The 144,179-nt window shown below is 35.0% G+C and overlaps 1 protein-coding gene across 5 annotated transcripts; it reads right to left on the reverse strand.

The window, feature by feature from the left end:
- Nucleotides 1-2,126: 2,126 nt before the first annotated feature.
- On the reverse strand, nt 2,127-114,925 carry LOC149544215 (protein HESO1-like). 5 transcript variants are annotated; one of them, XM_089798732.1, is made up of 9 exons: nt 114,627-114,925; nt 93,834-94,537; nt 65,464-65,631; nt 5,141-5,325; nt 4,964-5,059; nt 4,723-4,792; nt 4,339-4,469; nt 3,098-3,217; nt 2,127-2,984 (listed from the first exon to the last, which is right to left on the reverse strand). In XM_089798732.1, exons 2-9 carry the CDS (start codon nt 94,057-94,059, stop codon nt 2,400-2,402), a joined length of 1,581 nt encoding a protein of 526 aa, XP_089654858.1. In that variant the 5' UTR covers nt 94,060-94,537; nt 114,627-114,925; the 3' UTR covers nt 2,127-2,399. The 5 variants fall into 5 exon arrangements, with proteins under 5 accessions (XP_089654858.1, XP_089654856.1, XP_089654857.1 ...); XM_089798730.1 differs by having other exon boundaries at nt 4,723-4,804; XM_089798731.1 differs by having other exon boundaries at nt 113,912-114,636.
- Between the last annotated feature and the right edge of the window lie 29,254 nt (nt 114,926-144,179).

Consider the following 144,179-nt stretch of genomic DNA (forward strand, 5'->3'; position numbering starts at 1 on the left):
AGATTCAATAGACAATGAATCAAAACATTCTATTTCATCCTAGACTCGATTCCTATATTTCTTAAGTCTTTCATTTTTAACTTTGTATAAGCCTCTCACTTGATTAACAACTAGTTCATCATCTCCTTTAATAATAGAAAACTTTACTCCTTTGTGCCTTGCTTCCTACAATCCAAGTAACAAGGCTTTGTACTTTGCAGTGTTATTTGTGTTCTTGAAATCCAACTTAAAGGAAAATGGTATGCAAATACCTGCAGGAGATATTAACACCACCCCTGTGCCCGAACCTATATTTGAAGAACATCCATCAAACTACATGTGTCATAGCCCTTCTTTTTTTGCATCTGTTGCTAGTTCATCACTTTCCCTTGGCAAGATGACTTGGTTTCTGAACTAACACTCTTCATATAGTGTTTGCACTTTAGGATTATCAAAAGGGAAAATGGTATATTTATTTGTGGGTTCAGATTCAAGCTTGATCTTCTTTTTCCCAATAGGAATGATTTCTTCAAACCAATCCATCTTAATTTCTCCATCCATGTCCTTACAAAAGGTCCTATTGAGCAGCATTCCATAACTAGCTAGAATATCATCAAGAAGTATAGTCAATTTTACTCGTTTATCTAGACAAGTGGCCAACACAGTTTGGGCATCCTTAACCTAGCCTACGAGGGATACTTGTTTCACGTCCCTTGAGTAACACCTCGTGAAGATCCTAATAAGGGTTAAACATAGGGCTTTAGCAACAAATAAAGGCATGATATATCTAATGCCCCTGAATATATGGTACAGTTGCTTAACCTCCTACCTTTTGATCAAGGATATATAAAAAGGATTGGGTTTTCTGTTTTCCCCATCGATTTCTAAAACATGTGATGTCCTAAGGCTTTTGAGTTGTTTTAGGGGATCTTCAAAAAAAAAGACAAGGGGGTCTTGAGAGATTGAACTTTCTTCAAAGAAATGATTTCCTTGAACCATTGAACTCAACTCTTCCTTAACATATTTGACCAAACTAGTTATTCTTAAAAATTGCTAATCATACATGAACTCCGAGTGATAATGGAACATAAAAAATCAGCATACTTCAAAAGCGTAAGATGACATCGGGCATGAAAATAGAAATTTATCAAGAAACATTCCTTTCATAAATCTGAACACAAAAGATTCAAATCATTCCCATGTATCAACTTGCATTATTAGAATTCAAAATTCAAGATAAACTAGTTCAAAACATATACATTCACTCAACTCATCTATCTATCACTGAAATCAAATTTCAAGAAAAACTAGTTCAAAACATACATTCACTCAACTCATCTATTACTGAAATCAAATTTTACTAACTGTTTCTTCGCTAAATACTATGAATTTTTTCCTTCAGTTTTGTAACTCGTAACCTAATTTAAGTTCAACATATATATTCTTAGATTACCGGGAGGTCTAAATGAAACCCGACCTGATGGTTAACAAAAATAGTTATATTAACTAAATAATGTTTGGAATGACACTTTTCCCCAAGGTCCAAAATGTATCAAGATCTTCTATCTATTCATCCTCACCCAATGCACCACGTGCCAATTTCTTGCTTCAATATGTGCCTATGAGCTCTTGCACAACATTTGAGTTGGGATTCTTCAGACGTGACAACCTCATTTTCCAGGTGTCTTTGTCCCATTTCGTTTGGACAACCTGTTATGCATTACTGGGAAGTGGTCCACACATAGGCACAACATAGCCTCTACCTGGTTAATCCTCGTGAAATCTATTGCTTTAGGGTTCATCTCTTCTTTAATGGATTTCTTTTCTTCTTCAAAGGTCTTAATCATTGTTTCTAAGTCGTGATTCCTCTCTTCATACTGTGATATGTCAGTTGGGTTGATGAGCTTCATATCTTTTGTCGTGTTGTAGTACATTTCTTTAATTTCCTTTCCAATGGTTTAGGCCCGAGATTACAGACTTGTATATTGTACACCTCCAGTTCATGTTTTTCTTCATGATATAAAGCATGACTCTGCATGAGCCGTGTCAATTCAGTGCTTCTATCAGGACAACTCTGCAGAGTTTTCAAAGAGGTTAAGAGAATATAATATATATCAAACCTTGAACCTTACAATAACAAAAGAAAATTTCTACTTGACTCAAACATGAGAATCTATTTCTATCCATTCAGAAGCAACCTCACAATAACAGCACTAAAATATGTTAAATGGTTGAAACAAACCACAGTGTTGCGCAAGATGTGCGTCAAACTAGTCAGATTTTTCTCCACGTGAAGTACATATACAAGTTCTACTGAATTTCTTATATAGTTAGACTTAATATTCACAGCACATATTGCCACTGGATTCATCTTTTATGCAGATGGTATGTGAACTTATGAACAATTTCATCAATTAAAACTAAATGCCCTGTAAATAACTCTTTGGCTTCCAAACTTTTCCATTTGGCACAGACGCCATGAAATGCGTTGCTGGAGTTTGTTGCATCCTTTCAGAAGGATAATGCTGCTGTGGAAGATTGTGGCTGACATTGTATGTAACTGAGGGCTGTGCCTGATTCCTATAAATTGAAGATGATGTGGAGACAACATTTGGCTTCCTTAGCATACTCCTCCCATCCAAAGAACAACCCTGGTTAAAGGCTGCAGAAAGTGAATCGAGAGATTTGACTGGCAATGTTGATTGATTCCTTTGAACTGTTGGACCATGTGTTCCCTGAGAAGGTCGCATAAAACCACCCTCATTTGCATTGTCTTCAATTTTCCTTGTTGTCTTTGCTACTGTTTCTTGAAGTGGTAAAACATATGGCCTTGGCCTCTCATGCAGTGAACCAAACAAACTTTGGCGTAGTGAATAGATATTAGAGAACATGGGAAGCCTCTGCAGCAATTGATCTGTTCCAAGAAATGCATCAACTATTTCCTGAAGTGTTGATTCAGTCACAGTTCTTGCACAATTTTCCCTACGATCAAAAGGGTCTTCAATCTACATTCACCAACAAAATAAAAATATTGTTGAGTGTGACAAGAAAAACCTTCCAATTCTCCACTAAGAATAGAATTCAGAAGTAAAAATTAATTAGCAATTTAAAATCTTACAACTACGGTGTATTTGAATTTCTTCGTAATCTGGCATTCCCTACTTGAAGTATTTCCCCACTTGCCAGTGAATGTGCATACTGTCAATCCTTTTAACCATTCTTCTGGATCAATTGCGTACTGCTTGATAGAAAGGCACACAATTATACAAGACAATCAAACAAGCAGAAAATATAGATGTGAGGAACTTCCATTTTATTTTCAAAAAATGCTTAAAATAAATTCCTTAGAACGTTGTACATTTGGAGTAGTAAAAACATAATTTGTAAAAATGTTCTTGCCTTGTAAAGTAACCAAATATTTACAAATAATGCAGGAAAAAACATTTTAAAATATGGAAGGAATAAATTCAGGAATTCCCTTGAATGAAAAATAGCACCCAATGTTTTATTGCTTCAAATCACAAGACCAAGAACACTTGTCCATATAACCCTTATTATTTACTTGAGCTTCTAGTCTCATTGTTCACCCAAGAACTGAGATTCTTTCCAAAAGTCAGCAAAGTAGAACATTCTAAGCTTGACTAACCCTATAAACAGAGCTGATTAAGCTAATGGGAGAGATGATAAACCATTTAGCATGCTTTATTAGAACAAAAAATAGATAATGAAGCACATTCAGTGATGATATGATAAGATGAGATGAGATAAGTTAATGTCCAACAAGAGATCGATAAAGGGTTCCAAGGGACTGAAAACATACTAGGGAAACACAACCCAGCAGGAGCACCAAATGGTGTCCAGGAAAGAGCAAACAAGAAATCAATGAAAGGGAACAACAAAAGGACTAGAGGTCCTTCCTTGGCAAACATTTTTGCCACCAGCAGATCTTCAGACGTGCTTCAGAAAAATTTAATATTGTTCGAATGAAATATGCATTGGGCATGCATATACTTTGAGCAACTAAAAGAAACTCCTCCCCAAAATTTCGCAAATAGAAAAATTGTCATTGGTTCAATATATTAAATGTCTTTCTGCAGGAATTAATAACTCTATAAATTGACAGAGAATAAAATAAAATGAATGAGAAACGTGCACCAAAACAAGCTTTATATTTTGTTTAAGAAACTGGAATTTTTTATATGGAAGAAGATATTTTCATATTGAATTCGGATTGCTAATTTGTTCAACAAACTTAGCAATGTTATGATATTCTGTAACATTTAGGAATCAGGATACATATTGACTGGTCACTTTTAAGTTAAAAAAATTTGGGAATTGGAGTGATTAACAAAAGATTACCAGGGAAAAGAATGATACGAACAGATCAGAAATGGAACTCTTATTTTCATTAGTATATGCCCACTGTTTGAATTTTTGAACATTCCACATACATCTGCTCTCAATGCCCATCTCATTTGTGCCATTTCCCCCTACAGAAAGAAACCAAAAGCTGAAGATTATATTGTAGCACACAAATAACAGATCTGCACTCTACATAATCATTTCATTTTGTAGCACACAAATCTGAAGATTATTTTGTACCACACAAATCAGAGACCTGCCATGTGTGCAAAGACCATTTGTTGGGACAAATTATGCACTCGGGGAACAACAAACCATAAGGTAAAAGGCCTAGCCTGAGTATACGTAAATCCATAATAAAGTAGAAGATTGCATGCTTGCCTGCTAAATCAGTGGCGATGTCTCCATCAAATATATCCTTGATCGGAGGAAGAATTGGAGGAAACTGTGTCTGTAAGATTAACTGACATCTCCGTCAAACAAGTACAAAATTATCTACAATATAATGTCTAAAACTATCAATTTAATACTTAGCAATATGTTTCATGGTCCAATATATGCTGCACCACAGTCTAAATCCAACAAAAGAAAAATGGGCAAGCGTATTCAAAAAGCAACTAACCTGTAGATGGAAAATAACAAGCAAGGTAAGGGAAAATGAATTCAATGTGCCATTCTTTGGATCATTTATGTTGTGCGCCTTTGCCCAATATTTTATCTGCAATAACAACATGTCGTTAAAAGGATAGAACCATGTTTCTGTCATGAACAAAGCAGAAGTAGATTTTCCAGAGCCTACCAAATAAACCAGTTCTTTGAATCTTGTGTCTATTTGACTTATCCAGCAAAGGAGTTTAGACTTAAGCAGACCAGACCCATTGTTAATGGAGATATCACAAGAAATCTGAGACTCTGAATCCTCAAAGATGAGCAAGGGAACCCTTGCAGATGGAATAAATTGTACAGATTGAGGTTGAGCAACACCTGCATCGTAAAGTAGGAGCATTAAGATGAGCTACAAATATAACTAAGGAAACCAAAAACCAAGATAACCCACATTAACTAACAACACCTGTATAAATATAACAAGATTTTTAAAAACACTCATCACATGATATTTGTTTACAGAAAACAAGCATGATCCTAAGACGAGTTACATAAAACTAATGACACAAATTTTGCACCAAAAAAAAAAGCATTACTAATCATCACTTGCTAGGCTCAGCAATCCATGTCTGTTAATGTTATAATTCTGTCGGACAAATTATATTATATATATATGAGATATATAAAAAAATATATGATAAATATTATATATGGAATTATTAACTTATGTTGAGAGAGAGAGAGAGAGAGAGAGAGAGTGTGTGTGTCTGTGTGTCTTGTTATATAACAATTATAATATATTGAGGGTATATTACTTATCTCTATAACTAATGTAAGTTAATATATTAAAGAGACATGTCTCTTCAAGAGACATGCCTCTTTATATCACATGTATATTCATTCATATAGTAACTTGGAATACACATAAAATATCCACAAGTGCTATTACAAGTTACAGAACAGATTAATAAATCTTATCTTTAACATAGTATCAGAGCAGATTCGAACTATTGAGATAAGAAATGTTAGAACAGATAATGTCCATGTTGATCTACTATACCTGAATTCATGTGGTTGATGGTATTCCCAACCACATTAACTCCAGACATGAAGAGGTCACAGGAATAATATTAACCAAAGATGACTAGAGGGAAGTCCAAGATATTGGCTAGCATGGCAGTGGTTATCTCATCAATAGTCTGAGCCATCTAAACAAGGAATGCCGTGTATTCAGGGTGTGATATTAAAGATACTCGTCACAACTTGCAATAAAACCCAACATGGGACAGGTTCTCATAAAACATTGATGCTTGTTTTGATTTTGAGCAGGCAGGTAGGCATAGAGCTCTACTCAAGACTCCATCTATTGTGATGGATGGTGGGATGTGCCCTGTCATTCTTATACTCCTCAAGTGGAGATGAATTGGGACAGGTACACCACGTTTAGGCATAAGTTGAACAAGATTGAATGGTGTCTTGTTCATGCAGACTTCTGTATGCTCAACTGGCATTTTCGCTTGATGCTACCTCTAAAAATCAGCACACAAGTCTATACAACATACACAGGACATTGTAGTAATTGCCATTTTTTAATTATTAAAAGGCATCTCAAGTACTCTCAGTAGTGATCACATCCTCTCTAAATTGCAGTCTTCAACCTACTTTCAGTCTGTATAGTAATACAGTAACAAGGGTAGTAGATACATATATTTTAATAAATGGTTGACCACAACAATATATCAATATATATATATATATATATATATATATATATATATATATATTCAAGTATGATATTAGTCAATATCATACTACAGTAAATACCACCATAATTTTTGTATCTAACGATGTGCCCATAAAAAATAACATGCCAATACAATCTGACACGGTACAGAAAACACAGTTATAAGGGTCATCCCAGCAGGGGATGTGTACCATACAAAAATTATTCACAAGGTCTACAAGATGACTGAGAACGTCAATCACATTGCAGAAAATATTTTTATCGACGAGCAAGAGAAGGAAAGCATGGAATCACGTATATGTTGTGAGGTTTTCACACCATCGCCCCAAAATTTTGGGGACCCCTTTTTTTTTCGATTGCCTTAGCAATTTTCAGTCCAGAGGTTTCAAATTTGAAGATTTCACGTCTTGGACACCTTCAGGACCAGTGGGGAGAGGGTTAGATTTATTTTCACCCGGTTTCAACTTGATTTTCTAGAGACACCAATTTCATCCTTAAGCCGAACAAATTTTAAAAGAGCAACACTTGGCAAGATAAAATTGTAAATTTTGTACTTAGATTGGATATAACCTAAGTTACACGGGTACCCCTCCCCCCCCTCCGGACCTCGAACTGGTTCGAACCGGTTCGAGATTTTGGTCCGGTTCGACCAGGGTTTGATTTTCGAATCCTGGTTCAAACTGGTTCGAACCATGGTTCGAACCCGGGCGGACCAAGCTGGGAAAATCGAACCAAGTTCGGACCCAGCCAAGAACCCACCCACGGACACGGAAATAAAGTGATTTATTTGCATTTTTTAATAATTTTGGGGTCCACGTACCCTAAAAAGGTGTTATGAATTGGTTTTTTGCTCTCTCATAGTCATTTGTTGTTTCTAAATAGGTTGTTTTGCCTTGAAGGAGAGCACATAAGTTTTTGAGCAAACATCCGGTTGTGCAAGGAGGAGTTTGAAGATTGACTTGTTGGTGTTCTTGAAGTGTTTGTGCATCATTTATACACATTTGCAAACTTGCAATGGCTGGAAAAGGACCAAGAGGTAAGATCTTATTCCATTTACTATTGTTTTGTTCTAGTTTTTCCACTTTTTTTTCATTTCTCTTTCAATCTTCATATGTTCTAAGTTCTTGAATCTTTTCCATTATTTCAAAATTCGTCATTTTCTTGCATATAGATTATGAACATATATCTAATTAGTAATTTATTGCCATAGGGAAAGGTTCGAAAGTAATGTCATCTACCTCTTCATCAATAGGCAACACCGAACAAAGAATGGAAACCAACTCTGATTCTCCTCTATGGAAGTATGTAGACATTATAAAACCCATTCCAAGAGGTGGTGCATTCCGTTGGAGATGTCGAGGATGTGATGTAGAAAGAAATAGTTCTTATTATCGTGTGGTAGGCACACTATGTGGTTATACTGGAAGAGGAGTCAAGAAATGCCCTAGCAAAAATGGTGTCCCTATACCAAATCACACCGTGTTAAAATATATTGAAGAGCATGAGGCAGCAGAAGATAGAGGAGGACGCAGGGCAATAGAACTCGATAGTAGTAGCAATAAAAGTAAAAAAGCTAAGGGAATGCAGCCCCCCTCAGAGGTTATTGTACAAGACCACCCCTTCTTCAATACTACAATGGACACTGACATTGAATCTGTCCCCATTGTACACAAAAGAAAGGGGCCAATAGAAACTTCTTTTCAAAACAAGGCCCGGAATATTGTTGACATTAAGGTGGGAAGATGCCTCTATGCAAATGGGTTATCTTTTAATGTTGTCCGCTCTCCGTTTTGGAAGGACATGTTGAGGGGTGCCAATGAAGCTCCAAAAGGGTATTGTGGCCCCGGTTATGAGAAAGTGCGCACCACCTTGTTGGATGATGAGGTCCAACGGGTTGAAAATCAATTGAAGCCCATAAGGGACACATGGGTTGAGATAGGGGTGACAATTGTTTCAGATGGCTGGAAGGATTCTAAGAACCGTCCCTTGATCAATGTCCTTGCGGTGTCCCCTAAAGGGGCAATGTTTCTGAAAGCGGTGGATTGTGAGGGTAAAGTAAAAGATGGGCCATTTATTGCTGATATCTTAATTGAGGCCATTGAACAAGTGGGTGCAAGAAACGTTGTCCAAGTCATAACGGACAACGCAAAGAATTGTAGAGCAGCAGGTTTGTTGGTTGAATCACGATATCCACATATCTTTTGGACACTTTGTGTAGTCCATTCACTCAATCTTATGCTACAAAAGATTGGGAACCAAATTGCGTGGATCAAAACAGTGTATGAAGAGGCTGAGGACATACAAATGTTTGTCACAAACCACCACATGACTCAATCTCTTTTCAGGAACTACTCAAAATTGGAGTTATTGAAGGTAAATGAACTTGAACTCAAATTCGTAATTTAATTTTTAATATTTGACAATTTCTGATTTTTCATATTTTACTTGTGCAATTGCCAATGTGTATACTTTTCTTAGTTTTCTAAAATATGTATCTAATAGTTGTTTTTTGCTCTAATTTATGTCACAGGTTGCTGAGACCCGTTTTGCATCACATATAATCGTCTTAAGACGACTTGTGCAAGTGAAAGATGCACTTCAAGGTATGGTAATCAGCAACAATTGGGGTGTATGGAAGCAAAAGAACACTGAAAGGGCAAACAAAATAAAGGATAGGCTATTGGCTGACTCATGGTGGGAACGTGTGGAATATATCCTTAAGATCACCGAGCCCATTATGAGCATGCTTAGGTACACTGACATGGATAGGCCTTGCCTTGGAGAGATCTATGATGGCATAGACTCAATGATTGAGAAGATCAGGCAAGTTATAAATGAGCAGGAGCAAGATCCGCAAGAGACCTTTTTCAAACAAGTGCAAAAAATTATTGATGAAAGATGGAACAAAATGACCACTCCATTACATTTGCTTGCCTATGCCTTGACCCCCAAATACTACAGCTCACAATATTGTGATCTACCAGGAAGGTTGCCACCATACAGAGATATGGAAGTGTCTGACGGGTACCAGGCAGCATTTAGAAGAATATTTTCTGATGATGATATAAGAGATGTAATCATGGATGAGTTCATAGCATTTGTTAATGCTACAGGTCTAAGTAATGATGCTCTTCGTCATCGGTTCAAGAAGCATGCTCATGGTTGGTGTTACCTCCATGGCCAAAAATTCCGAACATTGCAGCCCCTTGCAATCAAAGTTATATCACAAGTTTGTTTTTTTTTTTTTTTAAATTAGCTCACTTTATCTTCAAAAGAATTTTTTAATAAGATTGAATTAATTCCTTTTTAATTGCCTACCCTATGTTGTCTTTATAGGTTGCTAGTTCTTCTGCATCAGAAAGAAATTGGAGCACCTATTCTTTCATCCACTCGGTGAAGCGCAATAGGTTGCAATCAAAAAAAGCTGAGAACCTGGTATTTGTGCATAACAACTTGCGCCTTCTTTCGCACAAGAGTCAAGAATACAAAGAAGGGGAGACAAAGAAGTGGGATGTAGATGCAGAGATTGCGGACTTGGATGCTTCCACTGCTGCGCTTACAATTGATGATTTTGATGACTTTGATGCCAATACCATTGTTGATTCTGCTGCTGATCCCATTGGCCTTGGTGCACGTAATAGCGTAGGCGAAGAAGGAGGAGATGAAGAAGAAGATGAAGAAGAAGAAGATGAATATGAAGAAGATGAAGATGAAGAATGAAGAACTTAGAACTAGAAATTCAGAATTTTAATAGATTTTCATTCTATTAGTTACTGTTAAACATTGAAATCAAAACAATGACACTTGAACTTGATATTTTAAATGTTTTGAATCTTTCATCTTTGATGTTGAAGTTGATTGAATTATGTTACTATATGATAGTATGCTCACCATGATACATTGATATGTTATTGTTTATGCTATTTTAAAGTTTTAAATGTGTTTATGGTACTATGCTACATTCTAATTTTAACTCATGCTTCATAAAAATGTGTATATATATATATATAATTTTTACATTTTTTGTACTAACGAACCCAAACCCCTTCCCAAAATTTCGTCGAACCCGCGAACCGGTTCTCGAACCCGAACCTGGAACCGAACCACGAACCAGCAACTTAGGATATAACTGTATAAAAGTGGATAATTTTCAAAAAATGAAAATTTTGTTAAATCTGATCTTTTGGAAAATCTTGATTATTTTTGGTGAAAAGGATTAATTTTTGTGATGGTGAAATAAAATTGCAAAATCGATTTTAGGCTCTAGAGAAATAAATTTATTTGTGTTAAAAAGCTAAAATTGCTTAGCTAAATCGATTTGGAGAGAAATTGCAAAAAAATTGGTTTTAATGGATTAAATTGCCTTGAAATTTTTTTTGCCATTTAATGAAATTGGTAATTTAATATTGAAAAAATGGCTTTTGATTAGCCAAAATCTAATTTTAATGACATATTAATTACTAAATCCTCATTAAATGGAAATATTTAACATCTTCAAAGCATTGTTTAATTTTTTTTTGCAAATTGAAACTAATTGGCAATTTTAAAAAGCAATTTTCATCATGGCAAAATTAATTTTAGCTACGTATTTAATTGGGGGCCATAATTTTGCATTAATTATTTGTTTTTCTTTCTCCCAGGGTCCAAGTCGGCTAGCTTGGAGAGAGTAAGAAAGTTGGGTATTAGAGGAGGCCTCTCTCCCATTTCTTCCTCACTTCTCACTTCTCCTTCTCAAGGTGTTGGTGATTTGGCAAGAGCAAATCTGCACTCTTCTTGCTTGGCGAATTTTGTGGAGGGCGAAATTTGTGGACAAATTTTGTGGGAGCTGAAATTTGTGAGAGATAAAATTCTGATTTTTTCAAGAGGCTGCGATTTTTTGCCCTAGGTTGGGTAATTTTATTTGGAGGTGAATTGCATGATAAATTTCTGATTTGCAAGGGATTTGAAGTTCTTAAGGTCAAGTCCTAATTCCGAAAAGTCGTTGTAAGATTATTGGTTAAGGTGAATTTTCATCATCTAGAGTTGCAAGGGGTCCTTAAGCTGATATCCTTCTTTCGTTCTAGTCTAACGATTGCTCCTCTTGGTTCTTCTTGCCTTCTGGTCCACCACTCTACCATCCCGTAATAGGGCAACGAGCATGGAGGATGTTAGTGCAAGTAAGAATCCCAAGCGGGCAAACACTAAGAAAGACAAAGAGGATATGATGCCCAAAACTCCCTTCTTCTCAAAAATGAAGAGAATAACTGACACCAATATCGGTACAGTGGACATGATACGGATGAAGGACAGACTAAAGGAAGGACAATCCCCCTTGGCTATACGTAGAGGTAATCTCAAATCATTTAGAGTTGCAAGGGGTTCTTAAGCTGACATCCTTCTTTCGTTCTAGTGGAAGGATTGCTTCCCTTGGTTCTACTTGCCTTCTAGTCCACCACTCTACCATCCCGTGATAGGGCGACGAGTATGGAGGATGTTAGTGCAAGTAAGAATCCCAAGCGGACAAACACTAAGAAAGAGAAAGAGGATATGATGCCCAAAACGCCCTTCTTCTCGAAAATGAGGCGAATAACCAATACCAATGGCGGTACCATAAAAGGATATACAAAAAGCAGTTGCACATCACTACCCAAGCGTCGACACTTCCATTTCAACCATGATGAGCAACGTTGAGGTGGCACTTGATTTTGAGGATATCAAAGAAGAGGATATCAATGAGACAAATTTTGAATCGAGGTTGGATGAGTTGGGAAAGGTTGCCATCAGGAAAAAGCATTTGGGCACCCTTTCCTCTCTCAGTGCTTTTATTGGATTTGCGAAAGAATATGAGAAGGATCATGAAAAGATACTACAAGCAGCAAGCAACGTGGCGAAGTCAACAGAACTCAGGGCGAAGCACACACCTTGTGGTCCTATGGAAGAAGTTAATGAAAGGCTAGCTAAGTTCATTGCCTTAGCTAAGAAAATGAAAGAAAAGGGAAGATTTATATTAGAAGATCATTTGATGTAAGCCCAAGTGGCAATTTCCCTTTCTTCTAGAATAGGACAAGTGTCTATTTCTGATTGGCCACCATTTTGGTGCCTTCTCATTGGTTGCTACTTTTTGCACTTTTTTCATTGGTCCATTGATGAGATGGCGTCTTCTCATTGGCCGATGGGGTGGCAACCCTAATTAGAGTTTTTAAGATCCAATCTTGATCGTTGCTCTTGTTTTGATCTCCATCGTCCGTTGCATTTCTGACCCCTATAAAAGGCCATTTGCTCTCATTTGTAAAGTGGTTGGAGAAATTGTTGCGAAGATAATACCAAAATTGCTCTCCTTTTCATTGTTGCGATTTGCATGTTGATTAAGAACATTGGGTATTATTGCATGTTTTCTATTTCCACATAGTTAGACTTCTTTTCAAGTTGTTTAAGTTGTTTAAGTGAGGTTGAAGTAGATGGATAGTTGTACGGTAGCATTGGTAAATGTTTGATAGGGATCAATACTAGGCCACTAGCATCCTAGCGGCTGGTTGGGAAGCTTTGTGCGGTAAGCTAGTTTATTATTCCTTTGAATCATTGCACCTGTAGAAGTGAGGCCGCTGGTCAGCTCTCATTAGGTTCGATCCCTGTCCATTTGCTAACCTTTCATTCATAGGAGTAGGAGTAGAATAGTGAGTAGCTGGGTAGTCGAAGTTTAGGGAAAGAAGTTAAAGAAGTAGGTCGAGTATTAGAACACATCCATTCACCTTCCACCACCGTCGCTTTCCCATCAACATCATCATCGGCAGACGCACCCTCCATCATCACTACCATCAACATTATCTGCCACTCGCACATTTCACAAACCGAACCACCATCACCTTCATCCCACCAAAGTCCAAGTCATCCTTGAATGAAAAACGTAAAGCCGCCTACGTGATTACCAGCAAATCACATCGATAAAACTGAGCGAGTATCCACAAGAGTCGGGTATATTGGAGTTATTCTCATATCCCATGAGCAATAACTTTTCAAGAGAGGAATTGTTTGTTTGATACTCCGTATCAAATGTTCAATTGCTAATATGTTATGTAAGTGATACAAAACTCGCATCAACAGTATACTTAGAAAAGATAGCAGCTGTCTTAAGTGGAGTTCCTCAAATAATTCATTCCCCAATTTTTCTATTATTGATCCCGAAGAATGGTCAGGAATCAACTAAGGATACACTTGTACATGTTAATATAGTTATAAACACTGATAATTTGAAAAAACATTTACACAGACAATGAAGGTGTGACAATTCTCTATGAAGGCAAGTGAAGCCAAACAATGCATTTTCAAAGGGATACAACCTAATAATTGGCAACATGGTAATGCCACTGCCACTAACAAAACACAAGTTGACTATATCATAAATCAATGACAGAAATTGTAGGTCATGATTAGTATGCAACCCGATATACTCTAGAAGAGGCATCACCTCAGGACTTCCCGATGAGGTTCAAGCTAATGTATTCAATTGGAATACATCAGGTAACAAACCATGCTTAAGGTAACTAAAAGGTATGATTGCATTTGTTCGTTCTTATATAGTTGTTTTATATATAAGTACATATAATGTATTACTTAATTTTCTTATATAGATATCATATAAATGAGAATTTATAAGGAGAGTATCTTAATTTAAGAATGATAAACCATGCTTAAGGTAACTAAAAGGTATGATTGCATTTGTTCGTTCTTATATAGTTGTTTTATATATAAGTACATATAATGTATTACTTAATTTTCTTATATAGATATCATATAAATGAGAATTTATAAGGAGAGTATCTTAATTTAAGAATGATATTTAATAACTTAATATTATGTTTTGTTACATATAAATATGTTAAACATAACAAATTATTAGTATTATTGTGAGTTACTAATATTGTTATTGAAATAGAAATGAAATGAAATGAAATTTAAATATATTTATAGATATTGAACTTCTAGGAAAATATGTCATGTAAGGAAAAGTCATATATATAGAAATTAAGTATCGTGTTATCTTTATTCTATTATTGAAAATTAAGAGAGGTGTTTTAATCATCTATGTTGTTGTTAGTAATGGGCATGAGTTAAATTACTAACATTCTAATGAAATGTTTAACACAATGCCAATGGAGACTTGGTGAAATGATTGGAGACACATCATAAATAGGCAGCTCGTGTTTTATTGGTTCCATTTTGTTTTATGATTGATATTTATGAGATCAATATGATATCTTATAAGAAAGATTAAATACACTAGCGATGATGAGGACAATCAAGGATGCTGATAAGAAGAGGGAGATTGAGATAAAGAGGGAGTCTAACATTTCAAGCAAGTTTGTTTGAGTTGTAGTACATAGAGGATATGTTTTAGTTGACTTCTGAGAATCTTGGTCATATTGGTTTAGAAGGAGTAGACTATGCTGAGATCTACTGATAAGAAAACTATAGTAGTTAAAGGATTATTATTCATGGCATGAAGTTCCATGTGTGTAAGATGGACGGCCTTATATGATTATCAACTATGACAAAGGAGATAAACAAGTCTAAGAACAAAATAGTCAAAGACGAGTTATCATAAAGGATTATAAACTCATGGTATGTTTTGGCCATCTACTACCAGCAATGTCAGAGATGAAGTCTATCATATATGATCATGATACAAAATTGTTCAAACAATAAAAGAGTGGGAATTTTGCATTGCAGCGGAGATATCAACAAATGTTCCATTCCCACCTAGACCAACTTTAGAGGGGAGATGTTTCTTTAGAGGCAACCTTGGACAAAGAGAGGGAGCAGATAGAATATATGATTCAGTTAGAAGACCTTATGCTATCAGGTTACCTCTTGAACTAGGGAAGCATGACATAACTTGTTGCTAAGAGGTTAAAAAGATGATAACATATTCAAAGGGAGTCTAGAAAACTGATATCGGAGGTCACAAGGTTAATATTTCTTCGTGAAGATGAAGTTCCAAGTGCAATCCCTTGTAACACATTCTTATCTATGAGAGATAAGTTTGAGGTGAGAACCTTATTCTCTGATATGTTTCATGATGGATGTTATAACACCACATGACAGTATCTGTGGTGACTTCAAGTTAACTTTTCTTGTCATGTGTGTACGAGCTTACCCCCTATGTAGATCATGAGGAAGTGACAACTTTCAAATGATGTCACTTGTATTTGGAGAAGTTGTTGAAAGGTCACGACCTTACAATAACTTGTATCATGATATACATTTTGTGTAAATGTTGAAATAAATCATGAGAGGCTTTATCTTATAAATCAAAAACTAGGTGTTAGATGTCATTATTTGACTATCTACAAGTTGTTTGTATAGATATATTTTAGGTACTTGGTGAATATCTTGCCTTGGTGTTCTGATAGGCCGTTACTGCATTGAGTACTTGGTGAATATCATTTGGTTAATGTTCTAATAAGCCATTACTCAGAGTACTTGGTGAATATCATTTGATTGATGTTCTGATAGGCCAATACTCATGTTACCTAATATGATATCAAATATTAATTGGTGGATATCATGTATTGCTATTCTAATAGGCCAATACTTATATGATATCATATACTAGAAATCTTCTGATCAAAGATTTCCTATATGTATTATTCTTGATATGTTACCTATGGTATAATATCTGTGTTTTATCCTCCTTCATTAAGAGGGAGTGTTAATGTTATAATTTTGCCAGATAAATTTTCTATATATATATATATGATAAGTATTATATATGAAATTATTAACTTATGTTAAGTGTGTGTGTGTGTGTGTGTGTGTGTGTGTGTGTGTGTGTGTGTGTATCTTGTTATATAACAATTATAATATATTGAGGGTATATTACTTATGTTATATCTATAACTAATGTAAGTCAATATATTAAAGAGACATGTCTCTTCAAGAGACATGCCTCTTTATATCACATATATATTCATTCGTATAGTAACTTGGAATACACATAAAATATCCACAAGCGCTATTACAAGTTACAGAACAGATTAATAAATCTTATCTTTAATAATGTCAGCTCAGATTGATGGTTAAAAAAAATTGGAATATTTCTATAGGCTCCTAAATTCAGAATTAAATGAGAAAAAAATGGGAATTGTGATCATATCATGTTTTTGTCAAAATTGCAGCAAAGTTAAAAGCATATGATAAATTTTATTTGTTTCATTTCTAAGTTTGAACGAAAGGTTAACAAAGCAAACATGAGGTTCATCAATTCCAATAGTTTAGGGTTTTGAGCAGTTCCACATTTGCAACCAATGATCCACTGAGGCCCTAAAAAGGCTTCTTTTTTTAATTTCTTTAAAACTGTAGAGTTTGTTTTAAACCCTGAAAGGTTTTCATATTAGAAACCTAACAGTTAGGGGGATCTAGTATTTTTTATTTTAAACCAAAAATCATTTTCATTTAAGGTTAGCAATAACAATTTTTTAAATAATATTGCATGAATGTAACCATAAACCTTCTTTTTGAGGATTTAGGGTTAAGGTTATAGATTTGTTTTTATCATTCTTAATAAGCCTTAAGCTGCTGATTAGACCCCAGCTTTTAAGTGTTTATGATTAACGTTATTTTTTGGTACACCCTAACTCTAACTTAGAACCCTATTTTTTTAAGGTTATTGTTAGGATGGGAGATATTTTAATGTACACCCTACTCTAAACATTATCTTTTTATGTTTACTATGTAAGTTAGGTAATTTTCAATTCCTGTCATGCTGCAACCCTAACTCTGAATCCTCAAATAAGTGTTATTCATTTAAAAAAGAAATTAGCATGTACATGGACTAATGTTGAAGTTAGGGATATTTATGAGAGAAATTACTATATACTATGTTCTAATCCTCATTGTTACGGCTATTTTTGTCGATTCAATTCGCAGGTTCCCAGTCATCACGCTGCAAGTACAGGAGTATAATATACAACTATTTGGTCTTGAATGTTGTTGAAAGCATTTAACATTTCAAATGCTATTTGGCAAAAAAGGTGGCAGGGCATGTTTAGCCCGACAAGCAATTCTTTGCAAATCACATAGTAATCTTTGTGGTGGTTCTAAAGTCTATGCATAACATATGTCAGTCAAGGAAAGGGCAATCACACACAATAAATTACTTAGATGAGGTTTAGCAATCACACAAAGTCCATGCCAAATTCAACACCTTGTACTTCATAGTTCATACCAACAACACAAGTGGAAACATTGATGCAATCTTTGGACTCATACTATGCCAAGAGCAAAACCAACTTCAGCAAGTACAAGGTGGAAGAAGACCATTGTTCATGAGAAAATCAAGGTAATTGGTATTTGTTTATATTATTCAAGTTTATTGTCTAATATTGCCAAGTTTGCATATTGGAAAACTATAGTGGTCACTGTTGGAGTTGAAGAAAGCCAACTCCGAAGATGCCCAAGATCACCTGCATGCGAAAACTTGTCAAAGAGAAGCCAAGGAGAGGAAGAGCATGGAGCAAGGGAAAAACCCTAAACGGACATGAGAGACCACAAGATATTGAAACACAATGAAAATGTATTTACACTATGCACAATAAGTGATGTTCTGATAAAATACAATGAGGGAGCCCCGCTTATAAAGAGCTCATGGAAGCTTGTAGAACAAGCTAGAAGGTGGTAGAAGATAAAGATGACAACTCAACACACATCCACAAAAGGTGGAACATGCTAGAAGGGAACAAACTCCCGTGTTGTCAACAACTAACCACTACATGCATTAAATACAAAATATTAAATAAATGCATTTACCTAAGTAAGCTTAAGTAATAGAATAAATAATTAATTATTTACTCTAACACCCCCCCTTAAGTGCAACTTAGGGAAATGCCTTAAGCTCACAAAACTAAGATGAAATGCAGAATGGGTCCCGGGAACAAGGCCATTTTAGGTACCCATGTACAATGCAACAGAATGCAACTTCTGTAAACGGGGAAAAAGAGAAAACCACGTGGGAAAAACCCTCCCCCAAAAAGAGGTAACCTAGTGAGAACTAAAGAAGCCTCCCACTAGGGAAATGTCCCCTAAAACAGGAATAAGGAGTGATCATGAAAGAGCATCACTGAAACATGAAGACGCCGCAAATCTGCCAAACTGCTGATCTGAAGAACCTCCATGGAAGAAGAAGGCACGAACCGAACATGTCTATATGGTAGATGATCCATCTCACCGAAATGCATAGGTAGCCAACCACTGCAATCGCCTTGTACATAGGATCAACCACTGAATACATAGTTCATACTATCGAACCATCGAACCACAGATGCATTAGAACAACAGCATAACCCCCCCTTAATGCAGACGAGTTGTGATGACAAGCAACTGAGAAGGTGGGCCAAAGTCTCCTGCAAACGAACCAAGAACGACAAGAGAGGAAAAGAGGTACAGACACCTATAAAGATACGGTCAAACTGACTCTGCATGGGGCTAATGCCGTGGAAAGGACACTCACTTGACAAAGGGAGAAGGCCTAAAACAGCAAACAACTATCCCCCCATGGTGCTTTATGAAAATAGTGCAAGTACAACTGACTCAAAACAACGTTCATGACTCCCGGAATGCAAAAGTGGCACCTTATCTCAGTGCGACACAAAAAAGTGCTTCAAAATGATAACTACAATGATCAAAATTGAAAACAAGCTGATACAAAACAAAGTACAGCTCAAAACAAAGGAAACCATGCTAGGAAAACGATCCTCGGGCCTAAAACAATCAAAATATCCACCATATAGCAAAAATGCCAAAACTATGATAAAAAGAGCATGGGCCAAAAACTAAGAAAAAAGACCACATTTTTGAAAATGTGACTGAACCAGCTTTCCAAAAATATAAATTTTCAAAAAACAGGCATAGGACGCAAAAGATATGCTTGCCGGAGTCAAAAATAGGACTTCGTACTTTAACTGAAAAAAAGGCAATAAAAAAGCATCAAAACCTAAAAATACCTGCACCAATGTCTCCGTTTCGGAACCAGCTTTCCGACGCTTCTTTCGGATCGAAAAAATACACCGTATGCAAAAGTTATGGCCAAAAAACCACAAGTAGGTCCAAAATGACCCTAGGAGATGTGCAAGAGGCTTGATGATGCAAGCGCTGATGTCATCACAACCTCAAAATTGACGGCCCATCAGCCGTCACGCAAAAAAAGAGGCCACGTGGCAGTACCACGTGGACGCCACGTGGCGTAGAAGATGACGTGGCAAGATGGTCGTACCGGCTGACTAGGAGACACGTGTCAAAATCTGCAACGCTGCAAACTGGGCAGGAAGTCCACGTGGATGCTGATGCAGACGGGCGGAGCTATGACGGAACCCTGTGCGGAGATGCCGGCGGCGGTGGCGAGATCAGCGGCAACCCGTGGAAACAACCAAGACGCTGTTGACTAAGCTGGGCGCGAGCGGCGCAGAGGAAGAGGCTGCACCCAGGGCGGCGACGCCTGCTGCGACCGCTATAGGCCGCGCACGGGTGGCGCGGTGGCGGCTCCGCAATGGCGCGGCGGTGGCGCTCGCCTGTTAAAAAAACAATTTATTTTTTCGCCAAGATCGTCCATACGACCGTACGGAAGGGCCTGTGGGCAAAAATAAATTGCCTCCCGGAGCTCTGTCTCCAAAATCAAAAAGCTTTATATGAATATTGACTACAAATGGCGTTCCAGATCCAATGGCGGTGTCCGTTTGGGCTGAAAGTGCTCCGAAAAATTGCTGATCCTTTGATTTGGAAAAAAAATGCACAAACAAACTAGGGTTTGTGACTTCAAATCACGGCTTCAAAAATCGTTCAACGAAGCTGCAGCAGGAAGGCTCTGATACCATGTTGGAGTTGAAGAAAGCCAACTCCGAAGACGCCCAAGATCACCTGCATGCGAAAACTTGTCAAAGAGAAGCCAAGGAGAGGAAGAGCATGGAGCAAGGGAAAAACCCTAAACGGACATGAGAGACCACAAGATATTGAAACACAATGAAAATGTATTTACAATATGCACAATAAGTGATGTTCTGATGAAATACAATGAGGCAGCCCGCTTATAAAGAGCTCATGGAAGCTTGTAGAACAAGCTAGAAGGTGGTAGAAGATAAGGATGACAACTCAGCACACATCCACAAAAGGTGGAACATGCTAGAAGGGAACAAACTCCCGTGTTGTCAACAACTAACCACTACATGCATTAAATACAAAATATTAAATAAATGTATTTACCTAAATAAACTTAAGTAATAGAATAAATAATTAATTATTTACTCTAACAGTGACCATTGTAGTGGCAATTTGTAGGTTGAAAGACCCCTCGTACAAGACTTTTGAGGACTAATGAACTCAGAGATGTACAAGATGTGTATAGTGTTCTTGTTGAGGATCAAAAGGAATTGGCAAAATATTGTTGCTGCATCATGCCATACGAGTAGACAAATAACAAGAACCATACTCTGGAGTCTAAACAACTTCCTTATGGAATCCAAGCTTGGTGAAATGTTCCTCAAGTCCAGTGAAATTGACACAAGCACTCTTTGCTTTATTTTGTCAATTTATCATTGACATAAAGCCAAAGTAATTGAATTTATTGTTGATAATGTTGTTGATGGCATTGTTAGAAGACTTGTGCTGAAAGCATCCAACTATAATTAAAGCCCATGCAGAATACTCTCAATTTACTCCTAGAAGACATAGGTAAAATTCCATGGATTAGATTTGTCTTGGAGAGCCAAGTTGTCACCAAATTTATTTGAAATCACATGAAAGTGTGAGTGTGATGTGCATCTTCATAAAGGGCAAGGATCTTATTCAACCAAAGGTAATGAATTTGTAGAAAATATCAAGCTTCAAGCTTCTAAGCTTGGTCAATGGGGATGAACATTGCAATAACTATTTGTTTGAAGGATGGGTAGGACCCAAGAGGATTTCTAGTGCAAGATGTACAGCAATACGGAGTACATGTCAACATTGGCAATCATCAAAGAAAAAATGCATTAATCCCTCTATGCTAGTAAATAATATCCCAATCCAATGTTGTTCTTTAGCAACTCATTCATCATGGAGCTCGCCAAATGCATCAAGAGAATTTTCCATGATTAAATGGATAGTTACAATGGAGTTGTTTGTATACATGTGGGCATACAATATTTGTTATGGCAAATCAATGTTGTTATTATTAAACAAGGAAGATGAGAGACCCTTATATAGATTTACAAACGATGCTTCTAAAAGAAACACGTGTGAACTAAAGACAACAAGAGCTCTAAAAGAGCTAGAGTCCCTACCTTTTGCAAGACCATGAAGATCGATTTTTATTTCTCTGGTTAGAGCATAGTGATTGAATGTGAAATGGAATCTAAACCTTTGTTGTAGCTGTCATTGTTGATGGTTTTCCCCGAACTTGAGACTTCTATCTGAATTCTAGAAACTTTTGGCATTGTCGTAAAATAAATGACAAACTAAAAGAATCTTAGAGATAGGTCAATCCTAGAAGGTGAATCACCAAATTTAAGGAGTGTTGGTTTTGCATTGGAGGCTCTATCTTCCAACTGACCTACCAGTACTTGAATCACTTTACAATTGGAGGCATCGATATTGAAATTCTTATGCTCGAGCACTCATGTTAGAAATCAATATTTGTCTTAAATTTTTTTTTAAAGAGGGGTAAACGCTTTGACCTGGAGCTATGAACTAGTGAGGTCACAAACGGAGGTCACAAACGAGGAACTTCATCCCCATTAGATTTGAACCTTGATGGCAAGTATAACAACTCAACAACTTAACCATCACAACATGCCACTATTGGCAATATTTGTCTTAAATTTTGACTTTATAGTAATAAATATTTTAAAATTTAAAGTCAAGAATAAAATTCAAAGATTAAATTTTATTTTTTTTGGCTTTTATAAAAAAAATTGATATAAATTTTTTTTAATAATGAAACGGGTGGTGAATTTTGGTTACATTTGAACTTGTGTAATTATATCTTTGATTATGACAATGTATTTTAATTATATCTTAAATTTTCACATTTCAAAAAAAATTAAATTAAATCTTTTTTTAAAAATATTATCTAAAATTGTCTTAAAATTTTATTTTACTTTTTAATATACTATTATATGAATTAATTTAGAATACAATATATTTAATAATAATAAATATATCTATTACAAAATTTTTAATATAAAATTAATTAAATAATATTTAAATATTATTAAGTTATATTATATTCTATTTCATAATAAAAGTTTTACAATTTATATTTATTTTATATTTATATCCATGTTATTTTCCAGTTTTCTTAAATATGTATTTTATTAATGAATTTATTCATTGTTCAAATTGTATTATAAATCACATTTTAAGAATTATAACTTTGCAATGTTACTCATTAACATTTAAATTCAAATATAAAAAGTACATGAAATATTAAATAGAGGTCAATATAAAATTTTAATACCAATACAATTATATTTGTATAAACAAATAAGTGCAAAAACATTTATAAAATGTAAGGTCTGAAGCTCTAATAATAAACAACTACCTCTAATTCCAAACAAAAACAATAAATTAATAAAAAATCCAAAATGACGAAAGTGCATTTGAAGCTTCCAGAAATGGACGAGAGAGATACCAACACATAATCAACCTGCATTCAATTGCGCCATGTCTAGCATTCCAGAATCTCTATTGTTTTCCTTTGCAATCTGTTCAAAAAGCCCAATCTTTAGTGTATTTTCTTTATAATCTATCCCAACACACTCCGTGGCATCCAGCACGTGGTAATGGAGATTATCATAGCTTTTGCTTTGGTGTAGATAGTAGGACTGTTGTTGATCCCAAGAATGGAAACATAAGAATCCTTCTCCCATTGCAATTGGGTTTATTGTGGGTGAAAAAAGTTTGGTAGCTAGGAGGGGGGGTGAAAAGAGTTCGGTGGCTAGGAGGGGTTGCCCTAAATGTTCACGATGCTTCCCTTGAAATTCTCATTGATTTATGTTCGAGTCCCAACTCCAATGCACTATTCCCCTAACCACATCTAAACCTGGCATATTGAATTCAATTCTAAGAAATTAAACTGTGATTAAAGATAATTATCATTTAATCGGCTATTCTTACAACTCCAATTTTTGTCCCACATAATTAAAAATCATAAGAATCCACACGGGTTTCAAAATTCAGAGGCTTTAGAAGAGCTAATCCACACCAGTTTTTTAAAATTGAGAAGTTGGAGAAGAAAATAAGGGCAATTTTTTTGGGCAGCTTGTTTTGTTTCTTGGATGGTGGTTATTATTGGAATTTCGAGCTCAGAGCAGCCATTAATGGTGGAGCAGCTGCTTAAGAAAGAGACCTGCAGCCCGGATCTTTTAGATTTGTTGTTTGCAGGAGTGAAAGAGGCTTGCTGAGAAGGGAAATCTCTTGACACGAACTGGTGCTACCCTGTTCTAACTGCATGAGTTTGTGTTGTTTGTGCTCTTGATGGTTTTCTTTGCTCTGCATATCGGGACAAGGGTTTGAGATGAGCCATGGAAATCACCAGAATTCAGTAGAGGAGAAGTTTCCAGAAAGCCATGGAAATCACCAAAAGTCAAGAGAGGACAAGTTTCCAAAATGAAGTAAAATTATCTCTAATTTTCCCTCTCTAAAAATTATTTTTACCCTGACCAAAATTACTATTGACCAATCAAAAAATAGTGATTAGTGATTGAATTATAATTTAAAAACTAAGCAATTATTGAACTTTAGAAATTTACAAGTTGTGATTGTAAAAATTAATTGTGACACCTCCAGTGGGAACATTAGTTCCCTGCCTATGAATAGGCAGGGCCTAAAAATAAAAACTACCTAAAAAACTAAAGAATAAGAAAGATGATCATTAAAGAAACATTAAAATACTAATAGCCTCTCTTAACGGTCATCATGTAACTATTCTGCAAAAGATTGTACATGTCTTGTGGTCATAAATTCTTCAGAATATTCTACTATTGTTGAGACCCTCCCAGGATTTGCAGAATGTCAACAACCAAGAGTAGCTAAAATCTATCCTGAAAAAAACAAATAAGGGTCCCCCCTTCTTCATAATGCTTTGCAACAAGAGACAAGAGCCTACCACTGAGATGAGTCTACCACTAACCCTCCCAAAATCAGCAAAACTTCTAACCAAAAATCAGCACAAAACAGACTTTTCTTTCCCTTTAGCTAGAGACATACCAAGAACAAATGTCATGATTTTGAGTAAAAATTGCAAGCCCTCCAAACTATTGCAGATGAGCAAGATGCCCCAAAATAGACTACAAGATACCATGATTTGAAGTTAACAAAACATTGTTTCCTCGGGGAAAATGGTAAAAACTCCACAATGGGAATCCCTAGGAGAAAAGTACAAGCAAACTTTGTGAATTACAAAAACTAGAAACAATTTTTTTGGAGAAAAAGCAGAAAAAACAGCATGACTTTCAAGGTTGCATGGGTACTCGTACCCACGCCCCTGATACCTGTACCCACGTACCCGAGTACCACGTACACATCCCAAATACTGGGTACTCGGTGGAGAGCATCATAGCTAAGGACTTTGATTAAGATTTTATTTTTTTTTTAAGTTTTTTGTTTGCATATCAGCTTGTTGTTTATCAAGCTCAATTCAATACCTAATCAGTTTGAAACTTTGATACAGTACTGATTAACAATAAACTTTATCGCTGTTCAAGTCAGAAGTTTATCATTTGCATATGTCATTGTCATATGATTTATGATCTTGTTCATGTTTAAAGTCTGCCTTCTCTATCATGCATGTAAACATCATATATTATTATTACAAACATATAGCAAATCTGAAACTGAAAACAATTCATTATATTTGCAAACTTTATCACTGTTCTTGTTATGCATCTAAACATTTATCATATATTATTATTATAAACATATAACAAATCTGAAACTGAAAACAACACCTTACATTTGCACACTTTATCACTATTCTTTTTTTGTAAAGCCATTGTCATGACTCATAATTTCAGACTTTCTATAAATAGAGAAGTATAATTAAAAATAAAGTTTGGCATACCCTCCCAAGATTTGCAGAATGTCAATGACCAAGAATAGCTAAAATCTATCCTAATAAAAACAAAGAAGGGTGCCCCATTCTTTAGAACGCTTTGCAACAAGAGAGAAGAGCCTACCACTGAGATGAATCTACCATTAACCCTCCTTGTTACATCCCAATTTTTTACCTAATTTTAAATTTTCTCATAGCCATTAGATTGAACCGATTTTTCTTTCATGATCATGTGAAGTGGATAGTTATTTATATTCATTGTATTAACTGTTAATGACGATGGTCGTTATCCATTATTGTTATATGATGTTTAGTAGTTGCTTGATTTTGCGATTATGGTTAATAATCAAATTCCTTAAATGTTTATATGAAAATTATTATGGAATTTGTTATTATGGTGGAAGTGTTTTATGGGTGATTGCAAGAGAAGATCAAACGGGGAAGCATTGTTAAACGGAATCAACAGAATGGGATACTAGCTTAGTCCAGTCAACAAGATTGACAGATATGACCTTAAACATCTTTGGTGAGGACCTAGCGACTTGAACTTCAGGATACATATCTAAGATTTGCATGAGCTATTAAATAAATAATTTAAAAAAATAAAATAATTTAATTAAAATATAAATATGTACCTCAAAGTATTTTAAACGATCTTTCACCATATTATTATAATATATACTTATGTACGTACACATAGACATAGAAATAAAGTGACACCATAATATTATTTTCTTATAATAAAATGATGCCACCTCAAAAATATATTTACGTGTACGTAGATAAAAATAAACCATAATATTTTTCGAATTATAACCTTCAAATTTTATTCCACCCTTTTAATTCTTCTTTTGTTTAAAAACCAATTGAACACTTGGCATTTGATTGGCATTCAAAGAGCTAAGATAATTCTTTAAGTTACGGAAGCCAAAGAGTCCTTTTTAATCCTTTTTATATCATAAGTCGAGAGAGACGAAATACTCAAGAGAACACATTCCCGATTTCCTTATTTATTATCGCATTTTCCTTGCTCATTCCGACTCCCTTTATCTTTTTCGACTTTTTCATTATTTCTGTCTTCCTTTGTTCATATTTCCAGCTACCATTTACCATTTGAATCCCTGCAAACTCCAAGCAAGATCTCTGTAGATTATAGCACTGCCATTCTTGATACAGGTTGTCATATATTATTCTACCTTGCTGAAGTTGAGGTTGCCTTTACATACTGCAGTTACACCAAGTAATCAATTTGAAGAAGAACAGATATAAAAGCATCTGGCAAGGCTCAGGCATTTCCAAAATTTATACCAAGTCATGTGGTTGAATCATTCCCAAATATTGCTTTATTTCTTTTAATAACCATTAAAGCATTTCAATTTCTGTAGCAGTAAACTGCAGATTATACTCGAGCATACTTGAATAATCTTAGGAAGTTGTTACTATAAATCATAACAAAGTTTCCAAGACATGGAGTCATAAATTATTTTTGCCATTGGAAGTTAGAATACAGTGATTTTATTTCTGGAAGTCTTAAAGAGTATAATCTCTCAAATCACACAATGTGAAATGATGGAAGCATCTAATTGTCATGAAATAACAAAACAGAGCCGACTACTCTGAGAATCCGAACACCTAGGACTCACTGGCTGTATAGCCATAGAAAGGTGAAGAGGTGAGATGAAATCTGCAAGCACATGGAAGTGGAATCAGATATGATTAAATAAATTAAATAATCTTACTTATAGCTCATTCTCGTCCTTATTAATGTTTCTTGCTATCAAGTCGAGCGGTGGTGGTCGGGTCGTTGAACCCATCAGAAAACCTTGGCCAAGGTAGTTTAAAGGCATGTTTGGCATCTATTGATCACTTGATGTCAGTGGTGGCCCAAGCTCGATCCCGAGATAGGGAGAGTCTTTCTAATTCAATAGATTGTGTGGGGATAAGTATTGTCCAAGGTTGGGAGGTTAAGCTTAAGTCAATGCTTCTCCTCTTACTGAAAGCCGAGACTTGCACAAACAGCAAAAGACCCACCAATTGATACTTGTATGTTTGTTTCCTTCTTTCCATGATAAGCATTTACTTATTTGTATGTAGAAAAGATAGTTAATAGTTAATCTAGTTATTTCAGTTGATCATTGATACAACTATCTTCAATTAATCATTAATCTAGTTATTTTAGTTGATCATGATACAATTATTTTCAGTTAATTGTTAATCTAGTTATTTCAATTGATCATAGATACAGTTATTTTCAGTTAATCGTTAATATAGCTATTTCAGTTGATCATGGATACAGTTATTTTGGGTTAATCGTTAATCTAGGTTCTTCAATAGATCATTGACATGGTTATCTCAGTTGAACATGGTTATTTCAGTTAATCGTTGATAGTTAAAACATTTAATGTCATATGAAAAGGAATTCAGTTATCTATTCAATGAATGTTGGGAAAAACTCTTTATAAATTGTCTTTGTTTTTTTTATGAAAAAACGTTTGTTAACTCCCAAAATCAGCAAAACTTCTAACCAAAAATCATCACAAAACAGACTTTTCTTTCCCTTTAGCCAGAGACATACCAAGAACAGATGTCATGATTTTGAGTAAAAATTGTACGCCCTCCAAACTATTGCAGATGAGCACAATGCCCCAAAATAGACTACAAGATACCATGATTTGAAGTTAACAAAGCATTGTTTCTTCAGGGAAAATGGTAAAAACTCCACAACGGGAATCCCTAGGAGAAAAGCACAGGCAAACTTTGTGAATTACAAAAACTAGAAACATTTTTTTAGGACAAAAATCAGAAAAGACGGCATGATTTTCAAGGTTGCATGGTTACTCGTACCCACACCCCTGGTACACGTACCCAAGTACCAAGTACACATATCCCAAGTACTAGGTACTCAATGGAGAGCATCATAGCTAAGGACTTTGATTAAGATTTTCTTTTTTTTTAAGTTTTTTGTTTGCATATCAGCTTGTTGTTTATCAAGCTTAATTCAATACCTAATCAATTTGAAACTTTGATACAATATTGATTAACAATAAACTTTATCGCTGTTCAAGTCGGAAGTTTACCATTTGCAATATGCCATCGTCATATGATTTATGATCTTGTTCATGTTTATAGTTTGCCATCTCTATCATGCATGTAAGCATTTATCATATATTATTATTACAAACACATAGCAAATCTGAAACTGAAAACAATACATTACATTTGCAAACTGTATCACTGTTCTTGTTATGCATCTAAACATTTATCATACATTATTATTATAAACATATAGCAAATCTGAAACTGAAAACAATACCTTACATTTACACACTTTATCACTATTCTTGTTTTGAAAAACCATTGTCATGACTCGTAATTTCAGATTTTCTATAAATACAGAAGTATAATTAAAAATAAAGTTTGGCATACCCAAGTACCCCCTCCCCTATTATGAAACATAGTCGTACCCATACTAGTACCCCCAAGAACCCGTCCCCGTGCAACCTTGATGATTTTTGAGGTGAAAACCAGAAAATAGTCCAAAACACTAATCAGAAAATATAAAACTTTGTTTTTTGAGGAAAAATGTGTAAAAACCAAACAAATAATTTTGGAGGAAAGAACCATTTAAAGTTTAAACCCATCAGAGAAACCTTCATGCGACAAAACATGAGAATTTATGTGGTAAACAACACATGCAAGTACATGCAACTCACAAAATGCACAAAAACCACCATGCAAGTACATAAAAGTTCTGCAACCTTCAAAAATCAAAGAATTCTGCCACACAATCAGAACCCTCAATCAGGCTTTGCAATTTTCAGCAAAAATCTTCGAAGACGAACCAAAAAATTTTCATAAAATACCTCCAACAATTTTTATTTCAAAAAATTGAAATAACAAATTTTTAGAAAAAATTCAAATAAGTAGAGGCCCAACTTTTTCTTGAACAATTCGCCAAATTTTACGAAATCCCATCAACCCGCTTGAATACCATATTATGGTAAATCAATGTTATTATTAAATAGAGGAGAAGAGAGCTCCTTATATAGATTTACAAAGACGATGTTTCTTAAAGAAACAATCATTAAATAAAAATGAAACAAAAACTACCTAATAAACTAAAGACTAACTAAGATGACTATTAAAAAACATTACAATATTCTAATAATATCTCAATCCAATGTTGATCTTTAGCAACTCATTCATCATTGAGCTCTCCATAGGCATCAAGAAAAATTTTCTCAATTCAACAAATAAATGGGTAGTTACATTAGAGTTGTTTGTGTGCAAGTAGGCCTACAATATTTTATCTAATGTTTTTGTTGAAGGCAAGACCACCTGTTAACTAGATAATTGTAAAAGCTCTTACCTTTCTCTATATTGTATATATGTACATTATACACAACAAAATCTTGATAAAATTTATGCTTTTTAGACATTATTAGGATATTTTGGCAAAGCCGACCACATCCAATAAATGGCAATGCATATTTTAAGTTAACCACAATGTTCATCCACTTGTGAGCATTACTTATAGTGTGTTTAGACACACTCTAGGAAACACTACTGTTCGACTCAACAACATAAAATAATAATTTCATGATGCTCAAGAGAATTCAACACTCATTTTGTTCTATTTCTTGTCTATATGTTCTTTATTTGACGTTAAAATTTTTTTTAAAGGCAGTTCTTCTCTTTATGATTTTTTTCAATTAATTGAAAAAAATCCTTTTTAACTTTTGGTTTGCCAATTGCATCCCTATTTTTTTATTTGTAGTATGCATAAAACCTATGTTACCAAGTTATCCTAGTGTTTTCAATGAGTCGATTTAGTATAGTTGTAGTCCTAATTCAAAGCTAGGATGGCTAGTGTTCTTCGAGAATTCTATTAAATTTATGTACCAAAGTTGGACTTGAGCAAACCCAACTGGATGCACAAGTTTCCTCTTCAAAAATCATATTTTTTATGACAAAAGTGTGATTGCCCACTCTAATTTTTCCCTCAAGTGAGAGTTGTTCAATTCTTGTGCCTAGTGTTATGGGACTCGGACTAGCCTCTAACTCATAAAGTCAAAATTGGGCTCAGACTAAAACTCGGCAAGGACTCGAAAAATAGGAAAACCCATGAAATTTAAAGATTTTTTAGGATTTAAAGATTTTTCCATGCATCTTTTAGTCAATTAACATCAAATACACAATAATTGAGATAAATAGAAACTACTTAACATACATACACAATTTAGCATATAGATCACATAAAAATAAAAGCAAATTTCTTTTAGGAAAAAAGAACTAAATAACATATATTAAAGTTTAAACATAGTGTCATTGTCAAATGTCTACAATATTCATGGATTATGAAATCCATGCAACCAAAAGTAAGTTTATAGAAGCCTCCTCCAAATGCTTCTTTTAGCTCCTCTCAATGCTTAAGTACAAACTAAAAAGTTGCACAAACAATTAGCAATCAATATGAGAGAGTCAACCGGTTTGCTAATTTCTCTCTCAAAATCCCAATATCTTCTCTAACTCTTTTCTCTCTATCACAAGCATTAGCAAAGGATGGAATGACCTTTTTAGGTCAAATAAATGTTATACAAAGCACAAACAATTCGCTCAACCCTTTTATTTTACAACCATTAGCAAAGGATGGAATGACCTTTTTAGGTCAAATAGATGTTATACAAAGCACAAACAATTCACTTAACCCTTTTATTTTATAATTTTGTGCACTTCCCATTGCTGGCGAGAGTTCAGATCTTGGGATTCAGCAAATCGGGAGAGTCCCTGGACTCAACGAGTCCATGGTGACTATGTTAGAACTCTGTTGAGTCCAAGGCCAGAGGCAATCTGCCTCTTTTTGATGGACTCCGGCTCGGACTCGACAAGTCTTTCTCTGACTCGCAAAGTCCCGAAACTATGCTTGTGCCTCATCTCATAAACAAGAGCGATTTGTTTTCCCTCCAAGTTGTCATTGTTGATTTTCGGTTGTTGCATTCTTCTTCAAAGGTGAAGGTTGCGAAAGAGACAAATACCTACACTAATAGAAGAGAAAGAGATGCTTGGAGAAGATTCATCTATCAGCAGTTAGTGAATCTTGATATTGTTTCTAGGATCTTTTTTGCTTTTTTAGAAACAATGTCAATATTTTGAGTTTTTTCAAAACACAATGCAAAATTTTCCGAACTAGGCTTTGTTTCATATCTGATTTGGGTTTTCTATTTCTGACATAGTTTGCTTCATTTAATTGCAAAATAACATGCTGCAAAGGAAATGATATAGATTTCAAGAAAATAAGCAATTATAAAAACAAATCTATTGATTATGATTCTGATAAAATATGCATGGTTGTTACATCGATATATTGTTGTTACAATGCTAGAACATGCACACAATTTCTAGACAAACGTATCCGTATAACACCATAATATCACAATAACAATGTGAGATATGATCATTTGTAGCATAGAGAAGAAAATTGAAAGTCATGCAGGAAGAGAGATCTATGCAATGTGAAGCTTCTTTTGTAGAGATGTGTCAATACCAACATGCAAGGAGGAATCAAGATCAACCAAGCCCACAAATGATCGCTGCAGTATGAAGAACGATTTTAGTCCAAAAATGGAGAAGCTGCTGCTACACAATCACCCAAGCCGGAAAATCTTCTCCAAAACCTATTTAAAATGGTGCAAATCTGCTCAATGGTGAAACCTGAGTGAACCCACATCTTAAGTAGTGTTGGGTTTCCATCCAACCTACTAATATCGAAGGGCTTCCATCCTAAAATATGGCTGCTACTGTCAAACCAGCAACAATGAAGAAATAATCAGGTATTAAATCAACATATCATACTCCTTGGAGAATGAAACCCCTTATATTTTCTAAACCACCTTTGGACCTCAAATCATTGTGTGATTTTTGGTAACCTTTTCCCTCCAAGAGGTTTGTCCTCCTTCTAGAAGTCTTAATAAATTAAATTAAATTCATTTTCTAACTTTTCCTTGATGATAAGGTCACTTTATATTTTATTACCTTCTTAATAAAATCAGTTTATGACTTCAATTCATAACTTAAGTCAACACAATATAGGGGTTATAATGTCATTTTATGTTTTAAGAGTAATGCAGAGTAGGGTTGTAATGTTTTTTTTTTTTTTCCCTCCACTTTTTTGCTAGTCAAACTGAATAGTTGGCAGTTCTAATTTATTTGCCCTTGAGCCAACAAAGGCCTTCAAATTTGCCCGAATGTTCCTTATTTGGCAACATGTGCGCATGATTAACTTTCTAGAGGTGAGCATTTTTGTTTGCATTGTAACCAATGTTTAAATGAATATAAGAGCTTATATAGTCCAATGCAAGCTCACTTATACACTATAAATCACTTAGAGAGAAAAGTTTGTCCACACATAATAAAAACAGGCTTGCCAACAAAACAAATATTGGAATTAATTACAAGAGGATGAAAGCATTAGAACTAATTGAGCAAACTAAAAATCACATCCTCTAATCAGGTAAGGATCATACAAACCTCCTAGTGGCTTCAACGCACTAGTTGGCCCACATTTTTTCTTGTCACCACTACTTTCCCATAAAAGCGACCATTGTTTCCCATAGGAAAGGGCCATTGAATAAAGCCTCCCAAAATGAATTGGAAGTGGTACAAATCAGAGCACTGGTCATTGCATATGTGATAGTCGCCTTTCAAACTTGGTCAAGTCACTATATGAGTGAAAATTGGTGATGTCAATTATGAATGCAAGCGTTGATTACACTACAAGAAAGTGTACATCAACTTATTAGCCAAAGAATCAACTTTAATACAGATATTGTTAAGGCCAATCAAGGATATATGGCCTGAACCATGAGTATCCAATATTTTTTATAAATTGAATGATTGCAAGTATATACCTCTAATTAGTTTCACTTTGGCCTTCCCTAAAGGTACAATATTTTTTAGCCAATTTATTGTGAGAGCAAGTCAAGGACGCAAACTTCATTGAGAATATCCTTGTACAAGCCATTAAGATGGTGGTTTCAAAAAATGGCATCCACATCAAAACCAACAATATTTAAAATTGCAAAGAAGCTAATTTAATAGGTGGATACATATGAGAATACATTTTGGACATCATGTATAGTCCACTCTCTCAATTTGATAATAGAAGATTGGTACAAATATCAAGTGGGGCAAAGAAATCTACATCAAGGCTACGGAGACTTTTGACATTTGTGACAAATTATTGGTCACATGACATCTTTAAGATAAACTATAAGTAGAAGTCAAAGGAAAAACTATTATTATTTTTTTTTTTTTTTTTTTTTTTGCATCTATTTTTTATTTATTTTATTTCATTACACTATGTTAGGTTATTGAGACTCGATTTATTTCACAAACGATCATCCTAATACAATTTCTGGTGTAAGAAATATTTTACACCATGGTCATCAAAACTCCTTTAAGTGTAAAACCTAGCCTTAGGTGCAAAACGTGTTTGGGAATTACTATGGGAACCCAATACGAAATCAGCAGCCATCTTACTTGACAAGTATGTTTCAAATGCAGAACCCATAAATCTATTTACCAAATGCCACCCTAGTGGATAAAAAAATTTGAAACTTTATGATCTCTTGCAAAGACATCATCAACAACAGGTAACCGAGGACATTTGCAATGGAGAGAAAGCACTCTTTCGGGAGGACTTATGGGCTGGTTATGAACCATTACACTCACTACAAATTGACAGAACATCAAAACTACCCTTACACAAGAATGGGGTGATAGACTTTGCCATTATATCAAGAGAGATGACATGTCACCATTATTAGGATGGAAATGGAAATCTCTAAAAAAAAATACATCTTTTAGAGGACCAAAGAAACAATATCACTACATTATTAAGGCAAAGAACATTCGCTTTGAGAGGAATAATAAAATCCTTTGGGGTGGGTCTAACAATGGCGAATATAAGGTTAGAAAGGCTGCAAATAAGATCAAAAACATATTAGCTTGATAAACATTGATTACTCGATACAACTATGCTAAAACAAAGCTTGCCTTCCAAAAATTGGCACCTTCCTATGGGCTGCCATGCAAAAATGAATTCTAACAGTGGAATGGTTTTGGAAATTAGGTTATGAAGAACCATCAAGGTGTGTCCTCTACAATCAAAATGAAGAAACAATGGATTACATTCTTCTTAACTATCCCTATGCCGCAACCTGTTGGAACAACATCAGTCATAAACTTAGCTGGTCAACAACCCACCCTTATGAATTGAAAAGATTTCTACAACAATGGCCCTTAAAGAGTATGACTTGCTTATATAAATATATTTGGACTATCATCCCTTCAATCGTTTCCTAGGAATTATGAAAAGAAAAAAATTGAAGGCTCTTCTAGGACAGAATATTAACAACGTAATCCTTAGGAAACAAAATAGAAGCTTGCATAGTTAAAACTTTAACTCCTTGAGAAATTCAAACCACACAGAAGGGGCTTTCACTTATAGGGATGACCTCATCCGATAAAACTAAAAGGGTTTGATCATTCCCACCCAATTCGGTAAGGGAGGAAACAAAAGTAAGGACACAAAACTTGATTGTAAGGTGGAACTGCCAAAGGATGGTTCAAGTTAAAGTTTGACGGAGCCTCACAAGGTAATCCTAGAAAGCAGGTGTTGGTTGCATCATACACAATTGTGATGGCAAAGTTATAGCCAAATTAGCAAAACCTTTAAACCACACCACAAACAACATGGCAAAAAATAACTACATTGGCCAAAGGTTTACAACTTTGCAAAGATTTAAATATTAAAAAGTTAATCATAGAAGGAGATTTGCAAATTATGATCAACACACTTAGAACAAGTAAAAATCCCAATTGAAAACTGAACTCGTTATTAGAGTGTAGCTTGAAACTTCTTGGTGTGTTCACTAAAACTGACTTCAAACATATTTATAGGAAAGAAAACAAATTAGCTAACGCTCTAGCCAATCAAAGGGTTGAAGGTCTATACATTAAGGAAATTCCTCTCATTAACCCTCAAAATCTAGTCCCGATCTCATTAAGTCCTTCACATGCCTTTAAAATCCTCAACATGCAGGTTAAAATCTACTCATATATCATCTCCCATCCTAAATCTTATTCATATTTTTACACATTCCTCAACCCTAGGACAAATGACAAACTTTTTAAATATAGTAATAGGATCATAAAACCTAATTACATAGAACTTATCGACCTGTCATAGTCAGATTACTAATCTTATCTCTATCCTTCTCTGTTTAAGCTAAACACACATTTTAAGAGATGGGATTAGGACTTTAGAGCATCCCCAGCTTATTCAGGAATTCAATTTCCCCTCTATCATCAAGCATTACATTTGAACTTAAAGTCTCATTCACTTGCTAATTTGTTATCGACAGACTAAATGTTTTATTTCACTAGTTGTTTTATCTTCTCCATCCAACATTTATCCATATTTTGTAATTTCAGTGTTCTAGAGTATTCCTTGTTTTAGCTTTTTATCTGACCAGATTCAATAGGCTTTTTCACTTATTACTTCTAAGTGTCCTTTGCCCTCCTAGGGTTCCTAGTGTCAATGTTTGTCTCTGTCCCCCTTTTTGTTCGTTTCTTCGATGCTTGCGTTGGCTTATTTATATCTCATCACATTGCCATTTGAGCCTTCCTCTAGTCTTCATTTTCCTTTCCTTTTCTGTGCTCCCACTTGGTGTTCCCCCTCTTTCATTTTTCCCACCTTTTCTTCCCCCTCCTTTTCATGATTTACTCTATCCTCTTGTCTGCTCTCCCTTTTCCTCTCATGATGGTCCTTTTTTTTTGTGTTCACATTCTTCCTCTCCTTGGTTGGCACCCTCGTGTCTTAGCTTCCTTCCCTTTCTAGTAGTTTCTAGATTTTCTCACTCCTTTTAACTGCCTCTAATTTGTTTTCCTTTTCTCGAACCCATGTTCCCATGGATTCCGCCATTGTCTTATCCCATTCTTCTAAGGTTAGAACCATGGCATTTTTGGGTTCCACCACACTGGAGGGCAGGAATAGACTTCCAAATGAGATTGACGACATGGCAAGATAAACTATGATCCGAATTATGGGTGACACATTTTAATTACACCAAAACCTGGAGGACCAATAGTGATATTGTGGGGACCTTTGTTGCATGTGTTATCTTTGCTAATCTGAAATAGTAAGACACCATTAAACTCTGCGAAGTCATCTTCGACAAATCCTAGTTATTTGGCATGTACCACGTGGTATTAAGCATCAACCACATGAGGGATATCCCTTACCCTAAAACCTACATGGCTACCCTGGTGGGTAGATTGACACATGCCCAAATAATCAGGCGCCCCATCCTATCAAATAGGGATCCCCCTCTTTGAGCGATTGTGACCTAATATGGATAAAATTGTGCATTTCCTCATGCATTGGTTTGGTGTCATTAGAAAGCAAAGCACTACATGGCTACCTCAAAACATAAGGGCATCAAATCTCATCAACACTAGATCTCTAAGACCTCGAATAGGTGAAGTTCCCCTTCATTAGTATTACAATAATAGATAAACGTCTATTATTAGTTAATGGTAATCTATTTGTAAACTATTGTAAATATTAGAATATTTCTAATATTTAGTTAGCTTTAGCTAGTTGTAGTCTTTTTAGCTTTCTTTCAGCTACAATAGAATGTTTTTATTCTTTACGATCGTTTCCTAAGGAAACATCATTTCATTCTTTTGTATATAATGACCTCTCGGTCTCTATTAACAAGAAGCAAATATTTTCCAATTACTTCATAATATGGTATTAGAGCCAATAGTTCAATTTTTTTTGAAAAAATTATAATTTCTTTCGAAATTATTTGCTAAAAAATTTCGAAATTATTTCTAAGGTTTTCTGAAAATCTCTCTATAACCTGACTAGGGTTTCCCGTTCTAAGAGATTTGACTGCTAAAAATCGTGAGAAGGGTTTTAGAGATTTTTTCGTGCATTTGAGTCCTCTCCAAGCCGTGATTTAGTGCCCTATTATCGCATTTTTTCAAGGTCTCGTTCCTACTGCAAATTGCATCACAAATCATGTCTCTTTCTCTCCAAATCACACATATCTAAAGCAGCTCATATTTGTGTTTTTTTCAGGCTCGTTTGACTAGAAAATCGCAACCCCTTTGTCTGCAAAATTGCAACTTCTTCAACTCGCAATTTCCTTGGCTTGTCACTGGAAAATCACTGCACCAATCTGATGTTTTTTCATAAACTTACAGCAAATTCAGACAACAGATATCACCAGTGGTATCCACCATTTGTTCTGGTTCAATTCTACAATTGTTTTCTCCAAATTCGCCATTATTTGGAGTTTTTATTGCAGCCAGCTAGGGTTTTGCTCAAAACCCTAATTTTTCGTACCATATCCAAAATATTTTTACATATTCTTGGTGGGTTTTTGGAGAGCTCAGTTGGGTTGTCAAATTTTTCTGGGTGCCTCGATTTTTGTACCTCAATTTTTGAGCCAACAGATTCAGAAAACGACAACATTTTCCTTTTGGGTTTTTCGAGCTCTCTTCTAGGTCACTCTCCAAATTTTCTATGCCTTCTAGTTTTTTGCCTTGAAGAACATACCTTCACAGATTTTCACATTTTTTATTGAAAAACATTTCATGGCATCTCTGACGAACACTCTACTTGAGCACTATTCCAAATTCAGTGGTCAAAATTATGGCACTTGGAAGCATCGAATCATCGCAATTCTTATTATCGGAACATCGATTAACTTGTTCTGGGTGTTACGAAGCCTCTAACTACTTGTGGTCCTGATCAGGATACATGGGATCTGAATAATAGAGAAGCGGTGATGCTTCTCAAATTATCCATGGGTGATGATTAGCTCTCTCAAATTCCATCCCGCAAGACAACTGTCAAGATATGGACACATCTCAAAGGCCTTCATGAGACTTCTGACAAAAGTAGAGCTCTCTTTTTGAAAAACACTCTGTTTTCTATTATCATGCATGAGCGAACCTTGCTCAAAAATACCTAAATTGGATTCAGGAAATTTGTGATCAGTTTCTTGCCATCGGCGCAAGATGGAGGAAGAGGACATTGTGGTTATCACTCTCCAGAGTTTACCAAAGTCCTATGAGCATTTTATCGAGACTCTCAACATTATGTCTTCTGGTGTTGATATGAAGTTCACTAATCTCTGCACACTTCTGCTTCAGCAAGATCAGTAGAAACAACAATTCGGTAGCAGTTCCACCTCCACCTCCACAGAGCAAGCGTTTGTTGCTAAATTCTTTCAAAAGGATAGAGGCCAATTTCAGCAGTTGTCTCATCAGAAGTCTTCTGCTCCAACTTCAGACGGCTCCTGGAAGAAGAACATTCAATGCAACTATTGCCACAAGTTTGGGCACATGAAGGTTGAATGTCGGAAACGCTTAGCTGCACAATCTAAGCAATCTAGTTTGCAACCCATAGCGAACAATGCAGAGCACTCTGAACAGACAAAATCTACCTTTTATGCTTTTTAATAACTTCGTGCTCTGGATAGATTAACCATTAAGAGAGGGTATTACAATAATAGATAAGCGTCTATTATTAGTTAATGGTAATCTATTTGTAAACTATTGTAAATATTAGAATGTTTCTAATATTCAGTGAGCTTTAGTTAGTTGTAGCTTTTTTAGCTTTCTTTCAGCTAGAATAGAATGTTTCTATTCTTTACGATCATTTCCAAAGGAAACATTGTTCCATTCTTTTGTATATAATGACCTCTCGGTCTTTATTAATAACAAGCAAATACTTTATTAATAACAAGCAAATATTTTCCAATTACTTTGTAATAATCAGATAGCTTTTGGGTATTATCCTTTTAGACTTGTTTAGTTTATATCCTCCTGTTTCAAACTTTCTCACACTGCTCTTTCAATTGTATATGTTAAAGATGTAGCTTCAATTGACTTGAAGCATATAGTAAGTCAAATGGAAATTGTATACATTAAATGTATATGTATATATATTCTTGCATCACACACACACATGAATATACATACATATAGGTAGATAGATCAATATATATCGATATATATATATGTGTGTGTGTGTGTGTGTGTACATACATACATACATATACATACATACATACATATATATATATAGAATATCCAAAATGAATAAACTGATTTACTATATTAATGTCTGTCAGAACAGAGTGAATTATATCCTCTCAATTATCATGGAAGTGCCTTATCATTATTTAGGCCTTGACCGAGCCTTGGTTAAAATGTTTGATTGGTCCTTAATACTATCGAGGCCGCCAGCATATTATCAATAACAAAGTTGTTAACATATAAGAATAGTTATGTCCACGTAGGGACATGACCCTAAGTGGCACAAGCCGACATGACCATTCCATATTATATATAATGTGACTTGAATGCTGTGGATAATATATCGATCTCACAGCATATTACTATCTTAAGCATTTGATATCATATTTTACACATCAGCAATTCATTTAGTATTGGAGTTATATTACACATCTTATCTCAGTAATTCATTGGATACAGCAAATATATTCTAAGCGCTGACAATATCAGTCCTATAAATATATTCTGAGCATTGATAATATCAGTTCTGCAAATACATTCTGAGTATTTATAATCTTAGTTATCAGTTGCAATATCATCAGAACAGTGCTAAAGAGATAAACACGTCTGCATACATAAGTTGAATCATTTGGTAAATCAGAATTGAGAATTGTTATCAGTTAAAACTCTATCCCTGATCTTACATTCCTTACCAGTATATATATCCTTGTCGAATTTACAGTCAATATATAAAATACCAGTTATGTATTTAAATAGCACCTAAATCTGGCTTTGTTTCCTATATTTCTGTCATGGTTACTGTTCAATATCAAAAAGATATGTAGCTGTCACTAATTTCAGTTCATCTGCTCATGATTTCATAAATTAGAAGATATAATTGTGACATAAATACTCTTAAGTCGGCTTAGTATCATTTGGTTTATATATCCACTTGAATTTATGCTGAAACTGAGTATCTTCTGCAAATTGAAATCCTACTGTTCTACTTCGTCGATAGATGACAGAGACTAATTTCTTTAAATAGCAAGATTGTCGAACAGAATTAGATCCTTCATTCATTTATGCTATCCTATCCCTCAGACAACAAGTATTTCTTTACTTTATGCAATTACTTTGATCAGGACTTCCTAGTCTTAAGGAAATCTGATAGAGTCTTAAATATTGTTATGAGGTATTAATTGAATTAAAGTTATCTTTCATTTCACTAAACTAGACAAAGATAAAAAGGATGGATTGGAAGTATATCCTTAATTAACCATTTGATTCCATTTCACCAAATTAATTAATCTTCTGTACTTCATCAGCAAATAAGCTTCCTTATAGATCCATAACCATAACTATACATTATCATTGAGTTATAGATCCAACTGTTAACACTACAAATTGAATGATACCGTATATTTCTGTGTTCAGGAACCCTACTCTTTATGTATTTCTAAAAAGCTACTTATGAGTAGGAAAGTATAAGTTGTGGGTTATGATAATATGAAATCCCACTCGGATGTATTCCTAAAAAGCTACTTAAGTGTAGGAATATTGTTGACTATTATAATAAGGAACATTTTGCAAATTGTAGTCTGTATCATAAGCCACTAATGAGAAAGCATTGTTAAGTTGTGGTATTATTATTGCAAATTATGTGCCTTGTATGGACAACTATAATTAAAATGAGGAATAAGCTTGCCCTTTTTATGAGTAATCTAATCCCAGTCCCGTAAGGCATGCATGCTCTCCTATCCATCCTTTCTAATTCATGAATTTTTATATATCATAGACTTCTCAGATTTGTAATATTATGGTCTTCTCTTATTTCTGCATTTTCTCTTAAAAGATCATATACTCTAATGTTAGATCTTAGCCAAAATGGAGAATGCAGGTTCAAGATGGCCATCCTTAAGGAAGTGGGGCAAACAATAAAGACATAGCAGCTACTTGAAGCCAAGAAGCTCTATAACAAATGTAAAATCTATGCATATATCCCATATGCAAGGAATGTGTATTAATCAATGTACTCTCTCATTTAAATTCCCCAAATGAGGAATGTATGTATGTAATCAAATCTATGATCAATTATGGGATGAATGCCTTCTCAAAGTCCTCTTCTAAAAAGGGTCAGTTGTATATCAGTAGACAAGACGACATTGTCCCAGGCGAGACCCAGGATTTTCTTCCCTGTTCTTTTTCCCCCCGTGCCTGCATTTTGAACGGGGATGCAAATTCTTATCTAAATATATTAATTTTAATAAAATGAGGGCAATCGCCTTTTATTGATAATAATTAAAAAAACTCCTTCGGGAGGCAATATAATTAACCAAAAAGTCAAAGCATTGATCATCAATGATGAGTGGTGAGCTTGTGTGGAATACATTTTGAGTTGTACTAAGCCAATCAGTAGTACAATTAGGCATGTTGATACAAATCAACTACGTTGGGTGAAATTTGCAATGATATGGACTCCATGGTTGAAAATATAAAAGTCATAATATTACTCACTGATAATGACCAAACTTAAGCATTTTTCAAAAGAATGAATAAATATCATTGACCATTGGAACAAATTAAACATACCCTTCCATCTCCTAGCATTTGTTTTCTCTCCAAAATATTACCCCACAGGTATTTTCCTTGTTGAGGAGGGTGGCACCATAGAGAGATGAAGAGATTGTTGTAGAGTACAATACCACATTTTGAAGAATAGTCCTAGATGCAAACATACAAAGTGTTGCCTAAAGTGAGTATGGCCATCATGCATCTTGAAGAATCATGGTGTTTACATTCTTCAAGACAAGCAAAAGAAAGATGCTTACAAATGGTAATACAAGCATCGAGAAGACTCTATGTAACTACAATGTTTTGTGATACAATTATATCCAGTATGGAGTTTTTTAATTTTTCAACTTTCTCAATTTTCTTTCATTTCTATATTATTATAAATTTTATAATGTGTCCTATATTTGCAAAAGTAATATTAAATATGTATGCCGTAGCAAATTATTGTAAGCTTTTAAGCTGAATGAAATTGGAGTGCATAGTCCTTCATCCACCCAATTAAATACAACTTGTTGGCTGCAAGTAAAAATCGGATATTTGACAAGGAATTGGGATCTAACTCTTGCATGCATCAACTTAAAGGCTTCTAATACACCTTGCCATAGTTGTTTTTAGATGAGACATATGAGATGGCTGATGGGAGTGGTCCCACAATTAATTGTTGTCCAAACAAACCAAACATTGACTTTGATGCTCTCACTGATAAGCAATATGTGGATTGCCGGTTGCATTTGTAGTTATTCATTTTGTATTGACATTTGTCAAATCAATTAATTATGACCTTATAGGTATTTACTTTAAGAAGCCATGCAAATTCTAAATCTAACAAACACTGGATTGTTTCAATTTTGGATGTTTGACATTTTCTCAAACACTTTGCGTTGAAGCTCTATCTTGTTGTCTTATATTTTTACATTATTATTGCTTGCTTGAAAGGGTTTCAATGAAGTTTAAATGCTTGCAAAAGATCACTAAGACATCTAGGCAAAGAACAAAAATGCAATACAATCCTTTTTGTATTTTTGAATGCATACATATAATTTCTACATGTAAAATGTGCACCTAAAACCAATGGACATTTTCACAACCTCTTGTCATGCAATATAATGTGTTGATTCAGGGCAGTACGTATATGGGCATTATATCGAACATTTGGTGTGCAATTTATTCCTTCTTATCTAATTCAAACAATTTACAATGTAAGACATTTGCAAAATTGACATTTAGCTATTTAACAAATGTTATGACAAAACCTGGTACCCAGCATGACTGTCATTTCTTTTCACCTCAGCATTCATTGTAATGACTTCACACAAGCATTAATATTTCATGACTCATATGCTAGATGATTTAGGATGCCCAAATAATGATCAATGACTCCTCATAGCTAAACACCACTCCTTGGAAACCCACTTGAGAGCCAAAGGAAGCTGTGGCTGATGTATTTATGGTACAGAAGCCTCTAATATGGATGATTCCTGCTGTATGAGCCATGTCCCTGATGCTGGCATCGTCAAATGATATCTGCAACTGATCTTCACAAATTTCTGAAACTACCATTCACCAAATCCAATGCATTGTAGCACTGTAATGGCTTTCGATCGAAACCATTCCTCAATTGCACAATTCACTGGTTACCTGCAACCAATTAAAAGTGCCGGGACTCTGAGAATTACCAATTCTACAGGTTCCTGTATTCTGAAACCCTTGGTACAAAACTCAACACACAAAAACCAAATCCTCAAATGCACAATTAGATGATTCCATTTCTCTTCTTTCATGATATTTATATTTCCATAAGGCCATTGAATCAGAGGCTTCAAGCTCACACCTCACATAACTTAAAGCTTGACATAGCTTTTGTTGAAATAACATTTGTAATTAGAAAATAATAAACAATTAATAGTTTTTTCTTATCTTATCTCTCCACATCTTGGGCATTAAAATAAGCATTAATTCACTTTGTACTTCATAATAGCTCATATAGTTATTAATTAAATAAGTTCAATCAATAACATCATTTGATTTAATACCTTAATATCCTTTCCAAAAGTACCACACCAAATACAGTAAGTTACTAACTGAAATTATCACCTAAGTGCCCTGCAAAAAGTTGCAACTCACCAATGCCGAATTAATATAAATAGTAAGTCTGAAACTAGAAGCTTTGTCGATCATCCCACAACTCTATGTTGGTACCAATTATCCAGGTGCCCTACTCAAAATAATTACCCTGACTTTCCCAAATAGTAACTTACTGTAAATAGCATGACAACCTGACTCAAATGAAGAACAATCTTGAACATCCTTAACCACTCAAGTGGTAATCGGCCTCCAACTAACTGGACCCCTTGAACAACTCTATGAGTCTATGAGGGTCAGGAAATAGGCTAATCCTCTAAAAGATGGCAGTCACAAAAAAGGGGATATTACATTTACTTTTTCAAAAACTATGAGGTATTTTGTTTTCTGGCACTTCTGAAAATTATTATTTTATGTTTGTTTAACCTTTGTATCTATAGATTATTACCATATTGAGTATTACTATTTTTATATGTTTCTAATTGTTACATCCCAAATTTTAACCTAATTTTAAATTTATTTATAGCCGTTAGATTGAATAGATTTTATTTCATAATCATGTGAAGAGTGTAGTTAAATATATCCATTGTATTCATTATGTTAACTGTTTAATGAAGATGGTCGTTATCCATTATTTGTCATGTGATGATTAGCAATTGCTTGAATTTGGAATTATGGTTAATAATTAAATTCTTTATCTATATCAAATGTTATTATGGAATTATTATGGAACTTGTTATTATCGTGGAAATACTGCACAGGTGATTGCAGGAGAAGATGAAGGGAAGAAGCATTGCTAAACGGAATCAATGGAATGGGATACTAGCTTAGTCCAATTATTAGGTTGATAGGTATGACCTTTAATTGCCTTGGTAAGGACCTAGCGACTTGAACATCAGGATACAATCGATGGACCCACATGAGCTATTAAATAAACATTTAAAACATTAATTATTTTAATTAAAAATAATGCGTACTTCAAATGGTTTTTGATTGATTTTTCCCACATCATTATAATGTATACCTATGTATGTGCACATAGATATAGGAATAAAAGTGATCATAATATTATTTTTATAAATAATATGATGCCAACTCATAAGTACATCTATGTGCAAGTAGATAGATATATATTATAATTATCATTGATTTATAACCTTCAAATCTTTTTCCATATTAATTCAATTTCTTGCTAAACTGAAATGCACATTTGGCATATTTTATTGGTGATCAAGAGCCAAGTCTCTTCTTTATGAGTTAAGGCTTCTTGGAAGCCAAAGAAACTTTGAATACTTTCTTATATTATGAAGCTGAGAGAGATCGTGAGCATTAAAAAAATACCACCTGACTTCTTTTCATATCACCCGACTTATTTCCATATCACCCGATACCTTTGCATATATTAGACAATACCCCTACAAAATACCACCTGATAACGCCTTGCAACGTTTTGCCCTTTTGCATTGATATTTTGCTGAAAACGTGATTAATAATCATATTGAGATTTGCGCTTCAAGATTTATTCCATGAAGGAGCTGATTATTAGTGTTCAGCAAGACTCCATTTTATTTCCAAAATTTTACCAAGTTATGTGGTTGTCTATATCCCAAGCATTGCAATATGTTTTATTATCAAATATTACTGCATTGTGAATATTGCAGCAGTAAGATACAGTTCCAGATTATGGTGCAAATCATCTTTGTCTAAGATATCATCGGTTAGTCCCTCCCTAGGACGGAACTGTTTATGATGAATAAAAGCCAAGTATTCATGACATAATATCATATTTTATTTATGTTGTTGAAAGTCAAAATCAAATGATATTTATTCTACAAGTCTTAAAGTTACATTTCTCAGATCACAAAATGTGATAAGCTGGAAAAATATAATATTCTTTGAGGATCAATAGATAGAGCCGATTGCTTTGAGATTCGAACACCTGGGATTCACCAGTTGTATAGCCATGGAAAAGGTGAAAAGGTGAGATGGAATCTACAATAACATGGAAGTGAAAGTTAGACATGACATAACAATTCTAAATTAATTTCATTTAATAGCTCATGCTTATTCATACTATTATTCCCTGTTGTCAAGTCGAGCGGTGGTGATTGAGTCATTGAACCCATCAGAAAACCTTGGCCAAGGTTGTTAAAGGCATGTTTGCCATCTATGATCACTTGATGTCAGTAGTGCCAGTTGTTCAAACATGTCCGTCCATAACTGTGCAGACATTCTAAACACCGGAATGCTCAAGTGGCTGGACTAAAAGTATCCCAAGCCTGATTTTGAGGTAGGGAGGGCGTTTCTATTCAATAGATTGTGTTAGGATGAATATAGTCTGAGGTTGGGAGGTTAAGCCTAAGTCAATGCTTCTCCTCTTACCGAAAGTTGAGGCTTGCACAACCAATTAAAGACTCACCAGATACTTCTCGTATGTTCTCCTTTCTTTTTCATGTTATGTATTTACTTGTATGCAAGGAAAGATAGTAAATCGTTATCATAGTTATTTCAATTAATCGTAATTATAGTTATTACAGTTGATCATTGCTACAATTATTTCAGTTAATCGTTATCATAGTTATTTCAACTAATCGTTGTTATAGCTATTACAGTTGATCATTGTCACAGTTATTTCAGTTGATCATTGTTGTAGTTATTTCAGTTGAGTTTCGTTAACTCGGTTAATCATTGGTAATTAATCAATGTTTCAGTATTGAATATATAGTTTAGTATAGGTTTAGGCCTAGTTCAGCCTGCATACTTATATGGATTTGTGTAATGTACCTTTTCTAGATCCATCGTGATTAATGTCTTTAAATCAATTGTAATATTCATAATAGTCATTTTGGCCATCAATTAATGTTATTATTTGGATTTAGGACCAAAGGATATGTATATCATCCAAGCTACCTAGACACCATCTATGGACTCCCTCAAAGTTTACAAGTCTAAGCCCATTTCACGAAGATTTACGAGACGCTGACCCCCAACCTCTATTGGGATAGATCCAACGGTTGGATTTATACAAGCCCCTCCTTGGTAACACTATACTTCTTCTGATAATGATATTGTTAGAGACTATCTTTAGGTTTATGAAGGAGACTTCAAATGTAACCAAATTGCTTAGACATCAATCTTCAATAGGTGTTCCCTCAAAGTTTATAGCTCTAAGTCTGTTTCACAAAGATTTACGTAACGCTGACACCCACCCTCTATTGGGATACACATATTGGTTGGAATTTTACTTGAGCCTCTCCTTGATTACATATGAGACTCTTTATCTTTAAATACTCAATAATAACAATGATATTAAAAATAAATATTTATTCATAATGATGATAATGTTAAGAATATAACTCCATTTGGATTGAATCAATTCATTATCACTGTGAATGTAATATACATTGATACACACACACACACACACACACACACACACACACACACACACACACACACACATAATTGTGATGATATTATAATAATTACACAAACAACTATATATATATATATATATATATATATATATATATATATATATATATATATAGTCAGATATTAAGTTGAATATATATTAATGTTTGTTCTAATTATTCATTAGCCAAGACATGAATTGGTTCATGATCAATATGTCTCCTACGCTTGCCGATAACCATTGTTAATGAATATAAGGGAGTCACAACCATCAAGGGTTGTGACTCCTGTCACAACTATTCATGATCGTGACCCACCAAACTATATACATTCTTATTGGTGGCTATGTGGACAATCAATCAATTGCAGTGGCATTGCATTCTCTCCAGCAGTCATTGGATTATCAGATATTCTATCTCAGATTTGGATATATTTAAAGTCATCGATATCAAACATTTCTGATTCATAATAATAGAAAACCAAAAATCATAAAGACTTCAAGAATATACATTATAAGGTCTTGATAACTGTACAACAGTATTTCAGATTTAATATTCTGAGGTTAAATTATTCTCTAGAAACAATCCACAAATTCAAAATGGTATTAGAGCCTAATTAGAGAAAAATTATAAATCAGATTGAGACAAAAAAATTCAGAATAGAAGGTTGTATTAACTTCAACAAAAATGGTGAATGGAATCAAAGTAGAAGATAGATTGGAAGCTCGAATTCTAGCCTAACTTGAAGAACTCAAATTAGAAAACTTTGTAGAAAAAGATCTAAAGATGCCTAAAGAACCTGAAAGGACAACTTAGAACATATGAAATAGAAAGCCATGAAGATTATAATTGATGTCGTTAGAGATCATATTATTCCTTCAATAGCAAGATCGAAAACAGCTTATGAAGTATTTAAAACCATAAAAGATACATTTGAAATAAATAATGCAAGTAGAATACTTACATTAAAGCAGCAACTCATGAACATGACAATAAACGAAGGAGAGGCAATAACATCTTACTTCCTAAGAATTTCTGAAATAAAGGATCAACTTGCCACCATTGGAAACAATGTAGACGACTCTGAACTTTCTCTAATTGCTCTAAGAGGACTACCTATATCATGGGAATCATTCATCCAATGTGTAAGTCGCCCTACACTTCCAAAATTTGATCAACTAAAGAACAAATGCACTCAAGAGTAGTCATGGTTAATATCAAGAGGAATCTATACAAACAAAGAAGGAGAGATCCAAGCACTACATACAAACTCAAGAAACAAAGGAAAGAAGAGGAAGTTCAAACCAAATAGAGGAAACATTTCTCAAAATCACAAGGAAAGAGATCTATCCAAAGTATGATGCTATCGATGTGAAAAGTTTGGCCACATTTGAAGATTTTGTCCAAAAAGGAAGGAAAATCAAGCTACCCTAGCTGAATCTCATGAAGTGGAAAATCCTCTATTCTATTTAGCCTTGTCAAGTGAATTAAATACAAGTAATAATACTTAGATAATAGATAGTGGAGCTTCAAGTCATATAAATGGATTTAGAAATCAGTTTGAAACATTCAAAGAATATTGTATAGAAGAAGTCACAATTGGAGATAATTCTACTTACCTAGTAAAAGGAATTGGGACTTGCTCCTTACAAATAAAAGCAGGAGAACCTCTTCAATTAAAAGATGTGTTATTTGTACTAGGGATAAAAAGAAATCTAATCTCCATTTCAGGACTAGCTGATCAATGATATCGTGTCACCTTCAATGAGGATAAAATGTTTACTATGGCCTAAAAACTCCAACATAAAGAACGCCATTAATATAGAATCAAGAGATGGAAACCTCTACAAATTAAGTACTAAAGCAAAACAACAAGCTCTAAATCATTAAGTTCATAAATCAATTGAACTTTGGCATAGAAGATTAGGGCACCTTGGCTTTAGTTCCCTTCCTGCTATAGGAAAAATCAGTACAAGTATACCTAATCTCAAATCTGATCACACTAGTATTTGTAAAGAATGTGCACTAGGAAAAAATAAAAAGGGGTATTTTCCTTTAAGTAAACACTTTATCAAATCTGATCACACTAGTATTTGTAAAGGGTGTGCACTGGGGAAAAATAAAAAAAGGTATTTTCCTTTAAGTAAACACAAGTCTAAAATGGCACTAGAACTTGTTCACACTGATTTGTGTGGACCCATGTCAACACCCTCTCTAGGGGGATTGTTGTACTATGTGACCTTCATTGATGATTACTCTATAAAAACATGGATATACTTCTAAAACTTAAAGAATCTAATGAAGTTTTACAGAAGTTCAAAGAATTTAAAGTTCTAGTGGAAAATCATATTGGAAAGAAAATAAAACATTAAGATCAAATAATGGAGGTGAATACACTTCAGACATCTTCAAAGAATTTTGTATTTCTGTTGGAATTAAGAGGGAGACTACAGTACCTTATAATCCTCAACAAAATGGGGTTGCCGAAAGAAAAAGTAGAACTATTACAGAAGCAACAAAAGCCATGATTCATGACCAAAATCTCCCTATGTCTTTGTGGGCCGAAGCAGCAAGTACAGCAGTATACATACAAAATAGAAGTCCTCATGCAACATTAGAAAATGTAACTACCAAAGAAGCTTTCACAGGGAACAAACCAAACCTTAGTCATCTAAGAATTTTTGGTTGTCTAGTCTACATTTAGATTCCCAAAGATAAAAGGTCTAAATTAAAACCTTCCGAAAAGAAATGCATATCGGTTGGTTACTGTGAAACAACTAAGGGATAAAAAGTATATATTCCACGACAGAAGTCCATTGAAATCAGTAGTAATGTTCTGTTTGACAAAGATATCGTCTTCAAAACACCCTTAAACAAAGAAGATGAGGAAATTGAGAATCAGAGGGCGTACATCATGGAAGATGATTATTATACTGAGAATCAAAGGGAGAACACTATAGAAGATACTTCAGGTAGAAATCTGAGGGAGATTCTTTCAAAAGAACGAGACACACCTGCACCTAATGCTGAGAATGATGAAGTTTTAAATCACAAGAAAAGACCACTATGGACCAAGAAAATGATTGAAGAGAACAATATAGAACCAGATGAGATTTCTAGAGAAAATAAAAAAACAAAAAACCTAAAATGTTATGTAGCCTTATTAACAAAACTCACAAAAACTAAGCCAACTAATGTTGAGGAGGCTTTAAATGTCAAGCATGGAAAGATGCAACGATAGAAGAATATCAATCCATTCTAAAAAATGATGTCTGGGATATCGTACCCAGACCTAAAAACAAATCAATTGTATCTTCAAAATGGTTGTTTAAAATCAAGTATGCACCTGATGGAAGCATTGAAAAACACAAGGCCAAATTTGTTGCAAGAGGTTTCTCTCAAAAGGCCGGAATTGACTATGAAGAAACATTTGGTCCAGTTACACGCTACACCTTAGTAAGAACGATAATTGTCATTGTTGTATCCAAAGGATGGAAAATACATCAAATGGATGTAAAGCTAGCTTTTCTAAATGGCACCATTGAAGAAGTATATATAGAACAACCTGATGGATTCACTACACATGGCAGCAAGCTTTATGTATGCAAGCTAAAAAAAGCTCTCTACAGCCTTACGCAAGCTCCCAGGGCTTGGTATGAGAGAATAGACAGTTATCTCTCCAAGTAAGGATACTCTAAAAATGAAGTTGATCCTAACATATACTTCAAAATATCTAATGATGACATGTTAATTCTTGTTCTTTATGTTGATGATTTATTAATAACAGGTGCAGACCACCTTATAGCCAAATGCAAACAAGATCTCGTAATTGAATTTGACATGAAGGATCTTGGACTTCTACATTATTTTTTAGGTTTAGAAGTGAGGCAGAAAGAGAAATATATTTTCCTAAACCAAGGAAAATACACTACTAATATATTGACCTGATTCGAGATGATGTATTGTAAGCCTCTTTCAACTCCAATGGAAACTAACCTTCATAAGCTTAAACACGAAGCAGCAGATTCAAAACCTGTAGACCCTACTCACTACAGTCAAATTATTGGATCTCTTATGTACCTGGTAAATAGACAACTAGATATCTGCTATGCCACAAATGTGTTAAGTCACTTCATGTGTGAACCCAAGAGGATTCATCTAATGGCTGCCAACCATATCTTAAGAATTCTACAAGGAGCGATTGGTCTCGAACTAAAGTATACAAATACAGAGTTACAACTTCAAGGGTATTCTAATTTAGACATGGCAGTTAGTTCTATTGATTGTAACAGTACTACAGGATGTTGTTTTAGTCTTGGATCAGCTATGATATCTTGGTTCAGTAAAAAACAGTCTGCAGTTGCTCAGAGCTCCACTAAAGCTGAATATATGGCTGCCTCTACGGAAGCACATGAAGCAGTATGGCTAAGGAAAGTTTTAGTTGGATTATTTGAAAAACCACTAAAACCCACTATAATCTATTGTGACAATCAAAGCTGCATTAAACTGTCAATTAACCCAGTTTTCCATAACAAGTCCAAGCACATAGAAATTCCTTACCATTATGTAAGGGACATGGTGGACAGAGATGTTATCAAATTGATCTACATTAGCACTAAAGAACAAAATGTAGACATTTTCACTAAAACTCTTGCAAAGTTAAGAATTGAGTATTTCAAGAACAAACTTGGTATGATTAATTTGTAACCTGAGATTAAAAATCTCGTATTATGTAAATTATTCATGAATATTTAATAAAATCAATATTGCAATATTGTGGATGTGTTGTGGCAAGAAAGGTGACGATCTTTTATGCAGATAAGGTCACTATTGTAAGATGACAATCTTAACAATGGTTTGACTTGTTGTCATGTGTTTCTAAAGTATTAGAACAAATGATGACAGCTGACTCAAGATTGATTACATTGGATTAAAATCCTGGAATATTTTGGATATCTTGATTATCACTGGATTCAGTCTCAGAATAGACAGACATAGTGATAACAGTTGATCAAGTGCATTACTAGATAATATGCATTCAATCCTCTTTCTTCCAAGAGGGAGTGTTAAGAATATAGCTTCATTCGGATTGAAGCAATTCATTATCACTATAAATGTAATAAACATTGATACATACATATACATATATATATGATGATATATATAATAATTACACAAACAACTATATATATATATATATATATATATATATATATAGTTGTTTGTGTAATTATTATATATATTGTGATTATATAACTGTGTGTGTGTGTGTGTGTGTGTGTGTGTGTGTGTGTAATCACAATATATATATATATATATATATATATATATATATAGTCGGATATTAAATTGAATATATATTAATGTTGGTTCTAATTATTCATTAGCCAAGACATGAATCAGTTCATGATCGATGTCTCCTAATCTCGTAAATAACCATTGCTAATGAATATAAGGGAGTCATGACCATGAAGGGTCATGATCGTGACCCACCAAACTATATATATTCTTATTGGTGGCTGTGTGGACAATCAATCAATCAATCAATCACAGTGGCATTGCATTCTCTCCAGCAGTCATTGGATTATCAGATATTCTATCTCAGATTTGGATATATTTAAAGTCATCGATATCAGACATTTCTGATTCATATTAATAGATAATCAGAAATCATAGGCTTCAAGAACATACATTATAAGGTCTTAATAACTGTACAACAGTATTTCAGATTTAATATTGTGTGTTTAAATTATTCTCTAGAAACGATCCATAGATTTAACAGATAATATTGTCTCTATCCTCAAAATTATATAATTATTCTATTCTTAATATTTAAAATGATGTCCTTATCTATTATAACCTCAATATTTATCATTATATTTAATTCTCATTCGATTTTGTATTATAATAATAGAAATTCATCCCATTAATAAGCATATGTATTTATGGTAGCAAACAAATTAATATTATTCTTATTCAATAATGTTTGATCATAAAAATATTAGAAATTAAATAAATAAATTTAATCTAATAATAATAATATAGGAAAGTGATTCTATCCTTAATTTATAATTACTAACTACATGCTAGATAAATTCACATGCATAGTTTGTATGAATAATGCTTTGCCAAAAAGTGTTGGATGCCCCAAATAATTGTTTAGGTAACTGTGAATTTACTCTTTCCCATGTATAATTTGCAGCAATAAAACAAACTTCTTATAATTCCCTTCAATTCCTTCTTTTAGTATTTCTCTTCTTATAGTTATTAAATTCCTCTTTTTTATATGTTTGTCTTATGTATCCTTTTTGGTGGGGTGTAAATTGCAATATTATCTTTGTGGGTAAAAATATATATCCTCCTATATAAAGAGTGTGAATCCCTCCATTCTTACTTTATACGTGTAGTATTGAATATGCTGTCTCCTCATCTATCGACGTATCCCTAATATTAATGAATCATGGACAGTTGATTATTTGTTAGGTTCACTTTGTTGATTTAATTAGTTATTATCTATACTTTGATAGTTTCATATATTGGTTATTAATTATTATCATCTAAATATTCACATGAATTTTATTCTTTGTTTATCTATTCATTTATCATTATTATTAAATTTCATTAGAGAAGCATTACAAGAATCATTTAGTTATCTATATCAGGATAATTATATGATTAGTGATTAAATCAATATATTATTAATTATAATCACTTAGTGATGTGAATATCAGGATTTAACTGTGTGATTTTGAGTCAAACTCATTGACCCATGTTTCATGAGTAGTGATTCAACATGAATCCATCTCTCATGAGAATAAATAGAACACTTAGCACTCATTGGATCTAGGTGATGCTCATAGGGGTGAAGCACCGGGACTTCCCGGGAGGTCACCCATCCCAGTACTACTCCAGCCTGAGCGCGCTTAACTACAGAGTTTCCTCCATAGTTAAACCCAAAGCTTGCAACCCTATTTGCAAAACCTTCACCAAGTGTTGTGCCTTATGACCCATTCATTAGAAAGCCCCTTAAGCTCATCAATTGATAAGTAGGAGATAATTTCCACAGCAAGTCAAATTGTGATGTGAATATCAGGATTTAACTGTGTGATTTTGAGTCAAACTCATTGACCCATGTTTCATGAGTAGTGATTCAACATGAATCCATCTCTCATGAGAGCAAGTAGAACACTTAGCACTCATTGGATCTAGGTGATGCTCACAGGGGTGAAGCACCGGGACTTCCCGGGAGGTCACCCGTCCCAGTACTACTCCAGCCTAAGTGCGCTTAACTACAGAGTTTCCTCCATAGTTAAACCCAAAGCTTGCAACCCCATTTGCAAAACCTTCACCAAGTGTTGTGCCTTATGAACCATTCATTAGAAAGCCCCTTAAGCTCATCAATTGATAAGTAGGAGATAATTTCCACAGCAAGTCAAATTGTGATGTGAATATCAGGATTTAACTGTGTGATTTTGAGTCAAACTCATTGACCCATGTTTCATGAGTAGTGATTCAACATGAATCCATCTCTCATGATAATAAATAGAACACTTAGCACTCATTAGATCTAGGTGATGCTCACAGGGGTGAAGCGCCGGGACTTCCCGGGAGGTCACCCATCCCAATACTACTTCAGCCTAAGCGCGCTTAACTACAGAGTTTCCTCCATAGTTAAACCCAAAGCTTGCAACCCCATTTGCAAAACCTTCACCAAGTGTTGTACCTTATGAACCATTCATTAGAAAGCCCCTTAAGCTCATCAATTGATAAGTAGGAGATAATTTCCACAGCAAGTCAAATTGTGATGTGAATATCAGGATTTAACTGTGTGATTTTGAGTCAAACTCATTGACCCATGTTTCATGAGTAGTGATTCAACATTAATCCATCTCTCATGAGAATATATAGAACACTTAGCACTCATTGGATCTAGGTGATGCTCACAAGGGTGAAGCACCGGGACTTCCCGGGAGGTCACCCATCCCAATACTACTCCAGCCTGAGCGCGCTTAACTACAGAGTTTCCTCCATAGTTAAACCCAAAGCTTGCAACCCCATTTGATAAACCTTCACCAAGTGTTGTGCCTTATGAACCATTCATTAGAAAGCCCCTTAAGCTCATCAATTGATAAGTAGGAGATAATTTCCAGAACAAGTCAAATTGTGATGTGAATATCAGGATTTAACTATGTGATTTTGAGTCAAACTCATTGACCCATGTTTCATGAGTAGTGATTCAACATGAATCCATCTCTCATGAGAATAAATAGAACACTTAGCACTCATTGGATCTAGGTGATGCTCTCAGGGGTGAAGCACTGAGACTTCCCGGGAGGTCACCCATCCCAGTACTACTCCAACCTGAGCACGCTTAACTACAGAGTTTCCTCCATAGTTAAACCCAAAGCTTGCAACCCCATTTGCAAAACCTTCACCAAGTGTTTGACTCAAAATCACATAGTTAAATCCTAATATTCACATCACAATTTGACTTGCTATGGAAATTATCTCCTACTTATCAATTGATGAGCTTAAGGGGCTTTCTAATGAATGGTTCATAAGGCACAACACTTGGTGAAGGTTTTGCAAATGGGGTTGCAAGCTTTGGGTTTAACTATGGAGGAAACTCTGTAGTTAAGCACGCTCAGGCTGGAGTATTACTGGGATGGGTGACCTCCCGGGAAGTCCCGGTGCTTCACCCCTGTGAGCATCACCTAGATCTAATGAGTGCTAAGTGTTCTATTTATTATCATGAGAGATGGATTCATGTTGAATCACTACTCATGAAACATGGGTCAATGAGTTTGACTCAAAATCACACAGTTAAATCCTGATATTCACATCACAATTTGACTTGCTGTGGAAATTATCTCCTACTTATCAATTGATGAGCTTAAGGGGCTTTCTAATGAATGGTTCATAAGGCACAACACTTGGTGAAGGTTTTGCAAATGGGGTTGCAAGCTTTGGGTTTAACTATGGAGGAAATTTTGTAGTTAAGCGCGCTCAGGCTGGAGTAGTACTGGGATGGGTGACCTCCTGGGAAGTCCCGGTGCTTCACCCCTGTGACCATCACCTAGATCCAATGGGTGCTAAGTGTTCTACTTATTCTCATGAGAGATGGATTCATGTTGAATCACTACTCATGAAACATGGGTCAATGAGTTTGACTCAAAATCACACAGTTAAATCCTGATATTCACATCACAATTTGACTTGCTGTGGAAATTATCTCCTACTTATCAATATAATCACTTAGTCATTTTATTATATATATTCTTTTAAACTGTTAGTTGATTATTAAACTCAGATTATCATAGTTTGGTTCATTGAAATTTATTAAGGGTTGATCAAAATCATTATGGGTTTGCCTAGGGCAAGTCCGGATGAACATGTCACAAATATCTGCCATACTTTCCTCTTCTTCAGCAACAAACCCTATTTTCTATTCTGTAAATTGCCAACCTTTTACAGTCCTACCCCACAACCCGCATTAAGGAAAATAAAGCAATTAGTAAAACGTAGTGTTAGTGGTGCCAGATTTTGACAAAGATGAGTGATGCTAAATCAACAAAGAACATGTCATTTTGGGGATGTAGAAACTAGGAAACCAACAAGTAGAAGAGTTCCGAGCTTAACCAAGGAAGAAAGGTTCAAAAGGCTAGAATTAATCATATTTCTTTTTTAAGGTTTTGTGCTTTGAGTTTCAAGTTAGATTTTTTAAGTTTAATTTGTTTTATTTTTGTATGTTATAAAAATACATTTTTAATTAAGGTTAAAATTTGGAGGTTTATATTCAAATAAATTTTAATAAAAATAATTTTTAAAAAAAAAAAAATTATCGGTAAAGGCTTAAGCCAAAAAGTTTAAATCATCAACTACATGGTTCCTCCAATTAATCGGGGATTTCTTAATCCATTTACATAATTCATGAATAATTTAGGGGCACTCCCCTATTTGCATCATTAAGAGTTCCCAGATTGCATTCTTGATTTGATAATGGCCTTTGTAACTTTGGTAAATGCTTTTTATGATTATGGCTTCCCTTTATTGTTGCATATTTCCTTGTCTATCTTTGTAAAATGGCCTGCAAACATTACTACTTGACCAAGATCATTGTTAGATTAACCAGTTGAAAGATTTAATTGTATAAGGTAACCCTTAAATTATTAGAGAAAGTATTTTAACAAGAAATCAAGACCATATAATGTTTAAGATTAGAAAATGACTATAGCTATAATCTTTGTTGTATCCTTATTTAAGCATTGTTGATGTCCTTAATTATATCTTGGTATGTATGACCTATCCATGATTAATATCTTAATTTCTTGACTGATTTAGGAGTTACTATTGAATCTATTCTTGTAGCTAAATAGTAGATTTTGAACTGATTAATAAATATATCTTTGATTATTATTTTAAGGTTATAAATTTAGAATACTTAATTTATTTTTTGGAGACAATCCTCACCATTTTTTCCTTTGTTGGCTAATATATATGCTTCTTTATTTCCTTCTTGATATATATGTTTAATACTAATTTCTTCAAATTGATCGACTATTTTAACACGTATTCAAGTTTAGAGTTTAATATCCCATTAGGAGTATTTATTTTCCTTAATGCGTTTAGAATAATTTGTGAATCCAAAAATAATAAATTTTACATGTTTATGTAAATTTCAAATTATATTATTTTATAAAGCTAAGATCAGAGTATATAATGAGTATCATATAATATAAAATATAATAATAAATAACTATTTGATCAATTTCTCACCTATCTTAGACATTCTATTTAGATTTTTACAGATGTGCATGCTAGTTTTAGTGCACCTATATATCACATCTTGTCAGAAACTTGAAATGGTATACATCATTTAGAGAGTTAAATATGGTATTGAATATGAAAGTTATAATTTTATTATTAAATTATAGTTATATTTTTAGTATATATTTTTTTAACCTTGTATGAGACAAGTATCATTACTTTATTATACATCAATCTGTATATATTTCTTATTTTTATATGCTTTTGTATCGACCAACACAAAACAAATCCAACCCCAATTTTCTTTAATTGAATCCTCGAACTTTACCAAGACTAAAATGGGTTGGGTTAGTTTAAATCCCATGTAGTTCTTACATGGTGTAGATTAATTGGCAAGTCATTAAAAGATGTGAATGTTTGGCTGTGTTCAAAACTTTCAACCCAATGACAAAACAAGTGAAGTTTCACCAAAAATGGTATTGATGTTGTATGGTTCTCAATTCTCTTTGTTAAAAAAAAAGAAGCACTTGATTCTAGAATATTTACACATTTATTTTCTACCTTTTTATAATTATCTACATGTTTATGTTTAAAATTGTGCCTGTGTATCGTGTCTATGTGTGTAAGAACCTCTATAGGTTCTAACTTCACCACTAAAATATCCCTTATAAATCTGATCAAAATCTGTTGTTATGAAGCTCAAGGAATATTATCAAACATTTAGCATACAATGTTTGAAACTGCTGTTATGAATTTTTTTATTGTCTTCTTTAGGTTTGTAGGTTGCAAATGAAGTTATTGAATGCTTCTAACAATGCAAAGTTGTTATAGAAATGGTATACTGGCCGTTTCAGAACTTTGACAAACATACACATAACTGAAATTAACTATTACAGCTAGTTGGCATTAAGACAAACACTTGCCATGCATTCCAATGTACACCTACAGCCACTAGACATTTAAGCAAACAGTTGGCATGCAAACCTTTATTACATCAAATTATTCATAATGCATACAAATACCAATCTTGATAATCTAAAATGTTATTACAAAATTAGAGAGAACCTGGTAATGAAATGTAGCCCATATGTTATTCCAAAAAACTCTCCAATATATATGTCGCTACTCTCTGTAAATGTCCTCCCTTGAGATGCCAAGGCTTAAAACATTGACTTGAGACACCAATCATCATGTGCCTTAGTCTTCCAATGTTGCCTCTAATACTTAAATCACAGCTTGTAGAAGATTGTCACTTCACCTATACAACCTTGGCCACACTCCAATCTCAAATGCTGAACCATACATGGGTTGTGATTTACACCAATTAAAGCTTTCTGCCCTTGCAATCAAATCTAAAACCTTAGGCTGAAATACTTCTCACACTTTGATCACAAATGAAGTACAGTAATGGTTCTGATTTAAACCATCCTCAAGCACAATTTGCTGGACAGTTTCACCAGTTCAAAGTGCAAAAACACTTCGAAGAATTCACAATTCCTCAAGCTCGAAAACTGAAACCATTGTCTCAATTTCTTCTCCACACAAACAAAAGCAAATGCACATATCATGAATGAATTCATTTTCACCAAATAAGCCTTTTAAAATTCCCAGTTGAAGATTGACCCAGCAGTTTCAAACTCAAGCCTCACATAACTTAAACCATAACTTAGATCCTCAAGCTCGAAAACTGAAACCATTGTTTCAATTTCTTCTCCACACAAACAAAAGCAAATGCACATATAATGAATGAATTCATTTTCACCAAATAAGCCTTTTAAAATTCCCAGTTGAAGATTGGCCCAGCAGTTTCAAACTCAAGCCTCACATAACTTAAACCATAGCTTAGCTTTTTAAAGTATTTGCTTTTGTTGCAATTGAAATATTAAATTCTATTATATTCCTCTCCTTTTGATGCACACATTAAAAATTCTATTAATACCTTGGCTTAAGCTTTTGTGAATTAATTGAATATATAGCCCCTTCCAATGATGACTCAACCCTCAACTAAAATGAAATTATAAAGTCAAATTATAACTTTATAATAAGCCACTTAATGTTTTGATAATAATTAACTCCCAAAATAATCATCCTTTAAATATGTCGTATGAATCAGGAGTCGCACCTATTATTTCCCCACATGACCAAACACACTTTCTAAAAATAGAAAGAGCCCCTCTCAATCATCACCAAACTTACCCAAAACAGTAAGTACATAAAACTAAGCCCAAACGAAGTCCAATATGAGCCAAGCGAAGTCCAATCTGAGCCAAACGAAGATCAAACTGGAACGTATTGAATTGTGGAGAAGACAAGACCCTCCTATATCCAAGCCTCTAACTCTAGGGACCCCCTATCCACAATAACTAGCCTACAAGGATCACAATAAGGCTAATCCCTCAAACTGTAATGCTAGCAAAATTGGGGACATTAAAATATGCCTGTCCAAGCATATGTGTGCTTGCGAAAATTTGTGTCTATGCTTGCCAATGCACATGTGGGAACTGATGTGCGTCTATGTTTGTGCATAAACATTCATATGTGCATGTTTGTGTTACATCACAATTTTTAACCTAACTTGAAATATAGCCATTGAGGTTCACATGAAGTCAGTTGGCAGTCTAATTTGTTAGAACCTGGCGAAATGGTAAGATAGTTAGTTGTTATGATTTCAAGTGAAGATGACATGTTAGTTGATCGTTAATCACAAATTCATGGAATTGAGATGAAGGTTAACTGTTATGATTATTTATGATTAAATAATTTATAAATTAATTGCGGAGAAATTCCTTGCAAGAAGCATGTCAAAGGGGTGGAAGCATTGTAAGAAAAGAATTAGGCAAAGCATCACCATCACTGGGTAGACAGGGAGAGGACCTAGTGATTTGAAACTGGATACATCTGTGGAACCACATGAGTTATTTAAATAATTAAGTTAAAATATAAAACATCTCTCAAAGGATTTTAATTTATCTTTCATCATATTATTTTTTAATAATTTATATTCGTGCGTATAATATAAAAATGATTTGGTATCATTATAATTTAATAATAAAGTGATGTTCACATGTAAATATAATATTTGAATTATTATTTTCCAACTCTATTCTCGTTTTTTATATTTTTGCTTTTTAACACTTGGCATGGTTAATTGATTTTATTTTCGGCAATTCGAATTGTCTTTCCAGCTCCTCTTTCTTTTCCCTCTTTATTTCTTTTTCATATATTATTGTATTTATGATGCATTTGAAAGGATTTCTTGTAACTAAAGGGAGTCGTAGAGTCAAGCTCCTTCATTTTAATAGAACTTCTTAATCGTATCATGCTCATTCTTCCTTCATATATTCTTTGCTATCGGTGATACCCAAATGGACTGATATCAAATCCCGACTGTTAATACTGCTCGTACCTTTTTCTTTCCATATTCCTTTTTCTTACCTTGCCGCGAGAGCCAGAGCAAGAAGCAAAGTTCTTTTACCCGACTACAGAGCCATCCAGGAATTGCATAAGCATCACGTAAGACTACTGTCGTGACATGAATTAATTTTTGTATACTTCTTATGCCGTGTCTAATGTAACTCTTATAGGATACGAATCATATGCCATCGATTCATATATATATATATATATATATCATTGCAACAGTAAAATATTCTTGAGCCATCGATATATAGAATTCCATAACACTGATGTCTGTTCTTTCAGACCGAATTCAAGGAATATTATATAGATTCAAAAACATGAGATCTGTTTAGTATATTGATGCAACTTAGCCATAATAATGTACCAATTATGCATAAGTAATTATCACAATTCAGAATCCATTTGATATCGTGAAATCAGAACACCGAGGAGTTCACCAAGCAATGATGCCATTATAGGCGAAAAGGTGTAAAGCAAAGCTGTGGATATAAACTCACTACATAATGATAGGTCAAAGAATAAATTAAAAATGTTCCATCTCTTTTCTTTTCTGATTTAGTATTCATCCATAGTCGGCTAGGCATAGTAGTTTGTGATTAATATATATAATACTAGTTGCTGGTTTTCTGAAGTGCATCAGAGATCATTAATCGAGTAACCTTGAGAATACATCATTTAAAAAATTCAAATGGCAGTTGTTTTAAAAAAAAACTTGATTGATTTTATAAATCAACATCAATGCACATGCTATCAAAATTTTCTGAACAAATCTAAAATACTATTAACACCGAGGAGTTCACCGGCAGAGAAGCCATGAAATGGTGAAGAGGTGGAGTTAATCTGCAAGAACGCAGAAAAGAAATCCAATTATGATTAAATTAAATAATTTAACATTCAATCCTTAAAGAACATAATTATGTAATCACAAATTGGCGAAATGCTAGATGCATGTATAGTTGACAGAACCGGTTGTTCTGAGAGTTCCTAACACCTGGGATTCACCCAGCTGTGTAGCCAAGAAAAAGGGTAATGAGGTGAATGAGAGGAATCTGTAATAATATGAATCAATACTAGTTATGATATAACAATGTTTATCATTTTAAATATGAAATAATTAATAACTCATGCTTAAATTGTGATCTCATGCTGCCAAGTTGCATGTTAAAATGCCAGGGAGCCCAGTGGTTGGCAAGATGTCCCTTGTCTATTCCGGGTAGGGAGGGCCTTTCTCGTTAGAGATTGTATGGGGATAAGATTTGGTCTGAGGTTGGGTGGTTAAGCCCCTGGCAATGTTTCACCTCTCCCCAAGATGTCAATCCCGCGTCAGACAGAGATAACTATGAATTCAATTGTTTATCGGAAACAGATATTATCACTTTTATTTACAAGGAGGTAAGATCAATTTGAGTTATTTCATTGTTACCGTTATTTTACACCTAGATGCAAGAAATAGATTTATGGATTGTTTTTCAATTATATGAATAACAAATATAAGTATATTTTCTAATCTTGAGCTACTGTCACAATTAAGTAATCGAAAGGAAAGGAATCTGAAGCCCTAATTGATTGAGTGATAGCGGGAACCCTAACTGATACAGCGGTATCAGAAGCCCTAATTGAATCCGTGGTAGCAGAAGCTGTATGTGAATCAGTGGTATCAGAAGCCCTAATTGAATTCGTGTTAGCAGAAGCCCTATTTGAATCAGTGGTATCAGAAGCTCTAATTGAATCTGTGGTAGCGGAAGCCCTATTTGAATCAGTGGTATCAGAAGCCCTAAATGAACTGATGGTAAACGATGCCCTAATTATTAAAGTGGTATGTGATGCCCTAATTCTAAATATAGTGGTATTTAATTGTGATCATCATTTGATTTTGACATAGCGGTTTTTAGATGATAATCGTCATGTGTAATTGTTATAGTGTATTTGTGGACTAACCTAGGTGGTTGCAGAAGCATCCCTAGTTTGATTTTGATCTCAATTTTTCGAGGTATGTAGTTTTCAATTTCTGCAGTAATTTCATTTGATGGTATTGCAAGTTTTTAGTTAAGAAATTTTGTCTAACTGATTTTAACAGTAAATCTTATTCACATGTACATGAATGATATAACTGTCTTCCTATGATACGAAGTAATAACTGTATTCTTTGAGTATGTTAGATGTTAATTTAGACCCAGGAAAACTGGATGTTGCAATTTGTGTTAAAGGATGCATGTGTGAATAACTGAATGTCCATGCACATGTGTGGATATGTGGGTGTCAATGGATGGATGTGTGAATAACTACATGTCCATGTGCATGTGCAGGTATGTGGGTGCCATTGGATGTATGTGTGAAAAACTAATTGTCCATGTCCATGTGTGGGTATGTGGGTGTCATTAGATGCATGTGTGAATAATTGAATGTTCATGCGCCCGTGTGGGTATTCATGTGTACACATGTATTTAGATGTATCCAAAAGTCTGTAATAACCATATTTCTATCCCAGAATCTAAGATTAGAACCAATATGTAAAAACCAGTCCTAGAGTGTAAATGTGTAGTCAAGATTTAAACAAGAACTACAGCATGTTTAAATTCTCTAACAAACGTTCAAGTTATTAAATCAATGTTCTGTCTAAGTGTCCTACTCCGTAATGGTTAAGCTACATCTAAAAAATATGCTTTTTTAAAAAGGTTTTCCCAAAAGAACGAAATTATTAAATGAATCATGTATGACCGAAAAATCTTCAAAACTCATCTTCCTTTTTTCAGAACTCTTATTAACCTTTTTCTGTTTAATGTCACAGTATCTGAAGAAGATCTAATGCAAGTAGGAAAGTAAACAGGCAATCTCCTTCAATATCAAGACAAAAATGCAAGTCATGCATCTCTTGTAGCAATCTGATGCAATAGGAAGGCACCTAGGCACTTTTTCTGAGCAACAAGATAATCCATAAGTCCATGCACGCGTAAAAAGAAACTAGGTGAAGAAATCCCATTAAATTGAGGGAAGGAAGCCAGACAAAAACACCAAAAAGTGCCAATAATAATAGGATATGCAACACATCTTTAATAAGAAGACATTTCATACTTCTGTAATTTAACTTATAATTTCTGCCTACTGTAACTTGCTGTACATTTCGTGTCCCTTTTTTACTTTAGTGCTTTGTGGATATTCAACTTTCTTTATTTCGTCCTTTTCAAAACAATTGTCGGATTTGAAACTGTCAAAATCTGAAATCAACAAACCCCTCACTAATAAAACCAACTCTTGAAAAGTACATCTCTAAAGAATACTAACATTTGCAGCCCCTTCAATAGCAAAGATATCTCCTTATCAACATACGGCTTTAAAGATTGTAGTGTATAATAGTTCCTACATCTTACCTCTACTTATGAGAAATTGTTTTATATCACTCAAAAGTTTCTTCTTTGTTTTTTTTGGTACTTTGAATGACTTTTGTCCATTAGAAGGCACCTCAATAGAAATATCTAGATCGCCCGAGCATGTGTAGAGATTAGAGATAAAGGATCCAAATGGTTTTATGGAAGCACCTAAAAACATTTGAAAAGGTTATAGTCAGACATTCAGTATTTGCAATCTCAAGTGCACAGCATCAAAAACTGGAACTCGACAAAGAAACATGCAATTTACCATTTTAATTCCAAGTGAGGACATTTAAGTAATTCTCTTAAAAACAATACATTGAAAAAAAACTGTGCCATTAATTTAGACAAAAGTGCTTAAAATAATTTTTCAATATAATCACCATTCTAAGACTTTGGCACTTAAAAATCACTATCATTAATACATATAATGTCAAAAAAATGAATAACATCTTTCAAAAATTTAATTAAATCAAGTCCATCTTATTTATTTATAATTCTAAATATCTTTGAATAGTATTAAGTTTAACAATTATCTGAATCAAAGCATTTGGAAAGGTCACTCTTACCCTATAAACATTTCAATGGCCTTAGCCGTCGTAGCTACTAGGACGAAACAATCTTTATTCAGAACGCAACATGCTCTAGAGTAATTACTCAACATGCGCCCACCTGCTCTAACCTAAAGATTTAACATTTTGAGTTTATTAAGTTTCACTGAAGGGATTTGTGGTCTTGATTACTTGGGAATAAAAATTATCAAGAAGTCATTCATCGTGAACACTTCGGGTCCATTTGGTTCGTGGAATTAGACCGGAATTGGCTTTTGCAAAAACTGGATTTGGAAAATTTTGCGTTTGTGTCCAAAAAATTTTAATGGAATTAGAATTGCAGGAATCTAATTTTACCTCAAAATCAAGTTATCAAACTTCCCATTAGCTACTTGGAATTGAAAATCAAAACCTGGTTACACTTTGTTGAGGAGTGTAAAAAAATTAGATAGGTTTGTTTATTGGAGTCCACACACAACATAATGCTCAAATCCAACTTCAAAACCCACCTGAGGGACTTTGGCCTTGCTCTCTTGTTTGAGCACAACCGGACGACTAGTAAGTCGATGAACATGGCGGGCACCATGGGTTACATTACTCCAGAGTGTTTCCATACTAGTCGTGCAACCATTATGTCGAATGTGTATGAATTTGGTGTTGTTGTTGTTGAAGTGGCGTGTGGAAGACCTACTTAGTGTGGATGAGAGACGACTGATTTGGTGGGGTAGGAGTGGGAGTTAAATGGGGAGAATAAGGTGTTGGAAGCGGTTGGTAGTTGAGTCAACTTGCAAGGTGGGGCAGAGTGTGTGGAGGATATAAAACGTTTGTTAATCTACAGGTTGGCATGCTCAAATCCAAATGTTGGCAAGTGGCCTACCATCCGGCAGGTAAAACAAATGTTATGTAGGGAGATGTCGTCGCCATGGGTTCCTCCATTTAGACCATCCTTTAAATGGAGGAAAAATATACAGAGAGAGTCTTATTTGTAATATTCCAATTCTACTTTGAAGAGCCAAATGCAAAAATGTAATCTTCCCACTCATCTTCTAGATGAACCAATGGTTCTACTAAAATTGCAAAAATCATTTTCAAGATTTGTAAAACCTTGATTTGGCTAAATCAAGATTTGTAGAAATCTCGATTTCTACAATTCCATGAACTAAACGGACCATTACTCTTTTCTGTTATGAGCACACAGTTATACAGGGAGTGAAAGGGGGTGAATCAGTATAACAATTTTTGTCATTTAAACTTTAATCAATCACAATAGTTCCACTTAATTTCACAAACCATGCACAAGAAAAACATTATAATGTCCCCAATATAATTAAAGAGCAAGATTAAATTAATTATTTGCATAGCCCCGAAATATAATTATAATATCTTTTTGGCCCCCTTTTTATTTATTAGTTAACTATAAATGTTTTAGACATGTCAGCCCAGTTTCGATAGTATTATTATCTATGATAAACGAGGATCACAATAAACAATGCGATAATAATACTAATGAGCTAAACAAATAAGGTTATAATACTAATATTAATAATAAAGTATCAAATATGTAAACTAAAATTACTTTAATATTAATAAGGATTAAGTGGCAAGGTACTAAGACCGAGCGTCTCCTAGCTATCAATCAGGGTCACATCAGTCCAAGTCACACTACCATATAAGAATACGTGGACCAAAGAGGAAAAATAACCACATCACAATAATTCAAAGGAATGCAATAAGAAGGGGCTAATAAGGTGGGCCCATATGAGAGTTTGGAGAACAAACAAAATTGTGGGAAACAGGTGGTCAAAACCCACCAAAGACCCGCATAGATTGGACATCGCCAACAATCATGTGCAATCGACCAATGTGGAGATGGTCACCTCAACAAACCTACTCTTCTAGAGCCTCGTGGCAATTAATGAGAGGCAATTAAAGATTTGACGAGACCCACATCACTCCAAGGCAAAGGTAAGTAAGCATGAAGTTTGAGATGTATCACACTATGTATAGATAGGAATATGAACTTGTTCTTACAATTGTAGTACTATTTAGTATGGTAGTAATTATTTATATATTTGTACTTATAAATAATATCTGGGGATTAATTAGGATTTCTAATAATTAATATAATTATTATGTTGTAATAAGAAATTACGATCATAGAAATAAATATAATTAGATTGGATTATTAAGACTAAGAATTGTAAGGAATAATGGATGACTTTTATATGAGAAATGTAGTGGGTTTGATAGACAAACCTAGTAGACCTTAATGATACTCCCTTCAATGAGATGGCTAACTAAACAAGGGTCGTCCGATGGAGCACAAGGGGGCTTCACAGAGGCTATGAAGCCCAACTTGAAAGGTAGTTTTAAGAGGGAAGGTCGAATAATCGAAGACCGTTCCTTAGGACACAAGGAATCCTCTCAATAGATTAGGAAGCTTGATTGAAGGAATCCTTGAAAATGTGTAGAAATAATGGCATTCCTAGATATGAATCATTAGAATTGAATTTAATAGACCATTTTGCTAATAATTTCTATAGGTAAACTTGTCCTAAGCAATGGGGACATTACAGATGACACATTCCACCATACGGCATTCCACATTGTCGTATATAAGGGTTGGAAGCCAAAACAAGTATCGTACTATTGTTGTTCGTTCGTACATTATAGTGGTATTAGAGCTTTGATCTTGCTAGTTTGTTGGGTAACATTGGATACAAACAAGATACCAATCAATAGACAAAATGGGAGAATCAAACACAGATGATGGCAGTGCTACAAGAGCTAACAAGAGGACAACAAAACTTGGTGAGACCATGGCAAAGGGGAAACAAAAAATTGGCAAAACCCTTCAACTCTTGGTGTAAAGAAGGGCAAATGGAGGTCACAAAGGACACAATGATAGCTTTTTCAATGAGGCCTCATACAAAGTGCTCCCACACATGCCCTATGATGTTGACATTTCCTAAAAGGATTGAACAACATGATGAACAAGAGCCTACATTGATGTTAGATTTGGTTTAAGGATTATGTGGACTTATAGATGAGGTATCCCAAAAGAAATGGCCATTACAATGATGACATTAGATGGAAGATTGGCAAGATAAATTTACCATTCTTTGATGGGTCTAGAAATACATTAGCACAAGTGTAGGTACAGAAAGAAGATACCTACTTCCAGGTCAACCCAATGCCTAAAAGAGAGGCAATCAAATTTGCAGCATTTTACCTAGACAGAGTTGCTCATTAATCGTAGCACCAGAAGATGATCACCCTTGGTCATGACTGAATCACTTCATATGCTAGATTCATGGAGAGACTCACAGAACTTTGACAGGAAGGATCCAAAGCTCAACTTCAAGTAGTTGGCACAACTAAGGCAAACAAGACCGATGGACAATTATATCACAGAATTCCAGACACTAAGTATTGGTTACAGACATCTGAAAGAAATTGGTTGTGTTGTTCATGGGTGGATTGATAGAGCCCCTCAAGAGTTGGGTCAAAGGCTACAACCCCAACACACTCACGAGGGCGATCAACAAGGAAAGTGATATGACAACCTTGTTCATCTTCCACGAATTACTCAAATGTCAAACCACCCCTCGCTTTGAAGGATAAGACAACAAACCTATCCGAAGAAGCAATCGATGGATGAGGCCACAAAATGCGATCTCACAAGGAGGAAACTTTCCTATACCTGTAGGGAGTCATAGGAAGCATGGCATCGATGCTTAGGCAAGGGAAATATCCACTATATTAAGGTGGTGTCTCATGGCAAGGAGAAGAATGAGGATTTTGAACGAATAAGAGAGGGGTCTAAAAAAGAAATGAATCATGTGGAGAGAATTTCCAAACTAGTACAGAAGGAAGGCATCATTTCGGCATTGGCTAGCACCCCAAGGTGTAGTGTGTCTCAAGTATGCAGTAAACTCTAGGGGCAAGGAGTTGTAGTCATGCTTGATAGTAGAGCTTTGCTCAACTTCACCAACTCGTCACTTTTCATCTAAAGGGGTTTGGGTTCAAATTAACATGAAGGGTTGGAAGTCAAGGTATTGGGAGGGAATCTCTTGTCATGCACTCACCCGGTCACACAACTAAGCATCACCATGGGAAACTACACAGTGACAAATGATTTCTTTGTGGTATATCTCAATGATACAGATGTCATATTGGGCATTCAATGGATGGAGACCTTCAACTAGTACAGACAAAGCTTCAAAAGGATGGAGTTATCATTCAACGTGGATGGCAAGGTGGTTCAAAGTGGAATGTCAAATGGTGGACCAAGGGAGATTTCGACCAAACAAATGGAAACAAATTTCAGATATGATGATGTTGTCTAGGCGGCACATTGCTTGAACTCAATAAAACTTGTGTGTAGGCAACAAACTTACAATTGCTATAAGGAGCTCCAGGCAATATTAGGTAAGCATGTAGTTTAATCTTTGCTAATATTTTGCCTATTATACCCCCACATTCAGCCTTTGAGCACATCATCAAGTTGGAGGAGCCAAACCCTCTATCACCACATCCCATTGCCATCTGAAGTTCAAGGAAGAGATTCAAAAGACAATCTAGGAACTCCTTAATGAAAGATGGATCGGGTCAATCTCTAGTCCTCTTGCATCCTTAGTGGTATTTGTAAAGGACAAGACCCTGGGAATGTGTGTCAACTACTAAGCATTGAACAAGAACACTATCATGAATAGATACTCCATTCCCAAGACCGTTGAGTTGTTGGACAGACTACATGGAGTAGTTTATTTCTCCATAATTGATCTTCACTCCAACTACCAACAGATCCAAATGGTAAAGTGTTAGCAAACCTTTTCCCACCAGCTATTTGGAAGCTTTTAAAATCCTAAGGTATAAATCAATGGTGTTAAAGTCAACAGAGTCCGCAGTCAAAGTTTACACAACTGAGCTTGACCATTGTGATGGTGTGATCAACCAAACTAGCCATGGAAGAATAGGGCTAACGATACCAAGTCACCCAAAAAATTGTTTTGGTTAGACCTCCAACAAGACTACAATGATTTAGTCATGACACTAAGCAGGATATTTGCAATGCCAAAGTCTTACACATTACAAATATCAAACTGGTATTGTGTTGAGCAAGTGATTGAGGAATTCAATGCTATGGATTGGGCAATGATGATTACCAACAATCTAAATGAACACTTAAAAAATCTAGAACGGTTAGGAGAATTCTACATGAGTTTTTTATGTCATATACCTAGCCCAGATGATGAGATATGATGGATTATGATACAAAAATAATAGGAAGTGGTCTACGCCATTTGTAATTACATGGGTGCTACCCTCAATTATAGCTCTATACTAAGGATGACTTTGTGACAGTCAATGACGCTTATCTATGTTCATTGTCTAAAAGGTAGATTACACATGAGGTTGTCAACTGAGGACATAAAGTTGATAGAGAAGTATGAAGCATGGTGTTGTGAGGTTCTCACACCATTGCCCCAAAACTTTGCAGACCCCCTTTATTTAATAGCCTTTGCAAATTTTTGGGTCGTCCAAAAAAAATTTTGATTTTATTTTTGAAAATTCTAAGTCTTGGACACCTTCAAGACCAGAGGGGAGAGGGTTAGACTTATTTTCACCCGGTTTCAACTTGATTTTCCAAAACGGCCAATTTCATCCTTAGGCTGAACAATTTTCAAAAAACAACACTTGGAAAGATAAAATTGTAAATTTTGTACTTAGACTTTTTTTTTCAAAAATTTGGCTATAATTGTGTAAATTTGAATAATTTTCAAAAAAAATGAAATTTTTGTTGGATTTAAGTTTTTTGGAAAATCTTGAATTCTTTTAGTGAGAAAATTAATTTTGTGATGATGAAATCAAATTGCAAAACCGATTTTAGACTCTAGAGAAATGATTTTATTTGTGTTAAAAAAAATTAAAATTGCTTAGCAAAATCGACTTCAATTGAATTGCAAAAAATTGGTATTAAATGAATTAAATTTGCCTTGAAATTTTTAAGCCTTTAGTGAAATTAGTAATTTAATATTGAAAAATTATTTTTGGCTAGCCAAAATCCAATTTTAATGATATATTAATTACTAAATCATCATTAAATAGAAACATTTAGCATCTCTAAGGCATTATTTACTTTATTTTTGCAATCTTGGTCTAATTGGCAATTTAAAAAAGTAAATTTCATCCTAGCAAAGTTAATTTTTGGCTAAGCATGTAATTGGGGGTCAATTTTGTGTTCTAATTAATATATTTTTTGCTCCCAGGGTCCCAGTCGGCTAGCTAGAAAGGATGAGCAAGTGGGGTATAAGAGGAAGCTCTTTCCCCTTATTTCCTCATTCCTCACTCCTCTTTGGTGCTTAGGCGTTTTTTGACTTGGATCAGCTCTATGTGCTTTGGCGATTTCTCTTGGAAGAGCAAATTTTCATTGTTAGGCGATTTTGCTTGCAATTGTGGATATTTTCAGGCCTTGACGATTTTTTTGTGGAGGCAGATATTTGCATTGTTGGGCGATTTTTCTCCTTCTATTAGGGCTGTGATTTATGCCCTAGGTGACTTGAGAAGGGCAGATCTGAAACTTTTCATTACTAGGCAATTTTTACAAAGTCTGATTTTTGCTTGGGAGCTACAATTTCTGCCCTAATTTGAGCGATTTTATTTAGAGGAGGTTATTGTGATCAAAGGTCTAATTTTTTGAACAAATGATGGACAATTCCGAGAGCACTAAATTCTGATTTTTCCAGCTAGGGCCTCAAGATTTGCAAGGGATTTGAAATTCTCAAGTCTGATCCTAAATTCCAAAAGAAGACCCGGCCATTGGTAAAGGTAACTTCAAATCATTTAGAGTTGAAAGGAGTTCTTAAGCGGATTTCTCTCTTTCATTCTTGTCTAGTTTTGTTTCCATTGGCTCTTCTTGCATTCATCATCCACCAATTCATCATCCCATAATAGGTTGAAGATTGGGAATTGATAAGTGTAAAATCCATGATAGGACATTTGAAGAGGCAGAAATAAGCTAGACCACCTTAAGAATGAAGTTGGGAGATATAAGTGGTAGTCCCAACCCTAGGTTGAAGATTGGAGATTGATAAGTGTAGTGATAGCACTTGGCGAGGCAGAAATAAGTGTAGAATCCATCGATAGAAAGAAAGTTGGAGATCGATAAGGATAGTCCATATCACTTAGAACGAAGGGGCAGAAATAAGTGTTTAGGATGGTAGATGTTAGTGCAAGCAAGAACGCTAAGGGAACAAATACTAAGAAAGATAAAGAGGATATGATGCCCAAAACAACTTTCTTCTCGAAAATGAGGCAAATAATTGATACCAATGTCGGTACAGTGAATATGCTACAGATGAAGGACAAACTAAAGGAAGGACAATCCCCCTTGGCAAAGAAGATATACAGAAGCGGAATTGTACACGCAGTAGCTTTTCCTTCCACATTGCCTTGTCCGGAATTGGTTATGGAGTGCGCATCCAAATTTGATTTGATCAGTAAATCCATCACCTTTGATGAAGGGAAGCGAGTGTTGGCCAATATTGGCGAAGAAGCAATCGAAGAAGCATTTAACATTCCCCAGTACAAGAGCATGACAATGGTGATGATGGATCAGGCAGCCAAGTCATTTCAAGATAACCAGGACGCTTACTTCACACATCTAAAATAGGATTAGTTACACGAGGGAAAGAAAGGAGTCACCAAATCATCGAGATTCACTGTGGCAGACTTCAAATCAGAATATGGAAATCTCATTGTGCTTCTCAGCAGGATCATGTGCCTAGCTCAAGATATGCAATTCAAAAACTAGATGTACTTCTTTATTGATGAAATTGAAAAACAAAAAAGAAGATTTGATTGGACTAGGATCATAAGCGAGAATCTAGAGTTGCAACTTAGAACCATACAAAACCAAAAGCAATTCTACATGGGATTCTATCTATTTTACCTAATTGCTAGATTGTATAAGAGTCTGGGACTTAAGGCCTTAGGAGAAGTTGGCAATGGGTTAGGGCAATATTTGGTGCATGAATGCTACCCACAGCTTCATTTGCACGACAACAAGGATTATAAGATGTTTTGTGATGCCTTCGCCATGAAGACAATTAGGGTATTACATGGGACACCTGCTAAGAGACTTTCACCAGAAGCAGAAGCAAAGATAAAGAAGTATGATAGTTGGTTTATCCAATTTCCGCAATTCACCTACATTAGAGTAGTAGGGAGTACGGTTTGTCCCAAGAGGCTTCCAAGATACCCACCCGACAAGGTAGTTTTGATGGAATTGGTCAGGCAACTTGAGCATTATGATAGAATAATGAGAAACGAAGGCAAGACAGGGTTTACCTTCTCATTCGGAATTGGCAATGATAGTTGCCCCAATCGGGTCGCCTTTGTAGCTACGGATAAGGAATTGGAATGGTATTATCTACGATGGTATAGAGCAAGACAAGAATTCGATCCTAATGGTCTTATCACGGTATCTCATGAAAATGCGTTTAAACATGTTCCCACTATAGAGGACTTTTGGGCCAATGCTAAGGATGACTTTCATGTGAGAAAGCTAGCTTTCTCAAGATTGTCGGTGAACGTGATGAGAGATATCAAATGGAGAGGCCTTGATATTCCCGATCAACTGGAAGATGATGGAGATGTGCTAAGAGAAGATTATGTTACAGTAGAACGAACAGAGTTGAATCCAGTAGATTGGGATGACCATCAGGATCCTTCCTTGGAGGCGGTTACAAGAGCAATTGATTTGCATACCGAGTTGTGGTATAATGAAAGATTAAGGAAGTTGCAAAATCAAAGGATTCCCCTTACTTATGAGAAGATGAAGCCAAAGGAAGGTCCAACAAAATCAGTCGGACAAAAGGGTGAAGGAAGTAGCCGCCAACAGGAAATAGTTAGAAGCAAGAAAAGGGCTTTGGAGGCTAAGAAGAGCAAAGAACATCCGGAACCTCCAGCCAAGAGACAGCATGCAGCACCATCAAAGGAAAGCATAATTGAGGCTAAAAGCCAAGAGGTCAATTCAAGTGATAAAGGGGCCACGATAGAAGTAAGCTTTGATTTAGAATCAAGTGGTTACAGTGAGAGCACCGAGTACTCCCCTCTCTCAAAAAACCAACAAGGGGATGATATGGCAAAAACTAGTGGAGAAGATGGGTCGATTAACATTGAGGCAATAAGTTAGGCACCCAAGGCCGTTGGTGATGCTTTGTTAGTCGAACCAAATCCAAATTTGGGGAGATGCACTGCACCACTATGGTTAAGGAAAATGCTCATGCCAAGAGGCGAGGTGGTAACTGCTGAACAGTGGAAGACATCCAAGGATTAATAGAAAAGGGTGATAGCGAGAGCCAAAAACAAATGGTGAAGACGGTGGCAAAGGTAATCAAGAGCGACAATGATGGTCACCGAAAGGTTTGGATTGCTATACCAACAGTCAATAAGGCAGTGGATGAGATTGCGGCCCAAGAATATGAGATAGTGGAACACAACTTGGGGAGAAACACAGATGATATGGAATGTGAAGAGATTCAGGAGGGTATAGCTTCAATTAGAGAAAGGTTGAGGAAGGCAAATGAAAGGATCGTAAAATTGGAGGCCGAGAACAAATATTGGAGAGATTGTCAGCCTATCCAACAATTGCACCAGGCAGCCCTTCCTCAAGACAGCGAGAGCAAACTAGAAGAAATATCAGCTCAGCTACATGAAGTCAGGGATTGGATCCATGATACAATCCAAGATGGGCGAATTTTCTTGCCTTCCTTTATCTCGACATTCCGGTCATTAGTGGCTGTTAGAAACAAATTCAAAATATTTGAAGAGTGGAAGGATTTCCTTCTAGTCAAGGATTTGGCTATTCCCAGGCTACAGGCATTCATCGGGCTTCCACAAGCATATTTGGAGAGGGCCAAGTTGGTTGATGAAAGAAGATTGAGTACAGTTGAGTCTTGGTTTGTTGCCTTGACTACCAGATTGAGAACACTCCAGGAGATACAGAATGCAATTACACAGCACAACCCATGCGTCGACACTTCCATTTCAACCATGATGAGTGACGTTGGGGTGGCACTTGATTTTTAAGACATCAGAGAAGAGGACATCGATGAGACAAGACTTGGATCAAGATTGGATGAGTTAGGAAAGGTTGCTATTAAGAACAAACATTTGGCCACCCTTTCCTCCCTCAATGCCTTTATCGGTTTTGCAAAGAAGTATGAGAGGGACCATGAGAAGACACTACAGGCAGTAAGCAGCATAATGAAATTGGATGAGCTCAAGATAAAGCATACACCTTGCCCTCCCATGGAAGAAGTCAACGAAAGGCTAGCTAGGTTCATTGCCTTAGCTAAAAGAATGAAAGAAAAAGGGAGATTTATATTAGAAGATCATTTGATGTAAGCCCAAGTGGCAATTTCTCTTTCTTCTAGGGTAGGACAAGTATCTAATTCTAATTGGCCACCATTTTGGTGCTTCTCATTGGTTGCAACTTTTCCACTTTTTTCATTAGTCCATTGACGAGGTGGCATCTTCTCATTGGCTGATGGGGTGGCAACCCTAATTAGGGTTTCTAGGATTCAATCTAGATCGTCGATTTTGCCTATTTATCTCTACCGTCGATTGTACATTTTGGCCTCTATATAAGGCCATTTGCTCTCTTTTGTAATGGTCGGAGAAAATTGTTGCAAAGATAATGCCAAAATCCGCTATTTCTTTCTCATTGTTGTGACCTGCATGGTGATTAAGAGCCTTTGGTATTATTGCATGGTTTCTACTTCCAAATAGTTAAGAGTAAAATTTCTTTTCAAGTTATTAAAGTGGATTGCATTTCAAGTTGCTGAGTAAAGTAGATGGATAGTTGTATGGTAGCATTAGTAGATGTTTGATAGGGATCAATACTAGGCCACTAGCATCCTAGCGGCTGGTTGGGAAGCCTTGGGTGGTAAACTAGTTCATTTTCCTTCAAATCATTGCATCTATGGGAATGGAGCCGCTGGTTAGTTTTCATTAGATTCAATCCCCGTCCATTTGCTAATCTTCCATTCATAGGAGTAAGAGTAGGATAGCAAGTAGTTTAGGAGTTAGAATCTTGAAGAAGAGAGTTGGAAAGACCTCGGTCATAAGAGCATTCACCCTCCATCACCATCACCATCATTCCACCAAAGTCCAAGTCATCCTCAACAATTAGCGTAGGGCTACCTATGTGATTACTAGCAAATCACATTGATATACTGAGTTAGTATCCACAGGTGTAAGGAACATTCGAGTTCTTGCTTATGTCCGCATAAGTATTAACTTTTCAAGAGAGGAATTGAGTGTTTGATACTCCGTATCAGATATTCAATTGCTAATATGTTATGTAGTGGTACAAAACTAACATCAACACATGGTTCATCCAATTCCTCGCCTCCTACATCGGGTTCAAAACCATATAGACTACCAAGGTATCTAGGGGACAAAATGGTATTACTAGAAATTACTAGGCAATTGATGGCATATGATAACATTTGAAAGAGAAAGAGGAAGTTGAAACATGTGTTCCCAATCACAATAAGAGATGAAGTTAAATTGTGTCCATGTTTATAGGCAGATGAAAAATCAGCATGAGCTACATTTCTACCATTTGGCACTTTACCTGGCAAGACTCAATTATGATCCCTACAATAGAATCAGAGTGGTGGCTAGCGTGAAATACCACACAAGGTACACCTTGAAGATTTTTGGGCCAACATTACAGATGAGTATGAGGTCAAAGGTGGATGTTTTCCAGATTGCCATTCAAATGATCAAAGCATGCAAAATTATCCAAGTACCAAATCAAGTGGAGGAAGAAATAAACGATCCAATCAATATATAAGGTGGAAACAGAGAAGACCATCTAGTCGTATGATTGGTCCAAGAAGGAAATACTAAACCTTGATTCAATTTTTGGATCAGTCCTAGAGTTTACATAATAGTGGGTTAAGTGTCAAATTTGTGAATTGAAAGTGAACAAAGATAGCCTGACTTATACATTGATGGGGCATCAGCCATTGTGGGATGATAGACCAAAATAGTTATTACGAATAAGAATCAAAGAAGAAATCCACCAAAGAGTGTTGAACTAAGAAAAGGAAAGAGTATCAAACTGCAATCAAGAAAGAAACCTAACACACACAGTGAAAAACTCAGCAGAAAAGGCAAATATCAACAACTCCTTCATCACCCATTCAAACCCCAAACTTATAGGAGATTCACCCTTTCACAAAGGGAGAAGGTAAAAACAAGCAAGAGAAGGATGCTACAGGAAAATTAGATGACAAAGGCCAACACAAGATACAGAAAGCATCAATATGTATCAAGAATCTACCCAAGAAAGGGGTAAAGAACAAGAAGTTGTCGTTAAGGAAAGACTTGGGGCCATGTTAGAATAGGAAATGATGGAGATAGAAGTTCCTACGACAAAGAAGTAGGTTCCTACTACAAACGTAAAGGTTCCTGTTGCAATAGTAAAAAGTCACATCATCGAGGGAGAAATTTGATGATGTTTTGGTAGCTTTAGTAGGATAAACCTGTGAGATCAAAGAGAAATTAATATAATTACAATGATTCATATATTTTTACAACTATAATTAAGTTTTCCATTATATTAATTATATTAATAAATAGACATGTCCCATAAAAGGACATGTCTCTTCTTGGTTTATTCCTCATCCAAATACAAGAGGGCGTCGCCATTTGGAAAGCACATACCAACATATGGCAGTGCTATTACATTTGCATCAGTCCAAAAAATCAACATGGTATCAGAACCAGGTTGCTGCAAATGAAAAACTATTAATCAAATCTTTATGAGGTCAACTTATTGCAATGGCAATATCGTGAAGGTTGCAATGAGTGTATTACTAAATGGCACCAAATCCCAAAGATCTTAAATGTATATGAGTGACAGATCACTCAAAGCATGATAAGAATTTGCACGAGTTACAAATCACACAGAACAGTCATGCTCTCTAGTATCAGTCAGCACACTACCTCAGCGATTCTGAACATCCCTGCAGTGACGTTACCTCTCTGTGGCTCAAGAGGATAGTATGTAATTTTCTTAGTACCTTTCAGACATGAAGAAATTGGGAAACATTGATATGGAATAAGTCGGTAAAAATCTGAGAATCAGATTCAAGATATTACAAGTTGTATCGAAGAGGATGACATAAGATGAAACCAAAATCATATGGAAGAAAAGGACATAGAAAACATTATCATCGAATGGAAAACAAATAAATATAGCGAATTAAACAACCCTTTCCGCGGTCCAACCCATTAATAAAAAGAGACAACGAAAAGAGTAATCACTGCCAACATCATCGTCATAAATGATTACAATATAACTAGAGTCACATTGGTTCCCATTCCTTCATGTCAGTATCCATGATTGAATTTCAAACGTTGACTATTTCATATTGATCGCATGAGGCATTCAGAACATTACTGCCATCGAAACTTAAAGCATCAAAAATAGTTGTATAGCATCTCCCAGTGATTTAACATTCAAGAGACTTACTGTCGTGTGGCATTTTGAAATTCATCGGACCACTTAATATTGTTCATTTACAAAAGCAATGGAAGGCATAAGTAGATGATTCAAATTATTTAATAACCAACATGAATAACCGTTGAAGGATACTGCACTTACAAAGAGGACAATGTTTACCTATTTTAATAATGCAATGTGTTATAGGGATCTAGATTCAAACAATCTTAACTTAGCTTTCATCAACCAAAAGGTCATATGGGTAGACTACACATCGGCTTGATGGTTTTGAGACTCCAAGAAATAACCTATAAAACTCTACATCCTACGAAATGGATCAGAAACATGATAGCCGAGTACAGAAATATCTTCATCAAAATGTATCATATATGGCACCCATATTACTACTCACAATCCAAGACGCTTGGGAAGAGAGAAAACGTCAAGGAATAAATGCATCACTCATGGACTATATACAGGTGTTGCCACAAAGAAATCATCCTATGCACAAATCAACCATCTGAAGATGTCTTTTCCACTCATGAGAACACTGCCAAACTTTTCCTCCTAAGAGCTTCCGGATTTTGAGATCATAGTTCATGCTCTTGTTTTTTAACATCTCCAATTGTTGTGATATTGCTATCAGGATTTAACTGTAAGTCCCGGTGCTTCACCTCTGTGAGCATCACCTAGATCCAATGAGTGCTAAGTGTTCCATTTATTCTCATGAGAGATGGATTCATGTTGAATCACTACTCATGAAACATGGGTCAATGAGTTTGACTCAAAAATCACACAGTTAAATCCTGATAGCAATATCACAATTTGACTTGCTGCGGAATTATCTCCTACTCATCAATCTCCAATTGTATTATGTTTGTCAGATTTGACAAATCAAATTTGGGTCGTCCACCTGTCCAAACCAATAGAAGCTGAAATAAAATAGCAGATATTAAAAAAAAAATTGATCATTTCATGGATGATTTACAATAAAAATTGTGTCACAGACATCGGATGATTCTTGTCAGAAATCCTACAGTTTGCATATTTTTTCTATGGATATTGTCTGCTTAAAACATAGGGGAATTTGTTAGGGTTTGTAGTCATAATCAATGGTGTACGTAGATCACACATTTTCTATTTCAGAGGAAGAATTGTCGAGCCTATAAAGGAGATTTCTTTGGCTTTAGCGTTGCTCGTCGTCGGTACATTCGGCATGATCGTAGTCTTCTTTATGATTTACAAAGAGACCAAGGGTAACAGGAGTCACAAGATGATAATATCTTGTGGTTTCGCTATTTGTCGACCATTAAGGGTTGGAAGGGACATATAATAAATATATGTTTAAGAGTATGACGAACATGTTTGAAGGTTGATTATTTTGACAAAGTCAAATTTAATGCCATTGACAACATGGTCTTGTCTGTTGGTTTTGATTCTTGTTGAGGCAAATAGCTTTGGTTTAGAAAATTGCACTGATATCATAAGACCATAAACATGTATATATACACGTCGATATGCAGAATATCGATATGTATATGTATATGAGTACCGTCTAATGTTTTAATGAAGATCGCAACATTCAGAACTGCCGATGCATATTATTGTTAAAGTAATATCTCACAGTTGAATTCAAGAAACAATCATATTTATACTAATTGTTATTAATTGCAAATAGACTTAGTTAAGTCTTAAATGGAATTAGTTCTTGTTATGACTAATAATCGGGTGTGACCATTCCACCAATCAGGCACATCGGTGAATGGACACGTCTCCAAATGGAGACTTGCCCATTCACCCATGTACCCGTCCTCATCATATATAATGTATATGTCGCCTGATATTGCAATATAGTAATTGATTAATGTGTTCAGATCGAAGGCATCTCAAATGTCGATCTTGAATAATATTAATCATCATTTTGCATTGAGTTTTATATATACTCTACAGCACTTGTATATTTCATTGGCATTGACTGTACGTGCAAGAAATATACATAATTCATCAGCAAAAAGGAAATTTGTAAGTGAACTTTACAATTCTTAACTAAACTCCTTAATTTAGATTTTAGAGCCCAGTCCACCCCAACATAGTCAATGCAAGTGAGGTACGGATCCCTTATCCTTACTATAAGATGTTAGCCAAAATTCTCTGTTGTTAGAATATGCTAAAGGAGATTAGGATTTTGTTAATAACTATAAAATTTGATAAACCTATAATAGATAGTAAATATAAAATAATTTACTATGATGTTAAATATATATATTGAAATAAGTTTATGTAGGCAAGTGTGATTATAATATATCTATGGATATATAATATGCTTATGAAAATAAATTATAATAAATATATTAATAACTATTTCAAATATTGGAATAGAATTAATTCATGTTCTTATAATAATATTATTAATGAGAATAGTTATTAAATGTGATTTTCCTTACTATAAGAGCTATGTGCCTTGATCTTTTCTTCTAAGAATTCTTGCAGGGAAAGGAGGATTAATATCAAATTCAGAGAGAGTTTGACACTTCTTCAAAGGTAAAGGAGCTTAAAAGATTGATATTAAGAGGGAGTCTAAAGCATCTACATGAAGGAGCAGATAGAGAATATATTTCAATTGATCCTTGAAGATCTTGATTATATTAGAATGAGAGGGAGTTTTGACTTAATGTAAACTTTTGGTATCATGCATGTAATTGCATAATTCAATGGGCCTACACCCCTGTGTACATCATGAGGAAGTGACAACTTCCAAATGATCACACTTGTATTTGCAGAAGTTATTGATATTACGGAAGTAATTGGTAAATACTTGCTTATTATTAACGGAGACGAAACGGTCAATTTATACAAAAGAATGAAACGATGTTTCCTTAGGAAACGATCGTAAAGAATAGAAACATTATATTCTAGAGAAAGCAAAAAATGAAAGCTAACTAGATATTTATAATAGATAACCATTAACTAATAATAGACAACTTATCTAATATTGTAATACCCTCCCTTAATGGTTAATCTATCTAAAACACCAAGCTGTCCTCTGAATTTGACAAACTTATCAGGACCAAGAGGCTTGGTGAGAATGTCTGTAGTCTGATCTGTGGTAGGAACATACCACAAATCTATAGTCTCATCTTCAACCAGCTGTCGTATGTAATGACAGTGAACATCCACATACTTGGTTCGTTCATGGAAGACTAGATTTCGAGCTAACTTGATAACGCCTTCATTATCAACAAACAAAGTAGTTGGTCCTGTTGGTGACATCTACATATCCCCAAGCATCCGACGAAGCCAAACAACTTTATCCTACCTTAACAGTCCCTCTGTAGAGGAGAGAGAAATTGCCTACTGCATCTTACTGGTCCATGTGACTGCAGCGGATCCCAAACTGAACACATATCCAAAGGTTGACTTTTTATCATCAATAGAGCCTACCCAATCTGAATCTATGAACCCACTGAGTTTAGGATTAGAACTTCGAGAGTACAGAAGTCCATAATCTGAAGTGCCTTTCACGTAACAAAGCACACACTTTGCTATTATCCAATGATCAGCCTTAGGAGCTGTCATAAAATGTGAAATATAGCTGACTACGAAGCTGATATTAGGCCTACAAGCAGAGAGGTAGATGAGGCTGCCTACTAGTTGCTTGTATGTAGTATCATCAACGGAAGGAGAATCAGACTTTGTTGATAACTTGAGACCTTTCTCCATAGGTGTAGATGCAAGTTTGCAATCCTACACACAGAATTTGTCTAACAAGGCCCTGGCATATTTGGACTGAGAGATGAATATACCAGAAGACTGTTGCCAAACTTCAACACTTACGCAATAATGCATGAGCCCAAGGTCAGTCATATCAAAAGACTAGCATAAATTTTGTTTGATTCCCTAAATCAAAGATGTCGAACTACCAATGATGATTAGATCATCCACATAAATAACCAAAAGGATGATGTCACTGTCAGTAGTCTTGATGTACAGATTTGAGTTTGAAGAACTCCTCTTAAAGCCTTGATCACTGATGTACTTATCAATTTTTATGTGCCCGAGGGGCCTGCTTCAAGCCATAGAGAGCTTTTACCAATCTGAGAACCTAATGGTCTTTATCAGCAACCTTGAAACCAAGAGGTTGCGTCATGTAGACCTCTTCATGGAGATCACCATTCAAGAAAGCACTCTTGACGTCCATCTGATGGACCTTCCAGCCAAACTGTGCTACCATGGCTACGACTAATCTGATGGTGCTTTGCAATAGGAGCAAAGGTCTCCTCATAATCAATGCCCTAACGCAGAGAAAAGCTCTTTGCCACTAAATGAGCCTTATACTTATCTAAAGTACCATCCGATTTGTATATGATTTTGTAGAACCATTTGCAGCCAATGGGTTTCTTCCCTAGTGGAAGATCAAAAAGGACCCAGGTGTTGTTCTTCAGCAGGCTCTGGTGTTCAGATGTCATGGCTTGTTCCCACTCTAGAATTCCTTTAGCCTCAGAATATGTTTGAGGTTCAAACACACTATGAATGTTAGCCATGTGAGCAAAGTTAACAGTATCTATAGCTTTGCTCTTTTTCCAAGCAATTCTCCCATCAATGAGCTCATCATCACGAAGATCAGCAAGTGTCTTAGCCTACCACTTAGGTTGGATAGGAGAATGACCAACATTAATGCCAGGAGATGCTTGATCAGCAAGATCCTCATTAGAAGAATCTAGATCAAACTCAGGTGAAGCATCTACAAAGCAAGGTGATCCTGCAGGAGAAGCCGAAGGTGTCTATATAGGTATCACTGGTATAATTGGAGCTGAAGGAGCTACTGGAGCCCTCCCATCAGGTAGACCTAATGGAAGCCGAACTCCCAAAGCATGAGCCTGCATAGGATGGTCTGTTGGATCAGGAATAGGAGAAATAGGCATGAAAGGTCCTCACTGCTCATCAAAGACTACATCACGACTATAGATGAGACGAGATGTCTCAACATCGATCAGGCAGTAGGCTTTGTGAAGACTGCTATATCCAGCAAGCATGAGTTTCTGACTCTTGGCATCCAACTTGGTGCGTGATGCATCAAGGATCCAAACAAAAGAAAGGGAGCCAAAAACCTTCAGGTGACTGATTCTGGGCTTGCAACCTAACCAAGCCTCTTTCGGAGTTTTACCTTTGACTGCCACTATGGGTGACCGGTTCAACAAATAAACTGCAATGTTAACTGCTTCGGAACATGTCTATGTTCGAGCATGGATTGAGCCATCTCGGTGATTGTCCTGTTCTGACATTCAACTACACTATTTTGTTGTGGCATGTGGGGTGTGGTTAATTGGTGTTTGATGCCATGTGTATCCAAGAAGCTGGAGAAAACATTAAAACAAAATCCCCCCCCCCTCCATTATCTGATTTAAGAGTAATAATAGATTTCCCAGACTCTATTTCAACTAAAGGTTTAAACTTCTGAAATACAGGAAATGCATCTGATTTCTTTTGAAGGAAATACACCCACATTTTTCTACTAAAATCATCAACAAACAACAGAAAATACCTGGACCCAAGAACAGAAGTGGCCATAGGACCGCAGATATCGGCATGTACAAGCTAAAGCATCTGAGAAGCGTGCCATGAGTCGCCACTGGTAAAAGGTGTGCAATGTTGCTTCCCAACCTGGCATGCATCACAAACTCCAAGCTGTTGATTTTGAATCTCTGGCAATCCAAGAACAAGCTCATCCCGTGCAAGCTATGAGAGATAATGCACATTTAAGTGCCCATATCACTGATGCAAAAATGTGCTAACAGAAGACCGTTGAGAAGCCATAGCTGAGTCCTGGAAATCACCAAAATCAGTAAGTCTGAAAAGACCATGATCCTCAAGACCCACTGCAACAGTAGACTTAGGTGCCCGATCAGTGATGGTGCACTGATGTGAATTGAAGGTGACTACCAAGTGTAGAGAATGTTGCAGCAACTGACTAACTGAGAGTAGATTTAGTTCCATCCCTGGAACGTACTACACATCAAGGAATATGAGATTCCTCCCAACAGACTGAATCTAAATGTTGCCTTTACCGACAACTGTGTACTCTTCTCCGCCACCAAAAATAACATAGTCTGAATAAGGTTGGTAGTCAGTAAACCAGTCTCTGCGATGAGTGAAATGATGAGAGGCACCTGAATCAATGTACCAGGCAGACGACTTCACATGATCTATAGGTCTTTTAGCCATGAAGGCGTAAAAGGTAGATTCCACCTGCTTAGTGTGCTCTGCATTGTTTTCTTTGGGTTGCGAATCTGATTCCTTAGACTGTGCAACTAAGTATTTCCTACATTCAACCTTCATGTGTCCAAACTTGTGGCAGTAGTTCCATTGAATGTTCTTCTTTCAGGAACCATCTGATGCTGGAGTAGAAGACTTCTGCTGAGATGGCTGCTGAAACTTGCGTTTATCCTTCTGAAAGGATTTCACAGTAAAGGCTTGCTCTGTAGAGGTGGCACTGGAGCTGCTACCGAACTATTGTTTCCACCGATCTTGTTGAAGCAGCAGTGTGCAGAGATCAATGAACTTCAAATCAACACGAGAAGATGTGATGTTGAGTCTCGATAAAATGCTCATAGGATTTTGGTAAACTCCGAAGAGTGATAACCACAATATCCTCTTCATCTTGCGACCGATGGCAAGTAACTGATCACAGATTTCTTGAATCCAATTCAGGTGTGCCTGGAGCGAGGTGTGCTCATCCATGACAATAGAAAACATAGTGTTTTTTAGAAGGAAGACTCTGCTTATGTCAGAAGTCTCATGAAGACCTTTGAGATGTGTCCAGATCTCGACAGCTATCTTACCGGATGGAATTTGAGAAAGCTGATCATCAGCCACAGATAATTTGGGTAGCAACACTGCCTCTCGATTATTCAAATCCCATGTATCTTGATCAAGACCTGGAGAAGTCGGACGCTTCATAACACCCAGAACAAGTTGATCAGTGTTCCGATATTCAAAAATTGTGATGATCCGCTACTTCCAGGGGCCATAATTTCAACCATTGAATTTGAAGTTATGCTCGAGCAAAATGTTTGTCAGAGATGCCATGGCATGTTTTTCAATGAAAAACAGTGAAAATCTGTGAAGGCACGTTCTTCGAGGTAAAAATACAGAAGACCGAAAAAAATCGGAGTGACTCAGAAGAGGGCTTGAAAAACCTAGAGAGAATATGCTATCGATTTCTAGATCTGCTCGCTCAAAAATCGAGGCACCCAACAAAACAAACAACACAGTTGAGCTCTCGAAAACCCACCAAGAATCTAAAATCAAAAATTTGTTTCGAACCCAAAAATTAGGATTTCGGACAAAACCCTATCCGACAGCAAAACAAGCTCCAAATAATGGCAGAATTGAGAAAAAACTTGGCAAAACCAGACCAAGAACCAAGCGGATTTAGGACAATAGCTGATGGGTGGAGGTCGCGACAAGATTGAGACGAAAAAATGAATGTTTAGCAGATGTTTGCAGCTCCAAATGTGTAGGAGAAAATACCCGACACGAGTTGAGGAAAATTACGAGTTGCAGACACAATTGGCAAAGGAAATCATGAGCAAACTCAGTGCACAGCAAAGACGAGAAAAATTGCAGTTTATAACAATGAAAAATTGCAGTTATTTTTAGACGACCAACGAAATCGCATTTTGAAAATGAGGGGCAAAAAAAACAACTTCTAGAATTTCAATTTTTCAATCTCTTGAAACCTTACTTAAGAACAAGCAACAACGAACTTCTCAAAGCAGAAAACCCTTATCAGTCAGTTGAGAAAGAAAAAATCAGAAATAGTTTCAAAAATTTTAGAGCAAATAATTTCCAAAGAAATTATAAAATTTTCGAAAAAAATTGAAGTATTGGCTTTGATACCATATTACGGAAATAACTGGTTAATACTTGCTTGTTATTAATTGAGACCAGACAGTCAATTTATTCAAAATAATGAATCGATATTTCCTTAAGAAACAATAGAAACATTCTATTCTAGAGAATAGAGAAAGCAAAAAACGAAAGCAAACTAAAGCTAACTAGATATTTACAATAGATAACCATTAACTAATAATAGACGACTTATCTATTAATGTAATAAATGAAAGGTGGCAATCTTGCAATAACTTAATTTTCTAGTATGATGGATATCTTACAATGTCTATGCAAATCATGATAGATTATACTTTACATGGTGATTTTTTATATGGTAAGCGTTATGAAAATGTGTGTGCACCTATCTTATAAACATTTTCTTGAGTAAATGGTGAATGGTATGCAAATTGATGTTCTGAAGGACCATTACACAGAGTACTTGGTGAATATCATGTGACTTGATGTTCTAGGAGGCCATTACTCATAGTACTTGGCGAATATCTTGCATCTCAACATATTGGAAGGTCATTACTCAAAGAGTATTAGGTGATAAATACTCGTGATATCATATGTGATATCAAACCTTAGTGAGTAATAGGTGAATTATACTTTACATGGTGATTGTTTATATGGTAAGCATTATGAGAATGCATGTGCACATACCTTATAAACATTTTTTTGAGTACATGGTGAATGTTGTGCAAATTGATATTCTGGAGGACCATTACACGGAGTATTTTGTGAATATCATGCGACTTGATGTTCTGGGAGGCAATTACTCATAGTACTTGGTGAATATCTTGCATCTCAACATGCTGGAAGGTCATTACACAGTATTTGGTGAATATCATTAATATTCTGGAAGATTAATACTCATGATATCATATGTAATATCAAACCTTATTGAGTAATTGGTGAATATTATGTATTCTAGGAGACCAATACTCATGATATCAAATGTGATATCAAACCTTATTGAGTAATTGGAGAATATAATGTGTTGATATTGTGGAAGACCAAAACTCTTGATATCACAATGTTACTTAGATTATTTGGTGAATATCATGTGTTCATATTTTGGTAGACCAATACTCGTGATATCAAATGTGATATCAAAATGGCAGATATCTTTAAAATTTGTCATACCTAATATTACCAATGGTGTAATACGTTTCTTGTGTTTATCCTCCCTAGCTAAGAGGGAGTGTTGATGTTCTAGTAGCTTTAGTAGGATAAACTTGTGAGATCAAAGAGAATTTAATATAATTACAATGATTCATATATATATATATATATATATATAGACACACACATACAAATATATATATATACAGAACTATAATTAAGTATTCCACTATATTAATAAATAGACATGCCCCATAAAGGGACATATCTCTTCTCGGTTTATTCCTTGTACAAATACAAGAGGACGCTGCCATTTGGAAAGCACATACCAACATATAGCAGTGCTATTACATTTGCCGTGGTTTGGAAAATCAACAAAATTAATAAAAGAATGGTATAGGGACAAGAACAATTGCTAGTCCATGAACAGTGTGTTGCCATTCAAAATTGGTAAAGACAAAGGTTGCAAAGGAGTCATGGAAACAATATTGACCCAGCATCGAAATTACAAAAAATCTTGAACTTAGCTAATGAGCCAAAAGAGTAAGGCATGGCAAAAAAGTTCACAAAGTTCATTGGGGGTGAATCTAGATCCAGGGCATTACAAATTGCAAACCAATAGTTAATAATACTTAGGCCCAAATTGTTGCAAATGAGTACAATGTGACTAAATTACATCTAGAACACGCCTCTAGGAAGCAAGTCATTAAAGAGTTTGAGGCTTCTACACAAGCAATGAAGGAGAAGATGAGGAAGTTACAAGGAATATACCAAAATGTGAAAGGTGAGAACAAAGCTTTGAGTGAATATCTAAACAACTATTCCCATCCAATGAGGAAAGAAAGTTATACTTTTGTTCCTCCTACTATTCTTCCACCTATGTCAGTGAAAGGTATTGAGAGTGACTCAAATTTGTCAAAGTACAAAGGCTTGGATAGAAGACATCTAGAAAGAGGCATACGAATTTGTTGAGGACTTGGTACAAATATGGGAAAGGGCATTAACCACTTTCCAAAATATAATGTATAGATGAGTCGTGGGATGATGAGCATATCTCTCAAGATTAAAATCTCACATCTGCATGATTAAATGGAACCTCTCAAGCAGATGTTGGTCAATGGAGTGATAGAGAAGGAGAAGTGCATGATTTTGCCCATTGGTAAAGTAGAATAATCATGGCAGAGAAAATGTTTGAAAGTTTTAATGAGGAATCAGTTGAGAAATGTTGTCAGAAATACTCAGCAAGGAATCTCATACATAGTTGCAAACTTGTTGAACACAAAGACTGACCAAGAATGATATAACTTTAGATAACCTAAGAAGTAAACTGGAGTTCTTTCAATTAAATTTCTTCATGAAGGATAACTTTGGGAACTTTTCCATATTTTTTAATGTTATGAGCATTACACAGGACTCGTTGCCAGATTGGGGGAATAGTTTAAGCAAGTGAGAACAACACCTTCAAGGACATTAGGAAAATTCATTAGATAAAGGCAATAACGTCCGGGGCTAGAGATGTGCAAATGTTAAATTGTAGACCTCACATATCTCTTGCGTTATTAAGGACATTTTCCAAGAAGAAATTTCGCAAACCCATTGAGACTAGATATGCTAGCTACTTTATTTTGTTGGAGAGGATGCATGAGGTCCAAGAGAGTCTGTAACTGATGGTGGTCAATATAGAGTGGGATAGAAGGCATGAGTCAACAACACCAAGGACAAGAAGTGTGAAGCAAAGAATTCTTGATAATAACTGGTGGTCCACAATGAGAAGAAAATTGTTATTGCTGATTCTACAAAATAATTTCTGATTTTGGCATTTGCTGATTTTATTATTAAGAATTCTAATTTTTAAGATGTTTTTAACTTGCTTGCACTTACAGATATATTTGATCCTCCATCAGGCCTATTGTGCAGGTTATTAGATATGTTGCTACTGACTCTGCTAATCTTGGAGAGATTTATGAGACCTTTGATAGCATGTTGAGGTAGATCAAGCAAGCTATTTATAGCAGGGACTCGACTTTGGGATTTTATGAGGACCATCTTAGGCCCATTGTGATGCGACAATAAGACATTATGAACACCTTGCTTTATATAGCTAAAAGATCTGATTTTTTGATTGTACACTTGTCTTTGGCCAACAGTTCAGTAAAATAGTCTAATTTTTTGTTTTTTTGCAATATATGCAACATTTTTGTGTTTTTCTCTGTCTGATTTCTGGAATAAGTGATTATTGCAATGCAATGCTTGAAAAAAGGAGAATATTCTTGAAAAGAAATTAACTACAGACGAATTACACCAAAGAATTCTTTTATTTCATCAAATAAATTAATATCATAGTTGTACTATGGTTGTACGGCCTACAGCAGGCTCAACCAGCAAGTGTATGATTCTTCTCCTCGGATTTGTATCTGCTGCTTGTTTCTGTGAGTTCTGGTCCACTTCAATTCTGAATTTGCCCATCGCTTCCTCACAACCACCCTGGAGAGCTTGGAGTTTTACCCTGGGGTTGTACAGCTACCTCTTAATTGCTTAAAAATGCTAATCTAACCCCACATTTACAGCTCGTGAAGGTAATCTGCCCAAATCAATCTGATGTAACAATAAACTTCACCCAAATTATGTTAAGTGTAACCCCAGACAAATATTGTTTAGTACAGCTAGGCTGGGCATATATGTGTTGCCACTTCTCAGAACTGCAATTGTAACAACCCGATATGCACTGTATCTAGTCTTAAATCCAAAATCCTCAACCAAACTAACTGCCAAACTGATTCAAACCTCTGAACATTGATGAAACTAATGTCAGGCAATCTGGAATTTCATCCAACTTCCTCCACTTCCAAGAATTTTCATTCCTAAAGCCTTCTTTTTGCTCAAATGCATGATCTGGAATGCTCAAACGTGAAGCCCATCTTTCCTTTTTTACTTTTCTCTTCTCCCTGCAAATGGTTTGAATTGCTTTCGGGTTTTTGGTTTCTCAAATTTTATTTAAATGAGCTTAACCAAATTTTAGTTTATTCCCTCCTAGTCAAACCACTATGGGACCTAATTAATCATTAATAAAGTGGCCCCCTTTTTAATAACTTATAACCCCACTCCTAGGGAAATGTATAATAACCCTTTTTATTTTACTTATTATAATATAAAGTGATTATATTAATTCACTTTATTATTATTTTATTTAATCCAACTTCAGAAATAATTCAATATTTCCCAGATTAATCATAAACTGATCATTCCGACTCCAACCTCTGCATGCAAACTGACAATCTCCCATATAAAATAGTGATCCTCCATAATGAAAAAGGAATTACAATCAAAGTCTCTAGAATGATCCTAGAGGTCCCCTAGCGTGGAACACTCAACTCTCAATCAAACCTTAAAAAAGGAATCCCTCCTAAAGTTTAGGAGATTGTCCCAAACTACTCAAAACAGCCCAAAAATCCCATGCATAGCTCCATTAATCTCTGGATGAGTCCCCTATCCATGCTATGGCCTATGGGAGCTTGTGTAATAGGCCAACCCTCTACTATTTGCTTAATAATCTAAGGAGGGGACATTACAATGCCAACCTAAGCTCTTAATCCCAATGGCATGCACTGAGACTTGGAAGAGTGGCTCCATCTAGTTATGAGAAGGTGATCATCAAATCTCATGTTTTCAGTTTGAATTTCAAATTGAAAACTATATCTCTTGTGATTATCTCTTCATTATCTAATAAGACCTTTTTTATGTTCAACTCAGGTGAAGAAGGGCTTCTTTAAGGCCCTTGCAAAAATGTACAATCAAGTTGATGCCACTAAACTTCAGGGTCAATGGCTTACATTCACCAATTTCATGGTCCAAGCTTTAGCGGACCATAGGCAAGGATGGTAAGAGGTACATTAGCTCAAGCTGACCTTGTTGAAAGATGGAGGTGGCATGGTAAGGATGCACCAAAGCTGAGAACACTTGGCGTTCACATTCTTTCACAGGTTGCCAGTTCCTCTCTGTAGAGAGGAAATGGTCTACTGTAGAGAGGAATTGGTCCACATATAGCTTCATCCAATCAATCAAGAGGAACAACCTTGGTCCATAGAGATTTGTAGCTACAAGATCAGCAGACTACTAAGAACCATTAAACCCCAACCTTATGTTGAATTGTCAATCTCAAAGATTCTATGCAGGTTGAGAAGGATGACATGCCTCTAGGATTGCTTGGGTTTCAATTGGATGAGGAAGACCCTCATCCTACTAGTGACTCAGATTCTACCTCTAATCCTAGACCTACCATGTGATGTTTATGGACAGCCATCTATTTGCTTGTATCTTGAAATTATTGATTATGATTATTATGGATAGCTGATTATGGAGTTGAACTTCTATGTTTACTATCTTGTAGTTTAGTTATAGACTTACAGTATGTTTATTGTTTACATTTCAATATATTATGTCATTTTATGCATGGAACTTGGGGCCTTCGGACATTTTTGCTATGTGTATGCCATATTTTGACAATGAAGCATTTGAATTTTGTTAATTTTGTGTGCATTGAGCTTCTAAAATGTCTATGGTGAATGGTTAATCAACATTATGATATGCATATTTTCAATCTTATATATATATATATTCCCCTATTTTTAATGGTCAACCCTGCTGACCCTGAAAACTGACCTAAACCATACCCGTACCAGAAACACATGCTTGTCCCCAAAACTCATGGACCATAGCTCAAACCCCAACAAACCAAGGGTCTTCACCCCTAGACGGTCTAGATTGAACAAATCGCTCAATTCTAAATTGGATACAAAGAATAACTTAAATGAATGCTCAATGAGGAAAATATTCCCGTTATAATTACCTTTTTGGGGCCCTCCATTTATTTATTTATTTTAATTTTACTTTATTTTTCCCAAAAATATTTTTACAAAGTTAATATTTATGTATTAAACAAACACATTTTTTAGCTTATTAACTGGGAGCAACATAAAAAAAATATTGTTAATTATTCTAATTCCAAATAAGGGATAAGACAGCTTGTCTTCATCTGAAATGAATGCTTATATACTTCAGTATTTACATGAATAATGAACAGATACATCTTCGTCAATATCATTAAAACATATTTTATGTAAAGTGTAAGCAAGCAAGACAAAACAGAAATACTAAACAAGAAAAATATTCAAGCTTCTTGGTTAATTGAGCAGCATCACTGCATGGAAAGAAAACAAAAAACAAGGATTCTCTTCTTTCACATTCCCAGAAAACCTTCTCAAATAATAATAGATTACCTTTTAATGGCCCTAAATCTTTAAGGACTGCTGTGATTTTTGTGAGTATCCTTGATCGTTTCTCATGATCATCAAGTGAAGGTTGAATCTGCAATATAACATTCTGAAGTAATAACTCTAGAGCACAGCCATCAACTGACCCTGTATTGCCATTTGGAACTAAATATTGTTGTCCTGTCCTCCCCACAGATGCAGCTGCTACAGAAGAACGCCCTGGATTATTCATATCTTTCAATTTATACTGGTTGTGAATGATACAATAACCCTCAGTGTGAGCGATAAACTGAGGTTGATATTGAAAAGTTGTTGTCCTTTCTATCCCACGTATACAGCTGCTAGAGAACAATGTCTTTGATTATTCATATCTTTTAGTTTCTACTGTTTGTGAATGATACAATAACCAATGGCATGTATCATAAGACACTCTTTCATGGTAACTTATAGATCTTGAAAATGAGTGATAAACTGAGGTTGCTAATTTAAATTCTTCAGCAAAGGTTAAAATGCATCCATCATCCCACCAAATAATGCCAAGAGAAAATCAAATACTGGCTGATGAAAAAGGCAAGTCTGCTAGCTGTATTGATGCTTCTGATACATGCATCTGCTGCCAGAAATTGCTTTCCTTGTCAAATGTAGAATCATTCAATACTCAAATCAAGTGACGGCGAACCAAACTCACAAATGGACCAGTTTCCTTAATCCTGAAAGGCATTGGACAATTGCTGGTATTATGACATCATCTGATGCATCTTACATGCCATAAAATTAAAAAAGTATATTTATTTTTCCCAGATGACATCTCTAATGCATTCCTCCTGAATAAGGAAATTAAAACATTTCCTCAATTGAGAAATATTTAAAGTCAAAACAACTACAATATACCATAAAATAGTCTGAAATCAGTTGTCGTTGAATATCATTGTTTACCTACATTATTTGTACAGAAAAAAACATCACAGAAATTATTTATAGTCTTACAGTTATAGATCATATAAAGTTTTATAAGTAACCGTAACAAGTAGAATAGAAATAGTAACATCGCATACCTGGTTGAGATCTTGAAACATTTTAGGAAACCATTGAAACATAATCCACAAAATAGATCTTATTTATTAGAGGCATTAAAAGATTAAATCGTTTCAACTAGGATTATGAATATTATATTTGATTTATTGATGGAGATCAACCATAGGAGTGCTGGAATGAGGAGCACATTAGAGTGCCTTGAACAATCCTCTACCCCACTCCCTAGATCGGTTATCATCCCTCTTAGCCAACATGTGGCTCCTTGCCATCCATATTAGTGGGTGTACCCAATGATTATTTCCATAGACATTTGAAATTCTCTACCCTAGGCCCAAGAGTGGATATCATCCCTCTTGGCCATTGTAATGTCCCCGTCTTTTATTTAATTAATTTAATTAATTACCGTATTACAAGGGAGAAGCTTCTAGAGTGTGTATTAATTATTGGAAAGGGGGAAGCCTCTAGTAATTTAATTTTCTAGAAACACAATTAATTATTGTATTGCAAGGGAGGAGTTTCTAGAGAGTGCATTAATTATTGGAAGGGGGAAGCTTCTAGTACTTGCAATTAATTAATATTTGATTTCCTTCTAGAAGGGTGTAGGAAAAGCATAAATAGAGGAGGGAGAGTCATTGTTGAGCATTGGATGATTGTGAATTGCATTTGATAAAAGCTTGGAGGTGTGAGTCAGAGATTTGGTCTTGGCATTAGAGGACGTTCATCCTCTCTTGTAACATTCTAGACATCATTCCCTTGGGGTTTGGCCTTTGGAATACATTACTATGTATTTGATTTATCATTTTGAGAACTAATATTATTTCAGCGGCAGTTCAATATTCAATTTGCATAAATTCCTTCTTGCTCATGTTATGTAGATTGAAACCTATGCATTGAAACCTATGCAAAGACATTAAAATCGCTTTCAACAATTGGTTTAGTTCTTGGGCATTTCCAGGGTGCCCACTACAGTGGTATCAGAACTATAAGTCCTGCCATCCTATGGAGATGTTCAGCATCTATCTTTGAGCATGCGACAAGGGCTTTATAATTTCCGCAATACCAGAGCAAGACAAAGTAGGAGTTCAGACTTGCAGAACAAACAAGGTAGTTCATCCGTGCAGAGGGACATACAATCCAATCATACAAATACAGAGAAGATATTCTTTGAACAAGACAGTAGTATGGGTGACCGAGATGATAGAAATATCGGTCCAGATCAGGAAAATGTAATATTCAGGTTACTAGATATATTAGAGGAGCAGAATAGGCAAATGGATATGATGCAATAGGAGCAGAATAGGTGAATGAATATGATGTTGCAGCTAATGGCTAGACAAATGGGCATCAATATTAATCCAAGTGATGCCAACAATGGAAACAACAATAATAGGGGCAATGACAATGGAGGCTGAGGCAACATTAATGATAATAATGGACATGACAACAATGGGAATGAGGCTAATAACTTGACATGTTGCACGCCCAGCTCGAACAGCCAACTCGAGACCTCTTCTACCCACCTTCCCACCCAGAGATCTAGTTCAACTGATTAATGAACCGCAGATTACAGAGTTACAAGATCAGCTCAGGAGGGATTGGGAGGCTAGTGGACCGGAGTTTCAGGCAGACATTTCTCTCAGAGATTACTTGGACTTGAGGATGAGACACATGTCTAGATCAGGAGGAAGAGGTCAAAACTTTGAGCTGAGAAAGAAAGTTGGGAAACTTTCTTTACCTTATTATGATGCTTCAGGGAAGATAACCGCACGAGCTTGGGTGCAGAAGATGGATACATACTTGCAGCTGAATCCTATGCCTGAAAAGGAGGCTATAAAGTATGTAGCTATTCACTTGGATGGACTGGCACATGAGTGGTGGCACCATGGCATGGTAACCTTGGGACATAATCAAATCACAGCTTACAAGAAGTTCACTGAGAAGCTCATAGAGAGATTTGATACCAAGGATCCTGAATTACAGTTTAAGGAGTTGGCACAACTCAAGTAGTGGGGATTAGTTGAGATGTATATCAGTGAGTTTCAGAGGTTAGCTATGTTGGTCACAGATATTTCAAAGAGGAGGTTGGTAGTGTTGTTTATGGATGGACTCTCAGAACCCTTGCGAGGTTGGGTCAAGAGGGATGACCTCAGTACGTTGCAAGAGGCCACTAAAAAGGCTCGTGACTTAGCACCTTCTTCATTAAGGAGCAGATTTCAGCACAGTGATTCTTATACAAAAAAGGACAAGGAGAAGGACAAAAAAACTTTTCACAAGGATGCTCAGCCAAAAAGAGATAAGTTGGATAATGACACCTTGAATGATTTAAGAAAGAAGAAGTTATGTTTTCATTGTAGAGAGCCTTGGGATTTATCTCATAAGTGTCCTCTCAAGGCTAAGGCAAATCAAATGGAGTATTTCTCAGCAAAAGAGTCATAGTCAGAGATGGAGGATCAGCACTCTGATTCAAATGAAGATAGCACTACAGAGGAGAGCAGCATTCCTAAGGATGAGGAGTCATTAGCACAATTAACGGGGGCTTAGAAGGCAATCACATTTAATGTCAGGGGTACTATCCAAGGGCAGAAAGTGATCTCACTCATTGACACTGGGGCTACACATAATTTTATAGATGCACAATTGGTAGCCAAGAGAGGTCTACAGACCGAGGAGCACGCCAGATTTAGAGTCATGGTAGCTAATGGTGATAAACTATTATGCACTCGGAAGATATCTAATCTTCACATCAGGTTTGGAGATGGCTATGAGTTGGAAGATGAGTTCTATGTGGTAGACATGGGCGACTATGATGTCATCCTCAGCATGATATGGATGCCCTCACTAGTATAGTTCACACTTACCCTAGCAAAATTGAAGATGAGGTTTCAGCATAAGAGAAGAACTATTGTACTTAGAGGACTTTTAGATGGGAGTTGCAGAGTAGTTTCCCTGAGGAGAATGCAAAGACTTTTTCGGCATAATAACATAGAGTGGGCAGCAAAATGCTTCACTATGCCAACTTCACAAGAGCCATAGGTGAAGAGTCATCCACCAGATATCCAGGAGATACTTGATAGGCACACTAAGGTATTTGGCGAGATTTCGCATGGGGTTCCTCCTAACAGGGGGATAGAGCATGTTATTGAGCTCGAAGAGGGAGCCAAACCAGTCATGATTACTCCCTATCGTCATCCTAAGAAACATAAGGATGAGATAGAGAAGGAAATTAAGGAATTGTTGGAAATAGGGCATATTAGGCCTAGTAAGAGCCCCTTTGCTTCAGCTGAAAGATCCCTGATGGATCTCTCCTGCTAATCTGTTGTAGCTTTATTATATTTTTTCTTTTTAATTTTTTTTTCTCGTTTATTAAAGTTTTGTTTTCTTGCAGAACTAGACGGAAATGCAGAAGAGTTTGTTTGTTTTTGCGTTTTTGATGATTATTCAACATAGAAATGAGGAGCAAATGATATGAAAAGAGTTTGAAAATAAATAACAATATGCAGCAAAATCAAAATTGATACAAATCGTACCAAGCAGATCTCTGAATTATAGAGCCAAATAAAGGATCCAGTACATTTTCCTTAACAATGACGCCAAACTGGCTGATGGAAAGGACTGTGAACATGCAAACGTCAGCTGCTGATTATCCAACTCTCTATATTTCAAAGTGCTGCAAATGGCGGCTACTGCTGCAAGGCTCACTTTCCCATGTACCAATAATCGTGCCCAGCTAAACAATACTGCAGACCCAAGCTGAAATGGCGTCCTCCTTCCTTGATAACAGTTGATACCACTGAAAATTCCAAGACCAAATACTGCTGAGGGTTACGTCCCAGCCAGTAAATACCCAATGCTGCTGAGGGTTACGTCCCAGCCAGCAATTACCCTGGGGTTTGCGTCCCAGAATGCAAATCGCTCAAGCAGAGCAAATCTGAAAAGAAGTGTTTGAAAAATATGCATAATGATGAGAAATGGCGCCCATCTCCTTATAACCCCTTGCAAAGCAATTCAAACCCTAAAGTGACCCCCAATTGGCGTTGGCTATAAAAATGAATTAAATCTTATTTTAAAGTGACCATGTCACTAGAAAATGACCTTTTTCCACCATAGTAATAAATCCACTCACCGAATTGCCCTGAGACCAAAGAGGAAGATTTAGAGAATTTCAAGACCTTTCCAACGAGCTATCATAAGATGGGATACACATCCAGATGAGGCCAAAATTCCCTTATTACTCCAAAATGGCTATTAACTTAGCCTTATTTAAATATTAAACGCTAACTTAGGAAATATTAAAAATAAAACCCAAATAGCCACAAACTGCCCAACTAACATCACAAACCATAAAATCATCCTGTCACCTGTCTGTGACTGAAGTCGAAAATCAAGGATCCACTGGCAGTCTCATCCCTAAAATCTAGGGATGCTCCTAAAATTTAGGAAACAAGCCCTATCCCTCTGAAACTGAACCCAAAGGGTCATCTCATGGAAACCCAGCCCTGGGCATGATTATACCTCCTAAAAAGTAGGAATGAACCCCATAAATGTAGGAACTACCTCCTAAAAACAAAGAACGTCACCCAACTGATCAATACCCACCAGAAAACCAAGTCCCCAACACTGAATAACCATACTGGGTCTCTATCCAACCCTGTCAGCCTACAAGACCCCATAATAAGCTGACTCACATGTCTCTGTTAGACTGAGCTAGAGTGGGGACATGACAGTCCTCCCCTCTCGGAGATGCTTGCCCACAAGCAACTGTAATGCAGGATGCTGTAAAATGTTCTCACCCTCCCAGGTGGCATCCTCTATGGGAAGATCTCTCCATCGAACCAAATACTCTCGAATCACCCAGCTTCTCAGCCGCCGTTCCCTCACCTCAAGAATCTCATCAGGGACCAAAATCAATTTACCTTCCTCATCCATAGGAGGTAATTCGGGTGAATCTATAATATGCTGTCCAAGGGCCTTTTTCAAGCAAGATACATGAAATACATTATGAACTTTGCTGCCATGTGGTAACTCAACCTCATATGCAACCTCTCCCACTCACCTGAGTATCCTGTATGGACCATAAAAACGTGGTTTGAGCTTCTCAGCTCCCCCCCTTTTTAGGGTGCTCTGCCAATATGGTTGTAAACGCAGAAAGACCATATCATCCACCTCAAATGCCCTCTCAATCCTGTGCCTGTCAGCGTACATCTTTTGCTGATTTTGGGCCTGTCGCAAATTCTCGCTAAGAGATCTCATGACATCCTGGTTCTCGTGTAACCAATCTTGAGCCAAGGGAACTCTATTGTCACCAAATGCCAAATCAGTGAAAGATAATGCCTTATATCCATAGAGAGCTTTGAAAGGCATCATGCCAATGGACATATGATGCGTAGTATTATAACAATACTCACCCAACTGCAGCCAACGCACCCATGCTTTTTGCTGCCCTGACACATAGTTACGCAAATATCCCTCAACCCATTTGTTAACTATTTCTGTCTGCCCATCCGTTTGAGGGTGGTAACTAGTACTAGGTGTTAACAAAGTACAAGCTAGTGTAAAAAGTTCCTGCCAGAAGGAACTCATGAATCTGCTGACCCTATCACTCACAATGGTCTTGGGAAGACCATGAAGTCTAAAAAACACCTCCCTGAAGAACAACTCAACCACCTGCGATGCTGTAAAATCTAATGCAAATGGAAAGAAGTGGGCATACTTCGTTAGCCTATCCACAACAACATAGATGCAATCTTTCCCCCGAACCCAAGGAAGACCTGTAATGAAATCCATGGAGATCCCTGTGCACTTCTGTTCCGGTATAGGCAAGGGCTGCAATAATCCCGCTGGGTAGGTATGCTCCGACTTGTTCTGCTGACAAGTCATACACTCATGGACATGGCGTAAAACATCATCTTTGAGACCCTTCCAAGAGAATCTCTCACGTACCGCCCTATAAGTCTTACCATATCCTGAGTGTCCGGCTGTAGGAATATCATGGAGAGCATGCAAAATTTGTTCCTTCAACTGAGAACCTGGAACAAGGTAAACCCTATCTTTATAGTAGATAATATCATCTACCACACTGTATCTGTCATCCACTATCAATACCTCCATAATCTCACAAGCATGCTGATCTTTGGAGTATTCAACTAAAAGTTGAGCCTTCCAATCTGCTGAAATCTCGCTCAATGAACATAGGGCAGCCAATGAAGGTTTCCTAGAGAGTGCATCAGCCACAGTATTATTCTTCCCCTTTATGAATTCGATATCAAAGTCATAAGCCTGAATTTTGCTAACCCATTTTTGTTGTCGATCATTGAGCTCGGTTTGATTTAGGAAATACTTCAGATTGTTATGGTCTGTTCTCACCACAAATTTACTGCCAACAAGATACTGTCTAAGCTTGGCTAACGCATGCATAATAGCCAACATTTCCTTATCATAGGTAGAGTACAACTTTTCATTGTTTTGCAACTTCCTGCTCTCATAGGCAATGGGGTGTCTATTCTGCATCAACACCGCTCCTATACCCAAGCCCGACGCATCATACTCCAGGACAAATGGCTGCGAGAAATCAGGTAGTGCCAAAACAGGGCAAGTACTCATAATTTCCTTGAGTCTATCAAAGACCCCCTGTGCTTGTTCTGTCCATCTGATCGATCCTTTCTTTGTGAGATCTGTCAAAGGTGCTGCCAACTGTGAGAAACCCTTTACAAATCTTCTATAATAAGCACACAATCCAGGGAACCCTCGTAACTCAGTAATGTTCCGAGGGACAGGCCAATTCTGAATCGTCTAAATCTTCTCTTCATGCACCTTCACCCCCTCAGCACTGATCACATGACCCAAATATAACACCTCCCCCAATCCAAACTCACATTTGGAAAGCTTAGCATATAGAGACTGACTCTCCATTATGCTAAGTACCTCACTGGGTCCACCATCTGACGCTGCCCTCAAAATCACCTTCTGCCCGCCAGAAAGAAACTCTAACTGCATACAGTGGTGATCAATAATGTAACGCCCAATACCCTGTAACCACTGCATGCCCAAAACCACATCATAATCTTCTATGGGAAGCACATAGAAGTCATCAGTCAAAGTATAATCTCCCATCTGAATACTAAGCTGTGGAATCCGCTTGGTACAACCCAAAATGGCACCATTAGCCACCTTCACTCCAAAACCACCAAACTCCTCGTACTATAAGCCACGCCTCTCAACTAATTTTTGATCAATAAAGTTATGCGTAGCACCTGTGTCTACCAAACTGGTGATCCGCTTACCCTTAAGTGTACCTTTCAACCGGAAGGCATGAAACTTAGGATAACTGGAGAGGGTAGCCATAGCTACTTTAGCTGATGCCACAGGCTCAGTGGTGTCTAACTCCAACTGTGTCGGAAAATGCTCAACATCCTCTGTATTATCCTCAATATCAGTATCAGGAACCTCCTCATCTCCTAACTCAGAAGTCACCTCAATCAAATGAACCTTTCTTTTACCCATGCAACGGTGTCCTGGTTCCCATGGTTCTTTGCAGGAAAAACACAACTTTTTCCTCCTCAATTCATTCCTCGTCTCCTGATTCATCCAAGGAGTTTTAGATGAGGTCCCTCCTTTGTTCTGTGTCGTATTGGCTTTCTGTGCAGGCCGTGAATCTCTAAATGGTTTCTTATCTGCCTGATAAGAAGTGGGAACAATATCCAATCTCAATGTCACATCAATAGCCTCCTTAAGAGTAGCTGGTTGGAAAGCACGTACCAATCCTTTTAGTCTATCCTAAAAACCCTCAATGAACAACATCACACTACGTTTCTGGGGCATATCCGGTACCATAACTGCAATATGCTGGAACTCATTAATATAGGCTTCTGCATGACCAGTTTGTTTAAGGTGAGCCAACTCCCTGTAATAAAGTTCTGTATCCTTACGGTCAAATCGTGCAATGAGTCGCTCGGTGAACTTAGCATAGGAGTGAACTAAGGTGTGATCCTGGGTGACCAATCCATGGTGCCACCAATCATAGGCAATCCCCTCTAAATGCAACACAGCAAATTGAATAGCCTCATGCTCAGGCATGGGCCTCAATGAAAGGTATATGTCTAGCTTGTGGACCCAAGCTCGTGCACTAGTGTCTCCTGAGCCATTATATGGGGCCAATGTAATCTTCCCAGTAGCTCTATTGAGGTCATAATTCTGCTGCTGTTGTGGTAGTCTATTACCACGATCTCCCCTGAACCTGGTTGTATCTCTACGCTGTGCACAATACTAAGGAAGAGGGAAGACGTCCCTAACTTCAGGAGGTAGAGCTCTCCACTCAGCTATGGCCGTCAAAACTGACTCCTGAAACCCCACTTCTGGTGGTTCCACCTGAGCTGGCCGTTCACCTGGTATGAATTGGGGAAGCAATGGCCTATTCGTAGTAGGTGTACGATGGCGATGCCTCCTACTGGAATGAAGGGAGCTCCCAATGGAAGAATGGGACTGATGGCTACGCTGACTACCAGCCACTGAAACTGATCTGCTTTGCCTACCTCTGTGTCCACCCATCTCCAAAAGCTCCAAGGTATCCTGTAACCTGTCTAGAGCCTGAGCGATCCTGGGCTGAGTAGTGAATAGGGTCCGCACCATCTCTCTTTCTTCTGCCTCTGTAGGCATGCCGTCGCCAGCAGCACCCTGTGCCTCACCCATAGCTAGTATCTATGCATCTCTGGTGGCCTCTGCTTGCCACTGGTTCCTCCTGCGCTTGTAGAATCTGTGTATTTCTCCACCAGGATGCATAGATTTGTATTCAATCCACCAACTAGTGACTACCCAGATGCTGAAATGATTTATCAAAAACTTTTATCCAATACCCAGATGCCAAAATCTGTTGTGACAATTTCTCACAAACCCTACAGGCTGGCAGGATGTAAGCTCTGATACCACTGAAAGATCCCTGATGGATCTCTGCCGCTAATCTGCTGTAGCTTTATTATATTTTTTCTTTTTAATTTTCTTTTTCCTGTTTATTAAAGTTTTCTTGCAGAACTAGACGGAAATGCAGAAAAGTTTGTTTTTGCGTTTTTGATAATTATTCAACATAGAAATGAGAAGGAGCAAATGATATGAAAAAAGTTTGAAAATAAATAACAATATGCAGCAAAATCAGAATTGATACAAATCGTACCAGGCAAATCTTTGAATTATAGAGCCAAATAAAGGATCCAGTACACTTTCCCTAACAATGACGCCAAACTGGCTGATGGAAAGGACTGTGAACATGCAAACGTCTGCTGCTGATTATCCGACTCTCTATATTTCAAAGTGCTGCAAATGGCGGCTACTGCTGCAAGGCTCACTTTCCCATGTACCAATAATCGTGCCCAGCCAAACAATATTGCAGACCCAAGCTGAAATGGCGTCCTCCTTCCCTAATAACAGCTAATACCACTGAAAATTCCAAGACCAAATACTGCTGAGGGTTACGTCCCAGCCAGTAAATACCCAATGCTGCTGAGGGTTACGTCCCAGCCAGCAATTACCCTGGGGTTTGCGTCCCAAAATGCAAATCGCTCAAGCAGAGCAAATCTGAAAAGAAGTGTTTGAAAAATATGCATAATGATGAGAAATGGCGCCCACCTCCTTATAACCCCTTGCAAAGCAATTTGAACCCTAAAGTGACCCCAATTGGTGTTGTCTATAAAAATGAATTAAATCTTATTTTAAAGTGACCATGTCACTAGAAAATGACCTTTTCCACCATAGTAATAAATCCGCTCACCGAATTGCCCTGAGACCAAAGAGGAAGATTTAGAGAATTTCAAGACCTTTCCAACGAGCTATCGTAACATGAGATACACATCCAAATGAGGCCAAAATTCCCTTATTACTCCAAAATGGCTATTAACTTAGCCTTATTTAAATATTAAACGCTAACTTAGGAAATATTAAAAATATAACCCAAATAGCCACAAACTGCCCAACTGACATCACAAACCATAAAATCATCCTGTCACCTGTCTATGACTGAAGTCGGAAATCAAGGATCCACTGGCAGTCTCATCCCTAAAATCTAGGGATGCTCCTAAAATTTAGGAAACAAGCCCTATCCCTCTGAAACTGAACCCAAAGGGTCATCTCATGGAAACCCAGCCCTGGGCATGATCATACCTCCTAAAAAGTAGGAATGAACCCCATAAATGTAGGAACTGCCTCCTAAAAACAAGGAACGTCACCCAACTGATCAATACCCACCAGAAAACCAAGTCCCCAGCACTGAATAACCATACTGGGTCTCTATCCAACCCTGTCAGCCTACAAGACCCCATAATAAGCTGACTCACATGTCTCTGTTAGACTGAGCTAGAGTGGGGACATGACATCAGCAGTAGTGTTGGTAAAGAAGAAGGATGGGACAATGCGCATGTGCATCGATTACAAGGCATTAAATAAGAAGACCATTAAGAACAGATATCCCATCCCACGAATAGATGAGCTGATTGATGAGTTACATGGTGCATGCTTTTTTACAAAGATTGATCTATGGTCAGGGTATCATCAGATCAAGATGAGGGAGAAGGGCATTGAGAAGACAGCTTTTCGATGTCACTATGGCCACTTCGAGTTTTTGGTTATGCCATTTAGGCTAGACAATGCCCCTGCTACATTCCAAAGTTGCATGAATCAGGTATTCTAGGAGCAACTTAGGAGATTCGTCTTGATTTTCTTTGATGACATTTTAGTCTTTAGTAAGACTTGGGAGGAGCATTTACAACATCTTGAGATGGTGTTGTCCACTTTGGAGAAAGAGTCACTGTATGCCAAGGAATCTAAGTGCAAGTTTGGGATGACTGAGCTACTATACCTTGGGCATATCATCAGCGTAAATGGAGTTCAAGTTGATCCTGAAAAGATTAGGGCTATTGTTGATTGGCCTACTCCTACGAATCTTACACAGCTTAAGGGATTCCTTGGTCTCTACAAATTTTACAAGAGATTTGTTAAGGGATTTTCACAGATCGTTGCACCCTTGACAGACCTTACCAGGAAAGGGGCCTTCACATGGACAAAGGCAGCTTAGACAAGCTTCAATCATTTCAAGAAGGTGATTTCATAATGTCCAGTACTAGCTCTACCAAATTTCACAAAGCCATTTGAGCTTCATTGTGATGCGTCAAGAGATGGGATTGGGGCGATCTTGATGTAGGAGAAGCATCCCATTGTTTTTGAGAGCAAGAAGCTTCGTGGAGTGGAGAGGAGCTATTCCATCTACGATCAGGAGATGTTGGCTATAAAGCATGCATTGGCTAAGTTTCGGTCCTACCTAGTTGGGGGAAAGTTTGTTATCAAAACCGATCACAACAACATCAAATACTTCATGAGCCAATGTGATTTGAATGATAGACAACAAAAGTGGATTACGAAGTTACAGGCCTATGACTTTGACATTGAGTTTGTCAAAGGTAAGAAGAATGTGGTGGCAAATGCTTTATCCAAGAGACCTCATATTTGTGCTCTAGCTGAGATTACAGGAGATTGGAGAAATAAGATCACAGAAGAGTATGCGAGGGACACTTGGACTTCTGTAGCAATTGCAGGCACCATACATGATGATCGTTACGTGGTGATGGACGGATTAAGTTCCAGGGTAGGATATATTTGATTCCTTCATCACAGTTTAGGGAAGTAATACTAAAGGCATTCCATGATGCACCTACAGCTGGACATCCAGGGATCTTTAAGACCTACAGGCAGATCCGTGAGAGGTTCACATGGAAAGGGCTCAAGGATGATGTTTAGAAGCATGTCAAAGAGTGTGTAGTTTGTCAGCAGAATAAGGGAGAACACACATATCCTGCAGGGTTGTTACAACCTTTGCCCATTCCGAACAGGAAATGGGAAAGTATTTCTATGGACTTCATCACCGAGTTACCACGAGTACAGGGGAAAGATTGCATCTATGTGATTGTTGACCGGCTGACGAAGTATGCTCACTTCTTTGCTATTCCATCCACTTACACAACAGGCCAACATGTGGCTCCTTGCCATCCATACTAGTGGGTGTACCCAATGATTATTTCCGTAGACATTTGAAATTCTCTACCCTAGGCCCAAGAGTGGATATCATCCCTCTTGGTCGTCATGTGGCTCTTGCCATCCATATAAGGGGATGTACCCAGTGAGTTATCCATGTCCAATCAATCCTCTACCCTAGACCCAAGAACAAATGCTATCCCTTTTGGCCATCGTGCGGCTCTTACTATCCATAAGAGGGGATGTACCTAATGAGGAATCTACAATCAATCGGTCCTCTACCCTAGGCCCAAAAGTAGATCTTATCCCTCTTGGCCATCATGTGGTTCTTTTGCCATCCATATGAGGGGGTGTACCCAGTGAGGAATTCCATTGTTGTTCCCTTCTTCCATTGCCACCCTTATCCTCGTCCTTATGATTAGAGTCCCTTAACATACCGGTCAACTAAGGTATACGCGAGAGGAAACTATTATAGGGTATTTGTGTGCCCTTCCCTTCCAAGCCCACAAGGGGGCATTCCCTGCAGCCCTTGGCCTCATGGGACAACCTGTCACCACCATGAGGTGGCTTACTCAGAAGAGGACCTAATTACAGTTTCTCCCTCCTTGTACTCTTTTCTTAAATTTACCATGTTTAATTGTTTCCTTATGAGGATGAATGAATAAATTAAGAATTTAGAAAGGTTAGCACTTCGCATAAGCAATAATATGTCAGATAACATCCTTATCATGCATACTAAGCATACATCTCGTGCATATGTAAATCACGCAAGAATGATAGTGCATGCAATAAAAAGGAACTTCTGATCTGATTGTTCTGTGTGCCTGATCACTGATATCTCAGGAACTGATCTGCTCTTTATGAGTGCTAATTGCTAATTGAATTGATTTGCTTGGTCACTGATGTGGGGTTGTGGACCTTTCATGTCTTCTCCATTTAATATGTTAATGCCTTTTTAGAGGGAACATCTCTAGGTGTGTTGCTTCTTAGGCAATGGACATGCCTCTTCAATTGTTGTCCTTTTATTGACTTATTATATCAACTTAATTGTATTTTTAAATAATAATCAACTGCTAGGGTCAAATTATCAGATCACTGTTCTAATCTTAATCACTGTTGTTAACCAATAATTGATGCATCCTTCATGCCGTTATACTTATAATTGATGTATCCTTGTTGCTTCTTCTATGCCTCTGTCCGCCTTAGTTTGATAAATAATTTTGATATCTATTCTGTCTCTCTCAAATTAATTAGTCTAATCCCCAACTCCCTTTCTGATGAAATTTGCCCTTTAAATAGGAATTATATGTTATGGATGGATGCTTGAATGATCCACAACCACCTCTTATTTATACATTTCAAATAACACCTCTTGATCAAAGGTTGCAACCTTCCTAAACAGGTCAGCTAGCAAGTAGATTGACAAAAGAAGATCCAGAACACCATGCAGCTGAGAGATCAATGGCAGCTATATGGGAGAATAAGGCCCAGCTATGCTGGGAGTATTCTTTGACATTACCACCTTGGTAAATACCTGAAAAGTTGAGACTAGATTGATTTGTAGATGTAACTTATCTCATATACTTTGATTGGGGGTTTTCAGTTAGACTAAATTAATTGATTAGGTAAGTGTCACTACAGTAAGTTGTAAGGTTAACTTGGAGGTTTACTTGATACCTCTAGTGTCGCCTTCTTAGATTCTTGGCACAATTGTCTATTGAAAGAACCCATATTCTCAATTTAGTTACTGTCTAAGTTACCAGATTTGCCTCTGGCAGGACCAAAGGCAGGCTCGATTTGCAGCATGTTCGAAGTCTTGTCAAATTCGCTGCAAATTCTGCTGCAGGCGGCCAAATTTGCTGCAGAACCTAGCCAAATTCAAGCAAATTTGAAACCCAGCGGCAGAACGCGCGCTGATTTTGGGCAAATAAAAGACTTTTTTTCTATAAAAAAAAAATTGGTCTAATTTAGTCTATTCAACCCTCCAACCTTGAAATACAGTACTAAAAGGGCCAAAAAAGGTTATTTTATATGTATTTTGGACTTAATATGTTTGGCGAGGTATAGTGCTATGTTGCTTTACTATTATCATAGTGGTGTATGAACTCAGTTGCTGCTCCATATTTATACATAGATATACATTTTTAAAAAGAACATGTTTTTTTGTACAGATGAAGCCAAAACGATTTCAAACCTACCCCCAACCTCAATCCAAACCGACATCTTAGGTTATCATAGATATAGAATCTCTTTCTAGGATTTCATTAAAATGCGGTATATTTTTTTCCAGTTTAAATGGAACATAGATGCACTATTAAGAGTTGACATTTATGAGGCAAGAGCCTACAACACAATGGTAAATCGTGAGCCTCTCATCTAGAAGGTCATGGGTTAGAGTCTACTCGAGCTTAATACATAATAATAATTAATTTCAACAAATAATAATAAATAAACAAGTCATACTCATGGCTTCGGCCCATTACCAATTTTTAAAAAAAAGAGTTGACATTTATGACTACACTGTTCATATTTTTGGTGGATGTATTCGCAGGTAGTGAATTCAGATCTATCAATTTGAATGACGTTTTTTTGTTAAGCTACTTGCAGTTAAGCCTATTTTTTCTGAGTACGGAGTACATGCCTTACCATGGTCTTAAAATTAGCTCATGGAAGGAGCCAACTGAGCCAAAGCTTGGTCCGTAGTCAACAGTATCAAATGTTAAGTAGATTCTGCATTAATCTATGAAATTACTGTTTTTGGGTCTGATATAAACATAATTTTTCCTTTGAAAAAAAAATACTGCACCTCTGCCACTCCCAAGATACTTCAAAATTGATCAATTGGCAAAACTAATCAAAGACAGTCACCTGAGAAGGATATATATAATATTTTCCTTGTAAAACTCTTGTCAATTTGAAAGCCACTCAGAGATTTCTATTACCTACACTTCCTATTTTGCTGGATTTGAAGTATTTCATCTGAAGAAGAATAAATGTGTCTCATTATATTACTTAAAAATTACAAAATGAGAATATATGAATCAGAATTTTTACTGTAGACTTCATGAGGCTCAAAACACAGAAGACACAATACACATACACATGTATGTATATTTATATGTATATGTATTATGCAGACTTGAAGATCCACTTCATCAGTCTTATACAAGTGAAAGGAGGGTGGGAAAAGTGGAACTCAAAGTGAAATGTAGAAATCTAAGAAACAAACAGGGGACGGAAAATTATCTTCAGTAGTTTTACCTGAAGTTCATATTGGAGATGGAAAATTAAGTAATCTGAGCTGAGGCAATCTACAGTTTCACAATTGTGTAAAGGAAAACCAAGATGGATATTTGTAATGCCTACATGAATCATGTGACAAGCAAAAAGAAAAAAATAACCCGTATACTGAGTAGCACTATTTACTGTCATGTTTAAATGTTCTCATTTAAGGCTTTACTCCAAAAAAGATAAATTTATATGAATGCGTAAACCATTTAACATATTTAGATGTTCCCATTTGAGGGTTTTGGCTTAGAGCATTTTGTTCTTAGAACCATAATACCTATCAAACATCCAATCTTGAGACAAGCTATGCAAGTTCATCTCAAAATTAGAATGGCATTGCTTAACTCCAGAAATTATATCAGAATTTCCACAATGGCAGAAAAGAAAGCTGCAAATAGGGCACGAACTATGCCTACCATACTTCCTTCCCACTAAGGTTACCCATGACCAAAACCTCACTTGGAATTTTACTACTAAATATGTATTTTGGATAAAATTATTCACAATAATATTCAATGATTCAGAGAAACGATGAAAGAACATTAGCAAAGCTTTCTATAATGATACACAATCTCAGACATAACAATATCAAAATAAAGCATCTCAAACTTTTCATTTTACAAAACCATTATTTAGTCAATTAACTTTTAAATGACACCTTGAAGTTATTCCTGTTACAGCAAATTGCTAAAGAGCCTAAGTGTGGAGTGCATCATTGTGTCATCTATTTTTTTGAAAATTCAGATATGTCGCTTGTTTTTTTGAAAATTCAGAGTCTGAACAAATGATCCAGGTTCAAGCCATGACAGGCTTAGAGCCCAATGTGCGTACATGTTTGGAATTTTCACCAAAAAATATAAGAAGCGTTACTAAATGAAAAGTAAGCAATAAAAAATAGTGTATCACTTAAAGGTTACACCTGAACTTTTATGTTATAAACTCAGAAAATCAGTCATAACAAACAGGGCATGTCTCTATAGAGTTTAGCAACTGAGAACTTGACACAAAGCTTCAAGGTCAAAGCATAACGAGAGGATGCAAGCAAATCCAAATCAAATTATCAGAGTTTGGAATGTCAAGTATAAAAATCTTCATAAGATTGCATTAAGAATGCAAAAGGCACAAGATAGACTGGCTAAGTTTTTGTAATTATTCAAAAATTCACCAAAATTCAGAAACAGCAAAGCCAATTTTATTATCTCAAAATATCTCTTCCATTATAGTTGGTTAAGTTTTAATTTATCTTCTCCACACCTTAAGTATAAATTTCTCTCTTTAAAGAAATTTTACGATAAATAACATGCATCTGATTCTACAATAATTTCCCTCCCTTTTTCTGATGATTCAGTAAATCACAAGAGCTTCATTCCAGCCAGTCTCTCCAATTCTAATCACAAAACAGCCTTCTTTGTCTTCGGGAATCAAAATGCTTGACATAGTAAAAACTCTCTTAAGCTTACCCTCGATACCCTAATAGCATGTATCTAATATTTATTTATTTTGTTTTGCTGAATAAACACCCATATAATGCATGCTTAACTAATAAGACAACATCATTCAGATGTTGATGAGCACTGGAATGTAGGTCTCATCACAGAGAGCAACACCTTCTTCCCACTCAACCATAGTCTTGTATAAAGTACTACCAATCCAATAATCTAAACCTACACAACTCGTTTACTCATCTTGCAATTCATGAAACATACACTTTTCAAATAAAACTTCTTTCATTCCAATCACAGCAATCCTCATAAATCATGCAATTGAGGCATTTTTTCCAGGAATAAAAAGGGAAACCAAAATAATGGTACCATTGCACCAAAACCTCAAACTTCCATACACTATGGCAGGGAAAAACTATTTCAATGTGTAAGAGCAGGTACTATTAGATTTGCTTTGTATGTTAGACATACACACACAGAGCCCCACACACATAACAGCACACACATGCTTCTGCACCCAGACACAGGCTGGCATATGGAAACACGACCATGCCCCCACACACAAATACACATGATTTTTATGTGATTGGCATTTACATCATCAGTTACAAGAACATATCGTGTAGTTCAGAATCTCTGAGTTTTTGAGAATCTTTTCGTTTCAAGAAATGTTGTGTAACTCATTACTTGGCGATTTTTGACTGAATTGAAGGCTCACACAACTTTTCCTAAGGGCTAAATCCATTGTATTATCAAGTGGAAGGGAGAGGTATTAGAGCATGTTCTCATGCTGCTGCTAGGCTTATTTTGGCTAGCAGTAGCTGCTCAATAATTTTAGGAGTAATATGTGGAGCTGATGGCCACATGAAAACAAAATTTTCTGCTTATTTTTAAGCATTACTCTTTAATATATATTTTAAATAAAAAATTAATATTATTTGTTGTAAATTAAATATAGATGCAAAATGTTAGCCCAATGAAAAACAAGATAATTCTTTTTTATGAAGTCACTTCTAACTTTTTTCAATAAGCAGTTGCTGCTTATTTTAAGCCCCTCCTTTTCTCCCATAGCTTATTTTCAATTCCTAAACAATAGCTGCTCCACTTATCTAGGAAAAGATTCCAATTTTTCCCTTTCTTGAAATTAAAATTTTTCATGGGAACGCTTATGCTGCTTAAACTTAAGCATTATTTTCAATTCCTAAACAATAGCTGCTCCACTTATCTAGGAAAAGATTCCAATTTTTCCCTTTCTTGAAATTAAAATTTTTCATGGGAACACTTATGCTGCTTAAACTTAAGCAGAAATAACACTTAAGCAGCTACATAAGAACATGAGGTTATCAATCTTAAGAGTATTGGCTAGAACATGAGGTTATCAATCTTAAGAGTATTGGCTAGGAGATCATACTCAACGGGGCTTCGATATGATCATTATCATAAATCACGGTAAGCACTCCACCTTACTGGCAAACCACATTTACCACTAGAAAACAACCCTCTACCACGAATATTAATGCAGGTGTTCCGGAGACAATAAACAGGATTACCCATATTTAGCAAAACCAAGCATACAATAGACATCCAAAAAATACACATCCCACAAAGATCTCAAAAGACATATTTCTTGCTTCCTTCGTGCCAAGTTAGCCCATTCTTTTCTGCTTAGAGACTTAAATCCCACCCTCTCCAAAGAAATTCGTATCATTTAAATTTAATACTTTCATAAATTAGAGTCGCTTGCATCGGTATGTTCATTCTTTCGCTCTATTTTTTTCCTTCGCCCTTGCCTCCACAATCGTCAAACAATTTTATCCAAATTAAGACACTAAACGTAACAATCCGCTTGATCAAATGTCCCGCCTAAGGGTCGGGGAGTCTGAAGTAAAACCACTGATGCAAAAATTGCTGTAAGTCTAATTTGTTTAAAAACTAGTCTAATGGCAGATTCATGCTTAATATACTCTAATTTAAAAACTTTTCAACACCAAGTAGAATCATCCATTATTGACTATAATCCTCGGCCAGAATAGGGACTCGGTTTTCTAAACACACCGTCAACCGATTCAATTCACCATTATTTATGAAACACAATTAATCATGTCGAGTAACCTTAACAGAGGTTAAAATTTAAGCACTCTAGTTTCGCCTAAAATCTACTATTTAGAGCAGTTGGACCCACCTATACGAGATTTGAACGGGACATCTCAAAATGGAGTTGGGTCCATGGATCTCATAAATTTACCTCCAGGACGAAAAAAAAAAACAGGCATCAAGGCCAGGAGCTGGGTAAACTTAAAATATATTTACCTTATCATACTTGGCATTCTCAAGTTCAGAAATTGATATTCGCAAATACTGCTGTCAACAAAGCTTGTAAAATCTTCTATAACCACCACCATTGCACATTCTCAAATGATAATTCAAGGGCCATTAGGTTTTTCCTTTAATCAAATTATCATATGCTGCTCGCACATTTGCTACCATTGTTCGTTTTGGGAAAACTAATGTAAGAGGAAACTTCAGTTCCGGAAGCCCAGTACACACATAAAACGAAAAATCGTGAATTCGTACATAAACATTACACAGATTTTATGTACACAAATTCATGCATTGGTAAAATAGCAACACCTTCACCATATGAGCAACTAAATATAAGGAGAAACTTCACTTTCCGAAGCCTGGTACACATAAACCCAAAAGTCGGGAATTATACACATTTTGTACACACACAAATTAATCCATCCATTCGTACAACAGAAACACTTTAAGAGCTGATGTATTGCATAGATGATGGTTAGCCGGATGTCAATTAGACTGAGCAGCTTCGACAATTCTCGTAATTGAATTTACTTAAACAAACATAGAAAACAAAGAATATATAGCTACGCGCCTTTGAGGATCGATAAATTAGAGCAAATTTTCACATTAATTGTTGGAAGCTTTCTAGTCATGTCCTACATTAAACAGAATAGGAAAAAAATTACGAAGAAAAACATAAGTATGCAGACCGTCAAAATCTTACAAGCTCAATTGACTGCTAAAGAAAAGTCTATGAATTTATGTGCGCTCCATGCTTATATTCCGCCGTCGATCTCCCTCCGCTTCATACGGGTCGTTGATATTTTGTTTTCAATATCGAAGCAGTGTCCCAGCTAGGTCAAAACTTGGTAGGTTATAAGAGGAAAGAGATACCTATATTTAGCCAATACACAGAGGCACCGGCTACGGTGCAACATATTTGCACCGGCCGGATGCCTTGTCTATCGTGTCTGACATGTATATCGTTTCAACTTTCTGACATGTACAGTGTGAAAGCTTTTACATCCTTTTTTATTATTATGATGTTTATATTATTTTGTTTTTTTTTTTGAAAAATTATAAACGTTTAAGTGATTAGAATATATATTATTATTTTTATTTTAGATAAGTAAAAAGATTTTAGATATATATTTTTAATGTAAATTTTAAATGTTAAAAATATAGAAATAAGATTTAAAAACATTTATTTTAAATAAGTAAATTATCTATAACAAAATTTGAATTTGATTTTTTTATTTTTTTATTTTTTAAATTTATTTTTAATTAATAGATAAGAGGTCGAAGCCACAAATTTTGAATATGTTAATTAGAATAGAAGATAAAAAAATTCAATAATTTCTTATATTTATAATCACATTATTATCAATATATTCTAAAATTTAATAATATTTTAATATATTTAAGATTTCTAAAAATCTTTCATTTATTTTATAAAATTTAATTTATTAATTTAATTTTATTATATATTCTATGTTTGTGTACTTGTGATTCTTTGAGTTTTTTTTTTTATAATCTTTATACTATAATTGTGCATCATCTTTCATTTTGAAGGATAATCATAATGTTAAGATATTAGATCATGACCATTAGCTATGTTAATTTGTTATGTTATTATTCAATTTTTTTTATAAAAAAATTAGAAATAAATTTATTTAAAATTTTATTAAATGAATTTTTTAATTGTATGTTGGGCGTATCAATCACTATAATTATTATTCTTAAACTCTGAACCTATTGTCTATTGCATATATTGGATGTTAGAGATTAATTAACACAAGCATAAAGTTTTTACTTTTTTCACATTTATTTAACTCTATTATGTTATAGTTATTGCATTAATGTTCCACTTTAGATTTGGGATTCCTTTACTTATATCTTATATCTTATTTTCATGTTATTAGATGAATTAGAGGAGTGCAAGTCACATTTTAGTACTTAGATGAATTAAATGACTTAGAGGAATTAGAGGAGTGAGAGTCTTAATCTTAAATGGACTTAGATGAATTAAGTGACTTAGGTGAATTAGATGAATTAGAGGAGTGAGAGTCTTTGAATGAATTAGATTAAATGAATAAGTTGAAGTCTCTTTTAAATTGAATTTAAGTTGACCTTTTCACACTAAAGAATAACCTTTGTTAATATTCACGATTTTCACTTTTTTTAATACTCATGTTATTTAATATGACTTTCACCTTTTTTATTAGCCATATTATTTAATATCATTTTCACCTTTTTTATTGCTCATGTTATTTAACATGACTTTCACCTTTTTTAATATTCGTATTATTTTTTAATACTCATGTTATTTTACATGACTTAAATGAAATAGAATTAGAAGAGTGATCATTCTAAAAGAATTAGTGTTAAATGAATTAGAATTAGAGGAATGATCTTGTTAAAGGAATTAAAGGAGTGAAATGAATTGGAGGAGTGAGAGTCCTCATCTTAAATGAATTAGAAATCATGTTTGTGAGACACATTATAGGTTAAAATTGTTTCAAAGTTATAGTGTTAGGTTATAGCGTTAGAAATATTAAAACTCTATTAAGTTCAACCACCCCTTTATTTACCAAAAAGGGTTAGCAGACATGTAGAGATAAAGATATGCAAGGCCTAAAAGATTGTCAAACGTAAACTTCACCACTTGTAAGTTTATTAAATTATGTTTATAATTTATTTTTTTGTTATGATGTTTGTATTGTTGTAAATTCTTAACGTTTAATATAATATTAAATTATTATTTTTTCAAAGAAGATTTTAGATATATTTTTAAAACATAATGATAGAATAAATTTTTTTGGAGAAGTAATTTTCATTTAGTGAAATTTAAGTATTATAATTAGAATGGAAGATAGAGAAATTCAATTTAAATTATTGTTAATATATTATAAAACATAATGAAATAATTTTATATAATATTAAATTAATTAATTATAAATTTAATAAAATATATTTTAAAGTAGTATATAATATGAAAATAGTTATTTTATTTTAGATATTAAAATAGATTATTATTTTGATTTTTTTATTGTTGTAAGTTTTAAATTTTTGAAATATAGTAATTAAATAAATATAATTAAAATAGTTATAAGAAAAAAATATTATATTAATTAGAATGTGGATAGATTAAACTCAATGATAAGGTGGCTTTTAATTTTAAAATTTTAAAAACCAAGTAAAATATATCAATTAGTAAACGAAATATTAGAATAAATTTTTTAATATTATTGATATTTCAATCTCATAAAATGAAATTTTAGTAGCACACACTGTAATTTATCATGAAAATAAGATATAAGTAAAGAAATCCGAAATCTAAAGTGGAACATTCATGAAATAACTATAACATAATATAGTTAAATAAATGTGAAAAAAGTAAAAACTTTATGCTTGTGTTCATTAATCTCTGACGTCCAATAAATGCATATAGACAATAGGTCTAGAGTTTAAGAATAATAATTATAGTGATTGATACGCCCAACATACAATTAAAAAATTCATTTAATAAAATTCTAAAGAAATTCATTTATAATGTTTTTAAAATAAAATTGAATAATAACATAACAAATTAACGTAGCTAATGGTCATGATCTAATATCTTAACATTATGATTATCTTCAAAATTAAAGATGATGCACAATTATAGTATAAAGATTTTTTTTTTTTTAAAAACTAAAAGAGTCACAAGTACATAAACATAGAATATATAATAAAATAAAATTAATTAATTAAATTTTATAAAATAAATGAAAGATTTTTAGAAATCTTAAATATATTAAAATATACTTATTGGTAAAGTATTTTTTATTTAATAATATATTAAAAATTATTAAATTTTATAATATATTGATAATAATGTGATTATAAATATAGGAAATTATTAGAATTTTTGTTGTCTCCCATTCTAATTAATATATTTAAATTTTGTGGTTTGATCTTTTACCCATTAATTACAAATAATAATAATAATAATAATATTTTTTTTAAAAATCAACTTTTGTTATAGATAAATTACTTATTTAAAATAAATGTTTTTTATCTTATTTCTATATTTTTTAAATTTAAAATTTACATTAAAAATATATATCTAAAATCTTTTTACTTATCTAAAATTATATATATATATATATATATATATATATATATATATATATATATATATATATATATATATATATATATATATATATATATATATATATATATATATATATATATATATATATATATATCACTTAAACATTTACAATTTACAAAAACAAAATAATATAAACATCATAATAATAAAAATGATGTAAAAGATCTGACACTGTACATGTCAGAAAGTTGAAACGATGTACATGTCAGACATGATAGACAAGGCATCCGGCCGGTGCACATATGTTGCACTGTAGCCGGTGCCATACACAGAAAGGGATGTTGGAATTGCCGCGTTGGTGTTTTCGCACTTTTTTGAATTGACAGCTATTTCAATAAAATTGTAAATAAGATAATAATATTTAGTAAATATCTATTAATAAAATGTAAAAATTTGTCATCAAATCTTTATAATTTTATCATTGATTTAGAATAAAACAGTATACAAATTTATGAAACTTAATATTTTTCTTAAAATTTAAAATCAAAATCATTGAAATAACTACATCATCGTTAAAAGAATTCAATAATTTAGTAAATGAGTAAATTTAGAAAAAAAATTGGCATTCAATATTTGGAGAGTATCAATTTTTTACAATAAACTAAAATTGTCAATAATGTTTCTTGATATGAATGTTATGATATTTTTGTTAAAACTTAGAATGGAAAGCATTAAAATAATCAAACCATCACATGATAGGTAAGGAGTCTTTCCACGGCAAGTCAAATTGTGATCTAGGTGATGCTTATAGGGGTGAAGCATCGAGACTTCCCAGGAGGTCACCCATCTTAGTACTACTCGAGCCTGAGCGCACTCAACTACGGAGTTTCCTCCCTCGTTAAACCCAAAGCTTGCAACCCGATTTGCAAAACCTTCACCAAGTGTTGTGCCTTATGAACCATTCATTAGAAAACCCCTTAAGCTCACCAATTGATAAGTAGGAGATAATTTCCACATCAAGTCAAATTGTGATATTGCTATCAGGATTTAACTATGTGATTTTGAGTCAAACTCATTGACCCATGTTTCATGAGTAGTGATTCAAAATGAATCCATCTCTCATGAGAATAAATGGAACACTTAGCACTCAATGGATCTAGGTGATGCTCACAGGGGTGAAGCACCCGGACTTCCTGGTAGGTCACCCATCCCAATACTACTCCAGCCTAAGCGTGCTTACCTACGGAGTTTCCTCCATGGTTAAACCCAAAGCTTGCAACCCCGTTTGCAAAACCTTCACCAAGTGTTGTGCCTTATGAACCATTCATTAGAAAGCCCCTTAACCTCATCAATTGATAAGTAGGAGATAATTTCCACATCAAGTCAAATTGTGATATCGCAATCAAGATTTAACTATGTGATTTTGAGTCAAACTCATTGACCCATGTTTCATGAGTAGTGATTCAAAATGAATCCATCTCTCTTGAGAATAAATGGAAAACATAACACTCAATGAATCTAGGTGATGCTCACAGGGGTGAAGCACCGAGACTTCTCGGAAGGTCACCAATCCCAGTACTACTCCAGCCTGAGCGCACTTAACTACGGAGTTTCCTCCATGGTTAAACCCAAATCTTGCAACCCCATTTTCAAAACTTTCATCAAGTGTTGTGCCTTATGAACCATTCATTAGAAAGCCCCTTAAGCTCATCAATTGATAAGTAGGAGATAATTTCCACAAGAAGTCAAATTGTGATATCACTATCACGGTTTAACTGTGTGATTTTGAGTCAAACTCATTGACCCATGTTTCATGAGTAGTGATTCAAAATGAATTCATCTCTCATTAGAATAAATGGAACACTTAGCACTCATTGGATCTAGGTGAAGCATCGGGACTTCTCAGGAGGTCACCCATCTTAGTACTACTTCAACCTGAGCATGCTTAACTATAGAGTTTCCTCCATTGTTAAACCCAAAGCTTGCAACCCCATTTACAAAACCTTCATCAAGTGTTGTGCCTTATGAACCATTCATTAGAAATCCCCGTAAGCTCATCAATTGATAAGTAGGAGATAATTTCCACATCAAGTAAAATTGTGATATTGCTATCAGGATTTAACTATGTGATTTTGAGTCAAACTCATTGACCCATGTTTCATGAGTAGTGATTCAAAACAAATCCATCTCTCGTGGGAATCAATGGAACATTTAACACACATTGGATCTGGATGATGCTCACAAGGGTGAAGCACCGAGACTTCCTGGGAGATCACCATCCTAGTACTACTCCAGCTTGAGCACGCTTAACTACGGAGTTTCCTCCATGGTTAAACCCAAATCTTGAAACCCCATTTGCAAAACCTTTACCAAGTGTTGTGTCTTATGAACCATTCATTAGAAAGCTCCTTAAGCTAATCAATTGATAAGTAGGAGATAATTTCCATAGCAAGTCAAATTGTAATATTGCTGTCAAGATCTAATTGTGTGATTTTGAGTCAAACTCATTGACCCATGTTTCATGAGTAGTGATTCAAAACAAATCCATCTCTCATGAGAATAAATGGAACACTTAGCAGTCATTGGATCTAGGTGATGCTCATAGGGGTGAAGCAATGGGACTTCCCAAGAGGTCACCCATCCTAGTACAGAGTTTGCTCCATGGTTAAACCCAAAGCTTGCAAACCTATTTGCAAAAATTTCACCAAGTGTTGTGCCTTATGAACCATTCATTATAAAGCCCCTTAAGCTCATCAATTGATAAGTAGGAGATAATTTCCATAGCAAGTCAAATTGTGATATTGCTATCAGGATTTAATTATGTAATTTTGAGACAAACTCATTGACCCATGTTTCATGAGTAGTGATTCAAAACAAATCCACCTCTCATGGGAATAAATGGAACACTTAGCACTCATCGAATCTAGGTGATGCTCACGGGGGTGAAGCACCAGGACTTCTCGGGAGGTCACCCATCCTAGTACCACTCTAGCCTGAGCGCACTTAACTACAGAGTTTCCTCCATGGTTAAACCCAAAGCTTACAACCCCATTTTAAAAACCTTCACCAAGTGTTGTGCCTTATGAACCATTCGTTAGAAAGCCCCTTAAACTCATGAATTGATAAGTAGGAGATAATTTCCACAGCAAGTCAAATTGTGATATTGCTATCAAGATTTAACTATGTGATTTTGAGTCAAACTCATTGACCCATGTTTCATGAGTAGTGATTCAAAACGAATCCATCTCTCATGAGAATAAATGGAACACTTAGCACTCATTGGATCTAGGTGATGCTCATAGGGGTGAAGCACCGGGACTTCCCGGGAGGTCACCCATCCCAGTACTACTCCAGCTTGAGCGTGCTTAACTACAGAGCATCACCTAGATCCAATGAGTGCTAAGTTTTCTATTTATTCTCATAAGAGATGGATTCATTTTGAATCACTACTCATGAAACATGGGTCAATGAGTTTGACTCAAAATCACATAGTTAAATCCTGATAGCAATATCACAATTTGACTTACTGTGGAAATTATCTCCTGCTTATCAATTCATGAGCTTAAGGATCTTTCTAATGAATGGTTCATAAGGCACAATGCTTGGTGAAGGTTTTGCAAATGAGGTTGCAAGCTTTGGGTTTAACCATGGAGGAAACTTCGTAGTTGAGCGCGCTCAGGCTGGAGTAGTACTAGGATGGGTGACCTCTTGGGAAGTCTCAGTGCTTCACCCCTGTGAGCATCAGCTAGATCCAATGAGTGCTAAGTGTTCCATTTATTCTCATAAGAGATGGATTCATTTTGAATCACCACTCATGAAACATGGGTCAATGAGTTTGACTCAAAATCACACAGTTAAATCTAGATAGCAATATCACAATTTGACTTGCTGTGGAAATTATCTCCTACTTATCAATTGATGAGCTTAAGGGGCTTTCTAATGAATGCTTCATAAGGCACAACACTTGGTGAAGGTTGTAATCTTTAGGTTAAACCATGAGGAAACTTCGTAGTTAAGCGCGCTTAGGCTAGAGTAGTACTAGGATGGGTGACCTCCTAGGAAGTCCCGGTGCTTCACTCCTGTGAGCATCACCTAGATCCAATGAGTGCTAAGTGTTCCATTTATTCTCATGAGAGATGGATTTGTTTTGAATCACTGCTCATGAAACATGGGTCAATGAGTTTGACTCAAAATCACACAGTTAAATCCTGATAGCAATATCACAAACATTAGAATATTCAAACTATCATTAAAAAATTATATGATAGGTGTGGGTGACAAAAAATTTGAACGTGGTTTATTTTTCTTTTTAATATTTAAATAAACATGAAAAAAATCTTATCAAATAAATGGGATGGAGCACTTAAATATGACATTAGATAATTACAATTAGTGATTTTTACCATACTAAAATAATTATCCAACTAGCAATTGCACCTTGTGTGCTATAGGTATGCCAAGATATGTTGAAGATTAATTACCAGAAAATATACAAAGAAGAGATGGATAGATAGAGGAAAATGACATTACTCATTGTGAATAACTCTAGATCTCTCTTTCTAGTTATATAAATCTATCTACCTTTCTATAACTATTTACCTTAGCTTCTTTCCCTCCATCTCGAGCTACATCTTTCTATCTTTATCTTTTGTAATCACTTTTTATCCATCTCTATATATTTATGTCATTTTCTCCTTCCTCTCTCATCCACTCCATCTTCATTGTACTCCTCTCTATATTTACTTAAATTAATATATTTTTCTATATATGTCTATATTTATATGTCTATGTATAAAGTAAATTAATATATTTGTCTATATATGGCTATATTTATATTTATATTTTTTTTTAACCAATAAGAGGCCAAAGCCCAGGTTAATTATTATTTTTTGTGATTAATTATTTCAATTATTAGTTAAGCTTGAGTAGATTTGAACCCAAGACCTCCCAATTAAGAGGCTCACAATTTACGATTGTGTTGTAGGCTCTTGCCTAGCTATATTTATATATCTATGTATAAAGTTCTTATTATTGATTTATGAGATACTAATGATCCAATCAAAACATTAATAATTAACTTCATTACTAGTAATTTAGTATTGATTTTTTGCATATAAATGAAGTTAATTTATATTTACATATAAAATGGACAAATAAGCTGACAAATGATAAAGAACCAATATTAACGTTTAGGATGGAAAACAATGGTCATCTAAGACTATTGAATTGTTTACAAGAATGAAAAATAATTACTATTTTAATAATTCTATTATACATTTTATTTTATTTTTATGTAGTTAATAGTTTTTTATTTCTTATCATTATATATTTTTTAGTACTTGTCGATAAGTGAAGTACAATTTTTGCATTGCATGCCTTAACTCATGATTAAAACTTATTGTTTTTACGAGTTAAATTTATCATTTTGAAATTTAATTATAAAATGCATGGTTAGATGCAAGTTTTTTAACTACATAATTTCTATTAAATATTTTTTTGATGATTTGATTGGGTGAATCATTTTGAGTCTTATATGCACATGATTGAAGTTAAATATTTTTATTCGTGAGTAAGTTAGTTTCTAGATGTTTATACTTTCAATATTCTATTTTTAAGAATTAATTTTTTTCATTCAACTAAAATATTTTAAAAATATTATCTATACTAGTATTTTAAGAAACAATATTATATATTATTATTAAACTATTTTTATTTTCATATTATAATTTAGTTATAATAGTATATATGATATATATGAATAGAATTTAACTATATAAGATTTTTGTTGATTAAAATATTTTATTTACTACAATAAATTTATTATTTTAACATTAGATTTATATTAAAAACTATTAAAACTAAGGCAAGTACTAAGCCAATATATGGCACTTGTTTAATCTATAAAAGTGGATATTTTTGTCAGAATCTTTTTAAAAATGAAATTACATTAAAAAAATCATCCACTTCTTTTGAATTTAAAAAAAGACTCTAATGACGATGAATAATATCTATGTAATTTAATTTGTTGAAAGTATAATTGTATACAATGTAGTTGTTTTTCAAGTGAGAGATTTATAAAGTATATTATAATAAAATTTTTAGCTTCTGATTCTTATTATTTTAAGTTCCTTTGTCTAAATATGTATTTACGGAACTTATAATGAACAAACCATTTTAAAAGAGGTTAGCTTACAGATAGGATCAATCATCACAAGTGGGCCTTAGTGGTATACATAATAAAAAAATTGTTTTAGAGAAGGGCAACATCAGGACTTGAAATAGGAGAAACAAGATAGTTGTTGCTCATGTACCAATGCCACCATGTTAACCATTATTTTTCACCCCAATTACGCCTAAGAAAACCTTGGTACCTACACACAAATATGCCAAAATAAATCACCATGATCACCAATTGATTTTTTAGTTTTCTTGATTGTTGATTGATTGGTCGAACTTTTTATGACACTTTTAGACCACCTTGCACTCTACAAGTTCTACAAAGAGCTCCCCAAATGTGAGAAAGATGAAAAGTTAGCTTTAAGCTCTTCATTCACCTACATAAGTTCATGGAAAAAATCAGCAAATTTTGACATATAGATTAGAAACTATAGGTGACCAAATTTGGCCTAAACGATTAGTGGATCGTTTCTCCTATTGTTGGACTAAATTAAAACTTCAAACATTATAGATTTGGTTGTTTCATCCAACTCCTATATCGAGAAACCTTTCCCATTGGTTCGATCAAGGGTATATGTTTCTCTATAGACATGAGTGACCATCCAATTCATTATGTTATGTCATTTTTATTGATTAAAAATATGAGAAATAAATATTTTATTTTGAGTGCTTGAAAAGTTGATTATGGACATTAATTACAAAGAAAAATGAAAATATTTAACCTCAAATGATACGTTGTGGAAATTTTGGAGCCACAAATTGATTCACGCTTATGGTAAGCATGAAGTTAATTTTGTGTTTTTAACTATTCTTTAAATTTGCCCATGAATTTTTCTCTTGTGTGTTAGATTTGGCGACACAACAATTTTTTTGGAGGCAATGTACAAGTTTACAACTAATAATGTGTTTGGGCAACTCTTTTTTCCATGTGTGTAATTAGACCCAATCAATTGTCCTCCTCTACCTTTCACAATATACAATCCACTATTCACCACCAAACTTGGCAAAAGTATTAGAGCCGATGTATTGGGAGAAGTTTTGAGGAATTAGGGTATCATGTGGGGAATATTACAAGAAATGTGATGACACATCATTATTGTGGATAGTGCAACTTTAGGTGTGAGGAAGGAACAAGGCAAGCCAAATCTATCACAACTTTTACAACTTGGATGAGGAACCGCCAATCGGTTTTCAATGTATTCGTATGTGCCATGGATCTCCATTCCATCGAATCTTGTGAAAGTTTTGACAAATCTTACCCACACCTGTGAGTGGTATTTTTGTTTTGACAAGTAAAGAAGTGACTACAGAATGAACGACCAAGATGTATTAAATGGTCGTCGAGGGTTTTTAAACACCCTCAACCCTTAGATGGACCTTATCAGCTTGTCAATCTCATATAGGGAATGCCTTTGACATAATTATTTATTATTATTTTCAACTAAATCTCCTTATGCTTATAATTAACTATTACATTTTAACTTGTAATAAGTATGATACATTAACTTAATAACTAAGATAGCTTTTAATTATTTGCCCGTGAATATACATAAAGAGTTTGCTACATCTAGGTTTACCACATAGTGTGTTGGTTAGGTAGTGGTGGTAGTGACATTGTGCCTACCAAGGTTCAAACTTGTGTTGAACTATTGTGATCGTGGGCTTATGCCTTTTGTTTAAGTCTTCCAATTGTGACCTTACTAGTTCATAACTTCAACCTCTAAATATTAAACAATAAGATGGTTGTTGCTAATACTCTGAAGTATCCAATGGTTCAAATAAAAATATTTTTAAGGATAAAAAGAAATAAATACTTATCATTTTTTAGTTAAATTGAGTCATTCATTATTTAATGTTTAAATAGAGTAATGATTTATAATTGATAGAAAAGTTTTGAAGTGCCACAAAGCTTTACATCATTGAAGCACATGCATCTCCTCCACGCTTACCATGGCATGTTTCATGTGTTTCATTTAAAAGAAATGTATATTTACTCCCCATCCTCAAAGATAAGTACACTAGCAGTTTTACATTTTTGTGCTCACAACAATTGCCAATAGGAAGATAATGTGTCCATGTGGATGTGAAAGAAGAAGGTTTTTACTACTATGGAGAGGAAGGATATTTTTAATTACAACATCAGACAATTTAATTTGTTCAATAGTTTCTAATGCCTTCTTAATAAATCAACTTTAATGTATTGCCACTAATATTTGCAATCCATGAGATGACATTTCCTATAGGAATGTTGTATCAATAGTTTATACACATATCAAAGCTTTTCTTTTTGGAAAGTGATACCTTGCACGGTTACTAACTCAGTGGTGTTCATATTTTTCTTTGGCAAGGTACTTGTGTATAATCCTTCTTGGTTGTTAAGATGGATAGATTTGTAATAAATTGCCAAATTCCTAATCCAAATGTCATGTGGCAACCTAGATAAGTTTTAATAGCCCAATGCTTGAGTTGGCACATTTCTTCATACAATTTGTGGGCCTACCCTATGCCTCTATATTTTCCATGCATGGCTACCAGAAGATTCCCAACCACAATATCTAATAAAAATAGTGGTCACAATAATGGGATCCAATTGAAATCTTTTGGAGATCACACGAACTAGGGATATCCATGCAATTGATAAATTTTAGTCAAACAAGAAAGGACTATGTTTATGTTTTGATTCCACATTTTTGTATGAATATCTATGAGGATTTCTATGAAGTAAGACCTATTTGATGTTTTCTTTCAAATGATTATCACATTATGTATATCTTCTCTCCTTTACATATTGGTATTTAATAAAACATCCTCCATGTTATCACTACCACTATACTGACACTTTTTAAGTTGGGAATTTTGTAAATCAAGTAGCATGCATCCTCAATGTTTACATGCAAATTATGTATCAAATGGAGCTATAATGTCAATTGATATTAGAGCTTCATCGTTCTTCAAAAGATGCCAAACATAGATTCAAAACTTTTGACATATCCCACATAAGAAGAAAATAACAAAGGTGGTTGGATTTGTATTTGATTGGGACTTCTACCCATTTTACATGTGTCCCTTCTAAGTGCTCTTCATGCATTGTTTTCATTAAGGCATTGTAGGCTATAAGAAGGTGGAGACATCCAAATAACATGTCTTGGATTCTGCATACCATGAAACCTAATATTGAAAGATGATTGTTCTCAATCGTATCAAATCTAAAAAGGAATTGCGGTCCAATCAAGGGCATGCAATTGACATGGTACTTTTGAGGCACCCATTTTATGCTTTATTTCCATGAAACTAAAGGAAATCATATCATTCTCCATTGTCCAAATAAAAACTTAAAAAGGCCACCTAATGAGAGTGTTTGTTTGGTTCAAAAGCCCTGTGTAGGTACCCAACATAAATTTAACACTAATAAATTCAATGAAAAACTATTACTCCATATTTAAAGAGTCTTACAAACACTTGGTCTATTCTACAAGCAAAGTCAAGGACTGTGAAAACATGGCACATACATAAATTCCATGAAATTAGCAGTAAATAATCCCATCATCTAGGGTAGATGAAGTCCATATTTTTACTAACAAAAGATGATCAATACATTTCTTCAAGGATATATTTCATGTGGACAACATGAAATATAGATATTTAGGAAGTTGATCAAATGGGTAACTGGGCTAGACAATTAGAACCTAAATTTAAAAATGAATAAAATGCATTGCAAGCATGTCACTATGAAAAGAAGTGATCTATGAAGCTAACTTCATTTTCTAGTGACCTTATTATTATTATTATTATTATTATTATTATGGAGAGTATAGACCTACGAGGCATCTTGGTGAAGGCATGAAGCCTACGAGCTACCAACCAACAAAGGGCACTACATAAATGATTTAGGAACTTGATACGGGTCCGCTCATGCATGAAACTTCTATGGAACTACAATTGTTATGTTGGCATTAATGTCAAACCTTATTGGTGAGACAATTGGTACCTGAGTAGACTGCCATATCAATATGATTGGTGAAGAGGATTTGAGAAGAAGAGATAACAAGAGGACTTAGTGGAAAGGTTGAGTTATGTGGAATTACAATGGGCACTTGATTAGTTAGACTTTGGCAAGATAATGTGTTTTTTAATCATAAAACTAAGTGAAGAAGATGGTTATGTTAAAGCCTAGAAGAGGGAATCAAGAAAGAATAAATACTTAGGCTTAATCAAGCTTCAATGTGGAAGATTAAGGAACTTATAGTTGAAGCCAAGCAATGCTAGTGTCGACCGAGCCAATAGTAGAAGCTAAGAAAATTCAGTGTCGATTGAGTGCCAAAAAAAGAAAGAGTAGCAAAGAAGTTGGATCAAGTGCCAGTAAATGGACCAAGTGAAAATAGTGTAAGTTGAGTAAGTTATTATAGTGATGATCGATTTATCTAGTGATGATCGAGGCCGACGAACACAATGTTGGTCAAGTCTCAACATTTGATAGATTGTGAAGGAATCTCATTTCTTGGCTGACATAGTTGAATTCTTGGAATATGGGAAGTGTGTTGAAGATAAGAATTGATGAGTTGGAACATTTAATTCAAGGGAAACAATGTTTGAGAATTTTTATGCATGGATTCAAAGAGAAGTTTGGAGAAGTTTCTAGAAGAGGAAGGAGGAAATGAAAAGATAGAAGGATTCGATGAATTTGATCTAACCCAAACATCTACAGTTGTGTTTAAGTGGAAAAAGATCAATCTACCTATTTAAGGAGGTATAAGGGATAAAATTGAAGAGGTTAGTAATGTTGGTGAAGACCTTAACATGCTTGGAGCACTTCTTCATTCTATTGATTGGTGAATATGAGTAGAAGGCTTAACCATGAAGTGTTGAGGAGATGAGTGATTACTTGAAGGGTTGCCAAGTGAAGCAGTAATGAAGATGATAATGAGGGGCAATCAATGAGTCAGTTGTTGAACCAAATTTGTGATCTTTATTTGCAAAGTGAGTTGTATTTATTCAGATCAACCTATTGTTACTTTCTAACCATTGAATCAGTTTGAATTCATTTAATCAAGGTTGACCTAATAATCATTTGTAAATTCTTTAATCAAAGTGTCATTCTAATGGAATGTTCTCATGTCCTCTAACAAGGTCACTCCTAATAAGGTGATTAAATCCTATAGCATAGTCATGCCTAACAATGTGTATTGTAACCTTTAATAGGGTTGGCTACTTACTGAGCTCACTTCAGAATAGTGAAAATATTGGTGACATGTTGTTGATGGTTTTTTTCGAATTGGGTTTGCACGTTAAATCCTTGTGTCATACTTGATTGAATATTATTTTAGATGTTTTATTGTTAATGTTTTACATGTTGCAAGTTTGTTATTATTGGGAAAGTGGACTATAAGCTTTGTGTTACTGATATATTGCTATAGAGATTGATCTACTTAATGTTTAGATCTAAATTGGTTGAAGTGTCTAAAGTTTTATTGGTACATGGACTTGAGGATAATTGATTCCCCCACCCCCTCATAGTTATTCTAAATCATTATAATAATTGGTATCAGAGCATTGGTGCTTGTAGAAAGAAAATTTTGAAATGACTTGTAGCTAAAGATCAAGATGTACAAAAAGGAGATATCCAAGTTGAACAAGGAGAACTTTCCTGCATGGCGAAGTTTGATGAAGCTAGGCATTGTTAGAATTGGAGATTCAACAATATTCTACTTGGAGAATGAATATGTGGTCGTACCTGCACCTATGACATCCCAACAGATAAAGGAGAAACAAAAGCACAATCAAGCAATGTTGGAGATTGCATCTTCCCTAAGATACTCAGAGTTTGATGACATAAAGGAATGTGATTCTGTAAAGAATATGTGGGAAAAGTTGGCAAAGATCCATGGAGGAGATAAGAATGTACTTTGAGCCAAATCAAAAAGCTTGAGAGAAAAGTTTGATCACATGAGAATGGTAGAAGGTGAGAACATTGCCCAATGTGTTGGAAGAATTAAAGAAGTTGTGAATGTTGTTAGAGGATCTAATGGAAAGATTAGTAATGAGAGTGTAATCAACAAGGTACTAAGAACATTACTTCCTATTTATGCTATTAGAGTGTCTATAATATAAGAACTAAGATGTACTCCTAGGAATGACCTAACTTTGGGCAGTCTAGTTGGTAGACTCATTGCTTTGAATTGTCAATTTTTGATAATTTTAATGCCCCTGGTATTGAATCAACTTTCAAGTCACAATTGATTTTGCATAAGTCTAAGAAAAAGAAAGCAAAGTACAAGCCTAGTAAGAATGAATTTTCTGATGATGATCTTGAGGATCTTGAAGCATTAATGGGTAGGAAACTTCCTAGAGGTAGAGGAAACTTCCTATAATCTATTTTTCATACAATAAAGTTAGTCATATTGTTGCAAGGTGTCCTGACAAGGATGACTAGGATGAAAGGAAAGACAACAAGTTCAAAGGAAGAAGAGAAGGAAAAGACAACAAAGGATACAAGGAGTAAAAAGGCAAAGGTAAGAAGTCTTGTTACATTGTTGAAGAAGAAAGTAATAGTGAATCCAATAGTAATGATGAAGAAGTTGTTTATGTTGCTATGAAAGATGATACTGATGAAGATGAGAAAGTTTCACTTATCTCATATGTAAGTAAAGGTGATAGATAGATAATTGATAGTGGTTGTTAACATCACATGAGTAGTGAAAAAAGTAAGTTTGAAAACCTTGAACATTACAAGGGAGGTAGTGTTAAGTTTGGAAATGATGCACCATGTTTTGTGAAAGGTAAAGGACCAATAAAAATTAATTGATAAGATCATTTGTGAAAATGCTTATTGGGTTGAAGGACTTAACTACAATTTTTTGAGTGTGACATAGTTGAATAGTTCACGCTACATAGTTGAATTTGAGAAAAAGAAGGCCAAGATCTAGAATGGTTCAGGAGAATTGATTGGAACTAGAAACTGGACTAGAGGTAATTTGTTCTATCTAGAGCTATCTAATGCCACTTGTTTGTTTTCACAATATGAAGATATATGGTTATGGCATAATAGGTTATGTCATGTGAACTTTGACAATTTGGTAAGCATTAGTAAGATGGAGAAAGTAAGAGGGCTACCAAAATTGAGGAAACTTGATAATGTGATGTGTAAACAATGATAATTGGGAAAAATGACAAAGTCTAGTTGAAAGAGCAAGACCTATACTTCTGATGTTATTTTAGAATTGGCTTATATTGAACTTTGTGGACCTATTGGTATACAAAGCTACTATGGTGACAAATACTTTATTCTATTTATTGATGACTACTCTAGAATGATGTTTGTGATATTTCTTAAAGAAAAATATGATTCATTTCAAATGTTTAAGTGGTATTTGGCTAGAGTTGAGAAAGAAATGGGTAAAATCTTGAAGAATCTAAGATATGAAAGAGGAGGTGAATTTATATATGGAGAATTCAACACATTCAGTAACAATAGAGGAATCAAAGATAGATGTTTGCACCTAGGACCCCTTCATAGAATGGTATAGCTAAAAGAAGGAATAGATCAATCATGGACTATGCTAATAAATTGATGATGGAGAAGAATGTTGAACCTAAGTATTGGAGAGAAGTTGTAAGTATAGTTGTTTATACCTTGAACATGGCACAAGTCAAGAAAGGTACAAACCTTACACCTTTTGAGCTATGGTATGGACATGCACTTAATGTGGAGTATTTCATTTTTTTTTGGAAGCAAATGTTATATATTGAAAGATAATAGAAATGGAAAACTTGATGCAAAAAGTGATGAAGGCATATTCTTAGGTTATTCCACTAAGAGCAAAGCATATAAGTGTTTGAGCTCTAACACTAACAAAGTTGTGGAAAGTTAAAATGTGAAAGTTGATGAATATGCAAAGAAGAATGAAGTTGAATGTAAAAAGGACCCTGAAGATTACAAAAGCTTTATATACATTAGTGAAGGTGATTCCAACACCTTACTCGAACCTAAGAAGAAAGTTGTCAAGAAATAGCAATAGCTAGTACATGTTGATTACAACAACAACATACCAAGTACCAGGCAATTGGTGCCAAGCATTAGGAAGTGCATGCCGAGCAATGGGTTGAGCATGTCAAGCAACAACAAGTGGTTCTTGAATAACTAGAAGAGCAAGTAGAAATACATGAAGTGCTACCTGAAGTCAATCTACAAGGTGAACTTGAAGTATAATAATGAAGAAGAGAACCTACATTAGCAAAGTATGTAAGAAGACATCATGCACTTGATCAAATCAATGGAGGCAAAGACTCTATATTTATAACAAGGAAAAGACTAAGGAGTAACACATGTTTACTATGTGAATTTGAGCCCAAATTAATGATAGAAGCTTTGGATAATGAGCATTGGATCCAAGCAATGAGTAAAAAGTTTGAATAGATAGAGAAGAATAAAACTCGGCGACTAGTACTTGGACCAAAAGACAAGAATGTTATTGGAACAAAGTGGATATTGAAAAATAAGGTGAACGAGAAAGGAGAAGTAATAAGAAATAAATAGAAGTAACAAGTAATAGGTTAGTTTGTAAGAGATACACACAATAAGAAGGAATTGATTATTGGGAGACATTTTCTCCTATTGAAAGATTGGAAGGAGTGAGAACACTTCTTGCATATACTTCTTACAAAGGATTCAAAGTATACTAGATGGATGTCAAATCTACATTTTTAATGGAATTCTAGAAGAAGAAGTCTACATTGAATAACTTGAAGGATTTAATCATCCAAACAACAAAGATATGGTTTGTAAGTTACACAAAGATTTATATGGATTAAAACAAGCCCCTATAGCATGGTATGAAAGACTGAATACATATTTGGTGAAGATTGGTTTTGCAACGACAAATGACAATGGAAATCTATACTTGAAGACTTAGTTTGACAAAGAGATAATATTAGCTAAGATATTTGTTGATGATATCATATTTGGAGGAAATGATGCATTGTGTAAGTCATTTGCATATTAAATGAGAAAAGAGTTTGAGATGTCTATGTTTGGTGAAATCATTTTTTCGTTGGCTTACAAGTGTATCAAATGAAGAAAGGTATCTACATTACACAATCAAAGTATATCAAGGAGATACTAAAAACCTTTTCTATGTAAGACTCAAGACTAGTTGGAACACCTATGGCTACTGAGCATAAACATTCAAAGAATGATGATTCTACTGATGTGAACCAAACCTTGTATAGAACAATGATTGGCAAGATGCAATTTGTTGTTTATAGCAGACCATACATTGCACTAGTAGTTTGGATTGTTTCTAGATTTTCGTCAAATCCTAAGTAGAATCACATGATGGTAGTGAAAAGAATACTGAGATATCTAAAAGGAACAAAGGATTATGGATTGTATTACAAGAAGAATGACAAGTTTGAGTTGAAAGTGTATACGAATGCAGATTGGGCTATTAATGTTCATGATAGAAAACGTACAAGTGGTGAAGCTTTATTTCTAGGAAAAAGACTAGTTTCTTGGACAAGTAAGAAGCAAAACTATATGTCTCAATCCACAACAAAAGTTGAATATGTAGTTTCATCAATTCATTATTCTAACATAGTGTGGATCAAGCAATTATTAAAAGGAATGAAGGAAGTGATCATTGAACCTATTGTTATATTTTGTAATAACACAAGTGTTATAAACATATCTAAATATCTTGTGATGCATACCAAGAACAAGCATATTGCTATCAAGTAACATTACTCGAGAGAGTTGGTACAAGACAAAGAAGTAAGATTAGAATATGTGGCTATAAAGGAACACATTGTTGATATATTTACAAAAGATTTACCTAAGGATGGACATGAATATCTAAGAGGTAAACTAGGGGAGATTCCCCTAACTAAGGCTACTTAAGCTAAGATGGAGCCCTACATCAAATATGTTGAGCAAAATATCTTACAAATTGATGCAGAGGGTCACACTTTAGGACTTTCCTAAAGCTGTGAAGTGAGAAAAGCACAAGATGTTGAATCGGTCATAAGCAAAGATGATAGAAGAAGAATCTAATTCAGAGAAATGACCAAGAGATATCTACATGTTGAATATGTATGTGACAAAGTTACCTGGTGATGGTATGGGAGTGTACTTGGCATTGTTATCAAAGAGGGAGATGTATTCAGAGTTACCATATGAGGAGAAAGAAAAACCTAAAGAGATGTTGCAAAGAGGGAGAGTGCATAAAGAGATAATGAAGAAATTCAGGAGTTGTATATCAAAGGGAGAGCTAGTTGATTTTATGTTTTGATATGATATAGGGAGTCTATGTGTTGTTATACCTATAGGTATTGCATATCATAGTTGCATGGATAAGAATCAAAATGAAACTAAGGATATTAATGAAGACCTAATACTGAACACAAAGGGAGCTTCTTTAAGAAAGTAAATGTTTTGGATTGCATGGTAACTAGAGGTGCTACCATCAATGCCAAAGAGGAAGATTGTTGGAACCACAATTGGAACAATTTTTATGTTGTCCTTGATGTCGAACCTTATTGGTAAGACAATTGCTACTAAGTAGAGTGCCATATCAATATGATTGATGAAGAGGAATTGAGAAGAAGAGATAAGAAGAGGACCTAGTGGAAATGTTGAGTTATGTGGATTACAATGGGCACTCTGTTAGACTTTGACAAGATAATGTGTTGTTTAATCATAAAACAAAGTGGAGAAGAGAGTTGTGTTAAAGCCTATAAGAGATGATCAATAAAGAACAAATACTTAGGCTTAACCAAGCTTCAATGCAGAAGATTAAAGAATTTATAGTTGAAGTCGAGCAATGCTAGTGTCAACCAAGCCAACAATAGAAGTCGAGTGAATTTAGTGTCGATTGAGTGCCAATAAAAGAAAGAGTAACAAAAAAGTTGGACCAAATGCCAGTAAATGGACCGAGTGAAAATAGTGTAAGTCACATAATTCAATATACTAATGACCAATTTATCTAGTGATGATTGAGGCTAAGGAACACAATATTGGTCAAGTGTCATCATTTGATAGTTTGTGAAGGGATCTCATTTCTTGGCTGACATAGTTGAATTCTTAGAATATGGGAACCATGTTGAAGATAAAAATTGATGAGATGGAACATTTAATTCAAGGGAAATCATGTTTGAGCATTTCTATTCATGGATTCAAAGAGAAGTTTGGAGAATTTTCTACAAGAGGAAGGAGGAAACAAAAAGATGGAAGAATTTGATGAATTTGATCTAACCCTAAGATCTACGATGGTGCTTAAGTGGAAAAGATAAAGCTACTATTTAAGGAGGTATACAGATTAAACTAGAAAAGGTTAGTAGTGTTGTGAAGACCTTAACAAGGTTGGAGTTGTTGTTGATTCTATTGATTGATGAATTTGAGCATAAGGCTGAACCATGAAGAGTTGAGGTGATGAGTGATTGCTTGAAGGGTTGCCAAGTGAAGTAGTAATGGAGATGATAATGAGGTCCAGTCAATGAGTCAGTTGTTGAATTGAATTTGTGATTTGTATTTGCAAAGTAAGTTTTATTTATTTAGATTAAGAAGTGCATGAGTTGTTGTAGAAAGGTTTGATCATATATAATTTGAGCCCATGTGTTGTACCTATTGTATTAGCACCTAAGAAGAATGGAGAATGGACGATGTGTACTGATTCCAAAGCTATTAACAAGATCACAGTGAAATATAGGTTTCCTATGCTGAGAATGGATGCCATAATGGATTGTTTGAGTGAAGCATAGTATTTTACCAAGATTGATTTGAAGAGTGGCTACTATTAGATTAGAATCAAAGAAGATGATGAATGGAAGACTGTTTTCAAGACAAAAGATGGTTTTGTATGAATGGTTGGTAATGCCTTTTGGTTTGACTAATGCACCTAGTACTTTCATGAGGTTGACGAATGAGGTTCTCAAAAGATCCTTGGGTAAGTTTGTGATTGTTTATTTGGATGATATTTTGATATTCAGTAAGACTAAGGAAGAACATCTTGAGCATGTTAGACAAGTATTGCAGAGATTGAAAGAAGACAAGTTGATGATTAATCTAAAGAAGTGTTCTTTTATGCAAGAGGAAATTGTGTATTTGGGATTTGTGATTTCAGTTGATGGTTTAAAGATGGACCCTGAGAAGGTTAAAGCAATTCTAGAATGACCTACACCTGAGAATGTGGGTGAGGTAAGATCATTTCATGGTTTGGCTAGTTTTTATAGGAATTTTAGTTCTGTTTGTAATGCTATGAAAAAAACAATGAGAGGATATAAAAAGGAATTCAAGTAGACACATAGACCTAATAATAATTTTGAGACCTTGAAACAAAAGTTTGTTGAGTTACCTATATTGGCTTTGGCTGATTTAAATAAGGTATTTCAAGTTGAATGTGATGCAAGTGGTGGTGCAATAGGGGCTGTGTTAAGTCAAGAAGGTAAACCTATTACTATCTTTAGTGAGAAGTTGAATGATGCTAAAAGGAAGTATTATGTGTACATATCAAGAGTTTTATGCTATTGTTCAAGCATTGAAGAAGTGGAGACATTATTTGATTCCTAAGGAGTTTGTGTTGTATATTGATCATAAAGCTCTATAGTACCTGGGAAGTCAACATAAGTTGAATCAAAGACATATGATGTGGGTTGAGTACTTACATAGTTTTACATTTGTGATTCAGCATAAAAGTGGAGTTACTAATCGAGTTGCAGATGCATTGAGTAGAAGATGTTTTTTGTTGACGAAGATGAAGGTTGAAGTTCTTGGTTTTGATGAGATGAAGGAGTTGTATGATGTTGATCCTAATTTTTTTGAGATGTGGAGAGAGTGTAGAGCACGTAGTTTGACATAACAACTAAGTAAGTTTGATGAATATTTTATTCAAGAAGGTGTGTTGTTTAAGGGTACTCAGTTATGTATTCCTAAGAGTTTGAGATTGAATTTGATTAAGGAAAAGCATAGTGGTGCATTGGTTGGACATTTTGGAATTGATAAAACATTGAGTTTCCTGATGGAGAAGTATTATTGGCCTCAGATGTATAAGGATGTTCAAAAGTTTGTAAAGAGTTGTGGAGTTTGTCAAGTTGGAAAAAGAGTAAGTGAAAATATTACTTTGTATACACCTATTTCTGTTCCTAAGAAACCTTGGAGTGACATTAGTATGGATTTTGTTCTTGGATTGCCTAAGGTAGTGAAGGGGTATGATTATATATTTGTTGTTGTGGATATATTTTCTAAGATGGCTCATTTCATACCTTGTAAGAAGACATCAGATGTCAAGCATGTTGCTGAGATTTTCTTCAAAGAGATTGTTAGATTTCATGGATTACCAAGAAGTATTATTCTTGACAGAGATAGTAAGATTATTGGATATCTTTGGAAGACCTTGTGGAAGAAGATGGGTAATGAGTTGAAGTTTAGTTATACTTTCCAGCCACAGATAGTTGGATAAAAAAAGGTTGTGAATAGAAGCTTGGGTAATTTTTTATGATGTTTAGTTGGAGATAAGCCAAGTAATTGGGAGCTGGTATTTGCACAAGCTGAGTTTGCATATAACAATTTTGTGAATAGGAGTATAGGCAAAACACCTTTTGTGATTGTTACAGGAATGTAGCCTAAAGGGATATTAGATCTAAGGGATATTACTGGTGAAGAGAAGAGAAGTGTTGTAGGGGAAGAGTTTGTTGATTTTATGAAGTCTTTACATGAGGAAGAGAAGTTAAGATTGGAATAAAGTAATCTAATGTATAAGGAGAATATTGATAAGTCTAGAAGACATCATATTTTTGAAGTTGGTGATGAGGTGATGACTCATTTGAAGAAAGGAAGATTTCCTATTGGAACATACAGTAAGTTGAAGATGAAGAAGTTTGGACCTTGTACGATCTTGAAGAAGTTTGATAGTGGTAATGCTTATGAAGTTGAGTTACCCAATGAGATGGATATATCTCCTATATTCAATGTTGCTAATCTATATAAATATCATGAGTTAGATGATGAGATTGTTGTGTAAGATAATTATCCTAAGAAACAGATTGAATAGATATTGGATCAAAAGGTTGGTAGGAGCACAAGACGAAAATATTACTATGAGTATTTGGTAAAGTGGAAGAACAAACTACTTGAAGATGCTACATGAATTTCCCAATCTGAGTCGAATTCATCTCAATGATTTAGGAGAATCATTTCTTTCAACTCAGTTGTCTAATGCAGGAGCATCCTGGGTTGCATTGCTATCCTGCATGTTTGCCAAGTTTCTTAGTTGTTGTCGAGTCTCAATGTCTTGCATTGTTGAGTTTCTATGTTTGTCGAGTTTATAGTTGTTGTTGAGTTATCCTTTGGTTTCCAATTTTAGAGTGGTTTTCAAGTTCCTTTGGTTGCCGAGTTCACCGAGTTGCAACATTTTTTTTGGTCATTTGTGTGTCATGTTGTCTATCCGTGGTTTCTAGTTGGAGCCAACCTTTGCATTTTAATTTTGTGTTAAGTATTTGCTGAGAGTCGACTAGTGGCTTGTTTGGCATTTAATGTAAGGGTTTAATTAGTTGGTATTTGCAATAGGTCGACTTGTCACCATGCATGTATTTGAAGGGGTCTTTAGTAGATTTTTAAGAGAAAATGGTAGAGGGAAGTAAACTAGGAAGAGCAGAAGCAAGTGAGGAATGCAAAGTTTATCATTGTGGAACGAATATGAATTGTAATGTTGGCCATAACCTAGAAGGCCTTACAGTTGGGCATGTATTTTCTATTTTGATGAATCTATATGACATTTGGCTCCTTTATCTCGTCTTGTTTCTACTATTGGTGTTTGTTTTCCACTGTGTTTACTCTTGTAGGTGGTTTGAATAGATGGGTGTGCCTTTGGCCCTGGTTATCTCATTCCTCCCCATGTTAGTGTTTAAGTGGAAAAGATCAAGCTACCTATTTAAGGAAGTATAAGGGTTAAACTAGAAGAAGTTAGCAGTGTTGTGAAGACCTTAACAAGGTTGGAGCAATTGTTGATTCTATTGGTTAATGAATTTTAGCACAAGGCTAAACCATGAAGAGTTGAGGCGACGAGTGATTGCTTGAAGGGTTTCCAAGAGAACTAGTGATGGAGATGATAATGAGGTCTAATCAATGAGTCAATTGTTGAATTGAATTTGTGATTCGTATTTACAAAGTGAGTTTTATTTATTTAGGTTAATTACTGTTACTTTCTAACTATTGTATTAGTTTGAAATCCTTTAATCAAGGTTGACTTGACAATTATTTATAAATTCTTTAATCAAGGTGACATTCTAATGGAATGTTCTTAATTCCTCTAACAAGGCCACTCCTAATAGGGTGATTCAATCCTTTAATGGGGTCACACCTAATGGAGAACAAGCACCCTCAAAAAACCACAATAACTTGAAAAGAACTCTATGCTACATTGAGGAAGAATGTATTGCACTAGAATAAAAAGATAAATGATTCCCTTCTAGTCATAGGTGTATTGATTTAATTTACAAGTGAGGCCTTTGTTTAAAGTTAGGATAGTACGACAAGAATCTTCTATGTAACAAAAGATGCTAATTTTTTACATATTGTATTAGAGCCAACTATGGTGATATAACTTGCTTGGTAAAGTGAGTGAGAAAATATTTGGTAATTTAATAGATATATTCTAATATTTTAGATTCATTTTTTAAAAGTTTATCTTAGGACATTCAACTTGACACTTAATTGTATTGTAAAAATTTCATTTGAAATTAAGATAAGCATTGTGGTTGGTGACTTTGTTTTTAAATATCTCTTGTTGTATTCATTCTTAGGTGAAAAAAATGAAGAAATAAATCACAACAATAAAAACCATCATAATTACCTATTAAACGAAAAAATCTATTTCAACTATATAAAATAAATTTATTTCCTTTGATCAATTATGCACTATCATGTCATCCTACTTGAAGTAGATTCTATACATAGAATCAAATTTAATGGCACAATAAGTTTTAGACTCCCTTTGTACTGTTTGAATTCCTAATGTCTCACTTGAAGTAATTTCTATAGATATAATCAAATTTTACGATAGAATAAGTTTTAGACTTTTTTCTACTTGTCAAATTTCCAAGCTTTCCAAAAATTTGAACTCATTCAAGTTATCTATGATAATTATGAATATTATCAATCTTCGAAAGCCTTGTTGAAATATAACCTTTTGATTGAATGACTAAACAATACCTTTTTACATTTAGAATGTTTGATACTTCAACTATTTTTAATATGTTCAACTTAAATTGTTTCATCAAATAAAGAGACTAGACACATGTTTAGACCTAGACTCTATGCCATTTCTAATAAGGGTAAGCATTGGACTCACCTAAGGAAGAAACGACAATAAATTTTTTCCATATGTATGATGAAATATGAGAAAAAGGTGTATACTGTAGCACAACTACTGAAAAAAGTTAATATAAGAATAAAATTGTTAACACAATATTTGTATTGTTTACTCACAGCAGTGTTTTTGGTCAATAAATGACATTGAATTGACATAAGTTCAACAAAAATAATGTATTTTCAAATGAAAAATTTAGACCATAACACCAAACAAAACTTTATAACAAATGGCTACAACATACCATTAACCTTTTTTTGAGATTGAGATTTTGTCGACATCATCTCAGATGCTTGAAATAGGAGGGGTATCAGCAATGAAAACAATGACCACTACAAGAAACACATTGTTAATGATTGTCAATGTCAAGGGAATTTCTAATATTTTTCATAGAAGTTAGGCATTTCATCTTGATTTGGTAACAAAATTCTACCTCTGAATCCTTATTCCATCTATTAGTGTTAATAGTCCATATAGACAATTTATAAAAGAGGCCTTTAATAGAGGGAGAAGCTAAAGCTAAAAAATAATCCTATAATATCAAGGTGGATTCCAATGCAAGGGAGAAACATCGTTCAATATAAATATACAAATCTATTTTGATAATGGGTCAATCCAGGGAAGCAAACAAACTTATTAGAAATGGATGATGGAGTCTATTGCAATCGATAACATTCAAAATTAGCAAAAAAATTTAATATGAATGTAACCTCCAACAACCCATCCAAAACAACTTTTATGTTGCATATTAGACCCAAAATAACATTGAAATTCTCAATAATAGTCCAATCATTTTAGCATCAAGGAAGCATACAAATCAAGCAATGAAGATACAATCAACTATTGTTACCATAAAAATATGATTAAGGTTTCAAGCTCAAAACTAGTTGAGTAATATTTGAGGATAATAGTATACCAAAAGGAGAATTTAATATCAAGCACAAAGCTTATTAGGGGCTTGATATCCAAACACTTCTCCCTCAATGAAATATACAAATTAAGTAATGCAAATGAAATCCACTATCATTACCAACCATCACTACACAAATAAGGTGGGCAGTATATAATTAACTTGGAATACCTATAAAGGTATCATACACAGGAGGCTCCTAACCTTCTAGAACTATAAAAGAGTGATAGGTTTAATGCCCAAATCATTTTAATATCAAATAAACATTCAAATTGTGTATTGCAAGTAGAACACCATGAGTAATATAATAGATCCTTTCACATGATTGAATGGAAAACAAAAAATGGTCCTACAAAAAATAGAGTACTTTCATTCCTAGCAATAATATTAAGTAATGAGCCTTGCAAAAATAGCTAGGGATCAATACCCAACTATGACCTTGCATTCCTATAACCAAACCAAACACAAGAGAACTTAGAAAATAGTCAATGCTTTAATATTGAACAACGTTACAAACCCCCTAGCTACAAAAATGTAAAGACAAAGGCATTGCAAAGTTCAATACAAAACAAGATTTTAGAACTCTATTACAAAATGGGCATCAAGTAAACATGCAAGGCATAATACACATCACATGTCAATAGCTCCAAGTAGAGTTTAAGTAAATGGCGATCAAGGGAGGCTGAAATTGATGCTCCTTGCATTGATTTAATAGATATGAGTAATGGTTCAATAATAAACACATGCTTACAAAACTAATATCCACTTACATAGTTTCGCCTTTTATTTACCGAGATAGAGTTTTAGAATCTCAGGGATCCAAACATGGTAGAATGAAATAGATACTAACCAACCTATAAATATTTATCCCCACCATAAATATTTTGTTGGAAATATGACTAGGTAAGATGAGTTAGGGTTGTCATTTATGGCAACATATATTTTAGGATGAAAGGACAATATATATTGTTGAAGGTTCTATAGTTAGAGATAGAAATTTATCTAAATGTTAGAGAGTTTCACAGGTAGTGTAGAGATTTCTTTTGGTATAGCATAAGCTACAAAGTTATTTGGAATGTGAAAAGTTATGAGAAGGTATATCAGAGTGTCATGATGACGTACTTAAGCATGTAGGTTAGTACAAACAAAGTTACAAGCTAAACACCAGTAAAAGCAATGTGCATAGTAGAACATTGTACAGTAGGAAAAGAGGTATAAAGTGTCAAGGAATTATTTCAGTCATAAAATAATTACTCATGGTTGTAGGGATGAAACCCTACATGTTTAACCTAAGTCATTATAATGTGTGTTTGCATCAAGACGACTCCACAAGATTTTAGTGAAAGAGAATGGTATAAGTAAAGAGTTACTTTATGCAAAACAAAAAGAAGGATGCAATATATGTGAATGTAAAGTATTTGATGAATATGTGAACTTATTTGAGAAGTATGTGATGTGAAGTGTGATGTTAGATCAAGCTATGCGAAGTAAGGCAGTTAGCAATAAAGAGGTTTTTGTATCTATCTCTTTTGTATAAAGGCACTATATTGTATAATTGCATGTTAGGGCAGTGGGCTCTTCTTGCATATAGTTGTAATCATAATGCTAATTCCTAATAGATTCGAGGCTTTTAACATGGCCTAGTCCTCTAACAAGTATCGAGAGACTATATGTAATTCATAGACTCCTAAGATGGTCAATATCCTTAACATGATTATTTTGCTTAGTGGATCATCTTGTGGTTTCCATCCCTACTAGAGTTTTCCCTTCACTAGGGTTTCCCTAGTTAACAAATAATGGTGTTATGATTTCTCTTTATGTATGGTTTTATTTACCATTCAACATTGTTGGTTTACTTTCATATGCATGTTGCAAAGTAATTAACAATACCCAATTATGGGAAAAAGTTTGTAGAATACAGATTCACCCCCTTCCACCTCAATATTATCTATTTATAACAATTGATATTAGAGCTCAGTTACTTAGAAGAGGTTCAACAACTTGAGTAAGATCTCTATGAATATGGAATAGTTAAAGAGAAATCTTGAAGAAGCCTTTGAGCAAATTGATCTTCTTACATAAGAAAGAGACAACCTGAAAGATAAGTATGAAGATGCAAAATATTACATTGGTAAATTGAAAGATAAGATTGATTACCTGAAATCTAGAAAAGAATCAAAGGAGCAAACTAGTGACAATGATGAAGTAGGAACCCTCAAGAAAGAAAATGAGATCGTGAAACATGAACTAAAAATTGTTGAACTTAAGTATTAAGAAGGATAATAGTAAGATTGAATCATATATGAAATATGAGAATGTAGACCCAAGATCTCATCTGACTCAAGTAACATCTAAATTAGATTCTATTAGAACAAAGCATGCAAAATTGGAAAACTACAATTCCATTATGAAAGGAGAACTAACCTAGGGTAAGCAACAGTTAGAAAAACTTTATTCCAATAGTGAGAAAATTGATGAACAACTATTTTACTAGAGATCTTCTTATGATAAGACATGTCTTGGATATCTTATTGGAGAAAAATTAGCCAAGAAAACTAAACTTAGGAAAAAACCAAATCCAGTTGTTAAAAACCCTAAGCCTAAAGAAATTGATCAAATTAGGATTGAACAAAGCATATCTACAAAAGTATCTAAAGAAGTTGAGTAAGTTAATATATATGAGAAATGTGATGAACGAAAGAAAACAGAGCAATTTGAATCACCTAAGGAGGCTAG

Source organism: Cupressus sempervirens, chromosome 8 (genome assembly GCF_028749045.1).
Source record: "Cupressus sempervirens isolate cs-2001-9-10 chromosome 8, ASM2874904v1, whole genome shotgun sequence".
Classification (NCBI taxonomy): domain Eukaryota; kingdom Viridiplantae; phylum Streptophyta; class Pinopsida; order Cupressales; family Cupressaceae; genus Cupressus; species Cupressus sempervirens.

Excerpts from the sequence above, each read along its gene's own strand:
- LOC149544215 (XM_089798730.1), bottom strand. The coding sequence starts at position 94,059 with ATGAATAATCCAGGGCGTTCTTCTGTAGCAGCTGCATCTGTGGGGAGG. Across the intron at positions 65,632-93,833 it reads AGATTTAGGGCCATTAAAAG|GTGCTTCCATAAAACCATTT; the intron begins GTAATCTATTAT and ends AAATGTTTTTAG. Across the intron at positions 4,805-4,963 it reads TTGTTATTTTCCATCTACAG|TTAATCTTACAGACACAGTT; the intron begins GTTAGTTGCTTT and ends CGGAGATGTCAG.